Source organism: Salmo trutta, chromosome 10, assembly GCF_901001165.1.
Source record: "Salmo trutta chromosome 10, fSalTru1.1, whole genome shotgun sequence".
NCBI classification, from domain to species: Eukaryota; Metazoa; Chordata; class Actinopteri; order Salmoniformes; family Salmonidae; genus Salmo; species Salmo trutta.
The window spans coordinates 33,950,585-34,052,658 of NC_042966.1; the positions used below are offsets into that span (position 1 = coordinate 33,950,585).

A 102,074-nucleotide genomic window follows, 5' to 3' on the forward strand; every position below is an offset into this window, starting at 1 on the left:
TTTCATTCGCCAAGTGTAACGCCCTGGCCATAGAGAGGGGTTTTTGTTCTTTATTTTGGTTAGGCCAGGGTGTTACATTGGGTGGGCGTTCTATGTTCCTTTTTCTTTTGCATTTCTTTGTTTTGGGCCATGTGTGGCTCCCAATCAGGCACAGCTGAAGCTCGTTGTTGCTGATTGGGAGTCACACATAAGGAGCATGTTTTTCCTTTGGGTTTTGTGGGTAATTGTTTCTGTTTTGAGTATTTTCCTAACAGGACTGTTTGCTGTCGTTTTTGTTCATTTTTGTAGTGTTCTCTTGTTTTTTGAATTAAATATTCTAATGATGAACTCTAACTCCGCTGCACCTTGGTCACTCTCTCACGACAGCCCTTACACCAAGGTCCCAGATAGTAACATTGTCCTGTATAGTAGAATTAGAAACTTGCTTTGGCAATGACACATTGTTGTTGGAACACTTTACCTTTAACTCATTAATCTAAAATTGAGTATTAATGTAGGTATACAATATGATGATACTGTATGTGTCCGCAAAAAATCCACAGAATAGTAAACCTACAGCCAAATAGTTTATCGAAATGACTAAAATGTCAACCTTTCAATAGCAACCTCTCAATTTCATCCAAACTCTCCCTTTCTATTAAACTGTGATTTATGCACCCATCATTGAAACCATCTTCAAACATGGCAGGGTTGGCATTCCCTGCCGAAACCCTTCCCTATTTTCAGTGGCCCAGAGAAGGTTGTGAGGGCGGGATTCTAAATGATCTGCCATGAGGGAGTTTTCAAATTTAGGGAGCTGACAAGTGATGGACATAAACCTGGGAGCCAATGACACAGAGACCTGAAGACCTTTCATGGGACGGTCATACAAGTTCTGTCTCTCCCCTTGAGTGGGGGGTAGGGTTCTCTCATCGCAGGGCAGCTTATTATGTTGAAAGGGTTCAGTGCTAGGACTTCATTAAGCCCCTCTATTGTTAACATCTGGGTGAGAAAGAATGGGTCTTTCTCTGGTAAACTGTGCCCCTGCTTTACAAGAGGATTTTATTACGCTACGCCGTTGACATTGGCAGCTAGTGGCACACCTGGCAATGGAAAACCTTCAGCTGTTTCAGTCAAAAGAGATCAATCAAAGCAACCTGTTTCCCTGAAGCCTTAGATTTCATCCAGAAAGGTTGAGGTGGGGGACTTACAATAAGCAGTGTGTGACTGGTCTTATTCTAGAGCCCAGAGACTCGGCAGGCAAGTACTTCCCTTTGAGAGCTTCCTGACCTCTCAGCTCACACAGTCGCTCGTAACACTGTCAGACCAGTCCAGACATAACATTAGCTCACACTTGTGTCCCCAGTGAGCCAGCTAGTCACTGACACTCCCACCCCTTCCATATGCCACTCTCCTTCATCGCCTTTTTTAATCTCTCTCTCTTTCTCATCGCCTTTTTAAAATCTTTCTCTCTGTGTTTCTTCCTCCCTCTCGCTGACTCTATCCTCTCTCCCATCCATTCCCTGCTAGGGATGCGGTTGCCATGGCAACAGCTGAGTCACTGCCAGCTCTCTGCTTTCAGCTGCGGTCCTCTGATGTGATTCTTTCAGCGAGGGGGGCAGCAAGGGCCTCAGTCTCCACCCTGTCTGCTTCATGAGCATATTGATCAGAGAACTCCACCATGTGCATTTGTTGCAGTTGAGCGTAAAGATCTATCACTGCGGGTGTCGGAGCCAGAGGATCCTGGGGGCCAAACGGGAGCGTTTCGGATGGGCAACATCCCCACCACAGTGAAGCACTGCCTGAGCTATGAACAACTCATCCAGGGTTATCCGTGGCTAGGAAGCCGGCTGCAGGAGGAGAAGGTAAGATGGAGGGTGCAGGTTGGGGACATGTGAAAGGACAGAGAGGGGGCATCACCCTGGGATGCAGAAACAGGCACTCACTACACTAACTGGCATCACACTGCAAACACTCTATTTCAAAATAAATTCAATTGTCGTGATAAGAGCGCAATATATGAAATAATTGTTATGCCTACTGTTTAACGTTGACTTGTGGTCTAAAAGCAGGATCCCGTTCCTGCCAACGATTTATATACACACTAGATGAATAAAGGGGATGCTATGTGTCTCCATCTTGGCACTCCCCCACATCGTAGAAAATATTTTGGAAGCTATAGGAATGCATTTATTAATGTATTATATTCTATTACAGACACCTTAATGCATACTTTTAAATTATATTATGTGAGATAAACATTTTAAAAAATCCTTAAAGTATCATTTTGAGCGATTACTAATGTTACTGTCCTCACTACCATAACAAAAATACTTAAATACATGGAATTTTGTCCTTGAAATATCTCATTGAAATATTGTAGAATTTAATTCATTTGTTCCTCCCCCACCATCTATTTTAAGTAAATCTGCGTATTGTCAGATAGAGAGAGAGTGCATTAAGTGAACACCCATCCTATCTTCCTCTCATCTTTTCCCACTACAACTGTTAGATTAGTTAGTCAGGTATAATATAACAAAATCTGTATTATAGTTGTTGGTGGACTGCATTTGTTGTCAACTGTAAAATCGACTGTAGATATTATTAGAAACTCTGAACTGACACACTTTACACGTGTCATGCATTATTAAAGTGCCAGCAGTGATCTGAAGATCAAAGTGTTCTGGGCTTAGAGCGACTGCCCCTAAAAAACATTGAATCCCTTTGAAAATGGCCTATGTGGCGTCCTGGTGAGTCAGAATCATTTATTCTAGTGTCAAAATTGATTACAAAGTCTAATAGCATAATTTTGGTCATAAAGTCAGTCTCGCCTAAAATGGAGTTTGGAACCTCAGTGTGTCACAACGAATAAATGAAGGTTGGGTTTGGATAACAATTATGTCAACAAATCATGCTACCCTTTTCCAAGCTCCACAAGCAAATCGCCCCCAGCCTCCCTTTATTGAATGGGGCTCCCGTTGTTTCATCGCCCCCAACCAACACGTTCAAAGGATCACGGCCATTCGATTGACCATGCAATCAATGCATGCTTCCAGAAGGATGCACAGCCGAAAACGATGGTTTGCATGCCCTGCCGAAGGACCCTATCATGCGCAATAGGTGGTTGGATTTCGTTGCTCTCCAGTGGTGGTGAGTATACTGGTAGCTAGACCACAGCCTGCTGGTTGTGTATATTTTGATAATCATTATCACTATCATCGCTAGCTACCTACCTAACTAACTAGATAGCTGGCAAATGTTAGCCACCTCAATACAACTTGGACTGGGCTTGGAAACAAAATAACATTTCGAAAGAAGTGAAATATTTAGTAGGAAAACGGGTTGTCATGATTGTGATTTCACCAGATTGACTTTAGAGGCAGTATAACTTTAGCCAGCTAACTAAGATTAAGGACACAACCGTATTTTAGCTAGCTAACATTAGCATTGCTAGCTATGTTTGACAAACTTCGCTAGTAACAGTAATGGCAACATTGCCATCTCTCTAGAGTAAATTTGACAACACCATAATATGGCAAAGTTGTTTCCAATGAAATATTTGCCTACTTTAGCGTTGCCATCGTATTTCCATGCCACTCTAATTTAGTGTAATGTAGACTAAATTGTCACAGTCTCCAAGGTGCAATCCAAGTCTAGGGCACAAATACAGTAAATATTGGATGCAACGATGATGATACTAGGTAACCATGTCTGTCTACAACAGTGCACTAACTAGCAGCAACAAACGCAAATCAACCCTGGGCCATAGCAAAACATGTTACAGTTGGATGCATATTGTAACGGCGTCACCGGTCTGAATCTAATCTGGAGCCAATCAGCATGGAATTAGCTTCCAAACGAGATTGTTATTTCTCTATGTTTTATAATTGAGGGATGATGACAATCGTTGACCCTTTTTTTCTGTTAGACAAAGTGCACAGTTGGTCATGAATGGATGTCAGGACTTACAAGAAAGAGCAAAGGTGGGTACCATAACATGTTCAGTAATGGGACTGCAATGGTTTAGCGACCTCCAAAAATTATTGAATTCACTGTTCTCTTGCTATTTTCACAGCTTGTCAGGAAAGACCTCAGAATAAAAGTGTGTCATGCGACACAAGTACTCGTGTGATAAGGAGGACCGAGCATTCTCATCGACGGGGCTGTAGTGGAGCAGGTTGAGAGCTTCAAGTTCCTTGGTGTCCACATCACAAACAAACTAGAATGGTCCAAACACACCAAGACAGTAGTGAAGAGGGCACGACAAAGCCTATTCCCCCTCATGAAACTAAAAAGATTTGGCATGGGTCCTGAGATCCTCAAAGGGTTCTACAGCTGCAACATTGAGAGCATCGTGACTGGTTGCATCACTGCCTGGTACGGCAATTGCTTGGCCTCCGACCGCAAGGCACTACAGAGGGTGGTGCATACATACGGCCCAGCACATCACTGGGGCTAAGCTGCCTGCCATCCAGGACCTCTACACCAGGCGGTGTCAGAGGAAGGCCCTAAATTGTCAAAGACCCCAGCCACCCCAGTCATAGACTGTTCTCTCTAATACCGCGTGTCAAGTAGTACCGGAGTGCCAAGTCTAGGACAAAATTGCTTCTCAACAGTTTTTATCCCCAAGCCATAAGACTCCTGAACAGGTACCCAGACTATTTGCATTGCTCTGATGACACAGATGACTTCATCAACAAAGACAAGTAATGTGTGTTATGTAAAAAGTTGTATTCAAAAACATTTGATAAAATAGTAGGCTAATTCCCCAGCAAGCAGATACAACTAGTAGAATCATTTTGGTTGTGAAGTGCATTAGCAAATAGCTTTGTCCTTTCTTTAGAACAAAATACAATTGACCACTTGGCTGTCTATTATATTACCTGTCACAGGCCCTCCCAGTCAACACCATCTCATAAGACTGCCTGCTGCACTTGTTCGAGAGATGTCCAGTTTGCTGCCGGACATGGGAGACATGCCCTCGCTGTGAGTATTCCTATGAATGGAACAGTCAGTCACATGTTGGCAAGTATCCAACCAGCAACCTTCACCTGTCAGCGGCAACAGCTTTCACCGGCTCATAATTTGTACTAATACAGAAGGTAACCCACTTCATTACTTTGATCCATTTGATAACCCAATTTTGAAACTAAATGTATGTAAACTGACATTATTTGTTGCTATTTTCTACTTAGATGCATATAATGTGTGTGTGTTTGTTTGTTTGTTTGTGTGTGTGACTGACCAGTATCTTTGAGGAGGTGGCAGGAGCTAATTTACGCTGCCATGTCTATCAATGGGGCTCTGCCAATGACCTGACCTCCAGCCTCACCTCTTGCCTGCTCACCAACGGTCGTCGATGGGGAGAACAGAATTAGGTAGGTTTAGTGTGACCTCTTCAAACTTCAACATAGTACCAGTTTGTGTGTCAGACATTACCTATCCTAATTGCCATTGGTAATAGAACATTGACTATGTGTGTATGTGTTCACAGAAACATACATGGAGACTTGCAAGATGATGTGATGAAGTCCAGACCGACAGACGCACTTGATACTGATGTCTCTGAATGTAGAGAGACCTGGAACTCATCATAAAATGTTTACTAGACACAACTTTTACTTGTATTGTCTTTTTTATTATTGAATGGAATGGTATCAGTCAGTATGGGTAGGAAGAAACCCTGTGTATTCTGCACCAGGATCAGGGCACTCCTGTTGTATACGGGACACCACATAGGGAGGTATGACCACTCTGACATGTTTGCCAAGGTGGCCCCATTACCACAAGAGAAAATGCCGATAGGCACAGTGTCTGTATTGGCTGGGAATGGCAATGAAAGGTGAAAGGTGCACATTGTTATATTAGCAGAACACTGCTTCAATGGTATTATGTAAAGGGTTGTTTATTCTACATGGACCTGTTACTACATTTGAAAGATATCAAAACACTTTGTTTATAACATCTACATAAATTCAAAAATTGAATTCTTCTCATATTATTCTGTAGGATACTCACCTCTTCAAAGCTTCCTCAGGCATCTCACCATACATCCGCCTGTAGTTCAACCTGCAGGATGTTTGTTTGTTGTGATTAGTGGGGAGAAACAGCTGCTGGCAAGGTTATGACAGATGGGTGTGTCTTGGTGGTGGCAAGGACACACCTGAGAAACACATCAAACCACACCCCCAAGCCAACTCGCGTTCGGCTTCTGTCATGGCTGCCAGCATTTCATAAGCAGCAAGCCAAAAAACGAGGCCAAATCAGCAGGTGTAGTTTCCTTTTAAGGTTGTAACACATTGGACAGGAGAAACAGTTAAATGGGAAAATAGCGCTTTATTTGACAACAGATATAACATTTGTTTATTGTTTTCAATATCTAACATGACTTTTCATTTTCAGTGCACTTTAACACGTGAATATCCAGAGTATGTTAAAATTATTGAAGTCGGACCAAGAGACGGACTTCAAAATGAAAAGGTACATCTTTTCATCACAGTCACACATTTGAATACACAGCCTCCCCCCCCACACACACACACACACCAGCCATGATCCCGAAATAAGTCATGTACAGTGCATTCGGAAAGTATTCAGACCCCTTGACTTTTTCCGTGTTACGTTACAGCCTTATTCTAAATTCGATTAAATAAAATGTTTTCCTCATCAATTTACACACAATACCCCATAATGACAAAGTTAAAACAGGTTTAAAAAAATAAAATAAATATACAACTTATTTACATAAGTATTCAGACATTGAAATTGAGCCCGGGTGCACCCTGTTTCCATTGATCATCCTTGAGATGTTTCTACAACTTGATTAGAGTCCACCTGTGGTTAATTCAATTGATTGGACATGATTGGAAAGGCACACACCTGTCTATTTCAGGTTGACAGTGCATGTCAGATCAAAAACCAAGCCATGAGGTCCAAGGAATTGTCCGTAGAGCTCCGAGACAGGATTTTGTCGACGCACATTTCTGCAACATTGAAGGTCCCCAAGGACACAGTGCCCTCCATCATTCTTAAATGGAAGAAGTTTGGAACCTCCAAGACTCATCCTAGAGCTGGCCACCCGGCCAAACTGAGCAATCAGGGGAGAAGGGCCTTGGTCAGGGAGGTGACCAAGAACTCGATGGTCGCTCTGAGAGAGCTCCGGAGTTCCTCTGTGGAGATGGGAGAAACTTCCAGAAGGACAACCATATCTGCAGCACTCCACCAATCAGGCCTTTATGGTAGAGTGGCCAGACGGAAGCCACTCCTCAGTAAATGGCACATGACAGCCCGCTTGGATTTTTCCAAAAGGCACCTGTAGGTCTCTCAGACCATGAGAAACAAGATTCTCTGGTCTGATGAAACCAAGATTGAACTATTTGGCCTGAATGCCAAGCGTCATGTCTGGAGGAAACCTGGTACCATCCCTACAGTGAAGCATGGTGGTGGTAGCATCATGCTGTGGGGATGTTTTTAAGTGGCAGGGACTGGGAGACTATTCAGGATTGAGGCAAAGATGAGCAGAGCAAAGTACAGAGAGATCCTTGATGAAAACCTGCTCAAGAGTGTTCAGGACCTCAGACTGGGGCGAAGGTGAACCTTCCAACAGGACAACGACCTTAAGCACGCAGCCAAGACAACGCAGGAGCGGCTTTGGGACAAGTCTCTGAATGTCCTTGAGTTACCCAGCCAGAGCCCGGACATGAACCTGATCTAACATCTCTGGAAAGACCTGAAAATAGCTGTGCAGCGATGTTCCTCATCCAACCTGACAGAGCTTGAGAGGATCTGCAGAGAAGAATGGGAGAAACTCCACAAATACAGGTGTGCCAAGCTTGTAGCGTCATACCCAAGAAGACTTGAGGCTGTAATCACTGCCGAAGGCACTTCAACAAAGTACTGAGTCGGAACCATTTCCTGGAAAACAACAAAATGGAGACCGTCTGAATACTTATGCAAATGTGATATATCAGTTTTGTATTTTTTTTTATAAATTAGCAAAAACGTATACCAAACAGTTTTTGCTTTGACATTATGGGGTATTGTGTTTAAATCGATGAGAAAAAAAACAACAATTGAATACATTTTAGAATAAGGCTGTAACGTAACAAAATGTGGAAAAAGTCAAAAGGTCTGAGTACTTTCCAAAGGCACTGTACATTTTACAAATGATTTATGTTCATTACACCATTACAAACTCAATATGACATCTAAGCCCTGAAAGCTTGCTTCTTTTGTGGTAAGCCCACATTTGTATTATCCTTTTGATTGATTCCTGGTTGATTTGATGATCCCCGTAAACATATGGATTATTTTTCTGTGATTACCCATGACATGTGTTTCACATTTTCTTCTCAAAAAATGTATTGATCAAATGAACACCAACTGCCCTTGAAATCTATGGGAAACATGACATGACTTTACCAGATGGCTCATATGTTGTATATATTCAAGTCTGCTGTAGCTGTACAAATTGACATGATGACAAAGTCAAACACTGGGGGTACTACACGCTGTAATTATAGGAAGTACTGTATGTTTGGAAGAAGTGGACCCAGCAGGTGAGTGCCGTAAATTACTCTGGTTGCAAAGACATTGCAGCGGAATTGCCCAGATGTCCACTCCGCACATACCTCCAATCTTGACAGGGGATCAGAATCAGATCCAGAAAGAGACGATCTCCATTTCATTGTTTTCCAGGAAATGGTTCCGACAAGAGTCAAAATCCAGCTGATAAACATGCTCTCGGAAACAGGCCTGCCTGTGATCGAGGCCACCAGCTTTGTGTCTTCAAAGTGGGTACCACAGGTAATAACTCTTCTTTGTGTTCCCAGAAAGCTTACTGAGTGATTTATTAGGCTCTCATTGTTCTCTTCAGGACTACTGGGGGAAACATGCTACTCCAGTATCCCAGTTAGACCCTGGACTCGCAGATGTTTTCGGGGAAAACCTTGAGCTATAGGCCTATTCCAGAACCTGTTTTCCAAGCACTTTATTTTGTTTGCCTGTGTAAAATATATGACAGCTCACCTCATGAAATAAATTACAGATGTCTGTGTCATATTCTTGAGTTGTATTGAGACATATGATGTGGAACAGCTATCTCTGCATTTCTATATGAGCTTCTGGAAAATATGAGTTTTCGTAAAACTAGGCTGCATACTAGTCTCGCTTGCCAGGCGCATGGAACTCCAACAGCAGCTGTGGGAAGAGACTATACTCTGTCGACATATTTTGTAAACATGCTTTTGTCTGTTGTCAAGATGGCGGACCACACTGAAGTGCTTCAAGCCATCCACAGATCTTCTCATGCTCGTTATCCTGTACTGACACCAAACATGCACGGCTTTCAGGATGCTGTAAGCATTTCATTATTCATCCGAGAAATCACAATCTTTAAAAAGAACAGATATCTCCCCAGGCTCCCCTAATGTGTAGCACTGTATAGAGGTTGAGGGAACACTATGCCTGAGATGAATGGAAAAGTTTTAAAGTAATGTTTGTTGCATAATGTTACATCGAAATAATGTAACTTCCCTCTGTCCTGTTGAAGGTTGCAGCTGGTGCTACTGAAGTGGCCGTGTTTGGGTCTGCCTCTGAGACCTTCAGTCAGAAAAATATCAATTGCTCTATTGATGACAGCATGCTGAGGTTCGAGGAAGTCATTTGCACTGCTAAACAACAACAGATTCCAGTCCGTGGGTTTGTATCATTCCTCACTTTGTGCTTCTTCACCAGTAAAGCCATTTTACTTTAATATATTGCAATGATTCCATATGCTCTATAACTGGTGTCAACCATGTACAGTTGCAGACAAATATAGTGGCACCCTTGCACTTTTCTTAACCTGTCTGGGAACCTGGGACGTTTGCGTCCCACCCTAGTCAACAGCCAGTGGAATCGCGTCGCGCGAAATACAAATACCTCATAAATGCTATAACTTCAATTTCTCAAACATATGACTATTTTACACCATTTTATAGATACACCTCTCCTGAATCAAACCACGTTGTCCGATTTCAAAAAGGCTTTACAGCAAAAGCAAAACATCAGATTATGTTAGGAGAGTACCCTGCCAAAAATAATCACACTGACATTTTCAAAGCAACTAGCATGCATGACAAATACCCAAAACACAGCTAAATGCAGCACTAACCTTTGACAATCTTCATCAGATGACACTCCTAGGACATCATGTTACACAATACATGCTTTTTTTGTTCGATAAAGTTCATATTTATATATACTGCTCAAAAAAATAAAGGGAACACTTAAACAACACAATGTAACTCCAAGTCAATCACACTTCTGTGAAATCAAACTGTCCACTTAGGAAGAAACACTGATTGACAATAAATTTCACATGCTGTTGTGCAAATGGAATAGACAACAGGTGGAAATTATAGGCAATAAGCAAGACACCCCCAATAAAGGAGTGGTTCTGCAGGTGGAGACCACAGACCACTTCTCAGTTCCTATGCTTCCTGGCTGATGTTTTGGTCACTTTTGAATGCTGGCGGTGCTTTCACTCTAGTGGTAGCATGAGACGGAGTCTACAACCCACACAAGTGGCTCAGGTAGTGCAGCTCATCCAGAACGGCACATCAATGCGAGCTGTGGCAAGAAGGTTTGCTGTGTCTGTCAGCGTAGTGTCCAGAGCATGGAGGAGCTACCAGGAGACAGGCCAGTACATCAGGAGATGTGGAGGAGGCCATAGGAGGGCAACAACCCAGCAGCAGGACTGCTACCTCTGCCTTTGTGCAAAGAGGAGCAGCAGGAGCACTGCCAGAGCCCTGCAAAATGACCTCCAGCAGGCCACAAATGTGCATGTGTCTGCTCAAACGGTCAGAAACAGACTCCATGAGGGTGGTATGAGGGCCCGACGTCCACAGGTGGGAGTTGTGCTTACAGCCCAACACCGTGCAGGACGTTTGGCATTTGCCAGAGAACACCAAGATTGGCAAATTCGCCACTGGCGCCCTGTGCTCTTCACAGATGAAAGCAGGTTCACACTGAGCACGTGACAGACGTGACAGAGTCTGGAGACGCCGTGGAGAACGTTCTGCTGCCTGCAACATCCTTCAGCATGACCGGTTTGGCGGTGGGTCAGTCATGGTGTGGGGTGGCATTTCTTTGGGGGGCCGCACAGCCCTCCATGTGCTCGCCAGAGGTAGCCTGACTGCCATTAGGTTCCGAGATGAGATCCTCAGACCCCTTGTGAGACCATATGCTGGTGCGGTTGGCCCTGGGTTCCTCCTAATGCAAGACAATGCTAGACCTCATGTGGCTGGAGTGTGTCAGCAGTTCCTGCAAGAGGAAGGCATTGATGCTATGGACTGGCCCGCCCGTTCCCCAGACCTGAATCCAATTGAGCACATCTGGGACATCATGTCTCGCTCCATCCACCAACGCCACGTTGCACCACAGACTGTCCAGGAGTTGGCGGATGCTTTAGTCCAGGTCTGGGAGGAGATCCCTCAGGAGACCATCCGCCACCTCATCAGGAGCATGCCCAGGCATTGTAGGGAGGTCATACAGGCACGTGGAGGCCTCACAAACTACTGAGCCTCATTTTGACTTGTTTTAAGGACATTACAACAAAGTTGGATCAGCCTGTAGTGTGGTTTTCCACTTTAATTTTGAGTGTGACTCCAAATCCAGACCTCCATGGGTTGATAAATTGGATTTCCATTGATTATTTTTGTGTGATTTTGTTGTCAGCACATTCAACTATGTAAAGAAAAAAGTATTTAATAAGATTATTTCTTTCATTCAGCTCTAGGATGTGTTGTTTAAGTGTTCCCTTTATTTTTTTGAGCAGTGTATAAAAACAGCATTTTACATCGGTGCGTGACGTTCAGAAAATATTTCCCTCAAATGCTTCCGGTGGATCAGCGCTACAATTTACAAAATGACTATTCGAAAACATTGTTAAAATGTAATATTGTCATTCAAAGAATTATAGATTAACATCTCATGAATGCAACCGCATTGCCAGATTTAAAAACAACTTTACTGGGAAATCACACTTTGCAATAAACGAGGTGCTATGCTCAGAAAAATAGGCTAGGCGATACAGGTTAGCGCCATCTTGGAACCATCTAAAATCAAAAATACTATTGTAAATATTCCCTTACCTTTGATTATCTTCATCAGAAGGCACTTCCAGGAATCCCAGGACCATAACAAATGTAGTTTTGTTCGAAAAAGTTAATAATTTATGTCCCAATAGCTCCTTCTTGTTAGCGCGTTCCGAAGGCTACTCATAATGTACGAGGCGCGCGGGACTTGTTGTCATGAATGTGCAAAAAATATATATTTACGTTTGTTCAAACATGTCAAACGTTGTATAACATAAATCTTTAGGGCCTTTTTCAATCAGAGCTTCAATAATATTCAAGGCGGACGATTGCATTGTCTTACTAAACGTTTCGGAACGAAAGGGTACCCACGGGCGCCCGCGTCACAGTAGTAATGGCCCTCCCCCTATGACCAACTTTCCAGGCCTCTCGTTCGGTCAGTTTTTACCGGAGAAGACTCAAACCACTTTGTAAAGACTGTTGACATCTAAATGAATCCTAACTCACTGTGTGTTTCATAGGCAAAGTGTTGAAGGTGATTCCACAAATCAGATTTCCACTCCCTGCATGGAATCTTCTCAGGTTTTTGCCTGCCATATGAGTTTTGTTATACTCACAGACACCATTCAAACAGTTTTAGAAACTTTAGAGTGTTTTCTATCCAAATCTACTATTTATATGCATATTCTAGTTACTGGGCAGGAGTAGTAACCAGATTAAATCGGGTACGTTTTTTATCCGGCCGTGCAAATACTGCCCCCTAGCCCCAACAGGTTATTAAATAATTTCCTATTTCTTCTAAAAAATAAGTTGAAATTAAAAAAAAAATTGGTCTCCACACCATGTAATTGGATTTTCAACATTGCAGAACCAATTTTATTTTTGTTAACTTAAGTTTACAATTTTAATTAAGAATATAAAGACACATTTTATGGACATGGGAACTGGGGGCCTTGAACGTGTGCAAGTCATCATGAAATCAACAGACTATCAATGTGTTTTCAAGTCCAATATTTAACTCCGTGTCCAAAAACTGGGTCTCCATCGAAGGTGAAGACAGCCATCAAGGAACTTCACTGGACTATATGCAAACTGGAACCATATATCCTAAGGCTGTATTTGTTGTAGCTGGCGATTTTAACAAAGCAAATTTGAGAACAAGGCGACTTAAATTCTTCCAGCATATTGATTGTGCTACGCGCATAGGCAATACCCTCGACCACTGCTACTCTAACTTCCGCGATGCATACAAAGCCCTCCCTTAGGCAAATCTGACCACGACGCCATCTTGCTCCTACCGTCTTATAGGCAGAAACTCAAACAGGATGTACCAGTGACGAGAACCATTCAACACTGGTCCAACCAATCGGAAGCCACGCTTCAAGATTGTTTTGATCAGGCAGACTGGAATATGTTCCGGTCAGCCTCAGAGAACAACATCGACCTACACGCTGACTCGGTGAGTGTGTTTATAAAGAAGTGCATTGGAGATGTTGTACCCACTGGGACTATTTAAACCTACCCTAACCAGAAACCGTGGATGGATGGCGGCATTTGCGCAAAACTGAAACCACGATCCACAGCATTTAACCATGGAAAGAGGTCTGGGAATATGACTGAATATAAACAGTGTAGTTATTCCCTCCGCAAGGCAATCAAACAAGCGAACTGCCAGTACAGGGACAAGGTGGAGTCGCAATTCAATGGCTCAGATACGAGACGTATGTGGCAGGGTCTACAGGAAATCATGGACTACAAGAAGAAAACCAGCCACATCACGGACACCAACGTCACGCTTCCAGACAAACTAAACACCTTCTTTGCCCGCTTTGAGGAAAATACAGTGCCACCGTTGAGGCCCGCTAACAAGGACTGTGCCCCCCCGCTCCCGATCCCAGTCTGTTGTCCCCACATGCACAGCACCCAATGTCACAGGAAGGCCAAAAAGATCATCAATGACATCAACCACTCGAGCCACTGCCTGTTCACACCGCTACCATCCAGAAGGCGAGGTCAGTACAGGTGCATCAAAGCTGAGACCGAGAAAAAAAGGTTCTATCTCAAGGCCATCAGAATGCTAAACAGCAATCATTATCTCAGAGAGGCTGCTGCCTACAATGAGACCCAATCACTGGCCCCTTTAATAAATGGATCACTAGTCACTTTATACAATGTCACTTTAAATAATGCCACTTTAATAATGTTTACATATCTTACATTACTCATATCAGATGTATATACTGTATTTTATTTATGTTTACATATCTTACATTACTCATATAACATGTATATACTGTATTTTGTACCGTCTATTGCACCTTGCCTATGCCGCTCGGCCATCGCTCATCCATATACTTACATGTACATATTCTTATCCACCCCTTTAGATTTGTTTGTATTAGGTAGTTGTTGGGGATTGTTAGATTACTTGTTAGATATTACTGCACTGTCAGAACTAGAAGCACAAGCATGTCTCTACACTCGCATTAACATCTGCTAACCATGTGTATGTGACAAATACAATTTGATTTGATTTGAGGTTGTGGGTCTTCCAACAGGTCAACGACCCCAAACACACATCAAAAGCACCCATGAATGGTTCAAGAAGAAACACAGGACTCTTTGACTCACATTCATAGCCCACGGCGAGAACTGAACACAGCAGTTGGTGGAGGGCAACCCTCAAACATTGAAGAATTAGAGCAGTTTGCTACTGAAGAGTGGGCCAAATTGCCAGTAGAAAGGTACAACAAGCTCATTGAAAGCTACAAGAAGCAATTGTTGGCAGTTATCTTGATCAAAGGCTGTGCAACCAAGTAATAGCTCTGGGGTGCCAATAAATTTGTCCATTTGTCTTTATTTTCTAAATTAAAATTGAAAATATAAGTTTAGAAAAATAAAATTGGTTCTGTAATGTTGAAAATCCAATAACAAGGCGTGGAGACTTTATTGTTGTGGTTGCAATTTTAACTTATTTTTTTATGAAATAGGGAAATATTTAAGAAAAGTGCAAGGGTTCCAATATATTTGACTACAACTGTATGTTTATGTTGGCTTTGAAAAAAATGTACTACCGTAAAATGTTTCAAAGGCCTAATGTTTCTCTCTGTTAGCAAAGGTACACTCAGACAGTGATAAATGACTCCAGAAATAATAGGTTAACAAGCAAATTTCCAGATGTGCACTGAATCGTTCTATGTGTTGCTTCAACTACAAGTCCAGATGGACAGTATAGAACCGCTGACATGAAGCATGTTTCAGTTTTGTGGTACAGTAGCCCCCTTTCATCCAAACAACGCAGCAATGCCATGGCAACGCATCAGTTTGACACAGGCATTCTGGCAAATGTCCTGCTGTTGGAGATGGCTTGGGCAGCACTCCCTTCCCTCGAGTCGAGCTAGAACTTGCTGGATATTCCGGTGACAAACTGAGGTATCGTCTAACGACTGCGAGCCCAAGAGAAACATTTTCTACTTTTCACATGTCCGCTATTTCAAGCAGTGAACGTTTCCTACACATATGGAATAGGCATATTGTTTGACTTCACCCCACTGCATAATTTCTCATTGCTACTGTCAACAACATAACCACTACATATAACAAAATATTCAACACCAATTGGATATAAGATTTTAAGTCTATATTGCACTCTCTATATTGCACTGGCAGTTAGCGGTTACTGAATCCAGAAAACAGAGTTATGATCTACCTTAATTCTAATGACAGATAGCATAAATTATGACTTTTTGACTAGAGAGAGTTAACCTTTTAGCGCAATTCACTTTGTGACATGTGGCCAAGTTGGCATGTTTATGACCCATGTATTAATATATTCCATGTGTGTTTATGACCCATGTATTAATATATAGTACCAGTCACAAGTTTGGACACACCTACTCATTCAAGGGTTTTTCTTTATTTTCACTATTTTTTACATTGTAGAATATTAGTGAAGACATCAACCCTATGAAATAACACATATGGAACCATTTAGTAACTAAAAGGTGTTAAACAAATAAAAAATTATTTACATTTCAGATTCTTCAAAGTAGCCACACTTTGCCTTGAAGTTAGCTTTGCACACTCTTGGCATTCTCTCAACCAGCTTCACCTGGAATGCTTTTCCAACAGTCTTGAAGGAGTTCCCACATATGCTGAGCACTTGTTGGCTGCTTTTCCTTCACTCTGCGGTCCAACTCATCCCAAACCATCTCAATTGGGTTGACGTCAGGTGATTGTGGAGGCCAGGTCATCTGATGCAGCACTTCATCACTCTCCTTCTTGGTTAAATAGCCCTTACACAGCCTGGAGGTGTGTTGGGTCATTGTCATAATGAAAAACAAATGATTGTCCCACTAAGTGCAAACCAGATGGGATGCCGCATCTCTGCAGACTGCTGTGGTAGCCATGCTGGTTAAGTGTGCCTTGAATTCTAAATACATCACAGACAGTGTCACCAGCAAAGCACCCCCAAACAATCATACCTCCTCTTCCATGCTTCACGGTGGGAACCACACATGCGGAGATCATCCGTTCACCTACTCTCCGTCTCACAAAGACACAGCGGTTGGAACCAAAAATCTCAAATTTGGACTCATCAGACCAAAGGACAGATTTCCACCGGTCTTATGTCCATTGCTCATGTTTCTTTGCCCATGCAAGTCTCTTCTTATTATTATTGGTGTCCTTTAGTAGTGGTCTCTTTGCAGTAATTCAATCATGAATTTCTGATACACGCAGTCTCCTTTGAACAGTTGATGTTCAAATAAAATAAAATAAAAAAGATGTGTCACATGCGCCGAATACAACAGCTGTAGACCTTACAGTGTGAAAAGGAGTCTTATGACTTGGGGGTAGAAGCTGTTTAGAAGCCTTTTGGACCGAGACTGCTTGCCATGCGGTAGCAGTGAGAACAGTCTACGACTAGCTGTAGTCTTTGGCAATTTTTTGGGCCTTCCTCTGACACTGCATGGTATAGAGGTCCTGGATGGCAGGAGGCTTGGCCCCAGTGATGTACTGGGCCGTAAGTACTGCCCTCTGTGATGTTGAGATGTGTCCGTTATTTGAACTCTGTAAAGTATTTATTTTGGCTGCAATTTCTGAGGCTGATAACTCTAATGAATTTATCCTCTGGTAACTCTGGGTCTTCCTTTCCTGTGGCAGTCCTCATGAGAGCCAGTTTCATCATAACCCTTGATGGTTTTTGCGACTGCACTTAAAGTAACTTTCAAAGTTCTTGACATTTTTCGGATTGACTGAACTTCATGTCTTAAAACCTGTTGGGGCTAGGGGGCAGTATTTGCACGGCCGGATAAAAAACGTACCCGATTTAAACTGGTTACTACTCTTGCCCAGAAATGAGAATATGCATATAATTAGTAGATTTGGATAGAAAACACTCTAAACACTCTGAGTTTCTAAAACTGTTTGAATGGTGTCTGTGAGTATAACAGAACTCATATGGCAGGCCAAAACCTTAGAAGATTCCATACAGGAAGTGCCCTGTCTGACAATTTGTTGTCCTTCTGTTGCATCTCTATCGAAAATACAGCATCTCCGCTGTAACGTGACATTTTCTAAGGCTTCCATTGGCTCTCAGAAGGCGCCAGAAAGTGGAATGGGGTGTCTGCTGTCTCTGGGCGAAGAACAGCAGGAGAATTTGTGAGTGGTCAGCCTGGGGACAGTGACACTGGAGAAGCACGTTCATGAGAATTCTCCAATTTTTCTTTCAGCCTTTGAATGAATACAACATCGCCCGGTTGGAATATTATCGCTATTTTACGAGAAAAATTGATTTTAAACAGCGTTTGACATGCTTCGAAGTACGGTAATGGAATATTTAGAATTTTGTTATGTTATGTTTTTTGTGAACGTTTATCATGAGTAATTTAGTAAATTCACCGGAAGTTTGCGGTGGGTATGCTAGTTCTGAACATCACATGCTAATGTAAAAAGCTGTTTTTTGATATAAATATGAACTTGATTGAACAAAACATGCATGTATTGTATAACATAATGTCCTAGGAGTGTCATCTGATGAAGATCATCAAAGGTTAGTGCTGCATTTAGCTGTGGTTTTGGCTTTGAAAATGGCTGTGTGATTATTTTTGGCAGGGTACTCTCCTGACATAATGTAATGTTTTGCTTTCGCTGTAAAGCCTTTTTGAAATCGGACAATGTGGTTAGATTAACGAGAGTCTTGTCTTTAAAATGGTGTAAAATAGTCACATGTTTGAGAAATTGAAGTTATAGCATTTTTGAGGTATTTGTATTTCGCGACACGCGATTCCACTGGCTGTTGAATAGAGTGGGACGCAAGCGTCCAGACAGGTTAAAGTAATGATGGGCTTGCCATAATATGGACTTTGTATTTTACCAAATAGAACTATCTTCTGTAAACCTCCCTTACCTTGTCACAACACAACTGATTGGCTCAAACGCATTATGAGGGAAAGAAATTTCTCAAATTAACTTTTAACAAGGCACACCTGTTATTTGTAATGTAAGCTGGTTGAGAGAATGCCAAGAACGTGCAAAGCTGTCATCAAGGCAAAGGGTGGTTACTTTGAAGAATCTCAAATATAAAATATATTTTGATTTAACACTTTTTGGTTAATACATGATTCCCTATGTGTTCTTTCATAGTTTTGATGTCTTCAGTATTATTCTACAATGTAGAAAATAGTCAAAATAAGGAAAAACCCTTGAATGAGTAGGTGTGTCCAAACTTTTGACTGGTACTATATGTGTGTTTATGACCCATGTATTAATATATGGCAAGTGTGTTTATATTTACCATGTATGTTTGTTTTCTTTTAGATATGTTTCTTGTGCACTAGGATGTCCATACGAGGGACCCATTGAACCCACTAAAGTTGCAGAGGTAAGACAACACTTCTGCATTGCCTTCTTGTGTCAATAATGGACATACTCTATACCTTATACGTGGGTTGTTCCACGATATTAGTTCATTTTGGCTCGTGTAACTTGTTGAAAAAATCTAGTTTTATTTCACCTAATTTTAACATTCTGTCACAAAGAGCACATGTTCAACCTAATAAAATAAAAATCCTATCTCAAAAATTACTGTAGTAAGTGCCTATTAAGTGCCAAATAAAGTAACAGGTTTGACCATAACAGGGTTGACCGTAACAGGGTTGACGATTTCATCTTACATCAGCCATAAATCCCTTGTGACAGGGGAAATGGAAGCTTGTTGTGTGCAACAGAGTTCTATTCAAATCAACACTGGAGTTGCTTACCAAGAAGAAATTGAATGTTCCTGAGTGGCCTATTTACAGTTTCTTTTTACGGTTTGAAAATCTATGAATCTAAGACTTGAAAATGGCTGTCTAGCAATGATCAACCATCAACTTGACAGAGCTTGAAGAATTTTTAAAAGAATAATGGGAAAATATTGTGCAATCCATGTGTGCAAAGCTCTTCTAGACTCATAACTTTAATTATTGCCTAAGTTGGAGTATTTTGTGTAGATGGGTGAGAGAAAAAAAATCTGTTAAATAAATGTTGAATTCAGGCTGTAACATAACAAAATGTGAAATAAGTCAAGTGGTATGAATACTTTCTGAAGGCACTGTATAGTAAAGAGCACTTCATTTCATATTCAGTATCAGGCTTTTAAAATCCAACATTGGTGCACAATTTCTATTTAAAACATCAAAGGGACGCAATAGGGAATCATTTTCTGTACATGTATAATCTAAACAATGTCAAACCCCTGAAAGGACTGTTTTTTTAAATGTAACCTTAATTTAACTAGGCAAGTCAGTTAAGAACAAATTCTTGTTTGCAATGACGGCCTACATCTGCCAAAAGCGGACGACGCTGGGCTAATTGTGCACCGCCCTGTGGGACTCCCAATCAGGGCCGGTTGTGATACAGCCTGGATCATATCAAGCAAGAGAGCTCTGAGCTCCTGCATGTTTATGTTTCCAACGGACTTGTTATGATAAGTTTTCTTGGCTATAGGTGGTAAAGCGGTTGTATGAACTGGGCTGCTATGAGGTGTCTCTGGGGGATACTATCGGCGTGGGCACCCCAGGCTCCATGGCCAAGATGCTGCACTACGTCATGAAAGAGGTACCCAGCAGCGCTCTGGCCGTTCACTGCCACGACACCTACGGCCAGGCTCTGGCCAACATCCTAACTGCACTGCAGGTAATGAGCTAACAGCTAACATTTAAGCACAATATGGGCACTACGGTTGTTTCAAACATTTATTTTTAGATCCCCTGACAATCTAGGGTATGAGTAATGTGTAGTAAAACGTTACTGAAAGGATGCATGGTAAACGTTCATGACACAATACATAACAATGTGGTAGAGGGTCATTATGAAGTGGTCCAAGATGGTACATATGTTGGATATTCATTTGAGCCAGTTTGCCACAGCAGGAAAATAATCCTGCAGCAATAGGAAATGTGAATTATTAGGTGAATTATAATTAATGGACATTTTTGTAGGGGTTTATACACTTTTCATAAGGGAAAATCAAGTCTGAAATTTCAAAGTGGAAATTACACTACAAGTTTTACATTTCCTACATTGCAGGAAAGTTGTCACCAAATAAAGGTCCTACATCTGTATTATGAAGGCTTTTGTGTACCAAATGTCTTGTGTGCTCGGATTGTTTGTGAGAATTGAGGAGGCATTGTTTGCTTGAATGAAAATATATTCATAAACAAAAAAAACAAAGGTATATGTCACAATAGGACATAATGTACATAAATAGGAGAACACACATCTCTCAATTTGGAATTGGGAACATGATCTGGAAGTCCCCCACAAAGTAAAATAATACAAAAACTGTCCACCAATAAAATCCCAGAATCATAATGAACACAAGATATGCTGTCCTATTACCAGCACCTACATTAAAGATAATAAAATAGTCTTTCACAGATCATTAATAAAGCTTTATCCTCTCTTTAAACCACAAAATCGAATGAAGTTGTACAAAGCTTCCTGGAACACCACTCTTCTATTGTGTTTTTCACCACCTCTCCGGAGTGAACCTATGACCCGGGAGTCAGTCAGGTCATAAACCAGAGGTAAGGTAGACATGGCTGTATCAGTTCTCTGGGGAACCTCATTGTGCTCTGTCTCCCAGTTTGTCATCCTTGGCAGCGGAGGGATGGTCTTTTGGTGCTGGGCGGGGGGGTCAGAAGATGTGAAGGGGGTTCACACAAAGGCTCACCTATTCAGTGTCTGTTTCACATGATAGTGCCCTGGCCTTGACAATGGTACTGAGTGCGAGCGGAGGAAACAGCCAGCCCTGAGGGGTTCCCAACTCATGTGCTGCTTGGCTGTTGAACTATTTGACAATGCTGCGCTTAAAGGGCATGGGGGAAATTATCCTATCATTGGCCCGCATGAAACACATGGAAAATGGAGAAAGCCAAAGAAACCTGTCCAGACCAGTAACTATGTAACTGAGACAGGGAGAATGCAGTGACTATCGCTGGATTCATTGAGAAATCGAGAGCTTGGGACTATAAGGTTCTATCTGCAAAAATATGATTCTGAGATAATTAGCTTTAAAGTTTCGCAACCCTCATTGTGTCAGCAATTTTAATCTCGTATTCTTTTGAACTTAACAACATGCATTTGGGTATTTAAAGTACTATATAGGAAGAGAACATTGAACAGAACAAGGCTATGTCAATAACATTTTGACAAAAATGCAGATAAAAAGTTATAGTCCCAATCTCCCAAAAAGTGACTAATGGTAAAATACTTAGAAAAACAGAACAATTGAAAATGAACAAGGCATCATTCACTTAAGAAAAGCATTTGTTGTGCTGCAATCCCACTTACCCTAAATAATCCAAAGTCTGCATAACTTTTAGCACTGATTCATGGCTTTACTTATGAATTTATCTACACAGAAAATTCACCAGTGTTAAATCAACACTGACAGTGTTACATTTAACACTGATCCAGTGTCTATGCAGTACCACACTTGTCAGTGTTAAGTTAACACAGTGCTTAGTCTAAAGCCTTATTTGCATAAAAACATAGATATTGAAACAAACAATTCTAAAAATCAACCTGCAATAGAGCATGCTGGAAATATGATAATGATGGCCGTGGTTTTGGTTTAACACTGGTTATTAACACCAACACTGGGGTTCTTTTACACCCATTAGTGTTAATTTATCACTTACAGAGTTAATTTAACTCCTGAATTAACACTATAAATGTTACACTGAAAGATCAACACTAGGAAACACTGGCCAATTTGCTGTGTATTTCCATGTTCAAGGAATTGTACATGTTCATAAAACAGCTTTCTGTTTTGTATTTAAAAAAAAGAACCTTTCAACACATCCTGATGTTGGGCACTTTTGACAAGGGGTGAGAAGACCCAGAGGGTGGGTAAAATTCCTTTCTGTGAATCACATAGAAATTGATTTATCACAGCTGCCCCGTGACCATTGAAAATAATAACAGGCGTGGATATTTAGCCAACCATTTGTTCTCCTCCCATCTCAACAACCTCAGTGGAAATGAAAGATTTTATTATAGACTTTTCATTACTGAGTGCCAGTAGTCCATGCCACCAACTGGGATAGAAATGAATTCCACTAACCCCTGTCAACCCCATGTCAACTCTGCTTTTGTTCATGATAATGACATTCCATGCTCTTTGTACCTTTATTTTGGGAAGTTCTGGGGTCTTTTGTTACAAACCCACCTTGGCGGGTCACACAATAACAAAGTATGTACTTCGTTTTTCAGACTTGGCTGGGAAATAGATTTGATCTGACCCAACGTTTCCATGTTAACTGCAGCTGACTTGCTGAGCTATTGATAGAGCTCAGTGTAGCCAGACGCTCTTGACTGAGAATTCAGACCTGTTCTTACTCATGCTTATCTCCTCTACATTAAGCAAAGTAAGTCCGAGCCAAAGCAAGTCCGAGCCAAAGCTCATCAACAGTGCTTTAAACTTGTGAATCTCGCTAAATACACCACATATAAAAGTATGTGAAGATCCCTTCAAATTAGTGGATTCGGCTATTTCAGCCAAACCCATTGCTGACAGGTTTATAAAATCTAAACCGCCTCTGGAAGCAACATCAGCACAAGTACTGTTCATCGGGAGCTTCATGAAATGAGTTTCCATGGCCAAGCAGCCGCACACAAGCCGAAGATCACCATGCACAATGCCAAGCGTCGGCTGGAGTGGTGTAAATCTCGCCGCCATTGGACTCTGGAGCAGTGGAAATGCGTTCTCTAGAATGATGAATCACTCTTCACCATCTGGCAGTCCTACGGACAAATCTGGGATTGGCGGTTGCCAGGAGAACGCTACCTGCCCAAATGCATAGCGTCAAATGTAAAGTTTGTTGGAGGAGGAATAATGGTCTGGGGCTGTTTTTCATGGTTCGGGCTAGGCCCCATAGTTCCAGTGAAGGGAAATCTTAACGCTACAGCATACAATGACATTTTAGATGATTCTGTGCTTCCAACTTTGTGGCAACAGTTTGGGGAAGGCCCTTTCCTGTTTTCAGCATGACAATGCCCTCGTGCACAAAGTGAGGTCCAAACAGAAATGATTTGTCGAGAGCCCTGACCTCAACCCCATCGAACACCTTTGGGATGAATTGGAACGCTGACTGAGAGCCAGGCCTTATCGCCCAACATCAGTGTTTCGACCTCACTAATGCTCTTGTGGCTGAATGGAAGCAAATCCCTGCAGCAATGTTCCAATATCTAGTGGAAAGCCTTCCCAGAAGAGTGGAGACTGCTACTATAACAAAGGGGGGACCAACTCCATATTAATGGCCATGATTTTGGAGTGAGATGTCCGACAAGCAGGTGTCCACATACTTTTGGTCATGTAGTGTATTTACAGAGTGGAAAGTATGAATGTTATTCTGATAATGGGTGGAAGTGGGTCAGTAAGGGTCACTATTCCATTTTGTCCAATATATCTAAATACTCAGATGAATGTTTTCCCAGTGGTGGCTTTAAAGACCCACTAATGGGTTGTACTGTAGCTAATATCTGCTGGGTAGTGGATCTTGGATAGAGATGTTTATGTTTACTTGTGGTGTACAAAGCTTTAGATGGTCCCAGAACCAAAACGTTTGGGAAGCACTGGTGACAGAGACAAAGTTGTAAATGGGATGAGAATGTTTCATAACCACGGTGATGACAAATCAAACAGGCATGTTGTCCAATAAACCTATGGTTATGAGTTAACCCATGCAATCCAGAGGACATTACATTTGAGCTGTGTAGGTGTATTGTTGAGTGTCATTAAAGTGAAGTGAGATGGGTGTAAAGACCTGTCAGTGGTAAACAACTCTGCCTATTTTCAACAAAGTGACTAAACATTTAGACAGCTTCATCCATGTGGTTTGATGGTTGATTACTGAACCCTCACTCAAAGGTCAAGGAGCAAAGTCTCTAGAATAATGAGTGTTAACATTAGTTGAATGTTAATGACTCTTCAAACGAAAGGTTGTTGACATATCAACAAAGGGAGTCTTGCCCAAAGGGAGTCTCTTTTCTAAAGAATTTGGAACGCTCACGTTGTGCAGTCTTAGCAATGTTTATCTTCGGTAAGCATGTTTAGTGCTCTAGCTAGCTAGCCTACAGCACCGCCTATGACAATATTTCAACTTTTCCCTAAAAATGACTTCTGGAAATTTGGCAACATTGCCAACATGACAGGCTACAAGGAACTCCCATTTAATTGCCTGCTGAGGATATTAGCTTATTAGAAAAGGCCTGTGCCCCAGAGCGTGGTGCAGGAGTCAGTGTATGTGCCAGGTAACCATAGTGATGAAAGCCAGTAACTTGGTGGAAAATATACCTCTCTGTGTGCGCTTAAGATCAAGACAACGCTGCCCTGGGCATGGTCCCGTTAGTACACGAACACACAAAGAAATAATGCCTTATTAGAGAGTAAAACACTAGCAATTAATCGACCTTAGGTCGACATGAGGTGTCTACTGTGTCTCAAGATGGAAAATATAGTTTAATATACTAAAAACCATGCATTTCAAATTTAACTATACAAACAACAAAGGTTAGATTGGCGCAAGAATTGGTGCAACCAATGAGGCAGGTGAAATTAGTATTTCTTGAATTTAGTATGACTTACCTCTTCAGCTTAATGTACAAAACGTGGTAGTCAAATGCTTTGAGTGGTTTATACTGTAACTGAGGGGTACTTTCTTTAAGAGTGAGGTCTCTACTTGGCCATTGACCGTCATGGTCCGACTAGACAATAGAAGGTTTTCATGCTTTAAGTTAGAAATGTCCCTCTTTTCATTTCTGATTAATCCATATATGTTTTTGTGTCTACCTCCCTATTACCTACAAATATCAAGGAAGATGGTGTGGCTTTACAATGACAGGACAGTTTATTTATTGCTGGAAAGGGCTGTCTCAGGTTAGACATTTGTCAGCCTTGTGAGTTACCATTGAATACAATCTCCTTCAGTTCCATATTCTATGTAGAGAAATGTCAAGGCTGCATTGGTGAAACATTGCTGCCTCAAACACTTCAGTGAACATACCCTTTCTGCCCCAACTGACGCACGGCCGCACTTCAAACAAACAATACTGGACAAGAGTGTAGCAATCTCTCAAATTGTTCACTTACAGTATATTAGCCGCCTTCCGTAATCCCATATCATGTGATGTGAACAGCCCGAGTAAACTAAAGTGTATTTTGCCAGGAATGTATTGTTTTTATACCTCCACTGCTCACTGAATGTGGCTCTTTAACAGCCAGGCCACATCTGGTTTCTGGGCTATGAGAGGCTAATTGAACACTGGCAATTTGGACTTTCTGACCACCAGTCCCTGTGCATATTACGTCCCATAGAGCAACAGGAGTCAGACGTGCTGTTGAAAAGGATCACTGTGCTCTTGCATTTTGTTCCTCTCGGAAATGGTCCACCAGAGACCCTCTGACCCTCTCGAAGTTAGCAGCAGAATGCGAGAGGTTTGGCACTGTAAATTACAACTCTGTGTTTACACAACAAAAAAGTCTGCCCAGTACAATATCCTGCCCTGGAGTTAACTAAGGTCTGGGAATATTGTGCGCAGTGCACACCGGAGTGGATCACTAGGCCTTTGCCAACACAAACAGCAATTACAGGCTGCTCAGACAGCCCCTGGATAAAATAGACCCTTGTCTCGGAGAAAAGGCACCAATTAGGACCATTGTTTAAAGAGCAAACTGTGCTTCCGTTATTGTTGTTTGCTTGGGTCTGTCCCCCAGGGAGAGACGTCCTTCATGGTTTCATTCTGATGTGTCAATTTAGTCCCGTGTGGCTCAGTTGGTAGAGCATGGTGTTTGCAATGCAAGGGTTGTGGGTTCGATTCCCACGGGGGACCAGTACGGGGAAAAAAATTATGGAATGTATGCATTCACTACTGTAAGTCGCTCTGGATAAGAGCGTCTGCTAAATTACTAAAATGTAAATGTGTCCCCATGCCACACCGGGGTCAGTGGGAGGATAAACAAGTTCATTTTATATCACCGTGGGATCCTCTGACATCTGGTTCTGCCACGGAAGCAGGAAAACGTTGTTAATATTCCTCTGACGGTCGCTGAGATACGTGGAAAACATTGTGAATATCTTAATCTGCGATGCCTCTGAGAAGTAGATGCTTGGCTTTTGGGTAAAACATTTTCGTGGCTCCCCTCTTGATGGCGGAAAGAAAACTTTTAAAAGACATTTCCTGCAATGCACATTTTGCCATGGGGCGTAGAGAAAATATTGCAGTTTTAAAGCAAGTTTTCTGCCATTCTACACATTTTGCCATGGGGCGGAAAGACATTTTTAAAAATGTATAATAAATGTAATGCAATTCTACAAATTTTGCCATGACTTACAGTTTCTTCAGAAAGTACATAAAGCTTTGTATTCAGGACATTACATTTATTTATTTTCCATATTTTGCAGTTTTACTTCATTGCCTTATTGCAAAAAGGATGCATGTTTGGGATTTTTTTAAATGTTGTACAGGTTACCTTCTTTTCACTCTGTTAATTAGGGTAGTATTGTGGAGTAACTACAATGCTGTTGATCCATCCTCATCCCATGACAGCCATTGAACTCTGTAACTGTTTTAAAGTCACCATTGGCCTCATGGTGAAATCCCTGAGCAGTTTCCTTCCTCTCCGGCAACTGAGTTAGGAAGGACGCCTGTATCTTTGTAGTGACTGGGTGTATTGATACACCATCCAAAGTGTAATTAATAACTTCACCATGCTCAAAGGGATATTCAATGTCTGCTCTTTTAAAAATGTATGCCCATCTACCAATAGGTGCCCTTCTTGGCGTGAGGCATTGGAAAACCTCCTTGATCTTTATGGTTGAATCTGTGTTTGAAATGCACTGCTCAAATGAGGGACTTTACAGATAATTGTAAGTGTGGGGTACAGAGATGAGATAGTCATTTAAAAATTATGTTAAACACTATTATTGCACGCAGTTAGTTCATGCAACTTATTATGTGACTTGTTAAAACTTCTTAGGGATAGGGGACAGTATTTTCACATCCGGATGAAAAGCATGCCCAAAGTAAACTGCCTGTTACTCAGGCCCAGAAGCTAGGATATGCATATAGATAGACAACACTCTAAAGTTTCGAAAACTGTTAAAACAATGTCTGTGAGTATAACAGAACTGATTTGGCAGGCGAAACCCAGAGGACAAACCATCCAGGGAAAAAGAAAATTGCGTTCACTGTGTTTTCCTTTGATTTTCTATGGGAAGCTCTATTTAATAGGAACCTGATTGCAGTTCCTATGGCTTCCACTAGATGTCAACAGTCTTTAGAAATTGGTTGATCTTTTTCTTTTGAGAAATGAGGAAGTAGGGCTGTTCTTTGTGAGTGTCAAGCCAAGTGGACTCTTCTGTTTGCTGCACGTAAGCTGGAACGTGCTTCACGTTGTATTTATCCGGTATTGAACACAATATATTCCGTCTTAAATTTGATTGATTATTTACGTTTTAGGATACCTAAGGTTGGATTAGGAATGTTGTTTGAAATGTTTGGACAAAGTTTACAGGTAACTTATTAGATACTTTGTAGGCATGTTGGGTGAGTTGGAACCGGTCTATTTCTGAATCAAACACGCAAAATAAATGGACATTTTTGGGACATAAAGAAGGACATTATTGAACAAAAGGACCATTTGTGATGTTTCCGGGACATTTTGGAGTGCCAACAGAAGAAGATCTTCAAAGGTAAGGCATTAATTATATCGCTATTTCTGACTTTTGTGTCGCCACCTGCCTCGTTGAAATCTGATTTTCATGTGATTGTATGCGGGGCGCTGTCCTCAGATAATCGCATGGTCTGCTTTTGCCGTAAAGCCTTTTTGAAATCTGACACAGCGGCTGGATTAACAAGAAGTTAAGCTTTATTTGGATGTATAACACTTGTATGTTTCATGAATTTTTTTATTCTGAGTATTTCTGTTTTTGAATTTGGCGCCCTGGAATTTCACTGGATGTTGTCAAATCAATCCCGTTAACGGGATTTGAATGGGAAGGCATCACTAAGAAGTTTTAAGCAGAGTTTTACTCCTGAACTTTTTAGGCTTGCCATAACAAAGGGGTTGAATACCGCACCTCTCTTTCCTTTACTGACACAAGACATTTCAACTTTTAATTTTGTATACATTTTTTGTACAAAAAAATGAAAGCATAATTCCCTTTTGACATTATGGAGCATTGTGTTTAGGCCAGAGACACAAAATTTTTATTTAATCAATTTTAAATGCAGGCTATAACACAACAAAATGTGAAAAAAGTCAAGGGGTGTGAATACTTTCTAAAGTCAAGGGGTGTGAATACTTTCTAAAGGCACTGTATGCCAATGATCTGAGTGAAAGTGACTAACATAATCAATGTGGGCCGCCTGGAGGTTAGGGCCCCTGGGCACGTGCCCTGCATGCCTGGTCGGTATTGGGACATGATTACTACAAGTTTAGATAGTTGGCTAGACTAACTTACCAATCTAAAAATTGTTAGCTGACATGGCTAATTTAATGACTCTCAGTGACTGACATAACAAGATAAAAAACTGCTGATACACAACCAGATTTTGAACTTGCACCTTGTGTATTCTACTATTCTACCTCTCAAGTTGAGACCCCGACTGAGTTCCTAGAAAAGTATGTTTTTTGGGGTCATGGGCCACGCTTATGTCGCTTTTGCATGGAACCGGCCCTGCTTGATTTTATAATTTGGCCCAATGAAGACAAAAAGTTCCAAGGCTAATGGAAATAACCTGATGGCTTTGAGGCCTGAGGTCCTCAGAGGCATATTATATAGTAATTTCCCCCATCCTGAAAGTAAGTGAAGTTGTGTACAACGTTTTTATCACGTGGAAGTTGATGAACTGTATAAAACTCAGGTTCTCTGTTGGATCATATAAATCATGTTTAAAAGCCAACATAACAACAACAGCATATCCCATGATTTGAGAGTTAACATCTGGGAAAACTTCTCTATGGTTCATATTGTCTTTAATGAAACGTAAATGTATTCGACAAGAATAATTAAACTTGTCTGGCGGACTGAAGATGTTTTTATGACATAAACATTTTGGACGAAACAAACTCATGATTTTTTTAAATGGAAGACAAATTAGCGAGGTGGGTTTAAGGCAAATGGTTATGCTTTCATGTGTTTTTGAGGTCTTCATATCTTGGAATTGAACTGTCACTTTCAGCTGTACTTCTCCTTTGCTTAAAGTCTGAAGGGACAACAAAAGACAACAACAAATCTTTATGCTTTTCTACATTCTTTATACAGTGATGTTGAATTCCATATGAAAGATAAAAACATTCTTATCATGATAAAGTGGATTATTCTCCCCAAGATCACATGAGGTGGATGTTTTGGGAATGTTTAACTACGATAAGGCATTTCTTTCCTGCAACACTAGTTCAACCAAAAATCAGTGAGTTTATCCCTTGCTAAGCAGCATGTTCTGGCTGTTTGGCACCGTGGTCCAACAATAAGCTCAACAATGCATCATTAATTCTCATATGGAGGCCAGACAGTTGGTGTCGTAGGCAGTAAAAAGCATTTTCCCACAGAAAGTAGAACTCTCTGACAATTACTTTTATTGTGGACATTGCATGAACCAATTTGAACTCAGAGACATTAAACAAAACAAGACATACATTTTATATGTGATTATTTTTACATATGGATGCATCCTATTTTTCCAGGACGGAAAATACTGAGACATTATACTCAAAGACAACAGAGGGTGTCTTGATGTCATTCAAATTGAGTTATTGCCCTGAATTTAAACAACCCCAGCGCTTAGTAACACACACCTTTGGAATTAACCATTTACAAATGGACTGTAGGTAGAAGACTAATTATTCAATTAATGTATAAAGTTATAAGTCTTTGAGTTATAGAAAAAAGACCCAAGAAAATATATGTGGAGAACAGTCTTGTTTAAAGTGAGTAACAATTGAGTAAAAAGGAAACAGAAATTCGTATTTTGAGACTAAGAGGTCACGAGGTGGTGCAGTTAAACACACGTTACCATGAGGATCAGAAAACATGACAAAACAATATGGAACTGTCTGCATTTACAGAGTCTGATATTACCAAAAACAAATGATGTGCCACTGGTTTAGTATGACAAAGAGGATGAGTAAGCTGAACTGTGGGGGACACCAAGCTGTTGCACCCACTCATCTCCGAGAAATGAAGACCACAGTAATCCTAACTGTCTGTATAACATCACCACAACCCTGGCAGGGCACGCTGTACCAACACATACAATACAGGAGAACAGGGGACATTGTTCTACATGGGATTTTGCCATCTGCTTGCTCTGTGCGTGTGGTTGCTGAATGTCTCTCCTGTGTGTGTGTGTGTATACCTCAGATGGGGATTTGTGCGGTGGACTCGTCTGTAGCAGGTCTGGGCGGGTGCCCATATGCCCAGGGAGCCTCTGGTAACGTGTCAACAGAAGATGTTCTCTATATGCTCCATGGCATGGGCATTAAAACCGTGAGTGTTGCTTCACACATAACCTGAAAACAGCACTTTAAAACAGCTTTATAATCGCTAGGGAATATACAGCTCACCCTCATAAATTTGAGAAAGCTTCAGACAGAGGATCGGGTCTCGTTTACATTAGTAAAGTGTTTTTTTGCATAACTGTCATGTGTATTGGTAGGCCTGCTGTTTCTATTTTCACAACTGTTTCTTTTACAATGGCTCCCCCTGCTGGCAGGGTACCATTCCTGCTTCTTTGATCCCTTGTTTCTTTCATTCCAGGGAGTCGATCTCTCCAAGGTAATAGAGGCAGGTGATTTCATCTGCAAAGCCTTAAAGCGCAAGACCAACTCCAAGGTAGCCCAAGCAAGAAGCAAGTCCTCGTGATTGATACAAGAAGAAGATAAAGACCTTTAGCAGTGTTTTGTCCTGCTGATGCTGCATATAGATAGCCAATGATGCTATACAAAGTGCAATATACATTTTTTTTTTAAACCAAAATTGATGGCCATTTAGCAGAGGCACTTTATTAAAACGTTGCTGGATAAGGCCTACTTAAATTCAAGAAATAACTGAACTTTTTTAACCAAAAAACCTCTTCCAGTTATCACGTATAGTCTGTCTGGCAGGAGGTGAAAGATAGAGATGACTCCTCACTAAGTTGTGAAAGTTATTCATGGTGTTTCTGTGGGGGGGTCTCTTCCCATTCATTTCCAGCTCAGCAGGAGTCCTGCTGGGTTTTAAACCAGTGAGCGTCGATCATTGTCTCCCTCAAAATGTATTTCTCTCCCTCAACATGTATTTTCAAGTCTGTTGCTGTATTAACATGGAAGTCTGCCTGTCTCCACATGTAAAATATTGATTCGTTTTTTCTCTCTTCAAAGCAAATGTTATTTGTCATGTGCCAAATACTGGTATAGACTACAGTGAAATGCTTGCTTACGAGCCCTTCACAACGATGCAGAGTAAAACAAATAATAGTAACACAATTCATCCTCACCAGTGCATGACCCCATTCAAAACCATCTAGATGGTTGCGACCATTCCTTTTATTCTGTGGAGTTAAAGTAGGCGGCAGCTTTATGTCGACCTATTGTATGTGCAATAGTCAGAGGGGTCAAATGTATTTTACCTGGAGAAGCCTCTTAACCATTTATTTTAGTTGAAGTAGGCCTTCTGATCATACAGCATCTCTAAGAACACCGAACAATATCATGAACTTTGTTGTTTAACAAAGTATTTAACCTCCCTTCCACTAGACTGTACTCCTTTTAAAACGCCTCACAAAATGTCAATATACACAAGTAAATGATTTAATTAATTTGCATTTCAATAGTAATGAATGCAGTTCAATGTGAAGTATTATGTGACAAAGCTCCATAATAAGAAGAAATATATTCAATGTATGTAGTGACTTTATTCTATGGGTTCATCTTGCAATAGGAAGCAACATTTATATTATACATTAAATAAAAAGTTATTTAAAAAGGGTGGTTGAGTAAGTCTGATTTGTTAGAAAACCAAGATAACATAAATAATAGTATCCCTTTTTTATTGTAGTTGGATTGGAGGAAATATAAACAGAAAAAAAACTGAGTGTTCTGGCAAACCACTGTGAATCCAAAATGTTTACTACATAAAGATAATAAAGGTTGATTAAACAAAATTGTTTACAGTTAAAGAGCTAGACTACTGTAGGTTTCAGATTACACATGACATTCTAAGCTTTCAATGTTTGCCTACAGTGCTGCCTGCATATCTAATATTTATCTAATCATCTACCGGCCCCTTCAGCCCAACATTTCCCAAAAATCGAGGCCTAGCTTTGTTATTATCTTGTGACAATATTGTATTACTTAAAATATTATTTTACTTGAGATAAATCCAAACAGTTGTTAACCTTTAAATATCTTACTGGGAGAGTATCACAGGATTAAACACACAATAATGTTTTTGTCACACATTACCAATATATTTTATGAATGTTAAAAAATACAAAATTCCCATTGCTTGTGGAGGGCTTAAGTAAACACATCATCAATTTTGTAGACATCTGGATTAAAGTGTTGAGGTTCAATGAAAAGGGGGATATGACAAAGCAATGCATCTTATCAGACTTGAGACAGGTCATAGACGTGACCTTAAACATAAACATCTGCTACATAGCAACGTTAGACATCATATATCAACCTAATTATGCAATTCTCTAACACGTTCTGTATAGACAGCTAGCATATTGCTAATATAATTAACTAATGTTGGTTACTGGTAATACATTGCACATGTGAAAATACAACAAAGATCTTGTTGTCTTTGCTCCCTTGGGGAAACAGGATGGTTACAAGGCCGTAAAAAATATATAGATATGTTTTTCTTATAAGAAGGCTGAATCAGCTCTACAGCATTGGAGTGACAATAGAGGCAAGAAAAAATCATCACTTAAAAGGGATGAGTCAATATTTGACCATCATTGCCTTGTTGACATAACCAGTTGTATAATGTCCCTTACTGACTGTGTTGTGTACCAGTTACTAGAGCGCTATCAGCTTTTTCCAGGAGTTATCACATAAACCATGACACTGTGTTCAGACACTCACACAAGCAAGGATAGCAGAAATGGCTTATGGCCGTACATTTGTTTTAATTGTACAAAATTATCTTAAAACAGACTCATGTTTTGACATATTAGTACAAGTAGCTAAGTAAATGTTGATAAAATAGTATTTTCAAAAAGCCGTTTGATACCAATAAATCTAAATTAGATCAGAAAATGCAGGTTCTGCATTATCAGACATATACTATTGCATACTGTACCATAATCATATGCACAATATATACACAGATACATGCGTGTTTGAGTGTCAAGGTCAGAAAATTACAACACAATTTTTATCAGGAGGGTGAAATTGGGGCTTTTCGTTCCCTCTGTGCGTCCTATGAGAAAAAAAGCAATGTATCAAACAATTGCATTGTTTAAGCATTCTACCCTGCATCTATTATTAACGTATACTTACTTACCGTATGTGAAAAACAATCATGACTCCCAACAGTACTACTGCAACAAGCAGTATGTACGCAAAAACATACAACAGTTGATCTGAAAAAACAAAATGCACTTTAATTGGAAGCTCTCATGGTGGATGTCAATTGATTTGACTGTCTCAATACCATTTTGAATACAGTGCTGACATTACAGTGCTGTATTCAACAACCATTACAGTGCTGACATTTAGCATTACAGTTGAAGGATAACTTAAAACATTACCACTCAACCGTTCGTATCCTGATCCTGATTCACTCGTTGGAGGTGGCACATAAGGAGTACTTTCTTTCTTCACTGGTGACACTGAAATACATTTTAAAAACAGTTAGGTTTTCAGCCATAAAAAAAAAAATCTGAAACAAACTATTTGCCCCACTCCCCCCACTGACTTTGCTGATAACTTCATTCTTGAGAGAAAATGTACTTAGTTATCTTAAGACGAATACACTAATGTAAGTGGCTCTGCATAAGAGTGTCTGCTAAATGACTAAAATGTCAAATGTAAATGTAATAAACACATCCATTGGGGAAAAGACTTCACCGTATAAATAATCCAATAAGTAGTGTTGTAGTTAATGACTGTGGACGTCACTCACTAAAATGCGTTCGGTTGTGAAGTACTTCACGCATCATGTTGCACTTGAATAGGTCTTTGTTGTGAAGTCCATCACACGTACAGGGATGCTGAAGTGTTGTTCCCATGGTAGCAATCAAAGCCATTCTGCACTTTGCATCTCCTCCGAGAATAAGAGCAGGATCTAGAAGACTAGTGCATTCATCCATAGCAAGATCACTGCATGGTGTGTCTTCAGTCTCCCAGCAGTTTGATAGGAGAGCTTCCAAACGGTTCCTATTCATTTATATTTATATAATAAATCATACAGCAAAAAGACCCAAGCAGGCACTTCAATGTCTACATGAAAACATCAGCAAAATCCCATGCAGACTTATAGAAATGTTGTATAGCGATTGTCCAATACAAACCTGCAGAGCGCCTCCCCCAGGCAGTTGTCAAAGATTTCCAGACAGATTTGGGTCCTGGCGTCCTCCAAATGTTCTCCACATGTGCCACTGTGCAGACCCTCCTTCATATGCAGACAGTCTAGATCGCCTGGGTCACATTCACAGAGGACGAACATCTCTGCGATGTTGTATGGCAGACCAGCGTAGAGCTGTTGAGTGACCTGTCGACAGTGAGTGCTGTTGCATTGCTTCGCCGAACACGTCTGCACAAGAGGAACCATCCGCCTGTTGCAGACATCATCATGGAGGCAGATTGTCATCTGTTGCAAACAGGACCCATCAATGTCATGAACTGAAAAATAAGGGTCCGGAGTCAATTATACTGTTTATAGCCCAAACTACAATATCTCCAGTAACATAAATAGTTATAAACGTCTAACTGTGTTCTAAATGTATGAACACGAGGACAACAAATTCATTACCGTATTCTTTCAGACTGCTACTTTTCCAATCCACAGTTGAACTCTTCTTCTGTTGTGCTATATGGACTAATAGATCATCAAAGAGAATAATGCATTACACACAGACTTATACACAACGCCCACAGACCGCAATACCCTGCTATGTGTGGATAGTATGCATCCTCTTCCCATCTAGAATGGTCTACCAAATAGCCAGTTATGCAGGGTTAAACGAATCTGTGGCCACCAGACAGATTTTGACAGCAATGCTAAAAAAAATGACAGATAAATTCAAAATGAGAGGCTACAAGGACAAAACTCTTGATGCTGCAATGATGAAAATATCTCAAAAACCAAGAGAGGAATTACTAAGAACTCAACCAAAGAAGAAAAACAACGCAACCGTCTTTTGCACCAAGTACACCAAGTGTTCGGAGAAAATGAAAGCAATCCTGAAAAAGCACTGGCATATTCTGCAATTAGGCAAGAAAATCGCACACCTCTTCAAGGAACCCCCAATGGTGGTCTATAAGCGTGGTCGCAATATTGGAGATAGTTTGGTGAGATCTGACATGCCTCCTGAGCCCACTCAGACACTCTTGACACCCTTTCCAAATGGGAACTACAAATGTGGCTCATGCGCACAGTGCAACAGCACTATAAAAACATCCTTCTTCAGACACTCACATACAGGTGGAAAAATCCCTGTTAGGGGTATCATCTCATGCAAGACCAAGGGAGTAATCTATCTCATCACCTGTTCATGTGGAAAAGCCTACGTAGGGCAAACGAAAAGACAATTAAAACAGAGCATAGCTGAACACCGCAGCTCAATCAGGTGTAAGAACATTGACTATCCAGTAGCAGCTCACATTGTTGAAGCTAACCATCCAATCTCCTCCCTCAAATGCACAGGCATTGAGCATGTTGCTCTACCAAGGAGAGATAGTAACATTGAGATCCCACTACTACAAAGGGAGGCTTACCGGATATCCTGTCTAAAAACATTGACCCCTCGTGGTCTGAATATTGACTTTGATCTCAGGCCCTTCTTACGAACAATTCTTTATTGTATGAACAAGTCTTATGAATTGATATATTCTTTCTACGGCTTATTAGCGTACACCTAATATGTTCCCCCTGTTGATGATGCTTATTATGCATTATGGTTGAACCAAAAGATTACATGTGACAAATATGAAATGAAATACGAAATAATTAAATATGTGAATTTGAATTAAACAAAAATGTATGTTGATGCTAATATTATGTTTCTACATGAGAACAATAGCCTAATATATTTAATATGCCATAAACTATTGTTTTTTTAACAGTTTCAGTAATTCATTCTAATTAACTTAATCACTATGACACACCGCTCACTATTGTCATTAGTTACACTAATTGCACTGTTTGTCTACATAGCCTGGTTCAAGTATTCATGCCATTACCCTGAAGAAGGTACAATGATGCTGAAACGTTGGTAAATACACAATAAATTACTGGGAGTTTATATATGGAGTGTGCGACTATTTTGATAGTTTATAGTTTATTCGCCATTAGTCCGCACCTCCACACAAACACATTTTTCTGGGTGTGCACCAGCTCATGTTTTTTATTGTGCTATATGGGTGGGACAAAGATTCAAAAACAATATAAATCCAGTATCTTATACAGTACCAGTCAAAAGTTTGGACTCACCTACTCATTCCAGGGTTTTCTTTATTTTTACTATTTTCTACATAGTAGAATAATAGTGAAGACATCAGTTAATAGTGAAGACATCAGTTGTGTTGTCACAAGGTAGGGTTGGTATACAGAAGATAGCTCTATTTGGTAAAATACCAAGTCCATATTATGGCAAGAACAGTTCAAATAAGCAAAGAGAAACGACAGTCCATCATTACCTTAAGACAAGAACTTTGAAAGTTTCTTCAAGTGCAGTCGCAAAAACCATCAAGCGCTATGATGAAACTGGCTCTCATGAAGACTGCCACAGGAAAGGAAGACCCAGAGTTACCTCTGCTGCAGAGGATAAGTTCATTAGAGGTAACTGCACCTCAGATTGCAGCCCAAATAAATGCTTCACAGACAAATGTCAACATCATCTGTTCAGAGGAGACTGCGTGAATCAAGCCTTCATGGTCAAATTGCTGCAAAGAAACCAGTACTAAAGGACACCAATAAGAACAAGAGACTTGCTTGGGCCAAGAAAAAGATGAGCAATGGACATTAGACCGGTGGAAATCTGTCCTTTGGTCTGATGAGTCCAAATTTTAGATTTTTGGTTCCAACCGCAGTGTGCAGAGTAATTGAATGGATGATCTCCGCATGTGTAGTTCCCACCATGAAGCATGGAGGAGGAGATGTGATAGTATGGGAGTGCTTTACTGGTGACACTGTCAGTGATTTATTTAGAATTCAAGGCACACTTAACCAGCATGGCTACCACATCATTCTGCAGCGATATGCCATCCCATCTGGTTTGCGCTTATTGGGACAATAATTTGTTTTCAACAGGACTATGACCCAACACACCTCCAGGCTGTGTAAGGGCTATTTGACCAAGAAGGAGAGTGATGGAGTGCTGCATCAGATGACCTGGCATCCACAATCACCCGCTCTCAACACAATTGAGATGTTTGGGATGAGTTGGACTGCAGAGTGAAGGAAAAGCAGCCAACAAGTGCTTAGCATATGTGGGAACTCCTTCAAGACTGTTGGAAAAGCATTCCTCATGAAGCTTGTTGAGAGAATGCCAAAAGTGTGCAAAGCGGTAATCAAGGCAAAGGGTACTTTGGCTACTTTGAAGAATCACAAATATAAAATATATTTTGATTTGTTTAACACTTTTTTGGTGACTGCATGATTCCATATGTGTTATGTCATATTGTTGATGTCTTCACTATTATTCTACAATGTATAAAATAGTAAAGAAAAACCCATGAATGAGTAGATATGTCAAACTTTCGACTGGTACTGTACCTATGTCCATTTTAAAAGTAAATAAAAGTTGATCAATACCCTGTAAATTACAGGAGATAAAATGAGTCTTACCATTACCAGTTAACTTCTTTCTTGTATTTGACCTGTCCTTTAAATCATGTAGACCCGTTGAAGCCAATGCCTCCAGTGCATTCTGAATGCAGGAGTTGTTGTTCACGACACTCCATATCCCTTGGCACTTTCTTCTGCTCAGGGCGCATGTACAATTAGACAGAGAGGTGCTCTGGAGTTCCATCCACAATGACAGACAGTGGCCCTGAGAGCTTGTAGAGTTGCACTGTTTTTTTCTTTTCTGGCATGAGTCCTTCAACTTCTTATACACTAATGCACAGTGGTGAGACTTCTGGCAACTATGAAGAGCAGAGAGACAGCTATCTCTGGTGGTTATTGATTGTTCCTCCATAGGATTCCAGCGGGGTCTAACAGAGCTGCTCAGGGCTTCACCATCTACAAATACAGATGCATTGTAATGTAAAAGGGACATGTAATGTACAGCTGAAGTCGGAAGTTCACATACACTTAGGATGGAGTCATTAAAACTCGTTTTTCAACCACTCCACAAATTTCTTGTTAACAAACTATAGTTTTGGCAAGTCGGTTAGGACATCTACTTTGTGCATGACACAAGTAATTTTTCCAACAATTGTTTACAGACAGATTATTTCACTTATAATTCACAGTATCACAATTCCAGTGGGTCAGAAGTTTACATACACTAAGTTGACTGTGCCATTAAACAGCTTGGAAAATTCCAGAAAATTATGTCATGGCTTTAGAAGCTTCTGATAGGCTAATTGACATAATTTGAGTCAATTGGAGGTGTACCTGTGGATGTATTTCAAGGCCTACCTTCAAGCTCAGTGCCTCTTTGCTTGACATCATGGGAAAATCAAAAGAAATCAGCCAAGACCTCAGAAAAAGAATTGGAGACCTCCACAATTCTGGTTCATCCTTGGGAACAATTTCCAAATAAGTGAAGGTACCACGTTCATCTGTACAAACAATAGTACGCAAGTATAAACACCATGGGACCATGCAGCCGTCATACCGCTCAGGAAGGAGATGCGTTCTGTCTCCTAGAGATGAACGTACTTTGGTGCAAAAAGTGTGACTCAATCCCAGAACAACAGCAAAGGACCTTGTGAAGATGCTGGAGGAAACCGGTACAAAAGTATCTATAGCCACAGTAAAATGAGCCCTATATCGACATAACCTGAAAGGCCGCTCAGCAAGGAAGAAGCCACTGCTCCAAAACCGCCATAAAAAAGCCAGACTACGGTTTGCAACTGCACATGGGGACAAAGATTGTACTTTTTGGAGAAATGTCCTCTGGTCTGATGAAACAAAAATAGAACTGTTTGGCCCTAACGACCATCGTTATGTTCAGAGGAAAAAGGGGGAGGCTTGCAAGCCGAAGAACACCATCCCAACCGTGAAGAACGGGGGTGGCAGCATCATGTTGTGGGGGTGCTTTGCTGCAGGAGGGACTGGTACACTTCATAAAATAGATGGCATCATGAGGTAGGAAAATTATGTGGATATATTGAAGCAACATCTCAAGACATTAGTCAGAAAGTTAAAGCTTGGTTGCAAATGGGTCTTCCAAATGGACAATGACCCAAAGTATACTTTCAAAGTTGTGGCAAAATGGCTTAAGGACAACAAAGTCAAGGTATTTGAGTGGGCATCCCAAAGCCCTGACCTCAATCCCATAGAACATTTGTGGGCAGAACTGAAAAAGTGTGTGCGAGCAAGGAGGCCTACAAACCTGACTCAGTTACACCAGCTCTGTCAGGAGGAATGGGCCAAAATTCACCCAATTTATTTTGGGAAGCTTGTGGAAGGCTAACTGAAACATTTGACCCAAGTTAAACAATCTAAAGGCAATGCTACCAAATACAAATTGAGTGCATGTAAACTTCTGACCCACTGGGAAATTGATGAAAGAAATTAAAGCTGAAATAAATCATTGTCTCTGCTATTATTCTGACGTTTCACATTCTTAAAATAAAGTGGTTGTCACGTCCTGACCATAAAAAGCTTTTATTTTTCTATGGTAGAGTAGGTCAGGGCGTGACAGAGGGTTTTGTCTAGTTTATTTATGTCTATGTTGGTTCTAGTTTCTTTTTTCTATGTTGGGTTTTTGTCTAGTTTATGTATTTCTATGTGGTGTGCTAGTTGTTGTATTTCTATGTTGTTGTTTTTTGGGATGATCTCCAATTAGAGGCAGCTGGTCATTGTTGTCTCTAATTGGGGATCATATTTAAGTAGTTCTTTCTCCCACTAGGAGTTGTGGGAGATTATTTTGAGTAAGTGTATGTTGCATCTCTTCGTCAAGGTTTGTTGTTTTATTCATTAGTTTATTTATATGCCTTGCATAGTTTCACAGTTATAATAAAATGTGGAACGATACACACGCTGCGCTTTGGTCCCATTCTTCAGACAGCCGTAGCAGTGGTGATCCTAAATGACCTAAGACAGGGAACTTTTACTAGGATTAAATGTCAGGAATTGTGAAAAACTGAGTTTAAATGTATTTGGCTAAGGTGTATGTAAACTTCCAACTTCAACTGTATGTATCACCAAAGGAGGGTTACATTTATTGTACTAGGTTTGCTTCATTTTGTTGTTAATTGATTCCTTACAAAGAATACTAATGTTGATAGGACAACTAAAAACAACATGCACAGATGTAGGATGTTAATTTGAGCCAGTTTGCTAAAACAGGAAAATAATCCTGCCCCAACAGGAAATGTGAATTATTATGTGAATTATAATTAAGGGAGTTTTTGTTGGGGTTGATAAATGTATCTTATGGGAAATTAAGTCTGACATTTTAAAGTGGAAATAATCAACTTAAGAAGCCTTTTTAAACCTCAAATAGACTAAATTGCAGGAAAGTTCTTCTGCAACAGGGTGAACAAATGAAGATCCTACATCTGTACTATGTATGAGAGAATGGGTGCACCTGTCTCAGGGAGGCATTGTGAAGTGAGTAGTTCCAGAGAAGTACAGGGCTCCTCCCATGCACACAGACACCCTCTCACTGTAGGATATTGGTCAAGAATGGAGTGGATGGTCATGTTACAGACCTTTGAGACTTTTATTTGGCAACTTCCATCTGGATTCGAACACAAAGGAGAAGAGGTAGAAAAACAGGATTTTCAAAGGCAGTTAAATAGATGCACATTGGCACTGATATGTATTCTGTGCAACAGGTGTTTTTTTTTCAAGGCTGGGCTACCCCCCACCATGTAATTGGCCAAATGAATTGTTTGATTATCTCAGAATAAACACAAAGCATTTCTCTGGGCAGGTTTGATGTAGCTTTGTGGGACTCCAAAGACGGACATGTAAATGTCCAATCCATTTCCCACAATAATGTAGCCTACAGCTCCCAGAATTATAGTCATTGAGGTTCTATTTATCCTCTCCTTGAGACAACAATATAATCTGCTCCAGGCAATAGCAGGTGTGAAATCCATTTTCCACACAAGACTATAGGCTTGGGGCTATTGCTTCAGTAGTATTAGGTTTCCTCAATATCACACAGGGGTGGAATCGAACATTATCTCTACTGTAATTGAATTTATGTTCCATGGCTTTTGATAGTATTTTATTCACTCAAAGAATGGCTATATGGTTAAGTCCCAGTAATCAAATAAAACAGATTACATCTCTTACAAAAAAAAAATTACCTTTAGGATTACATATGTTTCTGAGAGATGATTTCTCACAGAAAGCTGACTCTGATATGCACGTCTCCATAAAGGCCAAACAGCCTGTGTATCTGGATGAAATCCCGATGCTGGTCATCTGGTAAACAACAACTACTGGAAGATATTTACAAAAACAGTTTGAATACAACAACTTTAAAGTAATTTAACCCTTCTCCAATGTTTTGGTAGATAGAACACCTTCCCCATCCTTCTATTATGAGTGGATTTCACACTGAGTAAGCTGCAATTGAATACAAAACGTTAGTCCTTATATTCCCCTTTAAACTACCCACTGGGCACAGACCTCAGTTCAAGGTCCAGTTTTGATTTACATTTTGTTGAGTTGTTAATTCAATGTAAAATCAACCAAAAAACAAAATCACAAGTTCATTGGATTTAGGTTAAAAATTGGGTAAAAACATTTTTTATTTTTTTAAAAAAATTGATGACTTATTGCAAATTCAATCAGTTTTCCACGATCATTCAGCATCGTCACATAGATGTTTTCTAGTTGAAATGACGTGGGAACAGCGTTGATTAAACCAGTAGATTGTGTTGCATTATCTCAACCAAGTTCATTTAGGCTGCCAATTCACTCATTTATTTGGCAAATGCAAATACTAAACATATGGATATTATCATAACTCTAACTTGACCACTTTTGCTACTTACTCTACATTGGGGAGCTACATTCTATCTTCATAGGTCAGGTTTCACAGAAGTAGTAGTAAAGGAAAGCTTGTCCTTTATTCATCTGCTTGAGGCTCGATAAAAAGAAGCTAAACATACACCAAATTACCGGTAGACTTTATATACTCACCAATTACCGCTGCGGTTTTCACACCTGTCGTTCGCTGCATGGTAACACCTTCCCGTTCGGTTGGTACCTCTTCAAGTGGACAGCTCCGATCTTTGCAGCTGCGATTGCCCCGGTACGTATCAATCGCTATGACGTCAGTTGAAAGGTAACCAGACTTGCAGGTGGGATCTAGGCTAAGTACTTACACCTCTGAGACTATGATTAGTTAAACAGATAAGTGAATGAAAGTTTGAGGTGCGGCTGATTGCACAGATCAAACTTCATGTTCAAAAAGTAAACATTTCATGCCCTTGTTATTCATGCAGCACTGGGTTATCAAATAAAATAACTTGGTTACTTATATCTTGTATCTTCAGGGTAGTAATGCAAATTCATTCTAATGAAATATGTTAAAAGTTGTCAAACTCATGGTGACTGACAGTCAATGAAAGATGTTTAGGACAGGGTGGAATACATACACCACTAATAAATTAGTTGTATAACAAAACACATAGCACTGTCTCCAGGTTGCTTTTATCAATGTTAGGATTAGTGGATAAGGACTGTGATGGTCAGTAAGAGGTGGGTATATTCAGCCATTTAAATAATAGCCTACACAACCTTGTTAGTCAATCATGGCAAAGTTCATACTTAACCACAGGAGGTTGGTGGAAAACGGACTGGTGTTAATGACTGGTTAATGACTGGTGTTAATGACTGGTTAATGACTGGTGTTAATGACTGGTGTTAATGACTGGTTAATGACTGGTGTTAATGACTGGTTAATGACTGGTGTTAATGACTGGTTAATGACTGGTGTTAATGACTGGTTAATGACTGGTGTTAATGACTGGTTAATGACTGGTGTTAATGACTGGTTAATGACTGGTTAATGACTGGTGTTAATGACTGGTTAATGACTGGTTAATGACTGGTGTTAATGACTGGTTAATGACTGGTGTTAATGACTGGTGTTAATGACTGGTTAATGACTGGTTTAATGACTGGTTAATGACTGGTGTTAATGACTGGTGTTAATGACTGGTTAATGACTGGTTAATGACTGGTGTAATGACTGGTTAATATGACTGGTTGTTAATGACTGGTTAATGACTGGTTAATGACTGGTGTTAATGACTTGGTTAATGACTGGTGTTAATGACTGGTTAATGACTGGTGTTAATGACTGGTTAATGACTGGTTTAATGACTGGTTAATGACTGGTGTTAATGACTGGTTAATGACTGGTGTTAATGACTTGTTAATGACTGGTGTTAATGACTGGTTAATGACTGGTGTTAATGACTGGTTAATGACTGGTGTTAACGACTGGTTAATGACTGGTGTTAATGACTGGTTAATGACTGGTGTTAATGACTTGTTAATGACTGGTTAATGACTGGTGTTAATGACTGGTTAATGACTGGTTAATGACTGGTTAATGACTGGGTTAATGACTGGTTAATGACCTGGTTAATGACTGGTGTTAATGACTGGTTAATGACTGGTTAATGACTGGTGTTAATGACTGGTTAATGACTGGTGTTAAATTGACTGGTTAATGACTGGTAATGACTGGTTATGACGTGGTGTTAATGACTGGTGTTAATGACTGTGTTAAATGACTGGTTAATGACTGGTGTTATGACTGGTTATGACTGGTTAATGACTGGTTTAATGACTGGTTATGACTGGTGTTAATGACTGGTTAATGACTGGTTAATGACTGGTGTTAATGACTGGTTAATGACTGGTGTTAATGACTGGTTAATGACTGGGGTTAATGACTGGTGTTAAGGACTGGTTAATGAACTGGTGGTTATGACGGCTTAATGACTGGTGTTAATGACTTGGTTAAATGACTGTGTGTATAATGACTGGTGTATCAGGCACTGGTGTTAATGACTGGTTAATGACTGGTGTTAATGACTGGTGTTAATGACTGGTTAATGACTGGTGTTAATGACTGGTTAATGACTGGTTAATGACTGGTGTTTATGACTGGTTAATGACTGGTTAATGACTGGTGTTAATGACTGGTGTTAATGACTGGTTAATGACTGGTGTTTATGACTGGTTAATGACTGGTTAATGACTGGTGTTAATGACTGGTGTTAATGACTGGTTAATGACTGGTGTTAATGACTGGTGTTAATGACTGGTTAATGACTGGTGTTAATGACTGGTGTTAATGACTGGTTAATGACTGGTGTTAATGACTGGTTAATGACTGGTTAATGACTGGTGTTAATGACTGGTGTTAATGACTGGTGTTAATGACTGGTTAATGACTGGTGTTAATGACTGGTGTTAATGACTGGTTAATGACTGGTTAATGACTGGTGTTAATGACTGGTGTTAATGAAGTAATTGAAATACCCTAAATAGTATTTGAACCCAGGTCTGATGAATACAAGATCAATGTTGATACATAATATGTTGTTTTGCAAGAAGCACAGCAAACAAACAATGATACATGTTTAAAATGTTTACCTTCAAACAGATCAAAAACAACAATCACTTACATGAACAGATACATTTTTAGGGGAAACTGTTTAACATACTTTTTGAAAAAGTACATGAAATAATAAGAAACACCAATAAGAAATCATCACAACAAACACCTGAGAAGAAATCAAAACAAACAAAAGCGATTGTAGAAACTGCTTTTCAAGGGTTCACATCAAATAAGACGTTGTTTTAAAAAAAACTATCAGAATTCAATGTCTTGTAGGGTTATTTACTTCTGACTGCTTGTTGATTGATCCAGCAGTGAATTAGAAACAAAGCCGTCTTTATGATGTAAGGTTGTGAGAATTTAACCTTCCACTGTAGATGTATTCATCCGTGGAGATTTTCGAACTTTGGTTGGATTGTCAATGTGCAATACCGTTATCTGTAAACATATAACCAGATATTACACATAGAATAGGAAGGTAATAACAATAACAATACAAAATAATAAACAACAGCATCAACAACAACAATAATACAAATATTAATAATAACAATAATAACTATTATTATTATGATAAATACTCAGCATAAGACATAAGTAAACATCACCACAAATACACATGTAGTACACTATTGTGGCTAATTAACGAGTAAATTGTTATTTTGTAATCTATCTTCAGATTTAAGAAGCTTTGATAATTAACGTTGATAGGGTTTAATCTTTGCATTGTGATTCATCCTTCAGTCTGTTCTTTCTGGTGAGGTGTACAACACCATGGGGTGCTACTTCCTGCCTCTGGTGGGATGAGAATCAAAGACTGGAGCCGATAAGACGGTTATCCATCTGTAACAGACACGATTCATTCAAATCACTTCTCTTCCCCTGGGTTGAATTTCCAGCAGGGGAGGGATTTGCTTTCACACAGGTTGGTGGATATTGAGTGCTTTCAGTCCATTCAGAGTATGTGGTCTCATTCAAGATGTCTGTTATTAAAAGCTTGACGTTACAATGTGTTCTATTTGTGACCTTTGTATCATGGAGACAGTGAATGCCAGTGTGTCCTGGGTGGCATGGTGCAATTATAAGATCTCCCAGCATGCCCCAGTATAGGATTAAACCACATGGTCAGATATCCGTGAGACATTGTCCATGTTGTTGACTTGAGTGGACAAGGATTTACGTCTGTCAGTGTTTATTCTTGTCCGTATGCCCTCTGTTTGGTTCTGACATCGGCCAAAAGAGCGACAGGAAAATGCTGCTTTGAATTCTGCTCGAAACTTCCCTGTGGAAAAAAGCTAAACTTTGTTAAACACATAACATTTCAGTAATTTAGCAGACGCTCTTATCCAGAGCGACTTACAGGAGCAGTTAGGGTTAAGGGCCTTGCTTTAGGCCACATAGACAGATTTTGTTTTTTGAACCACCAACCTTTCGGTTTACTGGCCCAACACTCTTTACCACTAATCAAACCTCATATGAAAGGGGTATTCTGTTGAAATTCTACCACTTCAGTATTACATTTCTTTACCCTTAAAATTGATTGAACAAGTTACCCCGGCACATCAAATCCCTCTTCCAAAGCTCCACTCTAAGTGTGTTGTGATATACTGTACTGTCCAGCAGATGGGGCAATAAAATCATGAACAAAATATTTTGAGAAACTCACCACTTAAAAAGTTATAGATGATTGGATTTGCAGCACTGTTGGCATATATCAGCCAATGTGAGAATGTGAACCAGGCGTATACAGTCTCTCTGCTGTTTGTGTACTTAAATGTCCCAAACACTCTGTAATGACAAGGTAGCATCAGTGAGACCTCATCAGTAATGACACCAAGTGTGTCGAAACTGTAAATGGAGCTATAGCTTATTAACAGGTGGGGGTATTAAAGAGATAGTTTAGCCTCATTTCTATTTTACCTCATTTTATGAAGAAATAGCAAGTGATATATCGTCGCTGTCTGATGAAAACCTTGTAACTAAATGGTTTGCCAATTTTCATAATTATTTTACATTTATTGAAAGCAGTAACTCCCCTCAATGTACTCTGAACATTTCATGACTCTAGGACCAAGAAAATATATTCAATATAGCTTCTGAAGTTTCAGAATTGTATATTAATGGGAAATTATGGTCATTCTTTCAAATTCCTGAAAAGCTTCTGTTTTGGAGAAAATAGGTTTTCATCAGACCGATATGCACCCTGAGAGACAGACTTCACAAATATGTTTGCTTACCGCATTGATATAGATCAGAACATATGTGATCTAGGTATGCTAAATTAATGCTTACAGATTACTAAATTCTCAGTATGTGATCACCTTTTTCTGTAAACACAATGTTTACCAGGGACTACTGTGAATGACAACCGTTATTTGAGTCAAATGACTCATTTCCAAATCGAAACTTCTGACTCATTGAAACATCTCTATGTTGAATTCTAGAGTGTAATGGCTATTGATCCTGAAGACAGAGAGACAGAGCAGCCAAAGAGGCTGTTACCTTTTCATGATGTTGAGTACGCTGATGGGCAGGTAGCAGAGGGCAAAGACAAAGAGGACCACCATCAGCATGCGGGCTGTCTTCCTGCGGGCCCGGACCTGTTTGATCTCAGCAGACACTGTGCTGGTCCGGACCCTGGCTGACTCCCCAGGGCCTGGAGGATAAGTGGAACCCTGGAGGGACGTCCGCTTCCTCTGTAGCACAGATGACGTCCCAGGAATCTGTTTACAGAACCCACAACCCACAGCCGATCACACAGTGGTCTTTGAACAGCTTTTGCTTGACAAGCTCATTAAAACTCAAAAACATTCAAAAAGCGCAATGGAATGGATCTGAACGCTGGAGTGCATAATCTGAGAGTGCATTGTCAAATAATTGCAAGGATAATGGACACTGATAAATTGGTGACTGCATGATCTTGAAATAAATGTGGAGAATCAACAAACAGCCAGATTGCTAAGAAACAGTGCAAATGCTGTCTGTTATTGTTCACAAACATGAATTTACATAGATACCTGTTGACACCACAGTTTATGGCATATCTGGATGTATGCCAGAACCATCAGACAGAGGGGAGCGAAGTATGTGACGATGAAGAAACAGGTGTGATACACCTTGGGGTAGACATCAGCTGTTGAGAGAATGAAATGTGACTTAACTAAATGATTGTGACATAGATGTAAATTAGAGGCACTACCCTTATAGAAAAACCTCATGATATCACATGTGGAAAATCACATGATTTTACATGAAATGTTACATGTTACATCATGTGAAAAAATGTTTTTGTAACCCTTCACATTGTTTCACAGGTTTTCACATGTTGCTTTACATGTTGTCACATGTTATCACATTAACTTCACATAAGATCACAGATCACATGAAAACATGTGTTTTTGGAATACTTCACTTGATCACATGTGAGATTATGTACTTTTTTCATAAGGGTACTGTAGGAATTGTGGTGGTAATTGGTCAAATCCAAAGGGGAAACAAACATGTCTACATTTATATACATATTTATCAGTAACATGCATGAACTTGTAGTTACTGTGCAGGAATTTAAATTGAGTGGCAAGACAGAACTCTCAAAAAGATACATTTTTTTAAAGGGAATCATCAGATTGTGCTGAATATGGTTCCTATTACAGAAAGGTTCAGCAGAACAAATAAAACATTCTACACTTTAAGAAATGACAATTGAATAAGTAGGAAAGTTTCCATTGACCCAGGTTTATTCAACAAAATCTATGTCACAAAAGAAAACATTGCGACATGTGTAATGTAAAAGGCAGTTATAGGAGAAATGTTCTAAACATCTACTACATTTATATCTATTCAACAGGGGCGGATTTTTCTTTTGTCAAACTTTCTTTATTGTGACAAACGATTATGGAAAAGGTATTTTTCAAATAAATAATGATTGCCAAATATTTTTGAAGGTATGTTGGGCATGTGATGTCATTACATTACTATAAAGCTCCACTCCACATTTCAGCCTAACTCTAAATGCCTAGTGCTTGCTAAATCAATTTTTTAAACTATAATAATTATGTTTTTTTGCAGGACAAGACTTGTCCAGTCTATCAAGAATGAATTAATTGCTTAACTTTGCTTTTCTGGTTGGCTGGATGCAAGTTTCAAGATCCAATTATTTCAGGTCTACAGGACTGCAAGTTTCACCATAACACGGTTGGGCAATACACTGGCACATGAGAATTATTAGAATATTGCAAATATTACTAAATTCTTGCATTCTACCCATGTTAACTTTTGCGGATTACCTAAGTCATTAAACAGATAGGTGGGAGTGGGCATACCAATTTACTAATGCACTCTGCCCTACATGGAAAGAGTTTGACATCCCTGCTTTAGACAAATTGCTGAGCAAAAATTGCATCCTGGCAATGTAACTGTCCCCATACAACTTAAATGATAACTTTTGCATTTCAGAGATGTGAGTCATGAGTAATACCGCGTTCACGTCTTAGTCAGAACTAAAAAAACTTGGAAATGTCCGACTTGCTAACAGGGTTGCGGTTATATACGTGATGTGTTCAACAAGTTAGAAAGTCTAACATTTCCGAGTTCTGAATAGCATACGAACGTGGCATAAGTCTGAGATGCAGGTACTGTACATATACTACATGTGGACACCTGCTCGTTGAACATCTCATTTCAATATCATGGGCGGTAATACGGAGTTGGTCCCCCCTTTCAGATATAACAGCCTCCACTCTTCTGGGAAGACTTTCCACTAGATGTTGGATCATTGCTGTGGGAACTTGCTTCCATTCAGCCCTTGCTTTGTGCATGGGGGTATTATCATGCTGAAAAAAGAAAGTGCCTTCTCCAAACTGTTGCCACAAAGTTCGAAGCACAGAATTGTCTAGAATGTCGTTGTATGCTGTAGCGTTAACATTTCCCTTCACTGGAACTAAGGGGCCTACCCCAAAACATTATTCCTCCTCCACCAAACATTACAGTTGGCACTATGCATTCAGGCAGGTAGTGTTCTCCTGGCATCTGCCAAACCGAGATTCATCCATCAGACTGCCAGATGGTGAAGCATGATTAATCACTTCAGAGAATGCGTTTCCACTGCTCCAGAGTTCAATGGCGGTGAGCTTTACACCACTCCAGCCGACACTTGGCATTGCACATGGCGATCTTAGGATTGTGTGTGGCTGCTCAGCCATGGAAACCCATTTCATGAAGCTCCTGGCGAACAGTTATTGTGCTGACTTTGCTTCCAGAGGCAGTTTGGAACTCGGTAGGGAGTGTTGCACGGACGATTTTTACACGCTACGCGCTTTAGCATTCGGCAGTCCCATTCTGTGAGTTTGTGTGGCCTACCACTTTGCGGCTGAGCCGTTGTTGCTCCTAGATGTTTTCACTTCACAATAACAACCCTTCAATTGACCAGGGCAGCTCTAGCAGGGGAGAAATTTGACAAACTGACTCGTTGGAAAGGTGGCATCCTATGACTGTGCCACGTTGAAAGTCACTGAGCTCTTCAGTAAGGCCATTCTACTGCCAATGTGTGTCTATGGAGATTGCATGGCTGCATGCTCGATTTTATACACCTTTCATCAATGGATGTGGCTGAAATAGCCAAATCCACTAATACTTTTTGCCATGTAGGATCTTAATTTGAGCCAGTTTGCTACAGCACGAAAATAATCCTGCAGCCACAGGAAATGTAAACTATTATATGGATTTTATACAATGGCATTGTTGAATACTCGTTTCTGATTGGCTTGAAGGGCATTCTAGAGCATACATTATTTCCCTGTAAAGTACGGAATATCCGCATGGTAGAATTTAATGGCAACATTATTGACATCGGTGAATTTCATTTTCATAACAGCAAGCTAGATGGTTTGGTGAGCTAAACTAGCAAGTCTGTTTGTTTGGTTACCAAGGCAACTACTGTAGCTAAACTACTCTAGTAAACTTGCTAGCTACTTCAGCGGATGTTGAACACATTTCTTACGGCAAATGAAAACATTTCTAGTGGAAAATGTGTTAAATTATAGCCATGGTATACTGTAAAAGGACAATCAACCGGGGCTCTATGCGTTCTCTGGAAAAGAATGCCTTCCACGTCGTCCATTATTTTCCATAGAACGCATATGCCCCTCGCTGATTATCCCTTACATAATGTATGGACATTTTTAAACTTCAAATACACTACAAGTTTTAAATGCCCTGCATCAAATTAAGATCCTACAGCAAATGAAGATCCTACGTCTGTAGATATCAACCTTTAAAGTTGAGAGTTTGCATGAGAACACATTCCTGCAAAGGTTTTCCACCCAAAAACGAATTTGAGAGATGGAGAACTTTGATCTCACTCATTTAATCGATAGTCTTGACACGTTCATTTATTTTCTATCTAAACAATTGTGCTGCCAATAGTTGTATGGTTTTCTGTGTGAGAGTATTTGTCTGTAGCAATCAAGAGGCACCCAAGCCTCATTTATCGGATAACCTGCAAAGTATTTTTCAACTGTCTGACCCTGAATCATTCAGTCGAACAGATAAATGGGAGGCTGGTGAGGGGAGGACAGTTCATAATAATGAATGGAAAGGAAAACCAGGTCTTTGATGTGTTCGATATTTTTTACATTTATTCCATTCCAGCCATTACTATGAGCCTGTCCTCCCCATTTAAAGTGCTACCATCCACCAATGCCTTAAACATACAGTCTGGTTAGATAGTAGTTTTTCCTATCAAAGGAAAACAGTGACTTGTTGTCAATATTGTGTCAACATGGATGTTCCATTTGTATTACTCATCAAGTAGAATTCAAAAGGTACACGCCCATGTAGAAAACATGTAGGAGGCTGGGAGAGAACACTCAACCATGTAGAAAGAACTTGCAAGAGGCCCAAATAGAAAACAGATTGTTGCTATGTAATTACATGCTTGACAGTAGATGACGGTACAGTATGAAGCTGAAACCTATGCTTTTTGTTTGCACCTTAGATTTCCACCTTTTTGTGTTCACTATCAAGTATGTAATTAGACACCAATAGTATTTTCTCTGCCTCCTGCACATTTTTTCTGTATGAGTACCTTTTGAATTCTACTTAGTTATGCCCACACTTAGTATATGATTAGAATACTATACAGCAGCGGATTAATGACATTTGGATACTGGTCTCACACAGCTTCAGAATCCCTTCAAGGAAAACTCCACGATCTTTTGGTATTTGTTTCATTGGTCCATTATTGATTTATTCCCAAAATGTTTTTCATGTCATCAATCAAGTTTTCAAGATACAGTATATAACTTTCAAAATTCAGAAATACAGCTGGTATGATGCATTTTGCATCATATGATGCTGCGCTTTTCTGTATTTTGAAAGTTATATATCTTGAAAACTTGATTGCTGACATGAAAAACATTTTGGGACTATATGAACATTGGATTAATGAAACAAATACCAATAGATAGTCTTTCGGTGGAATTTTCCTTTAAGAGTGATGTCAACACAGCAGACACTACAGTATATAACATTACAGATGTTTTTTTCTAATGATCCTATGAAATATTGATTCCATCAGAAAAAAACAAGCATTTGTGTAGCTGGTGTAGTGTAACACAAATTATAAACCAGGTGGTTCGAGCCCAGAATGCTGATTGGCTGAAAGCCGTGGTATATCAGACCTTATACCACAGGTATGACAAAAAAAATATTATCATTGTTCTACTTACATTGGTAACCAGTTTATAATAGCAATAAGGCACCTCAGGGGTTTGTGGTATAAGGCCAATATACCACGGCTAAGGGCTGTGTCCAGGCACTCCGCGTTGAGTCGTACGAAAGAACAGCCCTTAGCCGTGGTATATTGTCCATATACCACACCCCCTCGGGACTTATTGCTTAATTATTCCCCATCTGTCAACAGCTCCGGGAGGTTTAGTCACAAGAACTGAAATATGCCTGTCGTCTTTGGTCTAGACCTTGGTTCAAACAGTGACTGTTTACTAGAGGCTGTCTGGAATGCTAAATGGGCAGGCTTAATACTTTTGGGACTACTCCAGTGGAGTACTCAATTGTTTCAGGCATTCTCAATCAAGCTCAATCCAGCAGAGTTAGAGTATTAGAAATTGGTCTGGTCTGGGGTTACAGTGCCTTGGCGAGTTCCTGTGGCATTGAGAGGAGGGATTTTGTGGATGCCCGCCTACCTCCCCAGCGCTCTTCACACACAGTGAAAAGGCTGGTTTTGTTGGTGAGCTCAGGGAGCAGGCTGCTGCACTCCATCACGATGGCCTGGGGGATCATGATGACACAGGAAACCCCCCAGATGAGGAGGATACTCTTGCGGGCGCGCCTGGCCGTGCTTTTGAACATCAGCGGGTGGCAGATTGCGTACCAGCGGTCAAGAGCAATGCAGCTTAGAGTCAATACTGACACAGATACGGAGATTGTCTGGGAGATTGAAAAAGAGGATGTGCAGTTAATTAAAGTGAAGCAGTACAAAAAGTACTACACTTAACATATACCTGCTGAGAGAAAATCTGTGATTTCCCTTGGGCATACAAAAGAATACTTTCTCTTTATCCTTGTGAAAAAGAGAAGAAGAAAGACTAGTCTTTTTATCTATTTTCTCATTTATAAGACTTCTCAATATGAATATGAAAAAGGATAGCACTTTTTCCCGTGTCACTGCCAGCAGAAAAACATTGATGGACAGGGAAAATTGGCTGATCTAGACGTTGACAGGGGCAACCGTTTTCCCTCAGGACGATTACACCCAACCTCCCCCAAGGCATCAACTATTTATATGGACTAATTAGAATTGATATGATGTGAAGCAGAATGGTAAGGCAACCCTTAGAGACCACACACACCGCACCGGATGTTGATCTGCCATTCGTTCGGCGCAGTATTTTTTTAGGGACCACCAGCTAGTGGACGTCTGACTGCTGACATTTTTGCACGATTCTGTAGAATGTAGAATGTAGAATCGACTTGCACTTGGTTTGAAAATGACGGCCGGCACTCTGTTCAGAGGTGCTAAGTACTCTCAGCCTTTGTTAGAAGCGCAGAGATAATTGACTGTCAGGTATTACAATTATATATTATATATATGTGTAGTATATATGATGAAGTCTGACTAACTACCATAACCAAGATTACAATATAAACATTTATATGATGAATCTGAGTTTACACAATACAAACAAATTCTAGCAAAAATAAATAAAACGGCATTACTGTTGATATGGCGAAATACTGTCACAGTATGGGGGCCCTAGTCTATATTCAACAGGTCTATACTCCCTTAACAGTCAACATTCTCAGCATGTTTTATTTATTTTACTATGCAAGTCAGGTAAGAACAAATTCTTAATAACCGTCACAACCGTTTTTGTTTTTGTGGAGCGAACAGCTAACTTTTGACGTGACGACCGGGCATTCGTGCGGTTGAGTTTGTTTCTACGGTATTGATGCAATAATTTCCATGGTAATTTAGAATGTTCATTCAAATGATGTTAACTGATGTGGCTCATGCAATCAAATGATTTTTTTGTAATGTCAGTTGAGTTGAATCAACAAATCACAGAGGTCGTCACTAGTTATCACAGCCACAAAGTCATAAACCCTGCCTATTTCTTCAATTTATCTTCTTATAATGTAAGTTGCATTTTAGCAGATGCACTTATCCAGAGCAACCTACAGTAGTGAGTGCATACATTTTTGTACTGCTCCCACATGGGAACTAAACCTACAACCCTGAGTATGGAAGCGCAATGCTCTACCAACTGAGCCAGCCACACAAAACCTAACTGTCTCTTTAACCTCACTGTGACCTTATGCCGATCCCTAACCTTAAATTAAGACTAACCCAACGGCCGCCAGTCCACCCATTATGCCATCATTGATTTGCATGGGGACGCCCGTTATATTCATTCTATTACTATGGCAGCACACGCAGACAGGAGCGGAGGAGAGGAGAAAATGTGCATCTTAAAAAATTCAATGTGTTTTGGTTGTTATTTATTTTGCTATTCAAACGGTTATGACGTGACTCCGGTCATTTGGCTGACGAATAACCGTCATCCGAAATTCCATGACCCTCACAGCCCAAAATGTTGATTTTTACTCATCACAGTGATATGAATCTACCAACCATTTTCTGTTATCCTTGTTATCCTCTGTCAGTTTAGAGTGGCGGGATTTATGATTATATTAACCATAACACTTTCAAGAGATCATTTGGGAACTTCATATTAATAAAAAGAAAGACATCACAAATCTAGAAATGATATGGGGCTTGTGTATTCTTTACAGTAGTTTTAGATTGTGTCATATAGCTGGATCTGCAAAACAGACAGCCTGGGCCTTTTACATTTCAGACTAGTTTATCCAGAGCGACTTACAGAAGTAGTAAGTGCATACAGCTTAATCCTTCTTTCATACTGGTCCCCTGTGGGAATCAAACCCACAACCCTGGCACTGTGAGCACTATGCTCTACCAAATGAGTAACAAGGGACTGTTCTTGACAGTACACTACTTTTGATGGTTTAAAACAGCTGACACACTTTGATCTTAGAGTGTTATGTTCTTTTCATATCTGCAGCCATCACACAAATATCAATTAGAGCCTGTAGACAGTAGAGGAGCTGTGAGAATTACAATTGAGGCCATCTGATTGACAATGGGGGACATTTTCAGCTCTCTCATTAACATCCTATAGCCAATGGACACATCAAATTGGCCCTACAGCTGCAACAGCTATTCCAATTTACCTCAGCCATGCTTCACACAGCCATTAGGAGAGGCACGATGTACACACAGTGTTGTAGTAAATATTGGAGTAACTAATGAAATGTCAACGAAGTTTGTGCAGCATTTACAGATGACCTTCCTTGGGAAAGCACTTTTGTCACACTGCAAGTAGGCCAGGGGAGAAAAACAGTTATAATATTCTGCTTCTGCAGCTCATCAGGTAAAGGTTTTATAAATGGTTTTAATTGATCTCTTGATGGCCTCTCCTCTGTTGGTAATTGTAGTTCTCTCAACACTGTCTTTCAGGCAGACATGAATGATAACACAGTAATTCAGTCCAGGACCTTACTGATAGGGCTCCAGGCATTTGTCTGTGGGTTTTGGATACAGTCCAGTGTTAAGGAAACCAAAGATCAGCTAACCTGATAAACCCTTTCTCAATCTCCTGACCACCTATTATATTTGTCAACAGGCAGGATTGCAAAAACGTAAGGGCACTATCCACTATATTTGTCCCCAGCATGAATGCAAAATAATATGAGTCAGAAATGGATTGAGAGGCTGTCTTTAGATCATTTCAATGTTATTTTCTCAACGGTTAGGCAATCAGATGTTTTTTCAAAAGGCAAATTGATAAAGTATGCCCCCATTTAACATGAAAATAAACTGAGACTGAAGAAAGGTCATTTTGTTTAGACTTTAGAGCTATTCATAAAACTTTTAAAAAGGCTAACATTTTAGACAATATTCTCATATCCTTGGACTAGCCAGAATCCAACATTCATTAATTTCTTCACTGTATTCGGAACGGTGCTATGCCAGAATGTGGACAGTCAGAGCCCGGTGCAGTGTATGGGTGGGAAAACATACCTTAGTCCAATGATGGAATATGTCAATGTACTCCTAATTCTCCTGAAATGATGAATGGTGAATTGAGAAGATTGGAAAACTGCTAGTTTTTTTTTTTAAACTGCATGCTAGGCTAGCTAATGCTATAGCAGCCAATTGGATTCCTTGAAAATGCATTGGGGTGAGTAGTTAACAGAAGTGTTGTGGAATCCAATAGGTTGCTTTCATAGCCATGGAAAGTATGGCTATGAAATGTGCCGATTTGGTGAATTGATACATAACTAATTGGTGAAAGTAGATAACTATAGAGAAAATACAAAAATTATATGGTACTACAACATTTAAGTTTACACACTCCCAGGAATGTCATACATGACGGATCATTAGCTTATACACTAACTTTCACACATCTAGATGGCCGGGCGAGGTGGGTGTGGAGCCAGAGACAGCAGGGGTTCAAACTGTAGAACACAGTTCCTACATTTGAATATAAAAATTGATTTTATCAAACAAAACTATGCAACACTTTATCTCTGAGACCCTCAGGTTGACAAATCAGAGCAAGACTACTGAATGTAAGTACATTATTTACCTTCAGAGGTGAATGTATCAAACCAGTTGCCGTGGTAAGTTCTTTGTTGTTGTGCACTCTCTTCAAACAACAGCATAGTATTTTTTCATTGTAAAAGCTACTGTAAATTGGACAATGCAGTTAGATTAACAATAATTTAAGCGTTCTGCCCATATAAGACATGTCTATGTCCTGGAAAGTTTGCTGTTACTTACAAACATCACGCTAATCACATTAGCGCACGTTAGCGCAACTGTCCCGGTGTAGGAACACCTATCCTATCCTATCCTATCACAAGGATCACCATGGGGTCCCTTCAAAGGTGTTTCAAAGAATACTGTTCAGTACCCTGGAGTTCTGTACCAACTATCAAGCTTGAAGTGGCAAACGGTACCAGTACCAGAGCGCCAAGTCTGGGACCAAAAGGCTCCTAGACAGCTTCTACCCCAAGCCATAAGACTGCTGAGCAGTTCACCAGATGGCTACCCTGACTATTTACATTGACCCCTTTTTTTTCTTCAATTTGTATTTTCTTTGCACCGGCATTCTTGCACTGGCTCTATGCACACTCACTTGACTCTACCCACACACTCACACGTACTACACTGACACTCCAACACACACACACACACACACACACACACACACACACACACACACACACACACACACACACACACACACACACACACACACACACACACACACACACACACACACACAAACTTCAACATTTCAACATCATCAAATCACCTATGCTTAGTCTAATACAGTGACAACTAAAAGATACCAAAATCAATTTAGTCCAATCAACTTAAGCTACATATGATGTCACTGTCATGGTTCAGATTTGTGTGTATGTGTGCGTTCCTGCAAGTAGAAAAAACATGTTGACTCACCCTACTTGCAGAGAAACGCCAATGCCATCCTCCTCTCTTTCATGTTGGTGAAATGGTCTATGACTCTCTCATACAGTACACACTTTTATTTTTTGTTGTCCTACAGTACATACGCTCACACACACAAAACACACATGCATATTGACGCCACACACTCACACATTGGCACACATTCACACTCTTCACATACGCTGCTGCTACTCTGTTTATTAATGTTTCCTGATTGCCTAGTCACTTTTACCCCTACCTACCTACATATTACCTCAATAACCTCAACTACCTCGTAACCCTGCACAATGACTCGGTACCAGTACTCCTTGTATATAGTCCCGTTATTGTTATTTTATTGTGTTACTATTTCCTTTTTCTTTTTGCTAATCTTTTCTTACTTTTTAACTATGTGTTGTTGGTAAAGGGCTCGTAACTAAGCTTTTCACGGTAAAGTCTACACCTTTTGCAGTTCTGTGTAACTCAATTAGTAGAGCATTGTGCTTGCAACGCCAGGGTTGTGGGTTTGATTCCTGCAGTGGACCAGTACAAAAATGTATGCAGTCATCTGGATAAGAGCATCTTTTAACATGTAAATGTATTTAGCACATGTGACAAATGAAATATTATTTGATTTTAATATAAAGTGAAAGTTGGGAAATGTGAAAATAAAAACCTTGAGACATCCTCTTACCTGTAAGTAAGGCAGTATTTTACAAAGAGTGTTTCCAAAGAACCATGTTTCTGTAATGTCTACCACAAGACTTGCCGGGAGACAGGTGATGGTGACCAGGACATCAGCAAAGGAGAGATTCACAATGAAACAGTTGGTCACTGTGCGCATGTGATGGTTTTTCCACACTGCAAAACAAACTGACAACAAGACACAACCAAGGACTGCTGCTGTTAGGAATACAGGGACACATCAATGACTTTAATTGGTTTAAATCAAATGCAATACAACACACAGCAAACACCTGAATAACTGAACCTGAATAACAACTATCAATTGCATAATCAATATGAATGTATTGCAAATTAACCTGTTGTCCTGTTATGTCACTTAAATATCCTTTGGTGATTATGAAAAGGTCAGGCAAACAACAACGTATAATAGTGACTAATTGAATCTACAATAAGCCTACATCTGTAACAAGACTGTCATAAACAAATTTCTTATTTACTCCAAAATAATGTGGAAGGTAAAAATAAGGGATATGAATACAGTAAACATAGCCTACTCTCAGTATCCATAGGGTATGACATCAAGACAGGTTTAAAAAAAAGGAGAGTTAAACATATTGAACAGGTTTCTCGTCTTCAAAGGTTCCCCAGCCTGCAGTGAACCATTCCATTCTCCAACGCTGCTCTTCAAAAAGCACAGAACGCTCCTCCTGCCTTAAATACACAATGTACCCTCACTACAGTCACATGTATTATAATTGGCAAATAAACCAGTCTCATTCACAAACAGCTCATGAGAATTGAGTAAAATCGTGCTCTAAATTTTGGGTAAAGCATCTTCGCTGATGGCTGTTGAACACTGCCTTTCAGTCCACAGCAAAATGTCTTGCCCTATTTTTTATTTAACTAGGCAAGTTAGATAAGAACAAATTCTTAACTACAATGACAGCCTACACCGGCCAAACCCAGACAACACTGGGCCAATTGTGCACCACCCTATGGGACTCCCAATCACATGTGATAGAGCCTGGATTCGAACCAGGGACTGCACTGAGAAGCAGTGCCTTAGACCGCTGCGCCAATCGTGAGCCCGATCAACACAAGCGAGCAGCACTGCCATAGTAACAAGAGAAACTGCACGCTGAGAAAATGAGACGGATTGTAGGCTACTTGAAAACATTGTCAAATTATGCCAGTATTGTCAGCACCGAAAACATTATTTAGAATCAATTAAGACATTTAATTAAGACCATTAACAATAATTTAATTAGCATTTACTTTCATAATAGCAGTTATTAAGGGCTAGATTAAATTGTATTCAAATATGCCATGTTTAAGCAGTATCTTAAGTGCCTTGATAAGATACTGCCCGAGAATCGTATTCTGAAAACTGGAAGCATCTACTTGTAAAGGGACCATGTTAATGCAGTAGACTTGATTTATTCCACAGGCATCTTATTCTGAACTAGAAGCATTGGCCTAATAAGGATGCTCCAAAAATATTTTATTGACAATTTCTAATATGCCCTCAACTATATTTGTCAGGTATTATTAACAGCTAAAACGACCGTTTAAAGAGAATGCTTGGTACAACACTTTGATTCCGGTTTATCACTTTACAGGTCGCATGGCTTATCATTTTCCCTGTCGAGTGTCGCATGCACATCCAAATCCGACAGATGCCCATGCATGTCCGCGCTCGGGATAATGTCTTTAAATCCGACAGATGCCCATGCATGTCCGCGCTCGGGATAATGTCTTTAAATCCGACAGATGCCCATGCATGTCCGCGCTCGGGATAATGTCTTTAAATCCGACAGATGCCCATGCATGTCCGCGCTCGGGATAATGTCTTTAAATCCGACAGATGCCCATGCATGTCCGCGCTCGGGATAATGTCTTTATTTTGCGCTTCCCAAATACATTCGATTGTCAATAACCTCTTGTCTAGACGGTAGTCTACTGATACTGAATTAGTGAACACCAAATTAATATAAGAATAGTATTAATAATAATATATGTAATACACAGCCTACATTCGACTCACCAGTAGTGCCCAGATAACTTTGCGGACTTGATCTAATGCCATGCACTTTAAAATGAGGATGACATTTTAGAAACGACACTGGCTCAATTAATCCAACCTGCGCCGAAACCTTTACCAAAACTTACCTAGTGTGTTTCCAATGAGAGAAACAAAAAAAACAAGTATGTATCCTACAATAAGAACCCATTCATATTGCTTGGGATGCAAATATTCCCTCCAGATATACTTCAGAAGTTCATCATCGTCATCGATGCTAGAGTATGGGTGTAATTCCGTGGTGCAAGGCTCTTGCGAAGGGGGTGAACATTCTCCACAATCCGAATTCACTGTGATCCCCGACATCTTTCAATAGTTGAAAGGGATTACGGTCTTTTTTTTGTGTCCATTCAGCGCGCCTGGAACGAGCAACAGACTACCGGGTTTAACGTCTGCTAATAGAATGGCTATGCACCAGATCTGAATCGCTTTGGCATCGTCAACGTGACCATCTCTCCAAGGCAGGGATCATGCAAGGCAAGGAGCATGCAAGCAAGAAACCAATCAGAAAATTCCTTGTTGACAAAAAAGAGTGGGGAGGGTTAATTCCACAAATATCAGAAGCCCTGTCATAAAACACAAATGATTGCATGAGGAATTGAGGAGACAAGATTTGATGACTTCATTAAAAAACATTATTTTTAATAGAACGATGTGATATACAAATGTGTAACAATCAACTGAAAAAGGTCTCAGCGGAGGGTCCTGATCGTTTCCTTATTGAAGCAAAGTAAGACCAGAGTTGAAGTCAGATCTTTGTCTTAGGAAAAAGTTGGAAAAAGTCACCAGGAAGCAGAAGTGGACAATTAACCACTCTGACAGGAGAGGGATGTCTATCACATTTGTTTATAAACCAATATAAATATAGTGCAGGGGTAGGCCACCCCGTTCCCGAAGTGCCACAGATAATGGAGGATTTTGTCCCAACTCGGCACCACACCAGACCAACTGAGCTAATTGATCAGTTCAGTGATCAACATTCTAAATTCAACACACCTTGTCTCCAGGTTGGTTAAAACAAAAACATGAATTCAGGAGTAGGGTTGCCTAGCCTTGGTCAAGTGGTTCGCTACACATAGAAATCACTGGTACGCAACAGCATATTGACGGCATTGTCTGACAGCATGTTGTTTCCAGGTTGGGGTTTTTCCATTATATTGAAAGATAATTGGCCAGGACCGATTTTGGGAAACCCTGACCTAGCTGTTCATTAATCCCAAAAACTGTCTACAGCGGTTGATTGGGGTCACATACCCCAGCGGTTTGACATTGGTTTGGCACCTATCATTAAACTTGCCCATAGTCTCATGCACTCCTCTATGGTTACTGGCGGTGAGGGACTGGCACTCCCTCTTAAAAGCCTTTGAGCACTTACATTTGATGCTGAGGTGCTCCAAAGGAAGAGCATCCTGTGCTGAAAACTGTATCTTCCTGTTTTCATACAGACAAGTATAGTTTGTGTGTGAGTTCAACCAGGTATCACAGATTATTGTGAAATAGACACGACTGCATTATGAAGAAAGAAAGAAAAATTATACACAAGAAAAGTGTACTTTTTCTTGTGCCTGTCACAAATTTCGAATAAGTAATTAATGTTTATTTCACAATAAGCTGTGATAGTTTTGGTGAGTTCTGGTGGGCCTTCGCGCTTCAGCAAACAAAAGAAAAGGAGCGGTGCTTGACAACAATGACAACTACAAAAGGAAGTTTCAGTAGAAACTTTGCTTAGCTGCCTGAAAGTAATATTATTAATGGTAGTGGAAGAAGTTTACACAGTGAAATAGTTAGGCCTATATCTTTCAGATATCTTTCTGTCACGGGTACTTAGGGCAGGAGGAAGGAGTAGAGTCAAATGCAGGAGATATCGTCCAGTAGCTCGAAGTTTATTCACACCCAAACACTAGGTGATCAAAAGGCACTGGGAGTGCACAATACCCAAAAGGGAAACAGGTAATCCACAAAGGGAAAATCACGCACGGGGCGCAGCCCGGCAAGAAAATAAATCCTCCAATATAAAAACGATAGAGAAGACACGGCCACAGCGTAAACCCGCTGACAAACAAACAATCCCGCACAACACACAACCCCAAAGGAACAAACTAAATACCCCCCCAATAATGACAGAAATGACAACAGGTGCGGACCTAGACAGACAAAACACAATGAACACAGAAACACAAATCAGCGGCAGCTAGTAGACCGGCGACGACGACGACGACTGCCGAGCGCCGCCCGGCCGAGGAGGGGCACCATTTTCTGTGGATACTGTGACACTTTCAGTAAAACCAATACCTTTAAATGCTTACAGTTTAAAATGTATAGCCTTTGCCTCCTTTGATTTGCTGAGGGAAACCTATAATCTTCCCAGAAATAACTTTTGCAGATACAGAACAACTCAAATTTTATTGGTCACATACACATGGTTAGCAGATGTCATTGCGAGAGTAGCGAAATGCTTGTGCTTCTAGTTCCGACAGTGCAGTAATATCTAACAAGTAACCAAAAAATTCCACAACAACTACCTAATACACACAAATCTAAGAAAAGGGATGGAATAAGAATATATACATATAAAATATATGGATGAGCGATGACCGAGCGGCATAGGCAAGATGCAAAAGATGGTATAAAAATACAGTATATACATATGGGATGAGTAATGCAAGATATGTAAACATTATTAAAGTGGCATTATTAAAGTGACTAGTGATCTAGGCCCACCTGGAAGAGAGACAGAGTGACGCAGTAGAGAATTAGGGGAGATGCCGCGGACAGAGATGGTCGCCTCGCTTTGAGTTCTTAGGAAACGATGCAGTATTTAGTTTTTTCTGTCTTATTTCTTACATTGTTACCCCATGAAATCGTAAGTTTTATTACATACAGCCGGGAAGAACGATTGGTTATAAGAGCACTGTCAACTTACCAACATTACGACCAGGAATACGACTTTCCTGAAACAGATCCTCTGTTCGGACCACCACCCAGGACAATGGATCTAATTCCAGTAGTCGACCCAAAACAAGGGCGCCACAGAAGGGGCAGACGAATTGGCCTCCTGGTCAGGCTCCGTAGACGTGCACATCGCCCACCGCTCCCGAGTATACTACCAGCCAATGTCCAGTCTCTTGCCAACAAGGTAGACAAAATTCGAGCAAGAGTTGCCTTCCAGAGAGGCATCAGAGATTGTAACATTCACTGTTTCACGGAAACATGGCTCTCTCGGGATATGGTGTCGGAATCGGTTCAGCCACCGGCAATCTCCATGCATCATGCCAACAGAGATAAACACCTCTCTGGGAAGAGGAAGGGCGGGGGTGTTTGCTTCATGATGAACGACTCATGGTGTAATCATAACAACATACAGCTACTCAAGTCCTTCTGCTCACCTGACCTAGAATTCCTTCAAATCAAATGCCCGGCCATTTTACCTACCAAGAGAATTCTAGTCAGTTATAGTCACAGCTGTGTACATTCCCCCTCAAGCAGACATCAAGATGGCCATCAAGGAACTTCACTGGACTATATGCAAACTGGAAACCATATATCCTGAGGCTGCATTTATTGTAGCTGGGGATTTTAACAAAGCAAATTTGAGAACAAGGCTAGCTAAATTCTACCAGCATATTGATTGTGTTACGTGCATGGGCAATATCCTCGACCACTGCTACTCTAACTTACGCAATGCATACGAAGCCCTCCCCCGCCCTCCCTTCGGCAAATCCGTCCACGACGCCATCTTGCTAACTACCGTCTTATAGGCAGAAACTCAAACAGGGTGTACCAGTGACGACCAATCGGAAGCCACGCTTCAAGATTGTCTTGATCACGTGGACTGGAATATGTTCCGATTGTACCCACTGTGACTATTAAACTACCACTGTGACTATTAATACCTACCCTAACCAGAAACCGTGGATGGATGACGGCATTCGTGTAAAACTGAAAGCGCGATCCACAGCATTTAACCATGGAAAGAGGTCTGGGAATATGACTGAATATAAACAGTGTAGTTATTCCCTCAGCAAGGCAATCAAACAAATGAAATGCCAGTACAGGGACAAGGTGGAGTCGCAATTCAACGGCTCAGACACGAGACGTATGTGGCAGGGTCTACAGGAAATCACGGACTACAAAAAGAAAACCAGCCACGTCACAGACACCGACGTCACGCTTCCAGACAAACTAAACACCTTCTTTGCCCGCTTTGAGGAAAATACAGTGCCACCATTGTGACCCGCTAACAAGGACTGCACACGCCCCTCTCCTTCTCCGTGGCTGGCGTGAGTAAAACATTTTAACGTGTTAACCCTCGTAAGGTTGTTGGCCCAGACGGCATCCCTGGCCGTGTCCTCAGAGCATGCGCAGATCAGCTGGCTGGTGGGTTTACGGACATATTCAATCGCTCCCTATCCCAGTCTGTTTTCCCCACATGCTTCAAGATGGCTACCATTGTTCCTGTACTCAAGAAGGCACAGATAACTGAAGTCAATGACTACCACCCCGTAGCACTCACTTCTGTCATCATGAAGTGCTTTGAGAGACTAGTCAAGGATCATATCTCCTCCAACTTACCGGCCACCTTAGACCCACTTCAGCATACCGCCCCAACAGGTCCACAGAAGATGCAATCGTCATCACACTTCACACTGCCCTATCCCATCTGGACAAAAGAAATACCTATGTAAGAATGCTTTTCATTGACTACAGCTCAGTATTCAACACCATAGTACCCTCCAAGCTCATCATCAAGATGGAGGCCCTGGGTCTCAACCTCGCCCTGTGCAATTGGGTCCTGGACTTTCAGATGGGCCACCTCCAGGTGGTGAAGGTAGGAAACAACATCTCCACCTCGCTGACCCTCAACACTAGGGCCCACAAGGATGCGTGCTCAGCCCCCTCCTGTACTCGCTGTTCACCCACGATTGTGTGGCAATGCACGCCTCCAACTCAATCATCAAGTTTGCAGACGACACAACAGTAGTGGGCTTCACACCGCTACCATCCAGAAGGCGAGGTCAGTACAGGTGCATCAAAGCTGGGACCGAGAGACTGAATAACAGCTTCTATCTCAAGGCCATCAGACTGCTAAACAGCAATCACTAACTCAGAGAGGCTGCTGCCTACGTTGAGACCTAATCACCAATACTACTCCCTTCACAGAACAGCGCAGACTGTCTCCTACCAGAATAGAAAAAGAAGTGGGAGTCCCCGGTGCACAACTGAGCAAGAGGACAAGTGCATTAGAGTGTCTAGTTTGAGAAACAGACACCTCACAAGTCCTCAACTGGCAGCTTCATTAAATAGTACCTGCAAAACACCAGTCTCAACGTCAACAGTGAAGAGGCGACTCCGGGATGTAGGCCTTCTAGGCAGATTTGCAAAGAAAAAGCCATATCTCAGACTGGCCAATAAAAATAAAAGATTAAGACGGGCAAAAGAACACAGACACTGGACAGAAGAACTCTGCCTAGAAGGCCAGCATTCCGGAGTCGCCTCTTCGCTGTTGACATTGAGACTGGTGTTTTGCGGGTACAATTTAATGAAGCTGCCATTTGAGAACTTGTGAGGCGTCTGTTTCTCAAACTAGACACTCTAATGTACTTGTCCTCTTGCTCAGTTGTGCACCGGGGCTTCCCACTCCTCTTTCTGTTCTGGTTAGAGCCAGTTTGCGCTGTTCTGTGAAGGGAGTAGTACACAGCGTTGTACAAGATCTTCAGTTTCTTGGCAATTTCTTTCATGGAATAGCCTTAATTTCTCAGAACAAGAATAGACTGATGAGTTTCAGAAGAAAGTTCTTTGTTTCTGGCCATTTTGAGCCTGTAATCGAACCCACAACTGCTGATGCTTCAGATTCTCAACTAGTCTAAAGAAGGCCAGTTGTATTGCTTCTTTAATCAAAACAACAGTTTTCAGCTGTGCTAATGTAGCAGTGTGATGTTGTTCCCCTAGATTATGCACCAAGTTGCACACAAGGACCAGTTCAAATAGGCCAGGTCAGAAGGGGATGTTAATAATTTAATAATAATAATATGAATAATTCAGTGTGTTTTTTTTGTGTGTGAAAACACTTTTTCATATTTATATTGTAAATACACTTGATTGTTAAAGTTTTGTATATTTTGGTTTGGTCCATCGTGGGGTATCTGTGTTACTGTACCCTCCTATTGTTCTCTCTTGCCTGACCTTTAGCTAGCGAGGTATGTTGTCCTTGGCACCGATATTTTTCAATATAAAACCGTGGTAATGTTACACAATGTGCTGTTATGCAACCATACGTTTTGTTACAATATGTACAATATAAATATTTATGTTAACAAGTTTTACCGAGCTCGTAAGCTAGTGTACCTACTGTAATTTGTGGGTACTTGGGACAGTGTTTGAGTGAGTTTCCTTGTGCTCGCGCAGGTGCCTGAGAGCTGTGATTGCGCCAAGGGCTAAAATATTGTGCATTGTCTCTTCGTGCGCAGGTATGTCTTTTATTTTGTCCGAATTATGTTGTATATAATTTTACTTGTATTGTATTGTGTGCTGTGGAGCACTGAATGTGTGCACGCAACACCTGTTATTTCCTTTTGGTCGCTCTCTTGCCTGACCTTCAGCTAGCGAGATGCCTGAGAGCTGTGACTGCGCCAAGGGCTAACATATTGTGTGTTGTCTCTTCGTGCAGGACAAAGAAAAATCCAACAAGCAGACCTTCAGTTGTCGCAGTGTCCTCATTAAATTACACAATGCAGAACGAACTACGCTATAAACTGGTGCCGCGACCTGCCGTCTATCGGAGCTGTGCATGTGGAGGAGGTGCGCGACCTGCCGTCTATCGGAGCTGTGCATGTGGAGGAGGTGCGCGATCTGCGCATGCGCTCTTGTTGATGGTTTGCTATAAGTGAATATATACTGTAAATAGTGAAGGTGAATGTAGCATATTCACTAGATAAGGGTATTTGTGTTTATTTGTATGTTTTGGAGGAATTTGTTTATTGCATTTTTTGGGTATTTAAATGCAGTAAATTTCGTTGTATTTTAGTGCTCTGTTGAGCCATGGAAGACTCTCAAGTCCATAAAATGAGCTATGCTGGGGATTTTAGTGTGGGTAGAGGGAGGGATGCCCTTGCATTTACACCATTTGTACAGTCAGCTCCTGGGAGTAGAATGTTTCCTAGTCCTTTAAAAGCACTGGGAGGGGTAGGCTGTTTACTCCACCTGAGCAGGGTATCCCACCTCTATCTTTTGATGTACCATCATCCCCAGTCCTCAGTAATAATGGAACACCTCTGAGTCAGTTTAGTGACCTTATTAAGCATATAGATTCTCCTATCTCTAAACCAATCAGAGCAAGTTTACTGCAGTCTGGGGCTTCAAGTCTTTCTCCTGCCCATCCCCCTCACCAACCCCAGCAGTTTCCCCTGTCTGATCAATGTGGTTCAACTTTTATTGATGCGTCCAAGCTGAATCTGGTTGTGAAGTCAGATGTTAGTGCTCCACCTTTCTTTAGGGGCGATGGCTCAGATAAGTACTCTGTCCTGGAGTGGGAGGAGTTAATGGGAGTCTACTTAGAGAAGAGGGGTTACACTGGGTCTGAGAATGTTGGGGAGGTGATGTCTAGGCTCATGGGGAGGGCACGGGATGTGACCAAAGTCTGGATGCGTAACAGCCCTGTTGTCACAGATGTTAAGGCGGTGTTCAGTGTTCTCAAGCAACACTTTGGGGATACTGTCTGCTCAGGTATGCCATTAGCTGATTTCTATTCAATCAAACCATATGCTAATGAGGGTCCACTAGATTTCTGGATTAGGCTTAACAAAGCTGCAGAGGCAGCTGAACAGTACCTTGTAAGAAAGGGTAGGACCTTGCCCAATTAGTGCTCAGAGTTGGCAGACATGTTTGTACGCAACTGTCCTGATAAACAGTTGGCCCAATTGTTCAAAGCAAACCACTTCATGACTGGACAGCCAGTGAGGTACAGGATCGTTTGGATGAACTGTTAAGGGAGCGTAAAGCATGTAGAACACAACTTTCACAGCAGGTGGCTGCCGTCTTTGACTCCCCCCAGGAGGAAGTGGATCCTGTGAGCAGGCCTAATGTGTCATCTTTTTCTCGATGTGGCCGTGAACCAGAACAGGCCCCACCTTTATCTAAGAGTGGGATATTAGAGAAAGTGTTGAGTATGTTAGAGAAGGCACTTGTCAGTAATAATCAGTCTGTGAACAGAGGGCCCCATAAACAGTTCCCCAAACGTCAGCGTGAGTGTGCTGTCTGTGGAAGCACTAATCACAGGACCAAAGCTCACTGTCAGATGCACCAGCTGTGTTTCAAGTGCTTCTCTCCAGGCCACATGAGCTTTGACTGTAGTGAGGCTGGGCAACAACAGAGCCCTGGATGTGGACAGACCGGCAGGTATCAGGAAAACTAGAAAACCTCCATTCTGAGGAGGGCAATGTGGGGCAGTCTAATTTTTCCTCCAGTGATGATGATATCCAATCTGTTTATTCTTATTTTTGTCTGTACCCAAGAACAACACAGTCATTTTTCAGAACACAATGAGAATTACTCAGAATGACCGTTTGTTTTACACCTCCGTGCTAGTACAGGATAACGTTGAGCTGAAGGGGATGTTAGATAGTGGGTCCATGGCTACTACTCTGCGCGCAGATATTGTACCTCGGTTGAGGGAGGCAGGAGTGGTAGAGGGGAACTTTCTAGCTCCTTCAGACATCATCCTGGTGGGTTGTGGTGGGACGCAATCTAGCCCAGTGGGCATGTGTGACTTAAACATTCAGCTTTATGGGTTCAGTTATGTGGTCCCAGTGCTTATTTTAGATGGGCAGGTTGATGAGTACAACCAAATGATGTTGTATATTATTTTACTTGTATTGTATTGTGTGCTGTTGAGCACTGAATGTGTGCACGCAGCACCTGTTATTTCCTTTTGGTCGCTCTCTTGCCTGACCTTCAGCTAGCGAAATGCCTGAGAGCTGTGACTGCTCCAAGGGCTAACATATTGTGTGTTGTCTCTTCGTGCGCAGGGCAAAGAAAAATCCAACAAGCAGACCTTCAGTTGTGTCAGTGTCCTCATTAAATTACAAAACGCAGAACGCTACACTAACATAATTGCAAAAGGGTTTTCTAATGACAAATTAGCCTTTTAAAATGATTAACTTGGATTAGCTAACACAACATGCCATTGGAACACAGGAGTGATTGTTGCTGATAATCGGCCTCAGTACACCTATGTAGATATTCCATAAAAAATCATCTGTTTCCAGCTACAATAGTAATTTACAACATTAACAATGTCTACACTGTATTTTTTATCAATTTGATGTTATTTTAATGGACAAAAAATTTGCTTTTTTTAACAGTGACCCCAAACTTTTGAACAGTAGTGTACATTATTGCAAAAATACAATAATTCAAACAACATATGGCCACTGTTGGTGAAGCCACTGTTAAGAATGGTGTCCAATTGAAAAGCCTTTCAATTTTGTTTTTTCAACTGAGTCTTTAAGAATAGTCATGTCTGTTTTTCATATTATTGGACACTATGTTCTATACAGTCCCTTGCTTTATCCCACTGCAGGTTTGGGGTCAATTCCATTTAAATTCCAGTAAATTCAGAAAGTGAACCAAATTCCAATTACACATTTTCCTCACTGAAAAGCATTGAAGAGAATTGGAATTTCAGTGTACTTCCTGAATTGTTTCCAACCCTGTCCCACTGTCCTGCAGCAACTGGTTCGACATTAAGTGGAAGAGAAAAATGTTCTTCCCTCATCATTAGCTATGCGAGCTCCAAGGTTAATGAAATATTTACAATAAATAGATCAGCAAACACAGGTCTCATGGGGTGGGGTGGCGTAGCTGTCCTTGCATGCTTGACTGTAAGTTGCTTTCAGGGCTGGCTCCAGGCATAAGCGCCATAAGCTGTCACTTAGGGCCCCCAGCCGCTAGAGAGTTAGAATAGTAGAATAAAAAAGGTGCAAGTTCGAAATTTGGTTGTGCATCAGCAGTTTTGATCTTTTGTTCTCTACTCCCCATGGCAAAAACTTTAACATTTTCTCTGCACCCTATGGCAAAATGTTTAGAATTGCAGGAAATTCACTTTAAAACAAAAAATGTTTTCTCCGCTGTCAAGGGGGGTCACACATTTTTTTTGCCCACTCTGTGTGCCCCCCCCCAACCAATTATTGTTTAGGGCCTCCTAAAGTCTAGAGCCGGCCCTGGTCGCTTTGGATAAAAGTGGCTACTAAATGGCATATATTATTATTATTATTACATATAAAATATAGTCAAGAGACTCTTTTCTTTTGTAATTCCCATAAACACTCTAATCTGCTGATTTATAAATATTTTGATCAGACTAGTGACCACATGTATTTGAACAGTAACTCCTATTTGTTCTGGTCTTAATGGCACGTAATGGCGCATAATGGTCTTAGTGGAACATAACAATATAAATGTATTACTTATGAGAGGCTTTTGGAAGCAGTTTATTCCATTGCATATACAGTATTGCACAAATTAGACACCCAGTGGGAAAAACTGGTTACAATGACACATCTTCCTAGCGACATTACAAAATTATGTTTCTGACTTGATGGTCATAATGCTGACCTCCATACAACCTCTTGTAAGCTACAATCTCATAATTCAGACCTCATAGCTCTAAATTATAACAGATCTATTGGACAATATCTATTCTCATCATGACTAAAGACGGAAAACACAACGCACCAACAGGTAATTCAATTCAAATTATAAAAGGGCCAAGTGTTCACTTATGCTTATCGAGAGCAAATACCAACATCCTATTATCAAACACAGATTCAAATAAAGTTTCAATAGAACAATTCCCAACCTTCCATCCATCATGTCCCCCCCTCCCCCCTACCATTTTATTATGAATGTGATTTCTTGTATACCTGATGCAATGACAATTATTCCCATATCAATTACAAGCAGCTGAATGCCTGCATGCATGCACTCTGTGAACTTCACATTGAATGATACACTTTCTATGTGATGTGAAAGATTGAAGTCTTGAAGTACTTAGTGACAGTAGGAACCCCGTCTAATGAAAAGGCATGGTTCAAAAAAGCGTGGTTCAAATAGTCCAGAATCAGTGGAATGCAAAACGCTAAAATAATGCTGTGCTCTATTCAAGTCATGCTTATATATCATGTTGACTGTGAAATTGTCTTTAGCTTGTCAGAGGAATGGGTTGAATACTAACACATACAACCTGGCCAAAAAGCTATTCCGTAGCTTAAACAGACTGAAATAAATACTTCACCTCATGGTGGTACTGTAGTATGCGCTGCCCTGTAGCTCATACAACAAAGGATCAAAGGTAACAAAAACACAATTTCACATTTGTTTGGAAAAAGCAACTATATTTTTCAACCAACTTTGTCAGTGTTTGTACAGGTCAAATATTTGACACACAATGTACATTTCCCTAAATTAGTCCCTCATAATACCACTGCATTTCCCACAACAACTGTAAAATCCAAGCATATTTTGCCAAGACATTTTTCCAAGAAAAATACTCATCAAAACACTCCAGACACTGCAATGATGACAAAAGTGGCATTAGGTTTTGACAAACGAACTCATTCACCCAATCATGCAATTCACATGTACGCACTGTAAATCCTGTACTCTGGATATGTTTTTCTGATATTGTGGCTAACAAATGGATTGTTTTCACTCTTTTGATCAGAGTTGTTATTGTGAAGACATCTTTAAAATGAAATGATTTAATGTGTTTTATATGGAAATGAAGCTACTGCCTTGTGAATTCATCCTATTTTAGTTCACTTTTAGTCTCTCATCACAGCCATCGAGCAGCTGATTGGTTCTGAGTTTTAAAAAAAATGCTAATGGATTTGATATTTTATGAAGATTATAGATCTTTGATGTATTAAAGACCAAAAAGTATAACATATTAAAGCACTCTTAGCCTCGAAGAGCAAATAAGATGTAACAAATTTGTGTTCAGTGTTTCCCCACACTGAAGTGTACAAACACACTCACAGACACACACACACACAAACGTTTATCTTACCTCTTTTAGTGTTGGACTGAAGACTTATCAACGTCAAGATACTGGAGTGACGAGCCACCCTTTCTGTCTCTCCCAACTCGGATTCCCTGCCGCTGACCACTAATTCCCTTCTAGTTCTGTCTCCCCTACCACAAGGACCTTGGACTGTGCCTCAGGACAACCTGGCTGTCCCTGTCATTGGAGGCTGCTGAAGGGAGGACGGCTCATAATAATGACTGGAACAGAGCAAATGGAATGGCATCAAACATGTGTTTGATGTATTTTATACCATTCCATTAAAACCGCTCCAGCCATTACCATGAGCCCGGCCTCCCCAATTAAGCTGCCACCAACCTCCTGTGGTCCCTGTTCACTTGGCCGTGCTGCTGATCCAGTTCTGCTGTTCCGACTGACACTGTGGGCCCCTGACTTGATTTCACAGTCCGTGATACCTTGTCCTGGACCATGCTGATCCCCCCCTTTAATTCAAGTAAAAATCTGTTTGCCATTGCCTTAAAGAGTCCTAAAAGGATGTAATCTCTTCATGTAACCAGTTTTCAAGTTAAATAGTGCAGTACACTGTTTCCACTCTGCCTACCATTTGATTGGGCCCTTGAAAGCTTTTGTAAATTTGACCAGTAATCCATGTTGTATTATGCTAACTTTCTTTTCTACTACTTATTTTTGTGAATGAAATGCCCCACTCTTTGTATGAATTTGCCCAGTTTGTTTTCATGGTGGCTATGTGTCTGCTGGCCAGTGTGGTTGTGTTGTTCATTGGTGGAGCTACTTTTAGCAGAGTACATGCTCTTGGTCCTCTCTGGGGAGTGTATGAGGGCAGGGCCTGTTGCAGATTGTGAGGAATGGGGTCGCTCCTTCTCCAATGAACAGAAAGGCTCAAATCTGCTATACAAACGACTATCGCCACCCCGATCGCTACGCCAATTTCCTGACGCAAGCCTTGTCCTTTCATGCATTTTATCAATGGAAGTATGCTGCCCTTGTGTCCCCATGGATTTAGTTCTGTCAGGAAGATTTTGGTGCAGCTCTTCAGTGCTAAAACGAGGGGTTGAGGATAACCCTATATCATCTGCATAGTGGTTCTTGTCCATCTGGAGCATGCTACTCGGTGATGCAACCTTCCTCTCTCTCTCTGGTCTTTGTCCCTCTTCGTCAGTGACTATGGTGTCTGAACTACCACCCCTTTTAGGGGAACCCCCTTTAGGGGAACCTTCTTTTTTCTCCGGTATTTTGAGCAATGATCTGATTTGCTTGGTGCTCTTCTTGAGGAAACGTGGTGAACCCAATGCCGTGCTGGTGGACTTGTAAGTGGGCTCTTTGCTATTCATATCAAGGGCTGCTGCAGACACAGTTCTGGAGGTAGGCTCTTTGCTGTTCATATCAAGGGCTGCTGCAGACACAGTTCTAGAGGTAGGCTCTTTGCTGTTCATATCAAGGGATGCTACAGACACAGTTCTGGAGGTAGGCTCTTTGCTGTTCATATCAAGGGCTGCTGCAGACACAGTTCTGTAGGGAGGCTCTTGCCAAATAGAAACAGGGGGGCTCTTTGTGTCCACAACGTTTTTGACGTCATAATGAGAGACAGATCTCTGATCCTTGTTCAAATTTGAAGAATATCCTCCATTCTGTGCACCCAATCTTATTCCACCACCATCTGGCTGGCTCCTCCCAAAGGCCCTACCGTACATGTGACTGGAGGACTCTTTATTGACTCTGTAGTCACTGTTGGTCTTTGAGTCTGCCACACTGTGTCTTTTGTGCCAGTTGTCTTGAAGGAGCTCAGGGGCTTTCATTACCAGTCCCTCTTTGGCTCTTCCCAGGCAGGCATAGACTGACTGATGTGGGTCTCTTCCTGGGCCATAGCCAATGTTATTCCTAGGATCATCCAAAATCTGCAGACTCCGCCTTTTCATTATGTATTCATCTTGTCTCATTCTGTTTTCCATCGATGTTGCTGGATTCCATTGCAATTGCATTGAAGAGTAATACGGTGCATTGTTTGGCTTTGCAGAGGGGTCGACCTGACGTATGGAAGAGGAAGAGTTGTTTGAGTGACTGTTTGTCTCTGGTTTCTCTGGAATAGTGGACTTGAAAACAAGGGATGACCTAAGTCTGGAAGGAATCAATGAGCTAGTTTTGTTTTCCTGTGCTTCATACTGGTCCAGATAGTCACAGGATTCCCCAATAGGATCATCAGTGTTATTGAGGTAAGACTCTATCCTATATGTGCGCAAGAAGGACTTAGCCGTGTTCTTCAAAGTTGGCATGTTCCGCTGCATAGAGCGGACTTGTTTGTCATTCCCGTGGTAGGACTGGCGAAAATTGCGACCTCTGATTATCTGTACCCCCTGAGAATGGTCTTCCAAAGCATTGGAAAAGTGGCTTCTTCCAGGAGCACAGTGATTACCTCCATCTCCAGCCACGTTCCAGTTGCTTGCCCCATACCTTGTGTTGTGTGGAACATATGGGACTTCTTGTCTCTCCCCAGCATAACTGTGCCTTTTCAGGAAGTTCACAGTCTCTGCAGACTGGAACTGATGGATGCGGTTTTGAACACTCTGGCCGTGATTCATCATGGGTCTGTGTTCAAATGGCTCCTTGTCATAAAGTCTCTCCTCCATCTCTCCGATATGGCTCGTCATGCCCGTCTGTCTCTCACAAGCTTTCCTGTACACTGTGTCCAGGGTATGTCTCAACTGGTCCTTCCTCTCAAAGGCTTGTCTGGATTCAGAAGAATACTTTGCCCGAGCATGTCTTCCATTCCGTTCTAGTAGCACAGTCTCGGGAGGGGTGAGAACTGCTGGCACGAAGGAACGGGCGAAGAGCGTTCTAAACTCCTCGTCATAGGACTCCACCAGCTGGCCTGTTATGACCTGCACCATACTCAGGTTGATTTTCTCATAGGACCACATGAAGCTAGGCAGAGAAGAATAAACAGAGAGCAGCAATTGCTTCAGTGAAAATGAAATAACAGCCATTTTTATCTCAGTCAACTGCACACGGTAAACTGAGGTAGACAGTTTCACAATATCAGTAAATTGTTGAAGATGTATCGAAGATACGCCTTCAGGTTGTCTAAAGTATAAAAAAATTATAAAAAAGTAATATTGCCTTATCTGTTACCCATAGGTATTCTAGGAATTTATCAGCCCCTACCTCATAAAAATTGAGTTTTTGAAAAGTGAACCCTTTTCGATTTTTATCCCAATCTTAAATGTTTTCTTATTTCAAGAGAAGTTCTGTGTTCCTTATAGAATTCAAATACAGGCTCTACAGACAGCCCTGTCATGTAAACATTTTGGAACAGAACTTCTTCCTAAAAACTTTGTCCAAGTTTTCATTCTCATTTTCCATTCATTGTTTACTTCACAGATGTAAGAATACAATTATGATTGGTGTAAATATTCAGAAAACCATCCCTTTAAGCCTTACCCTTACCGTGTTCAAATAGTCACTGTTAAAATACAAAGAAAGAACATGATAATGACTCAATAAAGTGCCTTTCATTTATAGCTAAAGAACATTTTAATCAATATTGGAAAAGCCTTTTTCTGAGCTGCTAAGATTATCATACAATAACGATAGTGTACTTGCTATCCGAAATCCTTGGGACGTCCCAGCTCTGACGTCACCCCCATTGAAGTTGATATGGTTAAGGTTAGGGTAAGAATAGGGGTTAAGGTTAGGGTTTAGGGTAGGGAAGTCCCAAGGTACCTGGATTGCACGAAGAGTAACAATAGGGTCAGGTTATTGGCATTTCTTCTCCCTGAGCTCCTAGCTCCATTTACCTGTATGATCCGTACACCACTGTTTGGCAGTCCACCAACAGAAACTTCTGCTCCATTGCTCCATGAAATGTAGCTCCTGAACGACAGAGGTAATCCTGACCCTTCACTGTCCGTACTCTCATGTTCTGTAGACCAAGAGAGTCAGTGGAATGTTACCAAGACCATTCTATGGTAACACATGGCTTTTTGCAAAGCCTGAATATATATATATATATATATATATATATATATATATATATATATATATATATATATATATATATATATAAAAGGTTTATTGTCACATACACCAGATAGGGGCAGTGTAATGTGTTGTTTTATAGGGTCAGCCATAGTAGTACGGCACCCCTGGAGCAAATTAGGATTAAGTGCCTTGCTCAAGGGCACATCGACAGATTTTTCACTTTGTCTGCTTGGGTATTGAAACCAGCAACCTTTCGGTTACTGGCCCAACACTCTAAATGCTAGACTAACTGTCGCCCTTTTGTGAATATGCTTAAAGGGTGTGGTTGCTGCGTGCTAAATACCTCATTCCTCTGGTAATAAATACAGTTAACTGCCAAAATAAAGGAAACACTACCATAAAGTGTCTTAATAGGGCGTTGGGCCACTGCGAGCCAGAACAGCTTCAATGCACCTTTGCATAGATTCATCCCTCTGGCAATAACTACCTCGCCCTTTAAACTGCCTCACCCTGCAAAAACAGGAGGAGTGAGACTTTGACTTCTTTCGTCTGTCATTTTGAGGGCCTATTGTCAGTGGTTGAATCAATACTGTTTATTTGATGAGAGGACGATCAGTCGATGAATGTAGATCTCTACCTGCATACGTTACCATTGTAGCAGAGGATCTGAACTTACCCTAAGTTTTGGTATTTGGATGTCTTGATTCTCAGCCATTAAGAGAAAGCTTTGCAGATGAAATTCATCCAGAAGCACATAAACTGGAATTCCTCTGGTGGAGGCATCAACCACCTCTTTGAATATATCCACATCTGTAAAAATGTCCATTACAATTGCAATAACCTGTGGGGAAAGAAGGGACAATAACAACACAAATTAGAACCAGAAGTACAGAAAAACATGATGATTTATGAAAATAATTTGTATACCATTACATACTAAACTCAGCAACAACAAAAATAACGTCCTCTCACTGTCAACTGCGTTTATTTTCAGTTTATTGGCCCTGACCAAAGGGGGGTGTCACGCCTGCTCAGGCTCTTCCCCCCTGGCGCTCGAGGGCACCAGGCTGCCCTGCATTATGCACTCCTGCCACCATCATTTACGCACACCTGCCTTCCTTCGCCACGCACACCTGCCTTCCTTCGCCACGCGCATCAGCAATATTGGACTCACCTGGACTCACTCAATCACCTGTTTATTACCTCCCCTATATTTGTCAGTTCCCCAGCTGTTCCCCGCTGCTGCATTGTTTGTCATATGTCCGTGTTACCCATGTGCTGCCACTGTTCCTGTCTTGTTCTATGTCTATTCCCGAATAAATGTCTGGCTCCCTGTACCTGCTTCTCCTGTCCAGCGTCGGTTCTTACTGGGGGGTCAAAATCAAAAGTGTGGCCACCAGCTGCATTTAGTACTGCAGTGCATCTCCTCCACATGGACTGCACCAGATTTGCCAGTTCTTGCTGTGAGATGTTACCCCACACTTCCACCAAGGCACCTGCAAGTTCCTGGACATTTCTGGGGGGAATGGCCCTAGCCCTCATCCTCTGATCCAAAAGGTCCCAGACATGCTCAATGGGATTGAGATCCAGGCTCTTCGCTGGCCATGGCAGAACACTGACATTCCTGTCTTCCAGGAAATCACGCACAGAATGAGCACTATGGCTGGTGGCATTGTCATTTTGGAAGGGTACCACATGAGGGAGGAGGATGTCTTCCCTGTAACGCACAGCGTTGAGATTGCCTGCAAGGACAACAAGCTCAGTCCGATGATGCTGTGACACATCGCCCCAGACCATGATGGACCCTCCACCTACAAATAGATCCGGCTTCAGAGTACAGGCTTCGGTGTAACGCTCATTCCTTCAACGATAAACGCAAATTCGACCATCAACCCTGGTGAGACAAAACCGCGACTCGTCAGCGAAGAGCACTTTTTGCCAGTCCTGTCTGGTCCAGCGACGGTGGGTTTGTGCCCATAGGCGACATTGTTGCCGGTGATGTCTGGTGAGGACCTGCCTTACAGCAGGCCTACAAGCCCCTAGTCCAGCCTCTCTCAGCCTATTGCGGACAGTCTGAGCACTGATGGAGGGATTGTGCATTCCTGGTGTAACTCGGGCAGTTGTTGTTGCCATCCTGTACCTGTCCCGCAGGTGTGATGTTCAGATGTACCGATCCTGTGCAGGTGTTGTTACACATGGTCTGCCACTGCGAGGACGATCAGCTGTCCGTCCTGTCTCCCTATAGCGCTGTTTTAGGCATCTCACAGTACGGACATTGCAATTTATTGCCCTGGCCACATCTGCAGTCCTCATGCCTCCTTGCAGCATGCCTAAGGCACGTTCACGCAGATGAGCAGGGACCCTGGGCATCGTTCTTTTGGTGTTTTTCAGAGTCAGTAGAAAGGCCTCTTTAGTGTCCTAAGTTTTCATAACTGTGACCTTAATTGCCTACCGTCTGTAAACTGTTAGTGTCTTAACGACCGGTCCACAGGTGCATGTTCATTAATTGTTTATGGTTCAGTGAACAAGCATGGGAAACAATGTTTAAACCCTTCACAATGAAGATCTGTGAAGTTATTTGGATTTTTACGAATTATCTTTGAAAGACAGGGTCCTGAAAATGGGACGTTTCTTTTCTTTGCTGAGTTTATTGTATGTTATAAACTGGGTGGGTCAAGCCTTGAATGCTGATTGTCTGACAGCCGTGGTATATCAGACCGTATACTACGGGTTTGACAAACCATTCATAGTTACTGCTCTAATTACATTGGTAACATCGCGGCTAAGAACAGCCCTTAGCCGTGGCATATTGGCCGTATACCACACCCCCTCGAGCATTATTTCTTAAGAACAACACCATAGTGCTGATGGAGTGTTAATTAGAGTATGAGGCATTACTGTAAGCTCAGGAAATCTGTCTGATTTGCGGACTGTGATGCCGACAAAAATACAGGTGACAAAAATGGTACTTCAGGAGCTCATTAGATAATGGTTAAGGCTGTGTGATATCGTCATCCTTCCATATGTGTTATACTAGGATCTGTCTCTGACAGGTTACAGCTTTCTTATCCATTTGTGGGTAATCAGAACTGCCCTATTTGGTGACATAATGGATACTACCTGATGACCAAGACCTATTACAGTTAGGTAAAAACATGTTGTTTCATGTCACTAAAAGTACCTTTAAAATGCACCCTTTTACAGTCAGGACGCAACCTGACCATCAAAACAACAACAAAAACACACTCAGCACACTGCAATATATGTGCCATATACCTAGTTAAAATATGTTCACTTTGAAGCAAATGTCACACTGTGTTGACTCTTCCTTTTTTGCTAGTGCTATCTATACTGTATAGTATCGCAAGAGGTAACTGGTAACTTAGTAAGTGTGTGGTCACAAGGACACGGACACTGTGTTTACCATATTTACTGTGACAAGTAGGACTTGGTTTGACACATGGATGGAAGATGTATCTCTATACACACCAAATTCCTCTGGCTAACACACTATACATGTATATACAAAAGTATGCGGACACCCCTTCAAATTAGTGGATATGGCTATTTCAGCCCCATTGTTGCTGACAGGTGTATAAAATCGAGCACCAGTCATGCAATCGCCATAAACAAACATTGGCAGTAGAATGGTCCGTACTGAAGATTTCAGTGACTTTCAATGTGACACCGCCATAGGATGCCACCTTTCCAACAAGTCAGTTCATCAAATGTATGCCCTGCTAAAGCTGCCCCGGTCAACTGTAAGTGCTGTTATTGTGAAGTCTAGGAGCAACAACGGCTCAGCCACGAAGTGGTAGACCACACAAGCTCACAGGACGGGACTGGCGAGGGCTGAAGCGCTCAGCGCGTAAAAATCGTCTGTCCTCGGTTGCAACACTCACTACCGAGTTCTAAACTGCCTCTGGAAGCAACGTCAGCACAATAACTGTTCGTCGTGAGCTTCATGAAATGGGTTTCCATGGCAGAGCAGCCACACACAAGCCTAAGATCACAATGCACAATGCAAAGTGTTGGCTGGAGTGGTGTAAAGCTCGCCGCAATTGGACTCTGGAGCAGTGGAAACTGCTTTCTCCAGAATTATCAATCACGTTTCACCATCTGGCAGTCCGACGGTGGAATCTGGGTTTGGCAGATGCCAGGAGAACGTTACCTGGCCGAATGCATAGTACCAACTGTAAAGTTTGTTGGAGGAGGAATAATGGTTTGTTGAGATGGGTGTGGAAGAACTTGACTGGCCTGCACAGAGCCCTGACCTCAACCCCATCGAACACCTTGGGGATGAATTGGAACGCCGACGGCGAGCCCGGCCTAATCACCCAACATCAGTGCCCGATCTCACTAATGCACGTGGCTGAATGGAAGCAAGTCCCTGCAGCAATGTTCCAACATCTAGAGGAAAGCCTTCCCAGAAGAGTGGAGGCTGTTATAGCAGCAAAGGGGGGACCAACTCCATATTAATGCCCATGATTTTGGAATGAGATGTTCATGCATTTGGAATACTTGTAGCTAATACTAGCTAGACAATGTCGACTAAATCACATGAGAAACTACAGTAAAACTATAGCTTGAGTGTTCTGATAAGAGATTTGTAAATGTTCAAAATAACACATCCTTGACCGAAGCGGATGAAGGAGCAAATATAATTATCAGGGGTTTGGCATTGCATAGCCAACAGATTATATGACTGCATGATAGGATTCAAAGTACACTCTCAGAATAAAGGGTACAGTTAGGGCAAAGTACAATAGATCAAAATCCCTTGAATTTGCTACATTGGTGTTAGAAGTTTTATGGCGGAGAGGTGTGTACACGTGAGGGACTTGGCATAGAGAAGAGGTACATTTTTGCCACTTAAAATTATCAAATGGCTTTGTCACTGTGGTGGTACCCTAAAAAGGCACATTTGTACCTGTTGGCTCTTTTGAGGTACGAACTGCAAAGGTACAATTATGTACTTATAACTAATTGTACAATGGATGTACCTTATAGGGTAGCACTACATTGACAATCATTACTACCCCTTTAAGTACAATTCGGTACCTTTTTGTTCTGAGAGTGTAGTTATGACTGCTACGATGATAGGTTTTCAGGAACATCCTTTCATGATCCCAGTTCCTGTACAACCGGTTCTTTCTTTGAACACAGCATTGACAGATTTCTTGCATGACAGCTGCAGGCAATCCATGATCTGTGTACTGTCCTGCTGTCCTGCTGTGCAACGTAAGGTAAAAGTCTATTGATCTTTACATTTCTATTTCTGGTAATGGTAGTCTGAAAATGTTAGAAGCAGGATAATCTGTACATGGCTTAATCTCAGGATTTGACCCACAACTACGAGAATTACCTCACATTCAAGGATACTGGGTGAGTTTTCGTTGCAGCGGTACCTATACTTTTACTCATGAAGATAAATTGTAAAAAAATATATATTTTATAGACCCACCGTGACACCACCTCAGACACACCTGTCTAGTGAAAAGGAACTATGTTGGTATGATTTTCTGCCCTGGGAGAAAAGGGAGTTGTGATGTAAATCATTTTGTCCGGGAATAGTTTCAATTTGTGATTCAGGAGCTATCACGTTCACACAAAGAGTCACAGTTGAAGAACAGACATTATTGTATATACTGTATAGTATATACTATACTAATTTACTATAATAATAATAATAATAATAATACATTAAAAAAAGGAGCAGCAGCATTTAAAAAAGACAACTATTGTAATTTGCATTCCATAAACTCCATTAGCTCCATAAGCATGCATTGCAGGATGCATTGCAGGATTACCGCAATGCATTGCAGGATTACCTGTCTGGCATTCTGAATGTGTTTCCGGATCACCTCTTTGATGGTGGGTCTGTTAAGTCTGGGTGGATGGAAGAACAGATGTATATTGGTTTGCAGTCTATCAGGCATGACCTCCGGCCACCCTAACTCCAAGTCAGGTGTTGCTATGTCAGAGTCCACAGGCCAGTATGTTCCAGTTGAAGACTTGCTGGCCGCAGCGTCCGGAGCTGGGCCGTCAATTTCTTCTGTGTGGTTGCTAGGCAATGGCTGTGAGGCGTTTGTAGTGATGAAGTGGAGTTCATCTTCTGAGAGGAAGCTCCCTATCCGCTCGGACTTGAGGAACTTCTGGTAGCTCTCTCTGCCGTCATTCACCAGGGAATCAATGGCAAGGCGATAGGCCTCCTTATAGTGGGGCTGAATGTAATCTTCAGGCTTCAACTCTTCCTTTAAGGAGGACAGCAGGGAGAGGTGTTGGGAATCCATCATAAGGGTGGCTTAGTGCGTTCTGTTACAGATGGTGGATGCTTGAAGTCAAAGAGACAAGAAGCAAGGCATTAGAAAAACAATCTGATAGAGAGTGTGTCTTCCTTTAAATAAATGTTGTGTTTTCACTGAAAATACATTTTGGAAGGAAGATTTTAATCCACTTAACCCCAAGATTTCCCCAAGTTTTTACCATCATTGTAAAGCTTTGGGGCATCAACCCTGTGACAATCTTTTACCATTGAATGCAATGTATTGACATAAACTCAATAGGTTGACACTCATCGTTTCCCATTGAATGCAATGTATTGACAGAAGCATCAATTGGTTGAAGTTTCTCTTTTCCCATTGAATGCAATGTATTGACATAAACGTCAATAGGTTGACACTCATTTTTTCCCATTGAATGCAATGTATTGACAGAAGTATCAATTGGTTGAAGTTTCTCTTTTCCCATTGACTGCAATGTGTTGACATAAGCGTCAAGCCTTTGGCACTGATCTTTTCCCATTGAATGCAATGTATCAATTGGTTGATCCTTATCTTTTCCAATTGGCACCGCAAATCCTGGTGGGAGCATGGCCAGTATACCTAAGCATCAATTTGTTGATGCCTAACTTTTTGCAAAAACGTGACAGGATGACGTTTTAATAATGGGATAACATATTATATTGTGCGAAAAGCAACAACGTTTGTTTTCTACTCTTGTTCAAAGTTAAATAAATCCACCAGCCAATTGGGGTGTAAATCAGGGCAGCCCCCAACTAACAGAAATATCTTAAATATAATTTGATAGCTCGAGGTAAGGTGAAAATCAGATGTTGTCAAATAAACACCTTTAATAATTTCATTACCCCCACCCTTTGATGTCTATTTACAGGCTGGAGCCGAGTTGGAATGTTTGTATTTCTCTGCAGTCAATTAGGGAACCCTGCCATGCTCTACATCAATGCTTAATAACAGCTGGGTTTAAAGGAGATCTTAAAGGGATAGTTTGCCATTTTGACAATGGATACCATTTTTATGTCTCTGTGCTCAGTATGCAGGAAGTTCGAGGTAATTTTGAGAGCTAGTGCTAACTAGCTTAGCGCAAAGACTGGAAGTCTTTGGGTACAGATAGTATTTGTACTAACTAGTTATCATGAAATTACATCCCTTGAATGGTATTCACGAGTTCATCTCTCTGGAGAAGTACATAAAGGGCTTCATTGCCAAAATCCAGAACTATTCCTTTAAGATATCATTTAAACCCAGATGTTAAAAGCATTATAGAATAGGTGGGTCTAATCCTGAATGCTGATTGGTTAAAAGCACATTCCAGTCGGTGTCTATTAACAGCAGCTATATCTATGCCGTTAAAATGCCTATTTACTCTGTTCCATCTGACCGCGCATTCCACTATCTCATCAGCCCAGGCAAGGAAGTTATAAACTTCATCTCCTCTATAAAAAAGCATGATCTCACATTTGTTATTTTTTTCTGCCCCCTTTTTCTCCCCAATTTCGTGGTATCCAATTGGTAGTAGTTAATGTCTTGTCTCATCGCTGCAACTCCCGTACGGACTCGGGAGAGGCGAAGGTCAAGAACCATGCATCCTCCAAAACACAACCCAAATTGCTTCTTGACACAATGCACAACCAACCCAGAAGCCAGCCGTACCAATGTGTCGGAGGAAACACCGTACACCTAGCAAACCAGTCAGCTTGCACTGCGCCCGGCCCGCCACAGGAGTCGCTAGTGCGCAATGAGACAAGGATATCCCTGCCGGCCAAACCCTCCCTAACACGGACGACGCTGGGCCAATTGTGCACCACCCCATGGGCCTTCTGATCGCGGCCGGGTGCGACAGAGCCTGGGCTCAAACCCAGAATCTCTGGTGACACAGCCTTAGACCACTGCACCACCCGGGAGGCCCTCACATTTCTTTTAAACATTTAGTTTTCAACAGCGGAGATTTGTATTAAGCTTACTGTCTGTCTCGCTGACATTGTTTCAATATTCAAATTCGATCTCCAATTGTCCCATAGTAATGAACGTGTTGGGGTCGGGAGTCTGGACAAGAGAGAGAGGCAGGCAGCGTTTTTCAGTCAGTCAAAATCATGAATCAGCTGGCATCATTGTTATAGATATATACACAGAAATGTCAATTGAAAAAAGATAAAACAAAACGAAGTGCAGCTAGTTTGCAGTCTTTCCAGCTCCAGTTTGAAGTTATTGTGTTAGCTGTGTTGTTGGCTAGCTCCTCTGAATAACAGTGTCCTGACGACTGAGCACATATTCTATGCCAGATGAAATTGTGCCTCATTAGCTCATTTTTATGGATGTATCCAAATAAATGTCACTACAAAACAGTTTAAACAAATGCAGCTACTGTTGTTATTATGTCTACACTGTTTGACGTGACTGTAAGTTAGCCATAGTTGGCTAGCTAGCAAGCAAAGGATAAGAACATTGCCAGCCAGTATAGCAATGGAACATTTAGAACGAACATCCATAGATACAGAACAATGAGACTGAACGACTGGATCGCGTCTCTGGCAACCGAACCAATAGAACGAACAACCAGCCGGCTTGGGTAGCAACCCTAGATTTGTGTCGGGACTATATCTTGTAGAAGGATGAAACAGAATGAATAAATTCATCAATATAATGTTTTTAATGAAAATATGTCAATTATTATTTGAATATGTTGGTAAGCTGTTGTATTAAAGTGATAATGCTCTCAAAGGTGGTGTTTGGAGGATATATTGGCACAACACCTGTGCCAACATATCCTCCAAACACAGGGTTCTCGGGCATCATCACTTAATTGATGTAGAGCATGGCAGGGTTCCGTAATTGAGAGCTGAGAAATACAAACATTCCAACTCGGCTCCAGCCTGTATATAGACATCAAAAGGTGGGGGTAATGAAATTATTAAAGGTGTTTATTTGACATCCTCTGATTTTCACCTTACCTCGAGCTATCAAATTACATTTAAGATACTTCGGTTATTTGGGTGCTGCCCTGTTTACACCCAAATTGGCTGGTGGATTTATTTAACCTTGAACGAGCGTTGAAAACAAAATGCAAGAAGCATAATATGACATGTCATTCAGACTTATCAAATAGTTAAACATAATAAACACTAAACCTGACACCTATAACCACCATTAGCTAGAGACCATAAATGAAACAGCTGTACCAAATCAGCATACTAATGAGCCACTAAACCTAACCCTAACCTTAACCACACTGCTAACCCTAATGCCTAACCCTTAGCTTAAATGAAGACCAAAAAGCACATTTTTGTTTACAGAAATGTTTACAATATAGCCAATTTCGACTTTGCAGCTGGCCTATCTAGTGGAAATCGTTTAGTTCTAACTCCAGGACAAGACTCACCATGACAATAAACGTCAACCTGCCTAATGGGGAGTTTAAGGTTAATACATAGGCGACTTACAGTTAGTGCATTCGTCGTAAGGTAGCTAGGTGGCACAACCACATATCACAGTCATTCTAAGGGTGGTAGGTAGCCTAGCAGTTAAGAGCGTTGGGCCAGTAACCAAAAGGGTACTGGTCTGAATCCCCGAGCTGACTAGGTTGAAAAGAGCAAGGCACTTAATTAACCCTAAGATAAGAGCGTCTGCTAAATGACGTACAATTACAATTTCTCCTCAATTAAGTAGCCATCAGCAAAGACAGTGCTAGTAACAAAAGACAAGTGTTTCCTTGATTTTTGAAAGAATCTCTTAATTGTTATGAGAAAATATTTAGATGAATAGGGATTGTTATGCATATTGTTATGCATATTGTTATGTGTATTGTTATGTATATTGTTATGCGTATTGTTATGTGTATTGTTATGCGTATTGCTATGCATATTGTTATGTGTATTGTTATGTATATTGTTATGCGTATTGTTATGCATATTGTTATGTGTATTGTTATGTATATTGTTATGCGTATTGCTATGCTTATTGTTATGTGTATTGTTATGTATATTGTTATGCATATTGTTATGTGTATTGTTATGTATATTGTTATGCGTATTGCTATGCATATTGTTATGTGTATTGTTATGTATATTGTTATGTGTATTGCTATGTGTATTGTTATGTATATTGTTATGCGTATTGCTATGCTTATTGTTATGTGTATTGTTATGTATATTGTTATGCATATTGTTATGTGTATTGTTATGTATATTGTTATGTGTATTGTTATGCATATTGTTATGTGTATTGTTATGTGTATTGTTATGTATATTGTTATGCGTATTGCTATGCTTATTGTTATGTGTATTGTTATGTATATTGTTATGCATATTGTTATGTGTATTGTTATGTATATTGTTATGCGTATTGCTATGCTTATTGTTATGTGTATTGTTATGTATATTGTTATGTGTATTGTTATGTGTATTGTTATGTATATTGTTATGCGTATTGTTATGTATATTGTTATGTGTATTGCTATGCATATTGTTATGTGTATTGTTATGTGTATTGTTATGCGTATTGCTATGTATATTGTTATGTGTATTGTTATGTATATTGTTATGCATATTGTTATGTATATTGTTATGTGTATTGCTATGCATATTGTTATGTGTATTGTTATGTATATTGTTATGTGTATTGTTATGTATATTGTTATGTGTATTGGTATGTATATTGTTATGTGTATTGTTATGTAAATTGTTATGTATATTGTTATGTGTATTGTTATGTATATTGTTATGTGTATTGTTATGTATATTGTTATGTATATTGTTATGTGTATTATTATGTATATTGTTATGTATATTGTTATGCATATTGTTATGCGTATTGTTATGTGTATTGTTATGTATATTGTTATGCGTATTGTTATGTGTATTGTTATGTATATTGTTATACGTATTGTTATGTGTATTGTTATGTATATTGTTATGTGTATTGTTATGTATATTGTTATGCGCATTGTTATGTATATTGTTATGTGTATTGTTATGTATATTGTTATGTGTATTGTTATGTATATTGTTATGCGTATTGCTATGCGTATTGCTATGTGTATTGTTATGTATATTGTTATGCATATTGTTATGTGTATTGTTATGTATATTGTTATGCGTATTGTTATGTGTATTGTTATGTATATTGTTATGCGTATTGCTATGCATATTGTTATGTGTAGTGTTATGTATATTGTTATGCGTATTGCTATGCATATTGTTATGTGTATTGTTATGTATATTGTTATGTGTATTGTTATGTATATTGTTATGTGCATTGTTATGTATATTGTTATGTGTATTGTTATGTATATTGTTATGTATATTGTTATGCGTATTGTTATGTGTATTGTTACGCTTATTAGTCCATGTGTCTGTTGTTATTCATTCTTGTCTATTTAATTATTTTAAAGCATACTGTACATTCCATATCACAACAGTCTAATGTTAAACTCTATAGTAGTTACTTACATTAAAAGTATGAGTTATAGAAAAATCCTCTTGTAGTTTCCCAATAAATTCCAGTACTGCATTTTTCAATGTATTCTTCCGACTGTTTAGACGTATTGGAGCAAAGCTGATATCTGCCAACTGAAGTAACAAAGACAAGGAGGTGTCTCAACATGAGAAGCACTCTGTGGATGGAGGGTGTGGATTCCAGTTTTCTCATGCAAATAGCAATGGCTTCAAACTTGCTCACAGGCCAAAGGCTGCCATAAACCTGTTTCAGATAGGAGTCACACCCCTTTCTTCTTCAAGCGTTCAAAGTTGAATTATGGTGTGTAGACAATGGAGGTTTTGATAGTCAGTTATCTTTTCAAGCAAATTTAAAGGCGTTGCAATTTTTACATATAATATGGTAATATGTAATTAAGCTTTAACTGTACTTGTTAACTTATTTGATGACACTTACCTATCATAAGTATTCACCCCCTTGGATTTCTTCACATTTCATTATGACAAAGTGGGATTAAAATGTATATAATTGTCATTTTTTGAAAATGATCTACACAAAATATTCTGTCATGTCTAAATGGAAGATTGTTGTAATAAAAAAAAGATGAATGGCAAATAAAAGACCAATTGACCTGGATTTAACCCCCACACCCTCTCCGAGTCAATATTATGTTAGAAACAACAGTCACGGTCGTGATAACGGGCGGACCAAGGCGCAGCGTGTGTTGAGTTCCAAATCTTTATTTGCAGTGAAAACTTAAACAAAAAACAATAAACATACAACAAACATGAACTACGTGGTGCTGAATGCACTCACACAAAACAATATCTCACAAAAGCCGGTGGAAACAGGGACACCTTAAGTATGATCCCCAATTAGAGACAACGATAATCAGCTGCCTCTAATTGGGAACCAAACTCAATCCCAAACATAGAAATGAATCAGCTAGAACACCCCCTAGTCACGCCCTGACCTACAACACCATAGAGAACCTCTCTAAGGTCAGGGCGTGACAGTACCCCCCCAAAGGTGCGGACTCCGGCCGCAAAACCTGAAACCAAATGGGGAGGGTAGGGGGGGTGACTAGTGTCGGTGGCGGCTCCGGTGCGTGTCGTAGCCCCCGCCCAGACCGGATCCGGCCATGGCGCCGAGCTGAACGCCGTGCCTGGACTGGGCATCGGCGCAGAGGAAGGCTCCGGCCTTGGAGCGGTACTGGATGCCGTGCCTGGACTGGGCACCGGCGCAGAGGAGGGCTCCGGCCATGGAGCTGGGTTGGATGCCGTGTCTGGACTGGGCACCGGCGCAGACGGCTCCGGCCATGGAGCTGGGTTGGACGCCTTGCCTGTACTGGGCACCGGCGCAGAGGAAGGCTCCGGCCATGGAGCTGGGTTCGATGCCGTGCCTGGACTGGGCACCGGCGCAGAGGAAGGCTCCGGCCATGGAGCTGGGTTGGACGCCGTGCCTGTACTGGGCACCGGCGCAGAGGAAGGCTCCGGCCATGGAGCTGGGTTGGCCACCGTGCCTGGACTTGGCACCGGCGCAGATTAAAGCTCCGGCCTTGGAGCGGGACTGGACGCCGTGCCTGGACTGGGCACCGGCTCAGAGGGAGGCTCCGGCCATGGAGCTGGGTTGAACGCCTTGCCTGGACTGGGCACCGGCACAGAGGGCTCCGGCCATGGAGCTGGGTTGGCCGCCATGCCTGGACTGGGCACTGGCGCAGAGGAAGGCTCCGGCCATGGAGCTGGGTTAAACGCCGTGCCTGGACTGGGCACCGGCGCAGAGGGCTCCGGCCATGGAGCTGGGTTGGCCGCCGTGCCTGGACTGGGCACAGGCGTAGAGGAAGGCTCCGGCCATGGAGCTGGGTTGGCTGCCGTGCCTGGACTGGACACCGGCGCAGAGGAAGGCTCCTGCCAGGGAGCGGGACTGGACACCGTGCCTGGACTGGGCACCGTCACTGGAAGCTCCAGGCCGTTGACCGTCACTGGAAGCTCCAGGCCGTTGACTGTCACTGGAAGCTCCGGGCCGTTGACCGTCACTGGAAGCTCCGGGCCGTTGACCTTCACTGGAAGCTCCGGGCCATTGACCATCACTGGAAGCTCCGGGCCGTTGACCGTCACTGGAAGCTCCGGGCCGATGACCATCACTGGAGACTCCGGACTGTGAACCGTCGCTGGAAGCTCCAGGCTGTGAACCGTCGCTGGAAGCTCCGGACTGTGAACTGTCGCTGGAAGCTCAGGACTGTGAACCGTCGCTGGAAGCTCTGGACTGTGAACCGTCACTGGAAGCTCTGGACTGTGAACCGTCGCTGGAAGCTCTGGACTGTGAACTGTCGCTGGAAGCTCTGGACTGTGAATCGTCGCTGGAGGTTCCGTGCTGTAGACCGTCACTGGAGTCTCCGGACCGTACACACGCACTGGAGGCCTGGTGCGTGGAGCCGGCACAGGTGGCACCGGACTGATGACACGCACTTCAGGGCGAGTGCGGGGAGCTGGAACAGGTGGCATCGGACTGATGACACGCACTTCAGTGCGAGTGCGGAGAGCTGGCACAGGACGTACCGGACTGGGGAGGTGCGCTGGAGGCCTGGTGCGTGGAGCCGGCACTGGTGGCACCGGACTGTTGACACGCACTTCAGGGAGGGTGCGGGGAGCTGGCACAGGACTCACCAGACTGCTGACAGGCTCTTCAGGTCGAATGTTGTGCAGAACACACCTGCACAACATCTCTCTCCTCTCTCTCCCAAATTCTCCATCGCCTCCTTGACGGTCTCTGGCTCTTCAGGACGAGTGCGGGGAGCTGGCACAGATGGCACCGGACTGATGACCCGCTATTCAGGGCGAGTGCGAGGAACCGGCACAGGACGTACCGGGCTGAGAAGGCTCACTGGAGGCCTGGTGCGTGGAGTCGGCGCTGATGGCACCGGACTGGTGTCACGCTCTTCAGCACGCCTGCACTGCAGCATACTCCTCGCTACCACCTCTTTCCGCTATCTTTCCTTGAATTCCTCCACCGACTCCCAAACGGGCTCTGGCACTCCCGCTGCTCAGTCGACCACCCCATGTGCCCCCCACAAAAAAAAATCTTGGGGTTTCTGTGGCCGCGGTCCCCGGCGTTGTCGCTGTCTTTTCTGTTCTTTCTGCAATTCTCTCCAAACAAGGGTCTCGCATCCTCCCCGGATTTCCTCCCAGGTCCAACTCACTGCTTGGTCCTTGAATGGTGGGATATTTTGTCACGGTCGTGATAATGGACGGACCAAGGCGCAGCGTGTGTTGAGTTCCACATCTTTATTTGCAGTGAAAACTTAAACAAAAAACAATAAACATACAACAAACGTGAACTACGTGGTGCTGAATGCACTCACACAAAACAATATCGAACAAAAGCAGGTGGGAACAGGGACACCTTAAGTATGATCCCCAATTAGAGACAAGAATAATCAGCTGCCTCTAATTGGGAACCAAACTCAATCCCAAACATAGAAATGAATCGACTAGGACACCCCATAGTCACGCCCTGACCTACAACACCATAGAGAACCAAGGGCTCTCTATGGTCAGGGCGTGACAACAACTTTGGCAGCGATTACAGTTGTGAGTCATCTTGGGTAAGTCTCTAAGAGCTTTGCACACCTGGATTGTGCAATATTTGTCCATTAATCTTTTCAAAATTCTTCAAGCTCTGTCAAGGTGTTGGTGACAATGGCTAGACAGACATTTTAAAGTCTTGCCATAGATGTTCAAGTAGATTTAAGTAAAAACTGTAACTTGGCCACTAAGGAACATTCACTGTCTTCTTGGTAAACAACTCCAGTGTACATTTGGACTTGTGTTGTAGGTTGTTGTCCTGCTGAAAAGTGTATTCTTCTCCGAGTGTCTTGTGTAAAGCAGACTAAAGCAGGTTTTCCTCTAGGATTTTGTCTGTGCTTAGCTCCATCCTGTTTCTTTTTATCCTGAAAAACTCCCCAGTCTTTGCTGATGTCAACAATACCCATACCGTGATGCAGCCACCACCATGCTTGACAATAAGGAGGCAGTTACTCAGTGATGTGTCCCAAACATAAGGCTTTGCATTTAGGTCAATGTGCCATGTGTTTTTTGTTTTGTTTGCCTTGTTGCATGTAGGATGCACGTTTTTGTATTCTTCTTTTCAATCTGTCATTAAGGTCATTATTGAGGAGTCACTGCAATGTTGTTGATAAAAACCATGCTGTCATTAAGGTCATTATTGTGGAGTCCATGCAATGTTGTTGATCAAAACCATGCTGTCATTAAGGTCATTATTGTGGAGTCACTGCAATGTTGTTGATAAAAACCATGCCTTAAAAATACATATTTGATTTACATTTGTGTTTGCCTCTACATCACTCTGCCTGCTCAAACCAGATCCAAAGGTACCTGTCAATTTCCCACCATTCAACAATGATATACCGGTAGACTACTATTATCAGGTTTATACTGTAGCAGTGGTACCCTGTGAAGCATGTGGAGTCTGGAGCAATCCAACAGATTGTGAACCAATTACTCATTTCTGTGTAGTTGTCAACAAGCCAATAGGGCCTGGGCATTCTTTATTAATTCAACAGATGGTTATTTTACAATGCTCCCTCAAATTTCAATGAATATTTTTATTTTTATTTCACCTTTATTTAACCAGGTAGACCAGTTGAGAACAAGTTCTCATTTACAATTACGACCTGGTCAAGATAAAGCATAGCAGTGCGACAAAAACGACAACACAGAGTTACGCATAAACAAATGTACCGTCAATAACACAAAAGAAAAGAAAAATAGAAAGATCTATGTACAGTGTGTGCAAATGTAAAATAGTAGGGAGGTAGGCAATAAATAGGCCATAGAGGCGAAAATAATTACAATTTAGCATTAATACGGGAGTGATATATGTGCAGATGATGATGTGCAAGTAGAGATACTCGGGTGCAAAAGAGCAAGAGGGTCAGTAATAATATGGGGATGAGGTAGTCGGGTGTACTATTTACAGATGGGCTGTGTACAGGTACAGTGATCTGAAAACTGCTCTCACAGCTGATGCTTAAAGTTAGAGAGGGAGATATAAGACTCCAGCTTCAGAGATTTTTGCAATTTTGCAATATTAATCAATTGGGCATACAATTCCATATATCTCTGAGGCTATTTATAATTCTCTGTGCATCAGGGATTATTCTAGTTGACTAATAATCACTGCAATTATCCACTGAACAGCTCTTACTTGGCAACCGTGTCAAACACTTACTTTGTTCCTTACCATATTAACTATTATTACCCTCCGAAAGCGCACGGCTCAGGTTTTCCACCTGTTGTTTATTTGACAAGTGTATGCCGTGACTTCATGAAAACACACGATTATTGTTATCTATGTATTGTTATTGTTATCTATTTATTGATTATTGTTATCTATTTGTTATCTATGCTATTTGTAAGAGTGAATTATTTTGTACAAAGAAGCTCAACATGCAGTCTACCTGCAGTGTATTTAATTGTTTTAAGGGATTGTGTTTCTCTTGACCCAAACCTACCACAATCCATCCCAAACAGACTACATCCAGTCAACATGACAGTCATTCTTGTGTAGCCAGAAACACTTTGATTAGGCAATGTATTGAAATGATCTCATCATAGGTGAGAAGCTGCCTCTTCAGATTTATCAAGGGAAGTGTGGAATACTAAATGAGGTTTAAACGTTGCACTCCAAATCAGTGAGCCAATCAGAGTCACAGAGATTCCCTGAGTGATGACATCTCTTATACCATGTACATAAGTGTAGCTGGAGCTAAATGAAAAGATTTGGAATACAGCAATCAGCCACAGTCTTCAGGGCGGAAGGTAGCCTAGCAGTTAGAGCGTTGGGCCAGTAACCGAAAGGTTGCTGGTTTGAATACCTGAGCCGACAAGATGAAAAATCTGTTGATGTGCCCTTGAGCAAAGGCACTTAACCCTAATTTGCTCCAAGGGCGCTGAATTACTATGGCTGACCCTGTAAAACAACACATTTCACTGTACCTAACTGGTGTGCGACAATATAGCATATATACTGTATATTTAAAAAGATTCTCCCCCGGTGCCATTGATACCGCAAGCAGCCACAGTTTTTCATCACCCATGTCTGGTGAGAAATAGAAAGAATCTGAGCAGGGCCTTTATTCCATTCATTCTATTAACCTAGCTAATAGAGTCATTTAGTCATTTAGAAATAACTGAAAGAATCTGAGCAGGGCCTTTATTCCACTCATTCTATTAACCTAGCTAATAAAATCATTTAGAAATAACTGAGGCAAATTGGTTTGAAGTATTAACGATGCATTGAATTTATACTAATATTTGAGAAATGTGAAAACTACATATTTGAAATCGGGCCTAAAACTAAAAACATTTTTAACATAAAGAAGAATACTTACTCTTATCTGACATGTATGTCAAAGAATTAAATGATCAGATCTCTCCGAGTACTTAGTTTCTTTACCAGTCTAGACTCAGTCAGACAGTGTGAGCTCCAGGGCTAAATGCCTACGTGGGGTGTGTAAAATACAACTGTATTTTGTGTGTGTTTTTTGGGGTTGGGAGATTATATACAATTTAGTGCAACACATCGACTGACAATGACACTCGGACTGCTGTTTCAGTTAAATCACCCTCATCTGCAATTCAGTGGCTTGCCTTATTTCCATGTTACTAAGCTAACATGTTTATTTCCTGAAGAGCAGCTTGCTTTGTGTTTGGACTGTCTGCCTATCAACAGTGATGCTGCTTGTTTGTACTTTCAAACATCTATTTCTAATGAATCATCACACGACTTGGCAAACACACATCTATTCTATTTTATCTCATCTATTATGAGATAAAGACAGGAAATGAGGTTTGTGTTGGTGCCTGTGGCATTGGTTGTAGTGGATTTTCTGAAGTATTTACTTTCTGCCGCAGTTGGATCTTTTGTTTGGACTAAAACAATAGTATGCTTATCATTTACAAAAACAAATTGGTTTAACAGATACATAAACGTTGACTGATGGTATATGGTGTTGTTTAAAAAAATATATGATATTAATACACTGATTGAGATAAAGCCAGAAATTGATTTTTGCTGAAATAAAAAGATACCATTGTACATGACAAAGACATAATTATTACCATCATCATGAGTCTTGTCCAACTGTTCTGATGAATACAAGTATTATCTTTGAATGCATGTGTAAAATTCAAAACATGTTATCTTGACTTCTTCAGAATTGAATGTTCAAACCTAGGCCAGTGAATCAGACAAGATTTGCATTTTCGTCCACAAAGCCCCTGTGTTTTTGTGTCCTGAGATACAGTAGGGGAGACTGGGGATGGTTGTCACACTTCTCACGTTTTCCTCAGTGTCTCAGAGTATTCAAAACATGATACAAACAACCTACATCTATCCTTTACCAATTGGTGTGGTTATTATATATGTAAATCAAACTGTCAATGTATGGTGTTGTCTTAAATACAAGGAGTGAAGTGTTACAATTTACCACATGGTCTGGGTTAGTTGTAACAGTGCTTGGGGTGAATCGTAACAGATTGAAAAAGTGCATAAATCATGACACGCAACTAATTATAGAACGCCTTTATTGAGACCATGAGAGCAACATTGCCATGTTTAACATTTTGTTTGGCAGAAATAATAAGAAATATAAATAATAAAATGTGTATTATTTTACCCTCCACTAAATGGTATTTCTCAACCAAACAACAACTAGGCTAAACTAAACACCTGAACGTTTGTGGTGTGTGTGTGTATGTGTGTGTGACTGAATGTTGGACATGTTCACTTGTCACAGTTGTGACAGGGTTGTGGCTGTACTGGGGCACAGGCTTGGTGGGCCCAGCATTTGCATTCCCAGAACTCTACACCGAGACCTCCTTGGACTTGAAAGTGTTAAAGTGCTCCATGCACACAATGCTGAAGTTTTCCTCATATAGAGGAATCTGAATCTTCTGCTTCAGTGTGATTTTATTTTTTATTTTTCTCAGGCAAGATTGTTTTTAGTTGTTATTCAGTGTGATTTGTCTTGGCTTTTTTCTCAGGCAGGATCGTTTTTAGTTGTTAATCAGTGTGATTTGTCTTGGCTTGCTTCTTTCCAGCAGTTTTTTTAGGCAGGGCAGTTTTACTTTTTGCCTTCTGAGTGCTTGACTTTTTATGCTCTTCTTCCAGTACCTGCTTGGGTGTATCCGTCAAAATCACAGTTTTTCTTATTTTCCTGCCCTTTGTTGTAATTTTCCTGGGCCCTGCTTTTGGGAAGGGGCGTACATCAACTGGGTTGAAATCAGAAGAGTGATCAGGTGTTTCCCAGCCACAGCCTGATACATGTGGGGAGGTGCCCTGTGAAGTGGCTGGAGAGGTAGGCTAGAAGGCAGCTGGAGAGACGGCCTGGAAAGTTGCTGGAGAGGTGGGCTGGATAGCAGTGGGTACAGTGGGCATAAATCAGCTGCCCTCAAGAGACTCTCTGACAGCTTCTGCTCCTGCTTTTCCATGAAGACCCTGTTTCCACACGAGGAAGCTCTCTCAACCCTTCTCCAGTGGCTTCTTTCTCGCTTTGCAGCATCACATGACATATGCCATACAACTTTGCAACCGATCTGATTGACTTCCCCTGCTCTGCTACATAATTTGATGCTCTTTTCAAAGTGTGAAGAGGTACTCCCTGTCTGTCTTTCTTTTCCGCTAGCTAGGCATGCTGAAATGAAAAGAAAACATGTACCAAAAACATTCAGTTTTACTCGGGGTAGGTTGTAACATTTTCTCACAAGTTGTTACCACTAACCCTGACCCTGCAGCCCTTAGCTAGCTTCCATTTTAGATAAATGTTAAAACTTTAGCATTGCTAACTTGAATCAAATATTCCTACACAGACTGGTTAGAAACCTGATATAAGTTTGGTGAATGGAACTACAAAGCAGTTGATGCCATCACAAAAACACATTTGGTCAAAATAATTACTTTCTTACTTCAAAAAAAGTTTATCACAGGGACTTGCTTATAAACATGAGGGTTCAGGACTAAACTGAGCATATGCACAGTGAATCCTGTAATTCTACCTCTCTCCTGATTGGAGGAATTGCAAGTGTTACAACTGTCCCACGTTACAACCATCCCTGGTCTCCCCTATACACAACAGCTACTGTATACATGAATATATCATCATGTGAATGAAATGCCTCTGGTAGTTAGTTCCCCAATTCTGAACCTGAAAGGAGTCAGGGAGGACAAAATTTGATCTTGCATTTTTCAGCTATAATCTAGGAAGTGGGTGTAGTAGTCATTTAGGCCATCTAAGGTATATCTTTTGTCATTAACTATGCATTTCTTCACCTGAAGCTGCATCACTGGTAAGTCTCCCTGGGAAATTCAAGCTCTGCTGTGATGTTGTCCCTATCTGTGACTGGCAGGCTGTCTGGGTCTGACTCATGCCCAGACAGGTATCTTGTCATTCCCAACTCTGATGTAAGCACAATGTATCTCTGGGATGCCACTCCTTCTTACAAACTGTGCTTAAGAAACAATGTGTGTAGCCCTACTGTAATATTTAGATAAGGGATAAACGCAGACGGTCTACATTATCTGGAAATAATGAAGGACGTGGTAAGGACGACCGACATGGCCCCTTTTAAATACAATTAAAATAAACTAATAGTCTCCTTACGTTCATAACAAAATGCACCAAGTCTGGAACTAACAAGACCCTGAACAGCTTCTACCCCCAAGCCATAAGACTTCTAAATAAGACGGCTAAATAGCTAATCAAATGGCTACACAATACTACCTGCATTGACCCTTTTTTAAACTAACCCTCTTGCACTGACTCTATGCACACACACTGGACTCTACCCACACTCTCACACATACTTACACTAACACCCCAACACACACAAACACACACACTACATACGCCCACACAATTATAACATGCACACACATGCATAATGACGCCACACATACTCACAAACACACACACACACTTTCACACTCACCACATACGCTGCTAACACTGTCTATTATCTAACCGGTTGCCTAGACACTAGACCCCTCAGGTGTGCATGCTCAGTCCCCTCCTTTACTCCCTGTTCACTCATGACTGCACGGCCAGGCCAGACTCCAACACCATCATTAAGTTTGCCGATGACACAACAGTGGTAGGCTTGATCACCGACAACGATGAGACAGCCTATAGGGAGGAGGTCAGAGACCTGACCATGTGGTGCAAGGACAACAACCTCTCCCTCAACGTGATCAAGACAAAGGAGATGATTGTGGACTACAGGAAAAGGAGGACGCCCCTATTCTCATCGATGGGGCTGTAGTGGAGCAGGTTGAGAACTTCAATTTCCTTGGCGTCCACATCACCAACAAACTAACATGGTTCAAGCACACCAAGACCATCATGAGGAGGGCACGACAAAACCTATTCCCCCTCAGGAGACTGAAAAAATTTGGCATGAGTCCTCAGATCCTCAAAAGGTTTAACAGCGGCACCATCGAGAGCATCCTGACGGGTTGCGTCACAGCCTGTTATGGTAACTGCTCGGCCTCCGTCCGCAAGGCACTACAGAGGATAGTGCGTACGGTCCAGTACATCATCGGGGCCAAGCTTCCTGCCATCCAGAACCTCTATACCAGGCGGTGTCAGAGGAAGGCCCTAAAAATGGTCAAAGACTCCAGCCACCCTAATCATAGACTGTTCTCTCTGATACCGCACAGCAAGCGGTACCGGAGTGCCAAGTCTAGGTCCAAGAGGCTTCTAAACAACTTCTACCCGCTAAGCCGTAAGACTCCTGAACATCTAATCAAATGGATACCCAGACTATTTGCATCCCCCCCCGCCCTCCTCTTCTACGCTGCTGCTACTCTCTGTTATTATCTATGCATAGTCAATTTAATAACTCTACGTACATGTACATATCACCTCAATTACTTCGACACCGGTGCCGCTGCACATTGACTCTGTACCGGTACCCCCTGTATATAGCCCCGCTATTGTTATTTACTGCTGCACTTGAATTATTTGTTATTCTTCTCTCTAACTGTTTGGGGGATTTTCTTAAAACTGCATTGTTGGATAAGGGCTTGAAAGTAAGCATTTCACTGTATGGTCTACACCTGTTGTATTCGGTAGATGTGACAAATAAAAATGTATTTGATTTGAATTGAAGCATGGTGGCGGTAGCATCATGTTAAGGGGATGTTTTTCAGCTGAACGGAGGAAAGTACAGAGAGATCTTCGATGAAAACCTGCTATAGAGCGCTCAGGACCTCAGACTGAGGCGAAGGTTCACCTTCCAACAGGACAACAACCCTAAGCACACAGCCAAGACAATGCAGGAGTGGCTTCGGGACAAGTCTCTGAATGTCCTGAGTGGCCCAGCCAGAGCCCGGACTTGAACCCGATCGAACAGCTCTATAAATAGCTGTGCAGCAACACTCCCCATCCAACCTGATAGCGCTTGGGAGGATCTGCAGAGAAGAATGGGAGAAACTCCCCAAATACAGGTGTGCCAAGCTTGTAGCGTCATACCCAAGAAGACTTGAGGCTGTAATGGTTGCCAAAGGAGCTTTAACAAAGTACAGAGTAAATACTTATGTAGCTGTGATATTTCTTTTTTTTTTAAATTTGAAACACATTCACAAAAATGTCTAAAAAGCTGTTTTTGCTTTGTCATTATCTGTTATTGTGTGTAGATTGATACATTTTAGAATAAGGCTGTAATGTAACAAAATGTGGAAAAAGTCAAGGGGTCAGAATACTTTCCGAATGCACTGTATAATCAGTGTGTATCTGATTGGATGTTGAAGAGAAACAAAAGGATGAATTCGAGGCTGAAAGAAGTGACGTCGAAGAGTATTGCATTGACTAAAGAGTCCAGAATTAAAACAATTAGCGTCCTATTCAGAGGGGATGTGCTCAGGGTTCCCATACACAGTCTAATAATTTCAGGTTCTATCTTTCTGCATCAGACGAGGTTGATGAATTGTTAGTGACCTATAGCTCTTCTCCAGAGGGATGGTTTGAGGTAAGGTAATTTAGTTATTTTGAGCACAATTATGCTGTGTTCATGACATCTCATAAATTCATATATGCGAGCATATGGGAAAAATCCACTTAAACCCCCCTCCATCTTGTAATTACTAGTGGGAAACTTGTCTATCATCCCTGTGCTCCGACTTCGCCCACATTGTGAACTCCGACATCACATACTGTCACGTCCTGGCCAGTATAAGGGTTAATTGTTATTGTAGTTTGGTCAGGACGTGGCAGAGGGTATTTGTTTTATGTGGTTCGGGGTGGTGTTTTTCTAGAAGGGCATTTGATTTATGTATTCCGGGGGTTTTGGGCACTGTTTGATATTCATGTAATTCTATGTTTAGTCTAGTGAGTCTGGTTCTATGTTTAGGTAATTGGGGTGGAGACTCTCAATTGAAGTCAGGTGTGGTCTATTTGCCTTTGATTGAGAGTCCCATATATTAGGGTGTGTTTGTATTTTGTGGGAGATTGTTCTGTGTTTAGCCGTGTGCCTTGCTAGACTGTTATTTTGTCGTAGTGTTTCAGTCTACGTGTTTGTTGTTTTCAGTTTTTCCTTCTTTATTTAATAAAGAGGATGAGTACACTTATTTCTGCTGCATTTTGGTCCTCCTTTCCCAACGACAACCGTGACACATAATAAGGATATTAACTTGATAACAGCATTTTCAGCAGAAAATATATTACATGTTACATGCAAAATACAAATATACAAATAAAAAAAAAAAAAATAGCATTCATAAAAACCAATCTATTCCTATGGTTTTTGAACTCTATACTGCAACTTAATTACGAGCATGATAGCTGTACTTTCGTTAATTGTTGCTGCAACTTCTTCGCCATTAGCCAATCGACGCGCTCAACGAGTCCACATTCTCTGACTTCTCACGTAAA

General features: G+C 41.2%; 4 protein-coding genes and 2 long non-coding RNA genes across 11 annotated transcripts; 3 read left to right on the forward strand and 3 right to left on the reverse strand.

Moving 5' to 3' along the window:
• Positions 1-1,451: 1,451 nt before the first annotated feature.
• On the forward strand, positions 1,452-32,572 carry hmgcll1 (3-hydroxymethyl-3-methylglutaryl-CoA lyase like 1). Of its 2 annotated transcripts, XM_029765364.1 has the most exons (9): positions 1,452-1,844; positions 6,382-6,459; positions 8,677-8,784; positions 9,240-9,335; positions 9,530-9,678; positions 18,876-18,939; positions 20,046-20,234; positions 30,971-31,096; positions 31,367-32,572. In XM_029765364.1, the coding sequence occupies exons 1-9, from the start codon at positions 1,749-1,751 to the stop codon at positions 31,469-31,471; spliced, it is 1,011 nt and encodes a 336-aa protein (XP_029621224.1). In that variant the 5' UTR covers positions 1,452-1,748; the 3' UTR covers positions 31,472-32,572. The 2 variants fall into 2 exon arrangements, with proteins under 2 accessions (XP_029621224.1, XP_029621225.1); XM_029765365.1 differs by lacking the exon at positions 6,382-6,459.
• On the forward strand, positions 2,612-4,196 carry LOC115201600 (uncharacterized). The gene is made up of 3 exons (XR_003879778.1): positions 2,612-3,129; positions 3,908-3,962; positions 4,055-4,196. It is a non-coding gene; the product is annotated as an uncharacterized LOC115201600 (long non-coding RNA).
• On the forward strand, positions 4,585-5,594 carry LOC115201599 (uncharacterized). Of its 3 annotated transcripts, none has more exons than XR_003879776.1 (3): positions 4,585-4,628; positions 4,872-5,357; positions 5,474-5,594. It is a non-coding gene; the product is annotated as an uncharacterized LOC115201599 (long non-coding RNA). The 3 variants fall into 3 exon arrangements; XR_003879777.1 differs by having other exon boundaries at positions 4,593-4,685; XR_003879775.1 differs by having other exon boundaries at positions 4,593-5,357.
• Positions 32,573-34,639: 2,067 nt separating the features above from the next.
• Positions 34,640-43,957, reverse strand: gfral (GDNF family receptor alpha like). The gene is made up of 7 exons (XM_029765363.1): positions 43,097-43,957; positions 42,256-42,390; positions 41,526-41,678; positions 38,609-39,004; positions 35,573-35,638; positions 35,112-35,442; positions 34,640-34,977 (listed from the first exon to the last, which is right to left on the reverse strand). Exons 1-7 carry the CDS (start codon positions 43,134-43,136, stop codon positions 34,716-34,718), a joined length of 1,383 nt encoding a protein of 460 aa, XP_029621223.1. The 5' UTR covers positions 43,137-43,957; the 3' UTR covers positions 34,640-34,715.
• A 1,593-nt stretch (positions 43,958-45,550) lies between these two features.
• Positions 45,551-62,479, reverse strand: hcrtr2 (hypocretin (orexin) receptor 2). The gene is made up of 7 exons (XM_029765366.1): positions 61,447-62,479; positions 59,285-59,463; positions 53,735-53,978; positions 48,551-48,666; positions 48,036-48,256; positions 47,200-47,321; positions 45,551-46,815 (listed from the first exon to the last, which is right to left on the reverse strand). Exons 1-7 carry the CDS (start codon positions 61,661-61,663, stop codon positions 46,646-46,648), a joined length of 1,269 nt encoding a protein of 422 aa, XP_029621226.1. The 5' UTR covers positions 61,664-62,479; the 3' UTR covers positions 45,551-46,645.
• An 11,406-nt stretch (positions 62,480-73,885) lies between these two features.
• fam83b (family with sequence similarity 83 member B) lies at positions 73,886-89,359 on the reverse strand. Of its 3 annotated transcripts, XM_029765368.1 has the most exons (6): positions 83,225-83,316; positions 82,858-82,920; positions 82,455-82,625; positions 78,070-78,234; positions 77,210-77,334; positions 73,886-76,337 (listed from the first exon to the last, which is right to left on the reverse strand). In XM_029765368.1, the coding sequence occupies exons 4-6, from the start codon at positions 78,217-78,219 to the stop codon at positions 74,075-74,077; spliced, it is 2,538 nt and encodes an 845-aa protein (XP_029621228.1). In that variant the 5' UTR covers positions 78,220-78,234; positions 82,455-82,625; positions 82,858-82,920; positions 83,225-83,316; the 3' UTR covers positions 73,886-74,074. The 3 variants fall into 3 exon arrangements, with proteins under 3 accessions (XP_029621228.1, XP_029621227.1, XP_029621229.1); XM_029765367.1 differs by lacking the exons at positions 82,455-82,625; positions 82,858-82,920 and adding an exon at positions 89,140-89,359 and having other exon boundaries at positions 83,225-83,727; XM_029765369.1 differs by lacking the exon at positions 82,455-82,625.
• Positions 89,360-102,074: the final 12,715 nt, after the last annotated feature.

What these genes read in the sequence shown, in the direction of transcription:
- hmgcll1 (XM_029765364.1), top strand. Translation starts at nt 1,749, where the DNA reads ATGGGCAACATCCCCACCACAGTGAAGCACTGCCTGAGCTATGAACAA. An exon ending in CTTCAAAGTGGGTACCACAG is followed by an intron (nt 8,785 to 9,239) that starts GTAATAACTCTT and finishes TCTGTTGTCAAG; the next exon opens with ATGGCGGACCACACTGAAGT. An exon ending in AACCCACTAAAGTTGCAGAG is followed by an intron (nt 18,940 to 20,045) that starts GTAAGACAACAC and finishes TCTTGGCTATAG; the next exon opens with GTGGTAAAGCGGTTGTATGA.
- gfral (XM_029765363.1), bottom strand. Translation starts at nt 43,136, where the DNA reads ATGCAGCGAACGACAGGTGTGAAAACCGCAGCGGTAATTG. An exon ending in GAAAACCGCAGCGGTAATTG is followed by an intron (nt 42,391 to 43,096) that starts GTGAGTATATAA and finishes AATATCTTCCAG; the next exon opens with TAGTTGTTGTTTACCAGATG. An exon ending in TAGCAGTCTGAAAGAATACG is followed by an intron (nt 35,443 to 35,572) that starts GTAATGAATTTG and finishes CTTATTTTTCAG; the next exon opens with TTCATGACATTGATGGGTCC.
- hcrtr2 (XM_029765366.1), bottom strand. Translation starts at nt 61,663, where the DNA reads ATGTCGGGGATCACAGTGAATTCGGATTGTGGAGAATGTTCACCCCCT. An exon ending in GTACTCAACATCATGAAAAG is followed by an intron (nt 47,322 to 48,035) that starts GTAACAGCCTCT and finishes TTGTCATTACAG; the next exon opens with AGTGTTTGGGACATTTAAGT. An exon ending in CATCTATAACTTTTTAAGTG is followed by an intron (nt 46,816 to 47,199) that starts GTGAGTTTCTCA and finishes TTTTTTCCACAG; the next exon opens with GGAAGTTTCGAGCAGAATTC.
- fam83b (XM_029765367.1), bottom strand. Translation starts at nt 83,689, where the DNA reads ATGATGGATTCCCAACACCTCTCCCTGCTGTCCTCCTTAAAGGAAGAG. An exon ending in ACATTCAGAATGCCAGACAG is followed by an intron (nt 78,235 to 83,224) that starts GTAATCCTGCAA and finishes CTTTCCCCACAG; the next exon opens with GTTATTGCAATTGTAATGGA. An exon ending in TCCAAATACCAAAACTTAGG is followed by an intron (nt 77,335 to 78,069) that starts GTAAGTTCAGAT and finishes CTTGGTCTACAG; the next exon opens with AACATGAGAGTACGGACAGT.